The sequence below is a fragment of the Plectropomus leopardus genome, chromosome 23 (assembly GCF_026936395.1).
Source record: "Plectropomus leopardus strain MGB_pleo_1.0 chromosome 23, ASM2693639v1, whole genome shotgun sequence".
NCBI classification, from domain to species: domain Eukaryota; kingdom Metazoa; phylum Chordata; class Actinopteri; order Perciformes; family Serranidae; genus Plectropomus; species Plectropomus leopardus.
Genome location: NC_142198.1, coordinates 13,546,873 through 13,674,206, shown reverse-complemented (window position 1 = coordinate 13,674,206; position 127,334 = coordinate 13,546,873). Strand labels below are relative to the sequence as shown.

General features: G+C 38.5%; 5 protein-coding genes and 1 long non-coding RNA gene across 6 annotated transcripts; 3 read left to right on the top strand and 3 right to left on the bottom strand.

Annotated features, from left to right (window-relative positions):
• The first annotated feature begins 12,691 nt into the window (after positions 1–12,691).
• Positions 12,692–19,050, top strand: LOC121962231 (G protein-coupled receptor 26-like). The gene is made up of 3 exons (XM_042512454.2): positions 12,692–13,369; positions 13,459–13,572; positions 15,925–19,050. The coding sequence occupies exons 1-3, from the start codon at positions 12,699–12,701 to the stop codon at positions 16,160–16,162; spliced, it is 1,023 nt and encodes a 340-aa protein (XP_042368388.1). The 5' UTR covers positions 12,692–12,698; the 3' UTR covers positions 16,163–19,050.
• Positions 19,051–21,871: 2,821 nt separating this feature from the next.
• Positions 21,872–31,956, top strand: LOC121962001 (carboxypeptidase Z-like). Its single transcript, XM_042512162.2, has 11 exons — positions 21,872–22,296; positions 22,775–22,804; positions 24,232–24,606; positions 26,294–26,521; positions 26,607–26,839; positions 27,938–28,099; positions 28,238–28,396; positions 28,627–28,762; positions 28,969–29,108; positions 29,905–30,004; positions 31,211–31,956. Exons 1-11 carry the CDS (start codon positions 22,215–22,217, stop codon positions 31,564–31,566), a joined length of 2,001 nt encoding a protein of 666 aa, XP_042368096.2. The 5' UTR covers positions 21,872–22,214; the 3' UTR covers positions 31,567–31,956.
• An 8,284-nt stretch (positions 31,957–40,240) lies between these two features.
• On the top strand, positions 40,241–113,482 carry LOC148185662 (uncharacterized). The gene is made up of 5 exons (XR_015775779.1): positions 40,241–40,371; positions 44,787–44,962; positions 47,070–47,148; positions 54,464–54,550; positions 112,955–113,482. It is a non-coding gene; the product is annotated as an uncharacterized LOC148185662 (long non-coding RNA).
• On the bottom strand, positions 70,281–72,239 carry LOC121962422 (homeobox protein HMX3-like). The gene is made up of 2 exons (XM_042512677.2): positions 71,908–72,239; positions 70,281–71,532 (listed from the first exon to the last, which is right to left on the bottom strand). Exons 1-2 carry the CDS (start codon positions 72,122–72,124, stop codon positions 70,985–70,987), a joined length of 765 nt encoding a protein of 254 aa, XP_042368611.2. The 5' UTR covers positions 72,125–72,239; the 3' UTR covers positions 70,281–70,984.
• LOC121961797 (homeobox protein HMX3-like) lies at positions 73,459–77,707 on the bottom strand. Its single transcript, XM_042511826.2, has 3 exons — positions 77,119–77,707; positions 76,304–76,486; positions 73,459–75,258 (listed from the first exon to the last, which is right to left on the bottom strand). Exons 1-3 carry the CDS (start codon positions 77,366–77,368, stop codon positions 74,831–74,833), a joined length of 861 nt encoding a protein of 286 aa, XP_042367760.1. The 5' UTR covers positions 77,369–77,707; the 3' UTR covers positions 73,459–74,830.
• Positions 113,483–114,114: 632 nt separating the features above from the next.
• Positions 114,115–119,994, bottom strand: LOC121962330 (alpha-2 adrenergic receptor). Its single transcript, XM_088073878.1, has one exon. It carries the CDS (start codon positions 119,733–119,735, stop codon positions 118,446–118,448), a length of 1,290 nt encoding a protein of 429 aa, XP_087930004.1. The 5' UTR covers positions 119,736–119,994; the 3' UTR covers positions 114,115–118,445.
• Positions 119,995–127,334: the final 7,340 nt, after the last annotated feature.

Sequence of the window (127,334 nt, the reverse complement as noted above, 5' to 3'; positions counted from 1 at the left end):
ATTAACTGTGCCTTGCTTTCTGACTGCTTTGTCTTTTGGGAGCCGCCTTCTTCTTTTCACAGCAAAATCGACTGTAAGACTGGAATCAGTGTTTTCTGTCACATTTGTTCATGCAGTAATATTCCACTTACAAAACAAATATCTAAACAAGCAAAATAACAACCAAAACATATGATGAAAAAAAACAACCAAAACAAAAAACTACAAAACAGACAAAGATCAACAAGCAACAACCAAAAGATGACAACACACAAAACAGACAACCAAAACACATGACAACAAAAAAAAATCCCAATCGAAACAAAAAATTATCTAAAAAACCTAAATACTTTGCAGTAAACATAACAAACAACCAAACTCCAGCACCAACCCAAACAAAAGCAAACGATCAATAATAGACATAACAGCAACCAAAAAACAGCAAACAAAACAAACACCCCAAAAGCTAACAACTAAAATAAGCAACTGAAAAACAGACAATCGCAAAGCAACAACCGAAAAATGACAACAAACAAAAACAACTAAAACAGCCAAAAAAAGCAACCAACAATGGACATAACAACAACCAAAACAAACAACAATAAACAAAAAAACCCTCCCCTAAAAACACCAGCAACAACCAAAACAAACAACTATAAAATGAACCGTAACCTGCATAAAAATAACACGTGACGACAAACAAAATGACCAAAAAACAACGTACAACAACAAACAAAGCAACAACCAAAACATAACAACGACGAAAAACAATATCACAAACACACTCATCCCTTCATATCATTCATTCAGTGTATTTCATGGCTTTTTACAAAAGGTCAAGGTGCTTTACAGTAGGGAGCGCCACAGAGTGCAGTCAGGCAGTGACTGGTTTCTCCTCATTTGCTTTGCTGATGTAGAAAATCGGGAAGAACTTTAATGGTTCTGAAATATTTATCAAATTTGACCGACTTTAGTAAGAAGCTGTATCATCATCTCTTCACCCAGAATGGACAGCACCTTCAGTTTGACTAAAACACACATTTGTTTAAGGACACAGCCAGTGGGAGTAGTTGTACAGCAAAGAAAGACTACACACACACACACACACACACACACACACACAAACGTACACACATGCACTTGGGAACTGTCTGGTACAAATACACTCTTGTACTTCTGGCAGCTGAGCCGTGAAGCTCGCCCACCGGTGCCCAGACTGTAGTTTTTTGGAGACGGGAAGCACACTTCCTCTGCACAATGCATGCTAGTGACTTCTGCAGTCCTATTACACCTAACATACCCAAACTCCAACTGTGCAGCCTGTAAATCCTTATAAATATCCAATGACGGTGTGTGTTTGCTGTGTCAGAAAGGTTGCTGTCCTGACCCAGAGTGTGTGGTGACTACTTTACTGCTTGGCCCTCCCTTACTCATGCGACTTATTTAGCATGAGTCACTACACTGCAGTCCACACCTTTAAGGCCATCCGATCCTGGAAAATGCCTTGAAGGATGGTCGAAGCAGATGTTTTTGGATGCAGCCTGTTCTGGGGGAGTCTTGTCCTGAAGGCAGATGGGTCGCAGTGAAGGTTAGACGAGGATGAGTAAGAGCCGAGGTACTGTGAGATGCAGAGCCAGGACACACTGCTACCACAGGGGATTCAGCTTTGGATCAGTGTGTGTGTGTGTGTGTGTGTGTGTGTGTGTGTGTGTGTGTGTGTGTGTGTGTGTGTGTGTGTGTGTGTGTGTGTGTGTGTGTGTGTGTGTGAGAGAGAGCACGGAGAGAGAAGAAAACAGGCCGAGCTAGAGAGGAGTGAGTCAATGCTTAGACTGTGTGTGTTTATTATGGCAAAGGGCTAGGGCACAGGGAGACAGCTGGTGAAACGATAGATCTCATAATGTATTCACTGTCAGTAGAGGAAATGTCAAAACGCAGCTCCACACTGCCGTAATTGTTGACTTACACACACTGTAAAATATCAAGCTAATTTTTGGATAATAATGAAATCACACTTTAACCCTTAAATCTGGAACAACATCACTTCTTGTGCTGCGTTCAGACACCTTTACGATTATTTAAACCTCTGTAATCTAAGCAAATTTGGATTGCTTTCTGTTGAAAACATGGGAATAATGGCGATATGAACTGTTCTGCAAATTGCAACCAATTAGTATTATTGGAAAATTGTTTTTAATGAAGCTAGGGAAAAATAATAATTATTACAATTATAATTTTATATATAAATTTATATATATACATATATATATACATATATATATTTTAAATTACTTTACATAATAATAATAATAATAATTCTATTATTAGTAGTATTATTATAGCACTTTTTGAAATATGTCATTTCTATGTTTTGATTTTTTTATTATAATGGATCAATATACCAAGTGGATATACTAAAATGTGTAAACGTAACGCAAAAGTCACAACTTGGCAACCCGAGTATCATTGAAATTTCCCAATTTCCCGTTCACAATTACGACTTTGGAGAGCCATTCACGTGCTTGTAACTCACAAATACGGTAAATCTGATATTTCCGAGGCGCACGTGAAGGCAGCATGATCCCCATAGACCCCCATGTTAAAACCCTAAATTTCACATTTAACATTAAAAGGCCTTTAGAATTAGCACTAATATGATTTATGTGATGAATGAGTTTAACAAAGCATAGACTTGTTAAAGCCTCCCAAAACTCACTACCTGTGGTGAAATTCACCTGAAAAAACGTGGCACGGTTCTCAGTTTCTCTCGGGACATGACTTGATTTTCCTCCAACAGCAGCAATGAATAACAATGAACATTTATCCATTTAGTAAAAATGCACACCATGGAATCCATCTGTGTCACTCTGTAATGGTATAATGGTGTAATTGCAGAGGGTCATTAATGTGTGGGCTTTTGTTATGGATGACAGTGATGGGCTCATTATTGGACAGAGTGATGGATAATTTACAAAGCTGTACTGTACTGTACGCTACATAGTGCTCTCTGTACCCAACGCAGGGCGCCATAACTCTACTGGAGCAGCCGGTGTGTCTGCTGCTCACTTTAGTGTCTTTGAGCCGATTTTCTTGATAAAACACTTTATGTAACATCTTAAAATAATCACATTTAATTCAACGTAATCGTTTTTTTTAACAGTTACGCCTGCTTTTCTGCGAGTGGAAATTCTTCAGATTGGTAACATAATTAACATACAAGCATAACAGAAGTATTAAAGGTAATAATCATAATAAGGCTGACAAAAAAAAATTACAAGCCTTTACTGGAACTTATTAAATTCTTCATATCCATCAGTGTTTAATTTTTGCTTCACGCTAGTAATTTGTCAGAATGAAAGTCTAAAATTAGCTGAATTGCTTAAACCTAACCATCCGTGCCAGCATTTGCGTAAGTTGAAGTTCTGGCGTCTGTTGCCATGTGCTTGTTTTGTCAATATTTAACCACTTGCAGCGTAATCCCACCATGTGCATTTCTTGACATCACGGTTAAGCAAAGCAAATGCAGAAGGACACCTAAAATAGAAAAAATACATGCAGAAGTCCACTACAAAGTTGCAACATGTGACAGCTTAGGATGAGAACATGTTTGGTCATCCTGAATAATCTCCATAACAACTGATGATGAAGACCCTCAGATCGGGTTGGGAAAAAAAAAAGATAGTAAGTGTATGTTGAATTAACAATTTTGTCAAACTTAAATGATATTCGTGACAATATATCAACTTCAATAGTAGCCCATTGTTTTATTTTGGTAATGTCCTGCAGCAGTGTTAACATTAAGTGACAGCTCTGACATGCAGTGGCACATTAATCTTAGAGAGCAGTCGTGATCTCTGCACATCATTTCTAAAGGCCCGTCCATCTCACCCTCCCTGTAAAAGTAATGCTTTCTTCATCAGTGTGCCTGCACGTTTTAGGAGGCTCTTTTGATAGTTTGCTGCAGGAGCTGTAATGCTCCATCACGTGCCTGCTGGCCTGCTCCGTCTGCCCACTGGAGCCTCGGCTGGCTTCAAAGCGCTCCTGTCGCCTAATGATAATGAATGCAGTGTGTCTGCTCGATGTGCTTAGTGGCTCACTGTCAATCTGTTCCACTCAGACTCAGGTTACAGTCTGCTCTTGCACTGCTCTCTCCGCTGTCGCTGCCAAGAAAGACAGTTTTCCTGCTCCGTTTGCCCGCTGGACGCTCTGACTGTGTGGTCATGAACCCTCTCGAATAACAATGTGTTTGTGACCCCGAATCAAAGGAATGCGCTTTATATCCAAACCAAATAGTCAACAGTTTGATACAATGCTCCACTATTCTTCCTCATATCTGTTGCAAAGGCATCCAGGAAGCCTGTTTAATATATTTCAAAGCCTCATAAAGAAAGTCTTTGACTGCACGAAAGGATTGATGAAGAAATCAATAAATAGGCAGGACACAGCCTGCTGGGTCATTAATAAAACACTAAAGGAGTCCTTTCAAATGTGGCTTTATGTGATCTGTCCTCATTGGGTCAAAGCAATCTATTTCTGCTTCTTCCTCACCCCTGCTATCTCTGCATCCACTCCTTTAGGTCTGCAGATAAAAGAGGGCTCATTGTGAACAAAGCTTTGACAGAGCTTTGGACACCTGCGGTGGACCAAACCATTCTCAGGTTTGATAAAACCAGGGGCTATCTGAGGGCGGAAGAGACCATTCGGTCATAGGAGAAATGAATGTGGGCCATGAGAAATGTGTCATGATGCACATGTTATGACCAGCTTTCCAAATTACTCCTCCAGTTGCTCACCTACCGTAAAAAGAATATAATCTCCATGTTCTTCTTTTGATATGGAATTTAAAAAAAGCAGCAGATAATAGAGGCCTCATAATCCCCTTAGATGCCCATAACAACCCCCATGTAAATGATATTTACATCCACGTCGAGAGCATGTGCTGCCAGAGATGGTGCGATAGCTTCTCAGACTGAGGGTGTTGCTATGGGAACATGACTCATCACAGGCGCTTCCTGTTTTACCTGTGGCAGCTGCACAGTACTCATGAAAGCTATTCCCCCGCTCCTTTTGTTTGCCAACCAGCAGTGCTGAGCCTCAATTTTCAATAACATATCATATCAGATGTCTGGGAAAACACAATGACACACAGGTGCTAAAAAAAGGCTATTGTAGCCAGTTGTTTCTCTTTTTTTTTATTCACTTGAGACACTGTATATTTATGAGTATTTTTTATAGAGTTTGAGCCGAAACAGAGCGATGCTGTGATTGAGAGACATGAGACCCTGATTGTGTGAGGACCAACGTGCATGTGATTGCTGTATGTTTTTTTTGCATGATTTTTTGATGACTTTGAAAATCATTTGAGAAGTCTGTTACTATAATGTGTTAGCTGAGTTACAAACAAATCCAGAGAAGTATACTGAAGGCAAACAAGTTGCCATTACTGCGATGGCGTCTCCCCTCAATACACAGGTTTAACTGCAAACTTTCCTCAGAAGTGTAATTTTTTTGAACTTCTGCCTTTACTTTCTGTGTAACGTTACTTTTACTTACATCAGGAAGAACCTGTGCAGTTCTCAGCTGCTCCAAAGGCAGTGACAAACTTCTCGAAACTTGAAATCAGCACAAGTATGCAGGGTTTTTAAACATGGAAAAACGGACTAAAGATAGGCGATAGCCTCCTTTTCCACTGCCAGTAGAGCACCGTGCACAGGGCTCTGCAGCAGAGGAGTATGCCTTTATGTGTGTGTAGGAGGTTTATTTCGGTCTTCACAGCCGGAAAACAGGTTGGTAAAAAGTAGAAATCAGCATGGAAGCCAGTGAAAATGTTACTTTTTAAAATATCATAGATGTTTGAGCACTACTTGGATGGAAATGATCATCTATCATTTCATCTTGCTGGTAAAGGGGCTGAAATTTAGTGTGTACACCCAGATTTCGCTTCTACAACACTGCCAATCATCCCAATAATAATAATAATATAATGTTGTCTGATACTTACTTTAAAGTCTGAAAGCAGTTTGCAGTCTATAAAGGTGTTACACAAGTTAAATATTTAATGGGACTGAATGAATCCTGAATCCAACATAAATCCTCTTAAATATGAGATCAGCAAGTTTTAATGTCAGATTTTTATTTGCAAATCTATTCTAATTGTGCAACATATAACGCCTGCACACACACACACACACACACACACACACACACACACACACACACACACACACACACACACACTGTGAGTGTGTGGCAGATGTTTGAGCCCAGTTTTATGTCTGTGCAGTGCTTCAGGTATGTTGTCATACACTGAGGAGTGTGGAGGAGGCCCATCTGTCGCACCACTACTAACCCTGTAAACAAAATCCTCAGCTGTCATTCACAACAGGCCCACGTCTTTTTTTTTTTTTTTTTATCCTCACTGGTTTCATCCCAGCAGCCTGGGAAAATATATCAGAAATGAAAACCCAAACGCTCAGGCAGTGCTCAGGGAATAGTTTTGGGAATATGTCCTTCAGTGCGATGTGTAAGGTGGGAGTTGTGGTATATTACTTCAGGTGGGCTTTTTCTAAGATGGATTGGTCACTGCTGGAGACTGTTTTCACAAACCTTAAGATCAAATATTGATCTAGACATGATGGATCATTGGAGTATGACTCTGAGCATGGCACGTTTTAAAGGTTAAAGACTTCTGACCTTGTTTCTAACCCTATTCGTATCTCCATCCTCATAGTGACTCAATATGAGCTGACCTAGGTCAGCATCAACACAGCCTCAAATAATTGGGTCCACAAAAATTACATTCATATGAGAATCTAGACAGACATAATGGTGTCCTTAATAGCATGAGTAAAATCTATTTTTAAGAGTAAACATCTGCGCAATATTTAAAGCTGCTGATGTACAGCTTTCTTTGGAGCGAAGGAACAACGTTTAACTTTTGTGCTGTAACAACATTCACTGTGACTATAAAGAGATCAGGTGTTCACAAACCTGCACACTGACTATGTTATTTATATTCACACCTGGAGGCAGCTGAGCAGAGAGACAAGCTGACAAAGTGTGTGCTGAATTAAGACCGCACTGGTAGTTTTGCATGTTTTATTTCATTTTCCAAAGTATTACTAATAGATTATTAAATTAATATCCTAACTTCTTGGCAGCTAGTGGTTAATTAACTTCAATATGACAGGAAAATCACCGTGGAGAGAACTCAAACTTGCTTTAAATAGATAATCCAGGACATTTAGTCATATTTAGTAACCTTTTATTATTTGAGCTAAGTTATGCCATAAAGACTGCAACAATGAAGACTTAAGGTATGACACTGGTATTTTTTTAGGCCAGTTTGAACTGGACTGTTGACATACTTGCCCGTGTGCTTCCCGTGTTAACGGAGTCTTCCACTAGAGGGCACACCAGAGAACCTTTTGATTTGCAAGTATTTACATACCAGTTTGAGGGATGGAGTTTTTTGGAAATTTTAGAAATTTTAATACCAAGATCATCGGAGAAAAAGCAACAGCAACACAATAGTAAACAGTAAATTAAGTACATTGTGACAACTGCTACTACTATGTTTTTTCTTGTTCTGCCAGTGCACTACACTACACTGCCCCTACTGTTTATGTGCGTATTGCATCTTGTGGTTGCATAGTGTAACTTTTTAAGGCTAAGGCTTCAAAAGCTTAAAAGGATGCAGGATATGCTTATGCATATTCAAACTCGTACTTAAACGCATTTTAGTCTCACGTTTCATTGTTTAAAGGGTATCAGTGGGTTAGACCTTTTGTCAATACTTTATGATGTCTGTGGCATCCAGCAGCAAGCCCAAAACATATCACAAATATAGTTTCATTTTTCTGTTTCATAAAGTCCACATTTGCTTTTCTCATCAGTTTTTTGGAAATGCTATGAATTACAATTTGTCCGCTATCTGTGATCTCATTCTGTTGGTCGCTGCCCAAAGTTTGTGACCATATAAGGACATAGATGTATCAGTAAATCGAAAGTTTTGCCTTCCGGCTCAGCTCCCTCTTCACCACGACAGTTACGCCAAACTGCCTGTCGATCTCACGCTCAATTTTTACCCTCACTCTTGAAGAAGACTCAGAGATACTTGAACTCCTTTGCTTGGGGCTGTAACTCTCTCCCCACCCAGAGGAGGCAATCATCGAGAATCACGGCCTTAGACTTGGAGGTGCTGACTCTCATCCCAAAACGCTTCACACACAACCACCCCAGCGCACGCTGGAGGTCACGGTTTGATTAAACCAACAGAACCACATCATGTGCAAAAAGTGAAGATGCAGTTCTGAGGTCCTGCAATTCCCCTTCGGCTGCACCTTGAGATCCCATTCATGAATATAAAAAACAGAATCTTTGGGGACAACCCTGGCAAAATTCAATGTCAACATCACCCAAAAACAACATCATTTATAAATAAAGAGAGAAGTCAAACTAAATAAAGGTGACTAAATGCTCACTTTGATGGATTATGTAACTTGAAGATGGAAGTTAAAATAAAATTATGGTTGATAGTAACACAAAGGACAAACAGTTAGTAGTAAATGGGCTAAAATGTGCAAAATAAGAAGTGTAATGAATGATTTATTGGCACATGATAAAGAGTAGTAAGGATCTGTGCACTGCTTGAGTCTTTATTACACAAAGCTATCCAAAGGCATCATGTTGCCCACTACTGTATCTCTGCAACAAGACTTACAAACTGTCATGTTACCTAACGCGTGACCTGAGACCCCCCTCCTCCTTCCTGGCCTCGGGCTGCACTCCGACTCTCGGGACTCTGCGAAGGCAGTGAATTTAAAAAGGTGCAACGCAGGTACAAGCTCCAAATGACATTCCAGGTACCTGGAGGGCCACGGGGGGATTTCGTTACTGTGCTGAGATCACACTTTATTTTCTGAACATCCAAGGCACGCTGCCTGAAGGTGATTGGGATGCTGGTTTGTATGGAGGGCAGGCGCTGTTATGTAAGATCACTGGTCAGAATAGAAAGTTGAAAGCTTTCAGAGCAATCTTTGTTGTAAGGCTGAGGTCGTGAGGTGCCCGCAAAGATCCGCTCTGCTCTGTGTGCCCTGCTCCGGTCGTGCTCTCCCTGCAAAAACACCTCGTTCATTGTGTTGCTCTGTTTGTGCACTGTGCTCTCCTCATGATTTAATTTAATCCAACTACCTGAGCCTGTCAGGACTGCAACTAATGATTATTTTTATTACAGATAAATCATTTGATTATTTCCACTGTAAATCAATCACTTTTTTAGTCTGCATAATGTCAGAAAAAATGTGAATCACAGCTTTAACGAGTCGCTAAAAAAAGACTCTAAAAACCAAAACCGACAAAAATTTAGAGGCAAAGAAAAGCAGTAAATCCTCACATTTGAGAAGCAGAGACATTTACACAAAATTAACCCCTTGAAACCTGAGCAGACTGATTGATTTCCTTCAAAAACATATGAAGAAGGCAATAAAGAAGAAGAAATAACTCAAAAATTAGAAATAAATTGGTAAAAAGTTACAAAAAAAAATATCTAAAAAAAGAAAAAGTAAGGCTTTTGGAAACTGTGACAAACTATATTTCACTATTTTCTAAAAAAAATTCATGAACTAAACAATTTAAAGACTCATAAGTTGTTGCACCATGAAAAGGCATTTAATCCATCAGTCTAAACCTGAATTGGCATTAAAATATCTTAAATCAGTCTTTCAAAAGTCTGAGAAATGCTTAGACATTGGAGATGGGATTTTTATGAATCTTTTTTCTGATTTGAATTTTAAAGGCTCAAAATAATGGGTAACTTTAGCAATTTACTGAATTCCTCTTGAATTATATCACCAAAGATTTTTGATTTATTTTGCAATAAATGTTTAAAAAACTAAACAAATTTCCTAAGGAACTGATGTCGGTACATGTTTTCTTCCTTCAATATTGGCTTTTGTAAAACTGGTCTTAAATTTCATTCTAAGTGGCATTAAAAAGTCTTAAAAAGTCTTAGATCCCAGTTGCCTTGGAACACTGTCCTAACACCATATCCTGCTCTGCTTATCTCTACAAGATCTACTTCCTCACTTTCTCTCTTTGTGCTTGAGACTGACTCTGACTCATAATCAATTGCAATTTGGTGTATTTTGCCCAAACTCTGAGCTGGAGATCAGCTTATTTCCCCCTTAGTTTATTTTTGGATGCAGAGACAAAAGCGTGGAGTTGGCCAGTCTGCGTGACTCAGTGATAATCACCGGATATCTTGCAGCATTTGAATTCATTTGCTCGAATGCTACAGGTCCTTGAAGCGTTTTAGAGGAAACCTAAAACTGCGGCGGCTGATTGCTCAACACACATAAAAGCATCCTCTAAAAGCAATCTCATTTGCAGTGTCGAAGCTGTGCTCACTGCTTCGCTCTGATACCTCGGTTAGGTAATACACCGGCGCTGAGAGTTATATTGGAGGTGACACCCCATCAGGCCTATAAATAGCTTTGCACTTTATCGCCCAGGAGCTCAGCTGTAGCTTTCTCACAGGCATTTGATCACTTGTTTGTAGGGGACTGACATCACCCGCTGATGCTTTGTCTATCTGACTTTCTGACTCCAAAACACACACTGTAACACCTTCAGTAGCTCACTGCTGAAAAACCGTAGTCAGACTGTCGTCAGCTGCTGTAATTATGATGCTTTTAACTTCACAGGTAGTTCGCCTCAGGGTTTCCCTAAACTGCATTTAATGATGACTCACCTAATCAGTCTAAATACTCAACCATCATTTCCACGAGCAAAACAGGCCCCGAGCGGAGTGAATTCTCTGATACTGTACCACTCTTACATAAACAAAACAGTGCACTTAATTGGAGGGGATGGGGATTCAGGCACAAGCCCATAAGCCTCATAACAAGTGGGAGTATGAAGCGAATGAAAACGAGAAAAGATATACAAAACCCCTGCAGGCTGTGTCTGACCCCAGTGAGTCACCGTCTACTCAGGCTTCTCCAGATTTGGGCATGACTCAGTAACGAGCGCAAACATTACTGAAGTGCACTTGTGTTGCCGGCTGCAGTGTGTTACTCCAATTTGGATTTTAATGCCCAGTGTTTTATGCCATAATTTGAATTATATAGTCGTTTTCAATTTCTAGAGCTATTTTTTATAGTATATTTCTTCTTCTTTCAGAATGCATCAAGGAGGTTTATGGACATGGTTACACATTAAGACTAAAGAAACAGTGGTGAACACCTCACTACGGTTATCTTAGATAAGAAAGCAAATGAAAGGATCAGCTAGGTAAATAAGAAAGTCCATGTGGGATTCCACTTCATGATCAATCAAAAATAGAAGTGTTTTTTTTTTTTTCAAGCTATGTTTGATGCCAAGAACATAAACATATATTATTCTCTACCTAAGGTAAAGACTTGATTAATGACACTAAACACCAGAGGTGTGTCAAGTCTTTGCATGCAAGTCCCAAGTCAAGTCCTAAGCTTTGACTTTCAAGTCCTAAATAAGTCATAATGCACTCTTCAATAAAAGTAATTCCATTATTAAAATGTATTAAAAGAAAGTAGATGGGAAAGACTGACATTGTATCTCTATGAGCACCTTAAAAAATGCTATTTTTGTGTGCCATGAGAGAAATGATGTCGCAATGTCAATATTTTGTTTTGTTGATTGATTCCTATTCTTCATTATTACTATTATTATTATTATTATTATTATTATTATTATTATTATTATTATTATTATTATTATTATTATTATTATTATTTGAGGTTTTGGTTGGCAGTGGCAATCTTGAGTGTAGAAATAGAAGTACAAATTGAAAATTAAAAAAAAACCCAAACCATCTACTTTCACTTACATTTCAGCCTTCATAACCTCAAAATCATGTTGGCCAAAGATTAAAAAAAAAACAAAACGTAATTTTTATTCTACAAACAGCAGCATTCTCTTGCAAATAACAGCCATGTTGTATATTTTTGCATACTAGGCACAATTATGATCGCGCGCAGTGAATCTACAGTAGCCAAGGGACTATAAATAATTCATTTCAGGAAAAGGTATCTATTTGCCCCCGTGCCTCTGTGGCGCGCGTGTGCACATGGTGCCATTTGGTCACGGCAGAAGCGCCTCCAATTATCCAGGAGCGACATCTCTGCGCGCCCTCTGTGTCTCCAGGTCCACATTGATTTTGCGCGAGCTGTGATCAATGCGGGCGACTCAACAAACCCGCACGTGAATAACTTAATGCGGAATGATTGATTTGTGTTTGCAGTGAGGAACAAACATCAGTCGGAGGGAGAAAAAGAAATAATCCAATATGTAGGAAAAGAGGTGTGAGTTTTGGTGTTTTTGTGACTAGGACAAGTTGTTCCCTGCGTGCATGTCTCTGCGTGCGATTATTCACGTGATATGTAAAAAATAATCATTCATTTCACGCAATCCAGATCTGTGTGATGATGCCGCTTCACTTTGCAGATCGCACCTGTCGGATGTTAATTGGAAATAATCGACAAGTTTGAGGAGAGAGATGTTGGTTCAGCACGCTGGACAGCGCTCGTGGAAGTTGGAGAGGACGGCGGCGCGCGGACACAGGGGGATTTAATTGAAAAGAATTTGGGGTGAGCAGCTGGAGACATGAGGGCAGGATAACCATGGTTGATCTCAAGTGCTTTTCATTACCAACAAGAGGTAAAACGCTCTTCCTGGAGTGAGACATGGACTTTGCTGAAATTATTTTCGCTTTGTTCATCATCGTGGTCGCGGTCGTCTCGCTGTTGTCAAACTTGTTGGTGCTGCTATGTTTCGTCCACAGCACCGAGATACGCCGACAGGTGCCCGGCGTTTTCACCATGAACTTGTCCTTCTGCAACATCCTCATCACTGTTTTGAACATGCCGGCCACTTTGGTGGGGATTATCAGGGACCAGCAGCCTTTTGGGGATTGCATTTGCCACACGGTGAGCTTTCTGGAGACTTTTCTCACCGCCAACACCATGTTGAGCATGGCGGCTCTCAGCATAGACCGGTGGATAGCGGTGGTCTTCCCGCTCAGTTACTCCACTAAAATGCGCTACAAGGACGCGCTGATCATGGTGTGCTACTCGTGGCTCCACTCCTTCACCTTCTCCCTGACCGCGCTGCTCTTCTCCTGGGTCGACTACAACGACGTGTACGCGTCCTGCACCCTGCAGCCGAGCGAGGACACCGGCGACAGGATTAAGTTTACAATCTTCACCGTCGTTTTCCACGCCACCAGCTTCATGCTCTCCCTGCTCATACTGTGTTTCACATACTTGAAGGTGTTGAAAGTCGCCAGGTTTCACTGCAAGAGGATCGACATTATCACCATGCAGACTCTTTTCCTTCTGGTCGACATTCACCCAAGGTACTTTACCTCATGTATTCCTCATTTATGGCAAGTTTTATCCCTCGATTTATAATTCATAGACTTAAAAAGGTCTTTTGGTGTTTCAGCGTGAAGCAGAGATGTTTAGCAGAGCAAAAGAGGAGGAAGCAGAGAGCCACAAAGAAGATCAGCATCTTCATCGGCTCATTCATCATCTGCTTTGCTCCTTATGTAATAACAAGGTAAGATGAATTGATAGTAACCCATTAATCATTTCATTTAACTTCATACAACTTAAAAGATAAATAATATCATCTAGGGACTGTACTATACTATTATTTTCTAAATTATGACCCTCGCCAGAGCTACAAATAATTTTCCCTGAGCTTCCCTCAGTGATCATCTGTGTGAGTATTTTCATGTCTGAATATGGTTCAGTTTTAAGTAAAGTCATGAGTCATTTGTGTTTAAGTCCAAGTTGAGTTGCAAGTCTTTTTTGTTTTCTTTTCTCAAGTCTAAAGTCATCAAATTTGTAACTTGAATGAAGAATAAAAAAATATTAATATAATATTTATTATATTATTGATATCTCTACAGAATTTGACACAAAAAAAAGAAAAGAAAACAGTTTAATTGGCTACTGGACATTATATTTAAAAAAAAAAAAACATATTTCAGAGTTTCTGGCTGTGATAGAGGTATGATTTTGGATATTTTTTTAAAGAAAACATGCTTTTAAAACCCACTTGCTGGTTTCGGGATTCTGACGGTTTATTATTTTTTTTGTTATTGTTGTTTGTTGTTGTTCTTTTAAAATAAATACAAAATCCAACCATTTAACGTGAAAAGTCCCTCCCTCCCCTAAGCCAAATCAAAAAACATCCTCCCCAAAGTGCCTGCCGCATTTTGCACCACCCCCTCCCCTCTTATAAATAACAAACAGTCCCTTACAATAATGCACAAACCTATTCTCTGCATCCAAACTCATCAGAGATACACATCAGTCACACCGTTTGATCAGATCAGACACAATTCAACTCTCTAAATGCATAGTCCCATTGTAGTTTGGCTCATTATCCACCTATATCACCCTGTGAAGAAGTGGCTCGCCGTGCTGCTGCCACTTAAACACACAATACAGTGCAGGACAATAAATGCAGTGCAGACAACAAAAAGTGGCTCCCAGACAAAAGAGGAAATGCCCTAGGGGCCCACAAACCAGTTGTTTGCCAGATGTGGTGGCGATGATCCATCAGTTTGACATTTGTGGTGTTTGCATTTATATGGGTGGGAAATGTGAGGACACATTAACAAGGAAAAGGCGTCTGGTATATTGGAATAACCCTGTGACCCGACCCACTGGAAGCAGCCTGAGTGACTGTTGAAACCAAAACATCTAATTAAGCTGATGACAATTCCTCCTCATGTATCTGTTCTGCTTTTAAATGAGCCTTTTTACACATTCACTGAATGTAAAAGGGCGATATTCTTCTCCCTCTGTCTTAACCTTGTGCTTCCATTACTTTTTTTGTTACATAATGTTACCCCAATTAGCACATCAGGCACCGTATGTAAATTAGTGGAATGTGAGAGACCTTAAGTCATTTTTTAAAAAAAACTAAAGCCCTTTCCAGTGCTGTTCAAAATGACAATAAAATCCCCCTTGACATAAAAACAGAACAGTATATTAGTGTATATGTGAAGTATAAAACAGTGTTGATACTTTGGATGATTTAAAATGTCGTTAATATATCACACAAAGACATTGTCATATATTTCCTTTTTATGTTCTATGGAAGATTTAAGATGCCATGTCATAAAAAGAAATCCCCTGCTTTGCAAGTCCTCGTAAAAACTAATGAGAGGTTATATTTGGATTTAAAATTAGCAGGTTTAAGCTGTTCTCTGCTGGACAATTCTGAAATGCAATCCAACACACACACGCATACATTCAGCCCTGCCAATAATTTTATTCAAGTCCCTAAAGTGCTAATAGAAATCTAGGGTGAGCCAGTTTAAAAAAAAAAGAAAAGAAATCTTCCTCTGATTATAAAAAAAAAGAAAAAGAAACAAAAACAAATTCAGACGATCACCCCCTTCCCTTTTTGATCTCCCCTAATAATTTTCATACAGTCCCAAAGTGTTAATAGCAATCTGGAATGAGCAATTAAAACAACAAACAACTATCTTCTGTGTTAAAGGCTCTATACATTAAGCCTTATCTTATCACCTGACAACATTTACAAAAATTAGATTACCCTTCCTTAAAAAAAAAAAAAGACCCTCCTCCTACCTTTTTTGACTTCTCCTAATAGTTTTCATACAGTCCCTAATGTGTTAATAGAAATCTGGAATGAGCAGTTTTGAAAAAGACCTTCCCGTGCTTGAAAAGAAAAAAAAATTAGTTGCCCACGCCCTTCCCTTTTTTGACCTCCCCTATTAATTTTCACACAGTCCCTAATGTGTTCAAAGCTCTGTACATTAAGTCTTACATAATCATCCAACAACTTTCAGCATCTGAAAAGCTTAAGAAAAAAAGATCTCTGACTAAAATGTACTTTTGTTTAGTCATGTTTCTGCTGCCGCCCCTTCAGGTTGGCTGAGCTCCTACCCTTCGTGGACATCAACCGCCACTGGGGAATCATCAGTAAGTGCCTGACATACAGCAAGGCTGCGTCCGACCCTTTTGCCTACTCCCTCCTACGTCAGCAGTACAAGAAAGTCCTGGTTACTGTCATCAACAGGCTGCTCCGCCGTGACCTGTACCCCTCGTCTGGCCATAACAGCTCTTTAGACACAGAGAACGACTACTGCCTCCAGAGGATCAGCTAATGGCAAACGCGCGGACATGGCAGATACACACCACAGGCCAAAAATAAAGGTTGCCTCTTGGAAGAAGGTGGGCGGAGGAGAAGAATGAGCAGAGAGACAGAGAGGACAGGATATTGTTAGGAAGGAAAGGAGAGCAGATAGAGGGGACAGATTGTGGGTGGGGGGGCGAAGAGAGAGCAGAAATAAGGAAGGTGGTGGGTGGAGAAGAATGAGGAGACAATAATGAGGAGGAGGAGGATGAAGGTGGCAAAGGGGAAGACAGATAGGGAAGTACGGGGACGGTGTGGAGACGCTGGCCTCAGACAGTATCGGTAAACAAAAGATCTGTGATTCATCGGCACACAATACCACACAGATGCACACACGGATCAGACGAATCAATTTCATCGAATAAGTCATGGGTTCAGATTAATCTCAAACTGAAGGACCACACAGCTGGAGATGGACCCCTTATTCTCCCTGAGCGACATCTATAAAGTGGCCTTTTGTACTGTACCAACCACTTTGTAATGATTTTTGACAAATCCACATGTAGTGACCTTTCCTCTGCCACAAAGCGCAGGCACAGAGCTCAAAGCTGGTGGTCGATAGGTGCTGGAGCGCAGATGTGAAAAGAAGGAAAGACTGTTGCTCCTGCTTCTGGATAATCTACTGTTAGGTGTGGAAGCTCAGCTGCTGCACATTGTTGCCATGTTCTGTATTGACCATGTTAGACTATTTTGCAGTGTCATGTCAGTCACTGAATATTGATGCACTTTGTTGAATTCTCTCAGAGCTACTATAGTTACAGGAGCCAAAGGCAAATAACATATACACAATGATATTAAATGGTAAGACTGGCTATATTCTGTATTTCTGTTATTGTTAAGAAGGGCCATGAGAAGACCAAAATCAACAATGTGTAACTCCATCTCTCAATATTTTCATACTTTTTTTTCTTAGATACTGTTTTTGTTGTTCAAACATACCGTCTAAGTTACACCTAAATTCTGAATTGCATCTAAATTACAAGACCACGAGATACCCCAGATAACTAGCCAGAACTTGCAATAGCTGCAACCACATACACTCATGTATTTACACGTTGTCACTTTTTGCCAGTTTTCATGAACAGTTAATCTAATCTGGTCATAGTCCCTATTTATGAAATACCAATGCTTGGTGAGTGGCCCTGAGTGTCAGATAGCAACGCATAGAGGCACCCTTTCAGCGGCACTATGAGATACACTGGATAGAAGCATTTTTTTATGCTTAATTGACATAGTATAAAGAGCAAGACATAAACCTAGGGTGAACAGGTAAATCAAACTCTGGACTTTCACTCTAGAGACAGCTGTTTGTTTCCTGTGTGAAGCTAAAAGTTATTTTAATAACAAAGTGTGCTAGTGTGTGATGCATGCTACCCAAGTGACATATTTCATGTGATGTTATTTATGTTAGTACAAATTTTACACAATGCATGTAACAAGCATATATATTAACACGCCGTTCCTGAATATCCAAAATTGATGCTGGAGGGGTACCTAAAGCATCATAATTTGGCTTTAAGGGCCACTGATCAAGCGTTGTATTTGACGACTTGGGAGTGACTGTGTTGGTTAATTAGCTGCCTTTTGGCTCATGACCAATCTTTCGACAGGCCACTCCCATTAAAACTCCACTCCCAAAAATAAACTACAGTGCTCTGGTTCATGGTAATAAAAAAAACGTTACCCAGTGCAGAAGCGTGGCTAAATGAAGTGTTTTCAATAGCTTTTGGACAATTGATAAACCGTGGTCCACCCCAAGTAAGCAAATGACTTTATTTGAATGAAATGTGTATGTTAGTGCCTGTTTTATCATGCTCAAGTCCCAGCTTAGTCTGCAAAGCATCTCAGTTTTGACATGTTTCATTTACTTGTAATTAAATACAGCTCTCTTGTGAATTAAACCAGTGTTCTCACAAGTAGGCGGCAGGGATAATATGAGTTTGTCATTATTGGTTTTGGGCCTTTCGTGGGATTTGTTAACAACAAGAAAAACACAGAATATAACCCGACTTATCCTTTTAAGTGTGAGTTTGTAACTGAATGTATTAGAGATAGCCCACTTTTGACTGAAATGCATTTGTACAACTGTGCTTTGTTTTGCCAGTTGACTGGAGAAATGTTTCTATGGATATTTACATGATGTTATTATATATTTTGCACTGTACAGGAACAACTTTTTTGTCTAGATAAAGGGGAAGCAATGTGATGTAGCATAGGAATGCTTTCAAAGTGCTTTAAACACACTGTTTTGTGTTTGTGCCAGATTTGAATATGTGACTTTTTCAGCCGTTCTATACTTTAACCAGAATAGCTGCTTTATTATGAACAATCTGTTTCTTTGGATGTACTTTATACACATGTATTTTTCCTCTTGTAAGTCACTTGCTGTTCTTTGGCAGTGTGATTAGCTATTAGTGGAATATGTGCAATAAAAGCTGTCAGTTATAAAGCTATTAAAACTATTAATGTTTTGACAGTAACGTCATTGAATCTCGGTGATGCCCTTTAGTTTAATTTGCGAGTTTGTAAATTAAATTCATGCAGTACAGTTAAAGGCTTTGACATCAATGAGAAATAGTGAGACTTTTATTCAAATTATATGAGAATTATGGAAAAATTATATATTCAATATTTGAAATTGATAGATGCAGGTATATTTGAAAAGACACATAATTTGTCATTATCAAAAACACTCTTGTTTCATTGTTCACCATCAGCTCATCAACTGTTTTTGCATCACATTGTTTTGTTTCCATCTGCTTCGTGACCCTAATTATATCCTAGATGATATATGATGTAAATGTCTCTGTTGCTGCAGCTTTATTGCCAAGTGTAATTAAAAAGACGGGTCAAAGATCATTTTTGCCAATTAGTGATTATAATTTATTCAAACTTGATGTGATGCATGGAAAGGGACCAGCAGCAATTATGAGCAGCATAGAGTTAAGGAATCTCCATTGTTTTGTGGCCAACTTGACCACCAACACCTCATAAAAACAGCTCAAGGTTGCACTGCAGCCATGGTTTGGCTATATTAACACAGCGACTAATAATTAACCTCAGTCATCAGAAACTGCCAAAGGAAAAACTGCTGATTAAAACTGCTCAAATGGAAAATGTATGCATAGAAAAATATCTGTCACAGCTGCTTAAATTTTAAAGGACAACGACTGAGTCAACCGAGTGAGTTTATGGTGTCGACTTCAACTCTTGAAGCCAGTGGTGCCCGAAGAAATTTTTAACAGTGGTGGCCACATAGGGCACTGAAAATCATGGTGTGTCTACCTAAATTAAAAGCTATTACTGAATTTCAGGAATATATGTATATATTATGTATATATAACTATATACATTATATATTCAGACACATTAGTGCACTTTGAGAAAGGCGCTGAAACCATACACTGTAAAAATAATAGATGAATCTACCATTATGTCACCTATTGGTTTGGTGACTCCTGTCTGGAAGCCTTGAGTTTACTATTTTGGCAGTCACCACCTTGATTTTTTTGGAGCCAGAAGTGACCCTGATTGGTGGAGAGGTTGGTGCTTTGGAGGAGCAATGTGTGGACCTAACTCATAAATTGAGGTTACGCCACAAAGCAGCCCACCCTTAAATAAATGTAACTTTTAGCCCCAATAAAATGTAAATTGTTGAATTATATAAAACTTCATCCCCCATGAGTTGTCAATAATGGTGAAACCAGTTATAGAGACCAAAACAGTTTTTTGTGCCAGGCTGTAAACATGTTCATTTCTGCTGTAAAGTTGGCCATTTGAACATGGAGGTCTATGGGGATGCACTCTGTTTTAGAGACAACCTCAAGTGGCCATTAGAGGAAGTGCATTTTTATGCATTTTGTATTAGCTTCATATTTCAGTCCTGGAAGTTGCTACTTGGTTGAAACAGTTATTACTTATTTTACAGATTAAATGTGGTAATGAGCAGGTGGATGTCTTCCAGATAAAACATCTAATTCTGGAAACTACATTGTAAATCTGTATAAAATAAAAAAGTAAGAAAACATTGCAAACACTTAATTTCTGGGCCATGCTATAATCTGCATAAAAAAATGACCAAGCTACGCATCTAAATTATATTCCTGATTTAGCTGTAGGATGCAGTATTATTCTGACTTTACTCTCGCTTGCACAACCCTTAACTCACTCCTCTCATTACAGCCAGAGGGCCAAACTACTCTACCCAGTCTTGAACCCAGGGGTCCTACGCCCATCCGCCTGCCTGCATGATGAATAATCATGCTTCCCATTATGTTAATTCAGATCAGCTCGGCTTGAAGCAGAGAAGACCCTGTAATTAGTTGAATGAGTAAAGCAAGCTCAACATGAAAAAGCTCAATGCAGCCTTGACAAAATCTTCTTTGTGTCTAAAGTCACATTAAATTACAATGTAGAGCTGCTCACTTGATGAGGTTGAATGGGTAGAAATCAGGTCAGGTGGCAATCACCTTGGCTGAGTCTTGAAGCACATGAAGTCCTCTTCTGAGACAATCAAAGGTCTTGTTCTGTCTCATGATTATCCTGGTTGCAATTTTAAGATTCATTGTTGCATTAAGGAGAATTTTGAGACTTGTTTGTTTAAGTGCAAGGAAGCAAATCACAGCTCCAACCCCCTCAGCTGCACCCATGTTTTTTTAAAATGTTGATTTTGTGGCCCCAAGATGGAGTTTAGTGGTAAAACTTGACCCAAAAGAATCCAAACTGACTAAATCAATATATGTATATATGTATATATATATGTATATATATATATATGTGTGTGTGTGTGTGTGTGTGTGTGTGATTTGGTTACATGAAAATATGAAATGTTTGCCCAAGATGGAAACTGTTGACATAAATATTTCCATGCTCTGCTCGCTTTTCTTTGCAAATATGTAAAGTCTACTGCACATAGTGTATATTAGACGAAATGCTGGTTTCCACCCTGGCAGCATTTAACATTTTGTTTCAGTGCAGATAGCAGGTATCCATGGGGTTACAAAATATGCTGAATAACAGGTTAAACTTTTCTCCAAACATTAGCATAGGTTAACACTGTTTGACAGAGTAACATAGGTAGTGCTGAGTACAGTATGGGCCCATCTTTTGTGGTATTCAGATCCTCATGACTGGAAATGTTTTTAAAGCTCTGAGTTCAAGAGTCATGATGTGTTTTTATTTTCAGAAATGGCGCACACCATGGAAGGCAATTTTTCGCTGAATAGTTAATTAAAGTTAATATATTGTATTTGTAAAGTTAATGTAAGAAAAAATTTCATGTTTGGTTTAATACCCTTCTAAATATGATAAATTGATGATACACAGCATATTTTGAAGTAGGTTAGTATTAACTTCATTAGTAAAAGACTAGCTGCTAGCTTAAGCACGTAGACTGTATATATACATTATTCCTCAAATTTAGAGAGTTGATTTTTACATTAATTAAAAAAATTAAAAAACATCCTAATCAAGACAAGTAAAGAGAGTTAACATAGGTAAACAAAATTTATTTTAATTCAGTAATTTTATATTTATGTAGTGACCACAACAGGCATCTTAACTGACAACCATTTTTCTCCCGCTAATTAAGGACCTGTAGATTAGGTCATGTGACTGAAGAAGGTACCTGCGGAAGGATGACACTGCAATAACACAAGGTAAGAATATTAAATGAATAAATAATAATGTAACGAGGCGAATACCAGAATTTCCTTTCATTTTAAACCAGTCAGAAACAAAAAGTCAACAACTATAAAGTCAAAAGTAGATAAAAAAACCAAATGTGCCTGCGATCTGCATTTTAACTACACTTAAATCCCCGTAAATATGCGCCAATTTGAGCATTTTCATGTCCCAACTTCACCTCGGAGCCACTTCCTCTGTAACCTGATAGTTGACCGTAATACGTGTAATAAAGTGAGGGAAGTTTAGAGGGGATTTCTGCAGACTTTGGGAAACGGACGCACACACCCTCTGGCTGCGTGTGAGGTGCCACATCGATCCGGAATATAAAACCGCGGAAAATGAGCATCATGCTGCTGATCCTGCTGCAGCTGGCCGTCCTCGTGTCGTGTGCTCCTCAACGGTGCGACCCAAGAATAAAAGGTAAACTTTGTCAGCTTCATGTGGTCACATACGCACTTTATTATTATCATGCATGCATCCGGAACCTGCTGTAGGAATTGGGCATAATATGAATGTGCAGACTGTAGATTTCTAGATTCAGAAGCTAACTTTAATGCAGTAAAATATGTTAAAAAATACTTTTAAGTAACTTTTGAAGCCATAACTTTATAGTAAATATGATTAGATGTTGGCCTGTAGCTAGTCAAGTGCTTCAGATGAAAGCATGCTTTACAGATTTAATGATCAAAAGTTTATAATCCTGTAAAATATGTTGAATTTTTGGTGACTTTTTGATATTTTAGTGGACAGAGAGGCATTTTGGAAAGCTGTTGATGCAAAACCAGAGGTAGATTAAGCAGAGTATTTTGTAGGCCACATTGAGTCATTTACAGAAACCACTCTGCCATCTAGTGTCCGCCAACAGTGTCAGTTAATAACATGCTGATGTGTCTTGCAGGACTGTGCAAGCCAAAAGTGGAGGAAAAACGTAAGTACCCTTGAGCTTGGACGAAGAGTGATGTCCTGCATGAGCTTTTCGTGCCTCGTGTTTTAGCTGTTGATCATCTTTGTGGACTAAATGGTGGCTTTTCTTTGACTTTTGAACCCAAAACTGTACAATTTTCTCACCAGAGAGGGATCAGGCTGTAAATCCCCTCGACTGGTCAACTGTTTGTGCAGTGACATCCCTGTGAGTCAGTGTTTTTAATAACAAAACGGATGAGATCATAAGTCACATTGGGCGTAGTCTTAATGAAATCTGGCCCGAAAGCCATAAGACCATCATGTGTATTTTTAGATGATCCATGGCAGTATGAAATATTCAAATTCTAATTTCCAGAGATAATAGAAATATTTGGAGCTCGATGATTGAAGACAGCACACTGTGGCTCATCATTAAGTGTGTGACAGATGGAGATATAAGTCTGGATCCCTCGAAATTAGACTGACAAAGTTAGATTGGCTGTTAACTGTTCTCGGCTTTTTTTAAGGGACTGTACTTTATTTATCAGACTAAGGGGGTGTAAGTTAGTGTTTTATTTTGTATCATGACCCTCCCCAGAGCTACAAATATTTTTCCTTTAGTTTACCCAAGTGACTGGGGGAAAATACATGACCCTCCCTTCACCATAAATAACCATATTTCACAGTTCCTGGCTATGATAAATGATGTGATTTTGGAGAGTTTTGAAGAAAACATGCCTTTCAAACTAGGGGTGGGCGATACTTTAAATTTAATCTTTGCATATTGAAGCTTGATGTATAAAATGACTGTATTGTGTACATTGAGTATAGCTTATGTCATTTTTTAGTTGCATTTTTTTTTAGCATTTTTTGCAACTTGCAAAAACTGTTGACATATGAACTGAATAGCTGTTAGTATTTTTCCAGCTCATAGTGAATAAATCCTTACATATAGAGACACTTTGGCAACAGCTTATCTGTTTGCTAAAATCTAACATCTAACTGTCGACCAAAAGCTTCAGGATAACAGCAGCAGTGATAAAGTTTTGATTTTTTTAAAGTATAACAAGAATTAATTTCCCTTACTATGACAGTGGCTACTTTAATGTAACTGTATTTTATTATTATAGTCTACAGTAGTTTAGAGATTTCAAAATATCAAGATATATATTTTGTATTTGTAGCTCTATTTCAAAGCCATCTGCAGGTTTTGGGTTTCTAAGGGTATTAAGAAAAATACAAAATGAGACCATTTAAAGTTGAATGTCCGTCCCTTAAGCCAAATCAAAAAACATAACTCCCTCCTCAGAGCTGAAGAATTTATTTATTTATTTGAAGTGCCTTGCTGTTTCGCATCACCCCCTCCCCTCTCATAAATAACAAACAGTCCCTTAGTAATCATTTACTTCTAAAATGTTCCTAACCTATTTTAATTTCTTTTTTTTTCCTCAGCTAAATGCACAGATGTGTTACTCTCCTACTGCGATGACATGCCCTACAGTCAGACCATGTTCCCCAACATCCTCGGCCACAAGACCCGCGAAGACGCCGAAGCCGGCGCTGAATACCTCCTGATGAGCGTGGCCGAATCTCTGCTCGGGGGAGAGTGCAACCCTGAGATCCGCATGCTGGGCTGCTCTGTGTTGACCCCGCGCTGTGAGAAGGCAAAGGTGCTGAAGCCATGTCGCACAACCTGTGAAACCGTGCGGACAAGGTGCATCCACGCTTTCGAGGGGATAGAGATGGCTTGGCCCTACTTCCTGGACTGTGATCGCTTCTTTGTGAGTGATGAAGAGGGATGTTATGACCCGCTGGAGGGCCTCAAAGGTGAGAACTGAGAACACTATCATTCTTATTGTTAAGTCAGTGAGCAGGCCTTAGTTTTGGCTCCTTGTTCAGGGATCGTACGGTCATGAAAAATGTGTATTGTGTATTAATTGCAAATAGCAATTACCAGGCCTGGAAAGGTTTTTTGGAAAACTAAATATGTCCTGAAAGTTTTGGAAAAAGTCATGGATTTTTTTTTCGAAAAACCAGTATAATAACACGTGATTTCTTTAACAACTGTTGGAATTTGAAAATCGAAGGATAATTTCTGTTTTTACAGTTTCTGGCTGTGACCAATGGTGATTTTAAAAGAAAAGGAAGGCATGTGTTCTGCCAAAAATTTCACTTTCAAGTTGTATGCCCCCCCCAAAAAAACAGTCCATCCCCAGTTTTTTTTTTAAAATTTCACCAACCCTCTTCTCTTATAAATCAAGTTATTTTTTCAATAATCAGTTGTTATCATTTTCTGAATTCATTATTTAAAATATATATATATATATATATATATATATATATATATATATTTAAAAGTGCTATTATATAGTAATGAAAAAGAACCAGTTCAGAGTATGATCTAAAATTTGCTGAAAGTCCAGGAATCTCATTGGTAAAAATGTGTATGAACTCTGCTTGTTACTGTTTAGTTTTTTACTTTTTTTGCTTTCATCTGCAAGACAAAGACAAGTATACTGTCTTGAGCTTCATCTGAGCAGGCATCTGGTTTGCACACATGCTTATGTGGCTCACCGAAAAAATAAAATCCAACTGGAACGCCATATAAACCCTCACTTACACCGAGCCCCGTGGCTATTGTCCTGTGTTTTCATTAGCAGTCCATCTGTAAAAAAGGCGCCTCAGTGCGCCGCACAAAGGCAGACACAGTCTGACCAAATTTTCTGAAAATGTTGTAAATTCTTGGAGTCAAAAACAAGTTTCTAAAGACAGAAAAAGACACTCTGCTGCCACTGAGAGCAGAAATCATGTGTGAGCCATATGAGAGCGTGGACAGCAGGAGCTGATTTGAACATTTAGTGATATCATTTTCGCATTTGTGTGTAGTAAAATCGTCTTAAACTACTGTCTTAACCTGTATTGCTACTATATGAACGTTTTTATTGTAGTGAGAAAATTTTTCCACCGTGTAGAATCTAGTTCAGATGTCTGGCAGCATGTTGGACCTGTGTAATTATTCCCATATTCATTTCAAGCAGATGCTTTGATATCATGTGACCTTCAGCTCTTCACACAGCAGTCCTGTACAGTTTTTTTCATAAGTTTAGGTGCTGCACGTGATGCATACACATGTAGCAAAAGGCAGCAGTGGCAGTTTTGACAGACTTCTTCTGGGTCATTTGAATGTGGCAGCAGGAAAGTTTCATGTGCTCCACGTGGTTTTGGAGCTATTATTGGTTTCTGTGTGTAAGTGTGAATACAAAAATAAGGGCAGACATCAGCTGGTTTGTCAGCTTAATGTGTCAGCTGAAATAAGCACATTCAGTCCCATCATTTGGTGTTATATCCACTTTCCACACTCTCTTTTTGGTTTCTGCTGTCCATACCAGACTCTTCACTCTATTTATATCCTGGCAGCCTAACAAGAATGCAGACAGCATATTTTTTGATAGATCTACAACGTGGCCGGTCACTGTTGGATCTAAATGATAGAATGATGTGTTTTTCTTCACAGAAGAGCAGGATGTAGAGGCCATTGACAGCATGGAATTTGCTCTATCTGAAGAGCCGGCCAACACGATCCAGTTCACCTATCACTCCAACGCTCAGATGATCAACATCTTAAAGAAAACTGAGGAGCAATGCGCGGACATAGCAAGAACTTACAGCATCGGCCGCAGCATGGAGGGCAGAGAGCTGCTCGTGATCGAGTTCTCAAACAACCCCGGCCAACATGAGCTGCGTGAGTACTGTCGGAGCGAGATAATCTGCATTCTTTCTCGTTATCAAGGAAGTTAAGTCGTTACTGTAAATGTGACCTTCTGCAGTCGAGCCAGAGATGAAGTACGTCGGCAACATGCACGGGAACGAAGTCCTGGGCCGCCAGCTGCTGATCTACTTGGCTCAGTACCTGTGCTCAGAGTACCAGCTCGGGAACGAGCGCATCCAGACCCTCATCAACACCACCCGCATCCACATCCTGCCCTCCATGAACCCTGATGGATACGAGGTGGCTATTTCTGGACTCCAGGACAATGACTTTGGTGGTGATGAGGAGCAGGTCAGTTCTCCCCGGTTACTTACGTTTGTCACTGTGGAGTTTGAGCCATACAGCATGTGAAAATACCTCAACTCAACTCCCCTTCCCGAAACGTTTCCAGGTGGTATTAGATTAGAAGATAACCACATTGCCACAGCAATTACCACAGTTTCCAGATCTATTTGGTTGTTCCACCGTCTGACATTTACTCTACTGGGTATTGTAACTGCAAAAAACTTTCACTGATACGCTTTGGTACTTGGGGATAGCTACAGAGAACTGCCAGGAAAACAAAGGTGCTATCCTCGTCCTGCTTTGGTAGGACAGTGATAGCGAGTCTTATAGGGAGCCAATCTAAACGCCGATGGTGTCATTACTCTATAGCCTTTACATTGTGTAACCAACTTTTACTTCATCATGATAAGTTTAGGCCAAAACCTGTTTCCACTTACAGTACCTTGTTGCATATGTGTAGAGCCTTTTTAAAACAGGAGACATCGAAACACATGACCGAACACTCCCCTTTGGTTTTAGCATGCGTCAAGCTCTGAAATTATTATTCAATAAATCAAATAGTCAATCCACAGACTATTCATCGACAGTTTTTAAAATGAAAGCAAAATGTTTGCTGTCCCCCGACCTCATAAATATGAGGTAAATTGAATACTTTTTTGGTTTGGAGTTGTTGGTTTGGTAAGTCTTTGGTCTTTTGATGAGCATGTGTCAGTATCTGAGTTTATAGATCCATTATACAATCCATTAATTAGAATAAAAAATAAAACAACATAAAAAACAAAGGCAAACTTGTTAATATGCACCACAGACTGAAGATCTGACATTCGGGACAAACAGAGCATTATAGAGCAACAACATCCATATAACAATCCCAAACTAGAAGAATAAAATACAAAACAACATATAAAACTGACTGGATAATTAACCCAGCATATGCATGTGTTTATGGAACAAATGTGATTCTTGTCAAAGTATCTAATAATAGTCTAGTAGACTGAAATCTCATAAACATAGCAGCAGTAAGTGAGACAGTATTTGGCTGTTTAACCAACTAATAATTGTCATTGTTTAATTTTCTGAAACACACTTTTGTGACGTCCGCAGGGTCACAGATATGATTCTTGGAACATCGGCCGGAACAATGCTCAGAACCTCGACCTGAACAGAAACTTCCCCGATTTGACGTCTGTCGTTTACAACCGACGCAGACAGAAGGGCTACCGCACCGACCACATCCCAATCCCAGACTATTACTGGTTTGGTAAGGTACAGTATGAATCCTTATCCATATATGTTGTGTCAGTCAAAGATATTTTATAGCCTAATAAACTAAAGTAACTGTAGCCGAATAAACCTGATTTGTTTCATTTCTTGGTCCGAATAAGTCTTAATGCTGCAATCCAGGTTGCACCAGAGACTTACGCTGTCATGAAATGGATCCGCTCCATTCCGTTCGTGCTCTCCGCTAACTTCCACGGTGGGGACTTGGTGGTGTCCTACCCCTTCGATCTGTCCAAACACCCGATGGGACGCGAAATGTTCTCCCCAGCACCGGACGACAAGGTGAACGAGCTCACATGACCAACCAGAAGTGTGCTGAATCCAAATCCAAAAGAAGAAAAACTCAACTTCATCTTGATAACCTTTAATGAATAACATCCAAACAATGCATATTTATTTTCCCCGTGCCAGTTTTGGACAAATTTCAGAACTTAATGTCAATTAATGTTTATCTTCTTGTCTGCAGCTAACTTAAAAAAGTGAAATATAACCCTCATGTGTTTATTCCATAGGTATTCAAGTATCTTGCAGCACTGTATGCAACTGCTCATGAGAGAATGGCCAATGAAAATGCGCGCTGTGGACCGTCTCGCAGTCACAGTCAGAGAGGAACCGTTAATGGAGCTCAGTGGTCCAGCTTTGCAGGGGGTGAGCTGAAACAGGAAAAGTTGTGATTTCTGACTCTGAAATACACATGAAATGCCAAATGGAGCCACTAGAGGGCGCTGAGAGACCAGTTCTGATAGAAAACCAGGAGCACAGTGAGGAGGAAGCTGTGGCAGGTTCAGGGGAAAGGTCAGCATGGTTTCTCAGCGATTTTTCGGTAAAGCAGTTTTGTTTTTCTCTCCGGTCAGGCATGCAAGACTTCAACTATCTTCACACCAACTGTTTTGAGTTGACTGTGGAGCTGGGCTGTGATAAACACCCCCCTGAAGAGGAACTGTTCATTGCCTGGCATGAAAACCTCGAGGCTCTACTCACATTTATGGAAGCAGTAAGATCATGATTTTGGTTATGTATCTCAGTTTTCTTATTTTTGTTGATAACTTGGTGTTTAGCTCAAATACTGCACTTATCAATGCAATGCAGTATTTGGTATGCATTTTTACTAATACATTTTTACTTTTTAGAAACACATGGCCTCCTAAACATTGAGTAAGTGGAGGCTATAAGTTATTATTCATTACAGCTGCAACGAATAATCGATTGGTTGTCAACTATTGAACGCCGACTAATGTAATTTATTAATCAGTTTGAGCAATTCATTAAGAAAAAAAGTCAAAAGTTTCTGATTCCTGCTTCTCAAAGGTGAATGATTTCTGGCGTCTTTATTCCTCTATGACAATAAACTGAAACTATTTGGGTTGTGGACAAAACAAGACATTTCAAGATATCATCTTTGGATTTTGGAGACGCTAATTTACTTTTTTATCATTTTTGTCAATTTATAGACCAAAAAACGAATCAACAGAGTACTTTAGATTGAGACGTTAGTAGCATTCCTACTTTTTACTTCGTGACATTTGATGCAACAACAGGGCTCCTGCTGCGAGAATACTGTTTGAAATATGGCTGATGAAGGTTTCACCACTGACATTTGTAATGAATCAGTTTCTATAGTGGATCCTTATGTTGATAAGGCTTTCAGTGCAGACACCAATCCACCTTGTCATTCCTCAGCATGAAGGTGTACAAAACAAGGAGTGTATGATAACTGACCCTCCATCATTATTCATTAACTTGTATTGGAAATGATTCTTTGTAAGTGGCTTGTTTTGTGTTGTTTTTAGGCCCATCGAGGTATCAGAGGAATCGTAAAAGACGAGGAGGGAAATGTTATCAAAGGTGCACGAATATCAGTCAGAGGAATACGACATGATGTGACCACAGGTAATGAAAAATGAGTTGCATCATTTTTCAAAGATGATTAGTATCGCACTTAGATTTAGTATCGCACTTCCATTAAGTTAAGGACTTACAAGAAATAAAAGAATAGTCGACTGTTCAAATAAAGCTCAAATACCCTGACTTGCAGTCCAGTGTGGATCAGTGGTATATTTTTGCAGCATATAGTTATATTTTAATTGCAGAGTATTTTATATTTATTTTTCCTCCTTTTTTATTAGTGAGTGCATAGGGCAGTATGTAAACAATAACAAAAACATGGCTTTGACAGGCAATGAGGGTAGATGGAGATGGGAATTTATACAAGACAGACAAAACAAAAAGAAGACAAACAACATCAATTGTACAAAAAAATGATAAGGCATGATAGTATTCTTTCTGTTGTTGACATGCCAACTGGTTGTTTTACTATGCTGTGGTTGGTTATTGAGGTCACTCATGTACATGTGTTGAGGTGCATTTATGTCTTCAGCTGAGAAAGACAAGAGAGAAGAGGGGCCGAGCAAATAATACTGAGAGGAAAACACAGAATATAAATAATGATAGGAGATATAAACATAATATAGCATATATATATATAGCATCAACCAACTCTGTAATGATGCAGCTGTTTCAAATGGTTACAATGATGTGAAATCTTGCAAGGTGTAAGCATATTAATCTGTTGAACACCTGTGCAGGTTGTTCTCATGCACTGTTCATACGTTTACCTAAGAAAAGTAATGGAACAGAATTTATACATATAACCTATGTAATTATGAACCAGTACTTTGGATATAACAATCTCTGAAGGTACTGCAGAGACAGAAGGCTCCATCCTTGTCTGTACTTTTATCAAATGTTGAGCATAAATGAGCCCTAAAGAGCAAAGTCTGCATTAGATTGGGGTAACGGATAGGTCAAACAAACACAGGACTTTTCCCTACGACACCAGTGTTCGTGTCCCGTGTGTAACCAATGAACTTTTAAGATATTTTAAGGACAGCACTTCACGTTGAGTACATAATGTTATTTGTTTGGCCCTAATTCCTTAGATAGCATACAAATTACAATTACAATTACATACAATTTAGTGCAGTTTGTAGCTCAGGATTTCCCTGTGATGAGTTAAGTAAAAAAAAACTTTGTCCTACCATGATATAAGCATGTAAACTTTAAGTCCAAACACTCAGCCTCTTTCTCCATGCCCAGCTGAAAACGGAGACTACTGGCGCCTCCTCAATCCCGGCATCCACATTGTGAGCGCCTCGGCCTCGGGATACACCAAAGCTATGAAGAAAGTCCACCTGCCTTCTCGCATGGCCACAGCAGGCCGGGTGGACTTTGTGCTGCAGAAAGCTGCACTAGAGCCTGATGTGCAAGAGGAGAACACCGTCCCATCTCTGGGAGTCTATGACCGCTTTGACCCTTACAATCAGTACGAGCGCTACACCCTGATGGCTGATTTGAGCCACATCCGCGAGGAGAGAGAAGAGAAGCCCTGGTGGTGGAACTACTTTGTCCTGCCAGGAGGCGCTTCACCAACCTGGATGCTCAAACACTATTAGAGCTTGAATGAGAGAAGTGGAAGATTAAGTATCTATTTCTACACTATACACACAAACAGCTATTGTGTAATGAATGTACTTCTTTTAATTGGTGTTAAGTGGTGGAGAAGTGTAAAAGCTAGCTGGCTGGCCTTTATGTTAGCTTTCACACTGCTCCTAATTCAGTTACATGAGACTTTTTTTATATTATTACAATTTTCAGCAGAAATAAACAACTTTAATGTCAGTAAAGTTATTGTATACAGTTACAATGTGAGCCTTCACAGCTGCACTTAACCATACTTTTTTAAAAAATCTTTTTAAGTTTATTTGTACAGCTGCTTTCAAACAAGAACCACATTTAATAAAACACAATTAAAAGGACAATAAATATGTTGAAAAAAAAAAGAAGTTGCATGACTTTTCCTTCTGAATGACTCACTTGTAATCTTTTTCCAAGTATTATATTTTAGTAGATAATGAAACCACCACTAGATGGCAGGCTAAATCAACTTCTATCCCAAGTTACTGTAAATCATGAAATCTGGTTATTCTTCCACAGGGGACAGTTTGTAAAATTTGCAGAAATATTTTATTTCTGTGCAAGAGTGTCTTCAGCATTGTGCTGAGTCACAGTTTTGTAGGATTAAAATTATTTTTCATGTCATGTCATGTCATGTTTCATGTCTTTTCAGTTGTTGCCATGTATCTTCAGTCAATGCAGATTTAAACAAGTGGTTTACTATAAAATGAGTTAATTGCAGTGATTGTAGCTTGAAAAGATCATGTGTGCGGGTGAGTACACGTCTTAATTCTGGTTAGAATGTCTCACAACAAATAGCAGTAGAAAAGTCAGACCTGTTTCTGAATATTTTGGAAATGAGTCTTGCTCTCAAGACCACCTAAACCCAGACCAAGTCAAGACCGAGACCAGACCAGTGCGAGTCCCACACTGCATGACACACATGGACAAAATGTGAAACATGTAAAACAACAATTGATCTGAAAATCATAAAATTATCCACAGAAAACAATTGGATGAATCGTCTTCATTCAACTCTGTTATTGCCATGTAGACTATATGTGTGCATGTGTTATGTACCATGAGAAATTTCTTGATAAGATTATCAAAATGTGTTACAGAGGTTAATTTTATGTATGGGAATTTATCTCTGTTTTCCATGAGCAAATAAATACCAAACTGAAATTAACTTTACCAACTTTACCAAACACTCCCTTTTTACATTGTCAATTTAGTGATATCCTTGCATTTGTATTCTTGACAAATCCTGAGTAAAAATGCAGCAGAGTCCGAGACAAGACAGACTTTTAAAAAGCGACCAATCTTAAGTACTGGAAAATATTTGTTGTTAAACTTATGATCCCCTAAAATTAAGTATTGTGTATGTGAATCCTAATTTTATGTGACACATGTCATACTGCCTTAATTTGATTTATTTTATAGACTTGAAGAGCATTAAAGCATCCAGTTGTTCCGAAAAAAGCAAGCAAGAAAAAAAGCTGTAAGTACATTTTTCTTCTCTTTTTTTCCTATCCTGTTTTTTGTATCTTCTTTAAGGGAACCACAGATTTAATTTTAAAACTTTATTTAAAGCAGATCCAACCGGCTCTCAACATGAATCCCCCCTATGACCTGATTAATCCAGTACAATCACTGAAACTTCTGGTAGTATATAATTACGCTTCCACCTCGCAGCCACCTGAGCAGGAAGGATGTTTTGTAAACTTAAACCTAATTTATGTCTGTGTAACTTTTCCATCTGTCTGCTTTATGGCAACACTAATTTATGCCTTGAATACTTCCTGCTGTGGAAAGCTCATCTAGCATGTTTTAACCTGTAAACGTTCCTTTGATACTTCCATAAGCTTAAATCCATGAAATCTATAGAATAACAGACAAAGAAGAAGGGGTTAAATGAAAGGAAGGTGGCACGCAAAGTACAAAGTCAAGACTTTAAAATAAAACTGAAATCATACTGAAACCAAACTGGAAGAACTGCTTGATATAATTGAGAGTAGAAGAAAGAAAAAGGGTTAAGTCGAATTTGTCAAATGCAAATAAAGAAACAACAACCACAACAAGTACAACACAAGTTCAGCTTTAAAGCGTGCCGAGCCCTCAGGTCCAGTGGAGTCCTAAATCTTACAAACAAAAACAGCTCTTTCTGTAAGGTCATAAAAGAAGCATGGGAAAAGCAAATTGCCCCCGCGCAAAGGTCGAGGAATACTATTAGAGAATCACAGAGAAAAGTCTGCTCGGTGAACTAGTTGACCTTTGACGAGTCAGTGAAAAAAAAATACCAGGCTTCTCGGGGGATTTACAAAACACAAACACATGATTTGGCATCAAAGCCACTCAGCCAAACAACAGAGGAGGGACCATCTACAGTAGAGCTGGAGTATATATACATATAAATACTGTCCCAGTAACACACAACTGTCTGTGGAGGGACTGTCAGACGGCATCAGCAATGTCTGTTACCACCATCAAGTGTGTTTTAAAGATTGCAATGCATTATATAGGTTTAATATATGCTACTGTTCATTGTAGATTCAGGGTTTCTAAGGATCCTTAAAAAGTCTTAAAGGCATTGGATTCACTGATCCAATAATAAGGCCTTAATTGGTATTAAAATGACATAAATGAATCTTTCAAAAGTTTTTAAAATGCTCAGGCATGGGAAGTAGGATTTTATAAATCTTTTTTTCTCTGACGTTGCATTGTAAAATCACAAAATAATTGGCAAAAGCATTTTCTTTATTTCCTTTTCTTAAACTCATCATGATGCGAATCCAAGCAGTGGAATCTCACGTGCAGACTGAGACACATAAAATCGTCCAGAAAACACACCAGAAATGCCAGATATTATCCACTTCTGTTGGTAAACTAAATAGATACCTTTACGATGATATAATATGCTAATTGTCTTTCATATGCTCCCCTCTAAAAAGTAGTTATTTTTCAACATCTGACATGGACAAAAAGTCATGTTTTTGTTGCAATAAACATTTTGGCAAAATGAAATTGTTCAATTTTGGTTATTAGAAAATTGGTCTGATTCTGAGTGGCATTAAAAAGTCTTAAAAAGACTTAAATCTAACTTGCTTTAGGCTGTAGGAACCCTGATATCACTGGAGGTAATATTATAAAGGTACAAAAGGTCCCTTCTAGCTGCATCTTGTGGTCTTTCTTAACTAACGGAGGTGTTCAGTTGTCATGGAGATGGCTTCTTATCATGCGACCAAAGTATGAAGTTTCACTTGTGAGATATCAAGTAGTTGTATGTATAATAAGGAAAGAGTAACCTGTCTCCTAACCACATCTCCATGACAACAAAGCAACTCCATCCACAGAGGAAGGACTCAGATGTGGCTGACAGCTCAAATGTGCCAATTTGACTGTTACAGGTAAGAACAGATGAGGTGCAGTTTGAAGATGTAAATGTGCTGCTTTTACAGGTTGGACAGTGTGAAGACACCGGATGATTTTCTCCATGTTGAGCAGCCCTATATAGAGCAATAAAATAGCAACTGATGGTGCAGTATATCTCAGAAGGTATCTCACCATGCATATTAGCAGAGATCAATATTTTTCTTTGCTTTTAGGTCCATTGTTTGCACTTTATTTCTTAGTGATGCTTTACAAAGATCGTGACAATCGTTAGTCTTTACGGTTGAGGAGTAATTGTATTTATTGTATTTATTGAAAATGTATGGGCAATTTAATTTCTTGATTTGCACTTTTTTGCTACAGTTTGTGCGCTTTGATTCAGTACTTACAGATCACATTTAGCTACATAACATGAGAGGAACGAACTAGGCTTACTAAGGATTGAAAGCTAAGTCCATATGGCTCATTTAAAAAAAAAAATGCACTTAGGAATCAAATGAATATGTGATGAGCTGTCTAATGCTGTGACTGTACATCCGGCATCAAGAGATCCACGAACATCAAGTGCACGTCTAAATGTATCTGCTCTGGAAGAATCTCACAGGTGGATTCTGAGATTTTGAGAGAAAACTTGTATATTTTAGGCGCAGGTTCACTTAATGTAACTGTGTGTATTAGCTAAGAAAAGGTCGCTTCATTTCTCCACAAATTAGCCTCTTTCAGGAATGTTGAAACTTGACGTTAATGCCACCACAGAATGATGGGACTGAAGTCCAAACCAAACCAAACACTGCGTCAAACAGCCTCTGTGTATGAATGACTGCTTTTACTCGTCACATGCTTTTTTAGTGAACACATAACGTAGGTCCCACATAGGATTGACCCTGCTTGCTTTTCTGGGTCCAGTTCCTCCAGCCGCCCATGTCAGGTGGGGCGCTGGGTCACCAATTACTTGGTGAGGCTGAGAAAGTAGCATAGAGCCGCCCTGAGCTGCCATGTTGTATTAGCATCATGCTGCTGGCAAGTAGGTAAGTAACGCCTCATTTCAGTTCAGTGAAGCTGTTCTCAAAGGAGCTTTAATACGCTTATGTCCCGACTCAAGATCAGTTTGTTACTATGACTATTTATGAACGCTCGGTCCACCATGTGAATACAGTGCCACCAGGTGCCAGCATCACAGCAGGGGGTCACACTTATTTCATTCATTTTTTAATACTTTCATTAGCTGACTTTAGTTGGAGACAGTGTTAAATGTATGAAACGGTCATGTGTGACTATTCTTTTTGTTACTTCCAATATTTGGTAATTGAATTGTATGATACACCATCAATTAAATCAAGCAAACTTTATTCATGTAGCACTCAGCACTTGCGACAAACAGAAGTAGTTAAGTAACGTTCGTGATTTCTTTCAGTAACAAGGGAAAAAAGGCGATGAGCAACCTGTTATCCACAAATTGCAAGACATTTAGATTTTGTTTATTTAAAAAACAAGGAAATAATGTCAAAAAACAACAAAAGCTAGGGGAAAATAACTCTATTTTTATCATAATATACTTCAAATTATGTTACAGAATTACATAATTTTTAAGCACTTCCGACCAAGTCTTATTTGCCTCTTTTGTTTTGGTGCCATTTTTATTTTGCCTTTTTCTTAAACTAATTTTTAGGTAATTTTTTGTACTGTTTGAAAATTTCTTGTGCTAATTCTTGTGTCATTTCTTTTTTGTTTCTCATTGCCCTCACCCTTTGTTTTAAAAAAAAGAAAACTACAGAAACAGAGATGGAAGAGACAGAGAGGACAATGTGCTATATAAAAGATAAGAAAATCTTATAAAAAGAGACAAAAAAATATCAGATAATCTTGCAATTCACAAGTAGTTTTACTGTTAATTGGCATTATGAAAAAGCAATCGACTTTATCATTCAAGAAGGCTACTAAAAGTTTAATCTGTATTTGTAAGTCTTGTTAACAAGCTCTTTAACAGTATAAAACAGGGATTGCAGTTTTCCAACAGTTTTTTTTTCAGTTTTTAAGTCCCAAAAAGACCTTTTCATGTTGTCAGGTGCAAACTGGATTGCTGTTGGCCATAGAGATATGTGACTCATATTTATTTATAGGTAATTTGTCTTACCTACTAAAAAGTGGGGTTGCAATATTCTTGATAGACGTTTGTTATTTTGCTGTTTGCAGCACAAAATTGCCCAGTCAGCATCTCCAGATCTCTTTTCTGTTCCACTGTTAGGTCAAGCTTGCACCTTCTTGTTTGTTTCTTTTCAGCAGCTATGACCGATTCCCTGCGACAGGTGTGTGCATATGTTAGAGAAATCGAGGACTGCTTGTTATGAAGATTGCACTTATGCTGTTACTGGTTCTTATATAGTTAACAGTGATGTTTTGACAGCAGCAAGTTGTTCAGTTGATTCTTCTTAAACCTGTAAACAAAGCAGCAAGAACCAGTCTGGTTTGAGTAACACTGACACCTCTTACAGTAAAAAAAAAAAACACATTTCAGCAGAAAACAGCCCGTGAACTCCTTCCATTAATACATTTCACACAGCTTTATGGCACATCACATATACTCTCAAACATCACACAGTACTTTTACATCTTTGTGGGTGTAAGTCTTCCGATCCTGACAGGGGAGATTCACTGGGCCCTGCCAAACTCCCATAATTGCAAAAACAGCATTTCATTTCCTAATAATGGCTCAATGTCAAGTCCAATTCAGTCTGCTTGTTAAGCGGCAGCAATTACTGAATCGTACATGTGCAGACAACTCCTCCGGTGGGTGATAATAAGCCACTTTCTTTGTTACAGACCCTGAACAAACTCGGGGGGGAACACGTGAAGCAAAGATAATGCAACCAGTCGAGCGTGAGTGTATACAAAACCCCACCAATCGTTCTTGTGGAAAACCCCTCAGCTATGACAAAAGCTGGTCCAACTGGGTTAAGGTGATTCCACTTTAATAGTGTTGGGATCCCTAACCACAAAAGAATCTAACAATAGAAAATACAGCTGCTCGATTGTTAAAGTCACTCCCTTTTGAACGTAAGAGGCTGCGTCCGGGTTGATGGACTGCTGCTGGTGTTTATGAATTTGGGAGGTACGTTGAGGATTGGAGAGTTTCTTTGTTGCGTCCTTCTGTTGGTATATTTGGGGTTTCTTCTTCAGCGTGACGGTCAGAGGTCAGCGTACAACAAGGCCACACAGGCTTCGTGTTTGTTGACATGTTCCTCCTGAGTTTGATTGTGTTCGTTTGTTTTGATTTATTACCGTAACGCTCTGATACTCTCTTATACTGAGAGATCAAAGGGGAGGTCTGTATGGAGATGGCATCTTTGTTCGCTCTTTGTCAAGTCTGAGGTCTTTGCCTGGTGGAACTGGGACAGAACAGATGGTTTAATTTTCAAAGATTTAGTTTTTTTTCTTCTTTGAATCTTCTGTCATTTTGTTAGGTGTTGAAATGATGTTAGCGAAGCCATCCCATAAGAATCTGAAGCCTGGCATGGAGCTCTGTTGCTGCGTTCATGTGATGTCGGAAGGTTGTTGTTTCCGAAATTGTTCTTCCGAGTTTGTTGTGCTACAACGTCATAAAGTGGGAACAACATGGAAACTACAAAGATGATGGGTTGCATTTTAAACAACATGTTGATAGCCGTTTATTTATATTTTTATATATTAGTTTATTTTTTATATATTATATTTTAATATATTTGTCTTTTTAATCTAGGTCACTCTATGTGGACAGAAGTTAACATTAATACTATAATACACTTTACACTTGATTAAAAACTGATAATTTAATATGTGAATTAATTTTAAAAAAGTTTCTTACTGATCCGTGTCATAAATACAACATTGTTTTCAATGTTAGTATACACACCTGGCAAGCTTTAGAGTTAAAAGTTAACGTGCTTGCTGCAGCTAATAGATGCATATACTAAAATGTGCATCTACTAAAATTAAATGATAGCTACTAGGAACAAAATTACTAAATATATAATTTTTTGCAGTCAATTGTTGACACTGTTTCCATGCTTTCCACCATTTCTGTCGCCCTGAAACGTCTCAAAAATGTCAAAACTTGGCAACTCGGGTATCATCAAAATTTCCCAATTTCCCACTCGTAATTACAGCTTTGGAGGGCCATTCATGTGCTTGTGACTTGTAAATATGGCAAATGCGATATTTCCAAGGAGTTAGTGAAGCTAGCATTAGAGGCACAGTGGTGATTAGAGCGAAATGCTAACATCAGCATGCTAAAATGCTTGCAATGCTGATATTTTATAGGTATTATTTACCAGGTTTTTGGACTTTAACTTGGCCAGTTAGCATTCTAACACAGATATAATTAAGAGAATTGGACAAATTCAAAATTTTGACTGGATCAGAGTGCTAAATTAGGAATGGGACGATCACCAAAGTTAGCACAATTGAGGGAGACATAAATGTGCGTATCAAATTTCATGGCAGTTCATCCATAAATTGTTGAGATATTGCAGACTGGACCATATAAACAGAGATTGGTTGCATCAGACAGTGTGTATTGTCATGTATCTACAGTACTACACATGTCTTCAGTGTCTCTAGCTTGGCTCTATACAGGCTATTTGTATTCATACTTGACAGGATGATTTATTAGCTGTGGTTAATCTGAACTCATGCAATGGTTCATTGAAAAGTCTGAATTCACCATGTTGTCTAAACTAATTCTCCTAGAGTGAAAAAAGAGAAATTCACACAATAGAGATGCATGCTGACAACCAGTAAGACATTAGAGCCACTAAGCCTGGACAAAAGATGAAAAATGCCAATGAACAAAAGTGTAATAGTTTTCCTAACTTTTGGAAATTTGTAAATATAAATTTTAAAAAATGTAATTTTAGCAGTGTTCCTGTTTTTTTTTTTTTGTAATGACTGCTTTGTTAAATTAAAATCAAAATAAAAATGCCACAGGAGCACCATCACTCTGGATAACACACACAAAAAACACACTTTTTTTTTTTTTTTTTTTTTTTGAGTGTGTTTTTATACCTTGTGCAATGAAATTAACCGTAAAAAATATTTTCATTTTTCACGATTTTTTGTAAAACAGCTGCTCAAAATGTTATTTTACATTGATTTACTTTTCTTTCTTTCTTTCTTTTTTTTAACCATTACTATACCTTTTACTTGTAATGTGTCTGTATTTCCTGTCAGGCAGGACATGTCGTGAGCTATGAGGTCAGAGGGTGGAAAGGCTTGACTGGTTGCAGTTCCTGAGTACACCACCTGGGCATGACACTGCTACACTGCCAAGGAAGTAGCATCTTACCAGGAGGGTAAAGTGGTAATCTTTTTGGAGCTTTCTTCTTGCAACAAAAGTGCCTCAGTTTGGCACAGCCTGCACATGACTTATAACAACACAGGTAAGACTGTGTTGCCTTCATGTTCTAACTGAAACAGCTTGGTCATGTTGCAGTATCATGCTCTGTTTGTTAGATGTTAGCATGATACTGAGCACATGGTCCTGTGGGCTGTCAAATGTTTGTTGAGACTTCAGTGCTTATTGAAGTGGCCACAAGACAACTTTTCTGAGTATTTTCCAGCAGAGGAGGCATCAAACAGTGTGCTGCTCTGATGAGATTTGAAATCACATGCTGAGAGGATTCCCAGGCTGTGGGATTGATCAAGTTTGATGCAGTGTGTTTAGGTAATGACAGTTTCTGGAGTTTTTCCATGAATGCATGAATGGACTTTTCTACGTGGAGTTATATTCATTTTGTCAGAAAGTTTGAATATTTTGGCACATTATCAGGTATTGTGTTGCACTGCTGTCATATTCTGAGCTTTAGGCCTCAAACTCAGCTGTGGGAGATTTTGAGATGATCTTGGATGTTTTTGTGTGTTTCTTGGTGTCATTTTGGGAATATTTAGTGAGTTTCTGCACAGTGCTTTTAACCCAACCTTGCACTCTCCCCCTCTTCTAACCTTCATGTACTTTAATCAGTGTGGTTGTCAGTGTCTGAGTGCAATGTGTGTGAGGCCTCACACACAGGGAGGGACAGCACAATCTCCTCACCACATACTACATCTGTAGGCTTTGAGTTTGTTGCATGCTCACATTAGAGACAAAATTAAACTAACTCAGTCAGCTTGCATATAAAAAACTATTCGTGTTTGAGTATGCTGTTGATGCACAACATGTCCTCACAATAGTTAATGGCAGAGCCTCTCAGAACTGCAAAATAATTAAATAAATTGCAGATGGTGGTGAAACAGCTACAGACATCTGACTGCGTCGACACATGCAATGCATCATTTGCTCATAAACAGTGAACTGTGTCAATTTGTGCATATTAGCTGCAAAAACAGTTCCCCTATAAAATTAGTATACAGTTAGTTGGCATTGGGGCACAGCAGTGCAGTGTGGCACAGCTGTTGGTTGCTGTAGAAGCTGATTTTTTTGTTTGATTGTGGGAAAAATATAGTGCAGAAACTTGAGGCACTACTATATTAAATATAAGGTGCACTATGTAGTGAATAGAGAATCATTTTGGCCTTTGGCCTTTTTTTGTACCCACAAAATGCCAAGACCTGTACTACATTAGCAATAATTTCTGACTATGAGATGTGCTTACTGAACACATTCAGCTGCCCCACAATGCATTGCATCTCTTCAAACAGTGCAATTGTAGAGATTTTGAGCCAGGCTAGAAGCTGTAAATATGTCACTTTATTATGTTTTAATTCAGGGGAGAAAGCCACTGTTTAGATCCCCACTAGGTGGTCAGTTCATCTACATAACACCTGTTTGCAAATCTGTAATGTTTTAAGAGATGTTGAGAGCCACTGGCCAGTCATGTGATTTCATCATGTTGCTTGAGTGTGTGAACATTTTTTTTAATGGCATACTTAATCTTTTATTTTTCTTAGGCAGTATGCAGAACTTGCAGATTGAATTTGTAGTAGCAGGCAGTATGTTAGTGTGTGATGAGCACAGCCAACAACTGAGCTTCCACAGCTTCTTACAATACAGTACATGCCAATTGTACAGCCTGAGTAGGTTTCACTCATGATTGTTGTTTATATGGTATGCACTGTACCTTTTAATTGTTAGTGTCGATATTTATACAGAACTAGTTGTTCATGTAGAGCTGTTCCTAAATGTACAAGACAGTCTTTTGGAGCTTTCCAAGGGATGATGATTTAAGTTCTGTTGCATAGTTTCAGCAATGTTGCAATGCAAATAGTGTCTTTTATTTTCCAAATGGTTGCTGATATCAACTGCATTAGAAAGCATATTTCTTGTCTTCTAGAAGAAACAGCTTTTGTAGTATTCAGTATTTTTATGCCTCCGCGCCACCAACAGCTGTGGCTGAAAGCGTAATTTATTTTGATTGTCCATCTGTCCCTCTCTCTTATTCTCATGTAGTGATATTTTGCCTTGAAGGGAATTCCTCAAATTTGGCACAAATGGTCAAAGGTCGACAGAGGTTTTTGTCCATAATCAAGAAGAATTTATGCTGATGACAAAAGTTTAATCAAATGCCTAAAAGGATGAAATGATGAAGTGATGACATTTATTGAACAAAGGGTTAAAGGTCAGCTTCTCTGTTACATCATATTGTTCTGCTGTCCATCATTCAACACCATGACTCAGGAACAGAGGGGGAGACCTCTGGTGCTGAATTGGTGATGCTTGGTTTGGTTGTTGAAACTGTGCCGATTGTATGGATCTTCTGTTTTGTTGGGTCGGAGATGTGTGTGTGTGAAGCATCGTTGTAGAATCTGTAGCTTCTTTTAAACAACATTCATTTTTGAAGCATTGTCAGTTGCCATGGCTACATATGAGTATAAACAGACAGGGACGTAAACTGTAATTTGACTGGTTGGCGGAGGAATAAAACAAATCAACAATGAGGAACAAAGACCAAAACCAACAGTGAATTGATCCGACTAACAAGTGTGGTCTGTGTAGCAAAACAGAGCTGCTTCTTCTGCCCCACAAAGCTCCATTGTTCCCCAGAACTATTAAAAACACATCAGTGAGCCACACTGTTACACTGTGTGACATGTCCCCTCGTACGGTAAACATGGGAACCAGAGTTTATTTTGAGTTGATCCCACATACACCGTACTGCTTCTGTAAATACTAATTAGAGCATCAATCCAATAGTTCCCAACAAATGCAGTATTAACTTCTGTTTAAGTAATCTAGGGTGCCCAGTTACTTCAAGGGATGATTTAACCTTTTTAAAGGCTTTTCAGAGATAGATGCATTGTAGGTTTCTGTCTTTTTAAGGAATTTGTGTAAAAATTGTGTTAAAAAAAAAGTATAAAGTATAGAAAAAAGTTGTCTTGCAGTTACAGTTGTCTTGTCGCAGTTTTTATTGACATTGAGTGGTATGTATCCAGTGCCAGACGCAGCATATTTGGTGCCCTAGACAAGCGTCCCTTTGGTACATCTATATCTATATCTATATCTATATCTATATCTATATCTATATCTATATCTCTCTCTCTATATATATATGTATAGTTTCTATAAATCTCTCTCTCTCTCTCTCTCTCTCTCTCTCTCTCTCTATATATATATATATATATATATATATATATATATATATATATATATATATATATGGTATTAAATATGTTTATAGAACAAAATCTTTCCTTTTTTTTCCTGCCATTTCAACTCAATTTAAAAAAACAAATTCCTTCTCGGAAACAAAATAACAGTGAAGACCTATGTTGGCATACTTAAAGTCATGGGATCCTCCCATGTGAGCTATTCTCAGCAAAGCACAGTCTAGACACTGCCGAATTTAAGGCCAGAATAAAACATAAACCACAATTGAAATAAGTGTTCTTGATCTTAATGCACATTATCGCTGTGTCCCAGGGATAAAACACTTAAAAGTCAGTCATGAAGAAGAGAAAGCCCGAGGGCTCTTTAGGCTGGGTACATGTCCGCGATGCACCCAGCTACTTTAGCTGTCATGCAGCAATATCTCAGAGCCTTCGCTGGGTGCACTGATGCTTGGCTTAAGCCATTTAGCAGCGCCCTGGTTAACTGAAACCGACAAAACTTCTGATTCCAGCCTGATCTTAGAATAACACCCCTGGCGACTGTGAAGCTGTCTTTGCCCATTTCATCCAGCACGCTCCCACTACTGCATTTGTAGCTGACAGAGATGCAGAAGAAGATGCCTCATGATGTTACAACTGTTACTCTAAGAGAATTAAATTAAATGGAAGACATTACGATAAAAAGGGAATTAGATCTGGCTGACAGTTGTACAGAGGAAAAGGGGTGAGACTCATACTATTGCTCCAAGAGAGTGCCAGACTAAAGGGTGCAGACGGGCCGTAACATGAATAAAATAAGATGGCGTTTGGCCACTTGAAGCCAATGGGTGCTCCAAAGGGCAAAGCGTTGGATGATTCAAGGCGAATATTTGCCAAGGGTTGCTCTTTGCACGTAGTAGTTGCCCAGAATCATGCAGAGCACCAACATTTGGTGATGAGATGTTTACAGCTGAGTAGAAATGTGAACACTGGGCATGTGAGGAGTCAAATTTGCTCATGACACTGGACAAAATTCATTGAACATTACAAACACAATGTTAGGAAAGCGTTGGGTGTAAAGATGGCTGCTTGTGCAACACATAATCTTGAGCTGTCAGTTTCATATATAATATATATATATATATATATATATAAATATATATATATATATATATATATATATATTTGGGTTTTTTTGGGGTGACTTGTCCCTTTAAGGTTAAACTTACTATCTTTTTCAAAGCTTTTAACCACATCTCATTGTGTTTTTTAGCAGGTGGAGACTGCTCAGGTTTCGTCATGTGACCAAAGATGTAAACCTTGTTCCAGCAAGGAGCCAGATTCATGGACCAGGAGCCAATGGACAGCCAGACGAAGACCAGCGGCGCCACCCACAACTGATACTGCGAGGAAAACCATGAGACATCGTCGAAATTGGCTAAGAAGCTTGTAAGTGGACTTTGAGTTGAAATTTTATATTGTTGCTCAACTACTGTTCAATTAGTTTGTCATATTTTGGAAAATGGAAATAACAGGAACTCTAGTATGTGTACCGACAGATGTAATTAGAAGTAAGAAGGCCACTGCTGATTAATGGTCACACAAAGAAAAGTAAATATTTCTCACTAATTAGTTTCCTAAGCTTTTTTTGATTGCTGTCCAAGTTATTCATTTAAATATTTTGAATTGCCTTGCATATTTCAATTTGTAAATTGTTAGTTTCAATATTATCACCCAGCTCTAATGTTATTTAAATGTATGTACACTAGTATAAAGAGCGTCAGAGTCTGCATAGGGAGGATGGTTGAGGCGGTGGATGGGTCTAAAGCCTCATTCACACTGCACAAAAAAACCTGCTAACATCAGCTAACATCTGGCTTTTTAATGGTTGGACGCACTAATGGCGAGATGCAAGAAGGCGCCGCCACAGATTACAGTTCGTCTTCCTGTAAGAAGCTGAAACATCAACCCAAAATAGTCTGCACTGAGTTTGAAAGAGAGACTGAATAATTACGAGATATATAAAGAGAAATAACCACCGTAAAGTTTTCATAGACCTCTATGCTGCTTTGTACTGTTTACCTGTTCTCCGTTGCCTTTGTGAGGCAACGGAGAACCCCCAGTATTTGAAAAACCTGCGTGCACATGCTAATTTTGGTGAAAGAGTTATAACACAGGGGACCAAAGACTGTATTGTTGAGTTCTTTTAAGTACACGTCTTATGTTCATAGGTCATAGGTCCTATTACATACTTATTTTAAGTTAAACCCTATGCAGTATTTGCACCTAAACCTAATGAAAATCAAAGTGAAACTTAATAATGGCATTCTGAATCTACTAGTAGGTGTATCAGGACCTTTCTAACCCATGGTTATGATGCTGATAACACCCATTTAATCAAGTGATAACATTCGAAATGGGTGACATTGTGCACTGGCAGCACTTAAAGGAAAAGTCACAGTTTAATTTATATTTCTGTATCAGTGTATCAGTGTTTTCTGTCAAGCAGATATCAGACATCACAGTACAGCACAGCACCCCGAGAATTTGTAAAACAAATGCAGTTTATAAAGGCCAGTGTTTCGTCACAGCATGCTCATACTAACAAGTTAATTAAGCATAGTCCTCTGCACATGAACTTTAAGCTTGTATTAGCAGTCAAAAGAGATCTGCCGTTAGGTGCACCGAGCTAATTATGTGATGATAAATCTTCTATGGCATGAGGTAATTTCTTAGTGCTCTTTAAAGATAGTAGAGAATATGGCAGATAACTGCTTGAAGCCTTTGCAAGTCAGCAGCGGCTAAGCTAAATGTGGCAGCAAGTGTCAGGCCAAATCAATACACGCTTCCCAGGATTCCTTTGGTGCCATAATCCAGGCTGTGGTGGGCACTGACCCTGGGGAGGCTTGGCCTCTTGTTTTCTTGCCCTGTTTTTTCAAAAGCAGCTGCACTTCTGGATATGACAGCATTGAGCACAAGCTAATTACCTTAAAAAAAAAAAGTGCATTTAGGCTGTAAATCTCTTAGCTCGTAGCCGAGACACGTTGAAGCCTATCTTCCCAACAATGGGAAGCTGGCTAGCCCTTGGGAATGAGCAAAATTTCTATTAAGGTGTTTAAAAAAATTGTACATGACCTCAGGCTCAAAAGCAGTGTAATTTTCCTAAGCTGTGAACTCTTAATGTGTGGTGCATGGATGATTTATGCGTCAAATACTCCCATTGGAGAGAGATTTTTGGTCAACTGTTTGACTAGCATGAGCAGTATTTTGCAGATCTTTCTTTGAGAGTGTCTTCCAGCTGATTTCACAGATCCCATTAAGTCATAATCTTGTATTATCTGCCTTAAAATAACAAGAGATAATCCTGGCATCAGGCTAATCAGCCATGAAATTGTGGAATCTCCTTGACTGGATTCCACTGCAACACGGAAACACATGATGTGTAGAGTGTGCAGTAATGACGTGAAAATGTATTGTTTGCAGTTTGCATTCAACTCAGTATAAAAACACTGAAATATTTTGGAATATAAATATGCACTTTTCTTTCTTTTAACAGGAGTCTCTGTTTTTCACTCTACCGGGCGAGGAATCTGAGGGGTGGCGATGAAGACTTTCAGGACATCAAATCTTCCCTTGTAAGCCGCACTCACTTACTTAAGCCATCAGCCAGTCATTAAAAATGTAAAATTAACATCTTTTAAAGTGGAACATGATTCGGTTCTGTGCTCAGGAGGCAGTGAAGCGCGACGCTTGCATATGAAATGCATTTGGTCATCCCCCTGGCAACAGGGAAGGAAAAAAAGGTGCATTGAGTGAAACGAGAGCAGATTGCTTTTATTCTTTATTTAGAGAGTTATTCTAGACACTGAGTCACAGATGCCCCGCCATCATAAAAATCCTTCCTGCTCAATTGAGGTTGTTGGAGGAAGAATGTTGAAGGCTCAGGTCTCTGTGGGGAAAGTATGAAAAGCAATCGTGGCTTTTTATTTGTCTCAAACATGTTTTTTCATTTGTAAATGTGTCACAGATTTGGGCTGCTGACATCATATTCCTCCTGAGGCTATCAGGTAGCAGGGTACAGAGTTGACACTATAGCATAAATAGACTAATTTGAGTGTGAATTTTTTCCTTTTTCTTGATGTAACAATGACAGAGGTGGAGACAGAGCTATGAAAAGTGTGTGTGAAGTTTAATGCATCTGTTAACAGGCAGCATGCTTTATGAAATATGCCCTCATTCACACTTGGCCATAAACCTAATTGCACTTGTGTGTATGTGTTTCAGATGTAAATTGGGTGTAAAATGTGCTCCATATTATCAATGTTCTGCACAAACGGTATATAGTTACTAAATGTAGCTGAAATTGACCTCAGTGTGCTGCGTACAAGAGCCTGACCCACGATAAGCTAAAATTAATGGCCAATATTATTGTTTATCTGTGCATAAGTAACAAAATACTGCAGAAATTACAGAAATGCCCAAGTCATGTTTGAGCTAGTGCAAACACTATACAGTTACACTTAAAACCTACAAAACTCCTGAGACCAACCAAAGACGATCAAAACGAATCCCTAACTATTAAATGGTTCAAGACATTTATTGCATCAGTCTAAACACTGGACAATACAATTGTTATTTTGGGTATTTTTGGGTATTCAAGGTTTAACATATTTTTGGAGTAACTGCTGTTTTTAAAAAACAAGTCATATATTTACATTTTTATAGTGTTATCAATTTCATATCATACCTGTGGACCTCTGCAGGCCACAATAAAGCACACTTTTTACCCTTCATAAATATGTATAAAATGCATGATGCCAGCTGGGAAGTTAACCATCCTCTCACTGTTAAAATACTGCAGTAATTATGACCTAAATAATAGTTTAAAAAAATGTTTTACTGCTCATTAACTGAATCATCACATTTCATGACAGCTTCCTAAATCTCCTACTGTGGACTTTTAACTCAGGAACAACTTTCTCACCGAGAATGTAAAGGCACAAATCATTTCCCCTTTTTGTCATCATCAATCATAATTACGCCACAGTTTCTTCACCTTGGATCAATTTGTGCCGTTGAGATCAAACAGCGGTGTTAATAGGTGCCCAGATTTCTCCAAAGGTAATCTATATCATGTGGTGTGAGCAGTGGCCTTTCAAGCCTCGACTTAGCTCACACTGTATTTTGTTTGTCACCGAAACCCTGCAGCTAAAATGTAAATATGTATAGTCGATCACACGCTCGGTCAGTCACTTGGAGAGTTGCGGCTATTTGAAATGTGCAAAGAAACCTAACATGATTTTAGTAGTTGTTAAATTAATTCTGTATGCAAGTAAGTATTCTTAAAGCTAACATTTAATATGGAGAGTTTTGCACATTGGAAAGATCTGCTTTTTGAATGAGGTCGCTCTCCTGTTTGCAGTTGACAAGTGAACAAGCTCTAATCATCATTGTTTCAGTCACAAAGCAAACTGGGTCTTCAAAGGTTTCACCCGTGGTGCAATTACACCAAATTACTCTCACCATTTGGAGTCAGTCAGGGGCTCCGTTTTCAACCCACTCTGCCTGTAAACAGGATGTTTTTAAAACATTATGAATGGATTGCAATTGAAACTTTGTGGAAACGGTGGTTAAGAGCAGGAAAAACAATAAGATACCAGTCATTCCACTTCAACTAAAGGGGGTGTAGTGGTGGGCTTCACACAGAGACACAGCGTAAATACCAGACAACAGATTAATGGAAAACGCTCTTTGCAATGATAAAAAGCAGCCTCACAATGACATTGTTTTTAGACATTATTTTTTATTCTTTACTGAGAAGAAATTCACTCACACCACTTTGTCTCTAAAATTTCAGAAAAAAAGTAAACAAATGCCCGACAAAAGGTAAAAGCATAAGAAATAGTCTTGTTCAGACTTTGGTTGGACTAAAAGAATCTATAGAGTTGGATGTTCAGTTTTTTGGTCAGCTAACTTTAGGGTTATCTTCCCACTCTTGTGCAAATATGATCACCTTTGGCCCCAAAAATTCAAGATGGCGATGGCCAAAATGCCAAACTTGAGCTTCAAAGCTGGAGCACGTAAACTAGTGGGTGTCGTCATAGTCTTCGGGTAAAATCAGTCACAAAGCTGGCATATCCTGCATAGCAATATCTCCAAAATAACACGTGCTGCCTCTTTTCATGACCACAAATTTAAAACATTAGATTTAACAACCAGATTGATTCAAGCACTGGAGATTTACTTTTTTTTGTATTGCCAGAGTCAGAAAAAAACACTTGGACAATGAGTTAAAGATCAATTGCTGGACTTTTCAGCCATTTCATCACAATATCCTAAATTGTAAAGAACCACATTATAAACTCTCAGTGCTTGCGAGGCATTAGCATGACCATTACCCAGGAGATGTAACACTATAGTGTTGGGAAATACTGTAAGAAGCAGACTGTGCAGATGAAAGGGCACGAGCCCATCAGTGCTCCTTACATAATGTGTTTGTAGTTAGCATGAGGCGGTTGTTTCTCACCCCAATGTACTGTAGTTTAAGCACCCTGTCACTTCAAACTAGCATGATCTGAATTTTTTTTTCGGGTGACTGCTGAGAATGCTAATGCCTTGGAAGTTGTATCCTGTGGCTCTTTTTTGGCTCAAATCAAACCCAGAGAGGCACGACGAAGAGCCACAGCAGCAGCTATGCCCACTTGAGAAAGGCCGGTAATCTAATCCTTCAACAAGCTGGTTTGGGATCACAGAGTGGGTAATACAGGCCCAACTATCCTAAAAACTTTTCATTTTTCATAGCTAACTATAGTCATTAAGGGGTCCGTTTCAAAGAGATGGAGATTGTTGAGGTTTGGGTCGACAAACCGCACAGTCTTAGTGGTCAATTTGTTCTTGTTTACATGTTGCTGAAATTTGGGGTGTCGCCTTTTGTAAGCCCACAGAGAGCCTCAAAGGTATATTTTGCAGAATTTTTCCTAAAAAACAATGTATAGACTCACACAGAAGTAATCCCTCTCAATAATCACTTATGACCCACTAAACGTGTGTGTTTTTCTGCAGAGACTCTGCCTGTATTTTCTGTTTTTAAATTTTTTTTCTACAATCACCAGATTGTAAGGGTTCGAGAGACAAAGCGACAATATGGCAAGGCGAAACGTCAAGTAAGATTGAGTCTGGGATAAGCTTTTACTTGCACTTTTGCTATGCGAGTGTGTTTACAAACAGCAGCCAACAATCCTACACAATATACCTTTACAGCTGGAAGCGCTTTCTTTGTTTCCATCAGCTCTTGTTTGGGTCTATATATATCAAAATTCAGGCGCAGTAGCCAGGTTACAACCTTTAGAGGGAAGCCTCTGCATGTTTACGACACAATATATAAAATTTGAATACTTTGCACGCAAATATTACGATAAGAATCAATCATCAGCACTACTAAATACCCAGATATATTGAAAAAAGTGGTGTGGGAGTTTAGAAACACTTTAAAGTGCTTCTTTTTGCCACTGACGGGCTCAGATTTTTATAAGTATTGGACCCTGTATAGAAATCAAATGTATTTTATTCACCTTTGGAATGATTTTGTTTGTTATTGTGTGTAATCAAGTCCCACTCGAGGAGAAGTATTGTTCTGAGATCTCGTGAGAGTTGACTGTTTTGCTGCTGAGGCTGCAACTCTCTCTCTTAATACTGGACCCATTTCAAAAATTGTTGTTTCATTAGTCACATACAAATACAAAGGTCACCTCGTAAGTCTAAAGATCTAGTTGCTGTCAGTAATTCTTCTAAAGATTTGAACTCACCTCAGGTCCCCCCTTTAGGCTGCACAGTCCACATTGCTCATGCCTCTCCATTCAGGATCTTACCAAACTCTGCACCTTTTTTCCTCCTTTCTCTGCAATTTTAGTTAAAGTTAAACTGCATGTATAAACAGTGCAAGGTGCTGGTTGAAATCCATGTTTTATTTGGTCCAAGAACACATGACAATAGACGTTTTCACAGATTTTTAGGGCTCCAGTAAAAGCCAAAGCCAAAGTCCAGATAATTTTTTTCTCTAAAATTTCACTGATTTAAGTACTGATTATCATTTCAAGCAGCAGACTGAGAAGGAATTTTTCATATAACCATGGTTGCTTTCTTATAATTTAATAGCTGACAGTGCAGATCTTTTATTAATGTAGCAACTAGTCAAATATTCATGAGGAGCCATGCAAACTTATTCAGAAAACCACTTGAAAATCTGAACATTAACATGACAGCAAGCTTTTTTTTTTTATAGCACATTCACATATACAGCAGAAAACATTATTGTTCTGTTTGCATCAGCTCCTGGCGGAAAAAATCTGTCAGAACAGCTTTAGTGTTTTGCAGCTCAGAGGAAACACAATGAATTTTATGCACTTGATTGTCACAGTTTATCAGTATCAGAATCATTTTCAGTTTGGCTCCAAAAAAACTACTACACATGCAAGCGATGCCTGCGAATTTGGCAACAGGGTGCAATAAAAAAAGGATATCCATAGGGTGTAAGTTATTCAAAAGCACCGGCCATTAAAAAAAAATCTGATTTAAAGTTTAATTTGCCCATTCACTGCTGATTTATGGGGATATTTCTGGATCATGCAGCAATTTCATTAACAGCCCATCTTCTTGTAGCTTGTAAATAACTCGTTATAAACCACTTAATTTTGATATCCCTATTCCCTTCCCAATGATGAATAACTGGTTTTTAATTTACAAATGGGTGGGCGTTTAATGAGGCCTGAGATATTTTATTCTCCTGCTATAACGCTGTCTCCAAAATTGTGCGTAGTGTAATCATGCAACGCTATCCGGCACAGACACTTTCTGGCAGCAGCGAGGCAAAACCTGCAGCCCAGAACTGCTCCACTTAAGGGAAGCTGATGTGAGAGGAGCAGACAGGCGAGAGTGGAAGGCCCTCCAGTCATGCAAAATGCAAAAGAAATATGACTTTATTACAGCTCCCTAATGGTGACATAACAATCTGTTCAGCCACTTCCCTCTAAATCTCAAAGCATTTTTGGAGAGTGCTTCGGTGGACAGCAGAGGATGGCTTTGAAAATCTCTCTGTGTGAATGAGTTTAAACACAATTGAGTTTGAAATATGGCTTTGACCGGCACTCATCCCTGACAGCTTTTATTTATTTATTTTGCTTGTTCTTCATGTCAGAGTATTAAATGTCCTGAGAGAAAAAAAACAACACACAACAGGATATCTCTGATCAGTGAAAGGGCTCCTATGATACAACATCTGCTGTCTTTTTGATATTATTAACTGTGAGCAATTAAAGACACATGCAACATTTTGGAAAATAAGGCATCGATGTTACACTGTTATGTTATGTTTAAGTCAAATCTTGCAAGAGCAATATTGTATTATTTCACACGCGCATATATTAACTGTCACTCGCACGTTTGACTTAAAGGGAACTAGAAGTGACTTTCAGAAGTCACCCAGCTGTTTGGGAGCATTTACCAGACCTCTGAATCACTGTCCGTGTCTCAGATTTGTTCAGAGCTGAGTCCTGCATAAGTCTGATCATCAAGACCTGCTCTTGAATTGAAACTTTGACATTGCAGAATCTTTTTTTCTTTACTTTTTTTATTTTTAAATAATATTGAGCAGCACGTCTCCACAGTTTACGTACCTGTCAGTAATATACCTGATTGATTGCTGTCATATTTTCACTCTTGCTCTAGTCAGGGCCGACATACAAAGTCAGCAGTCAGAAGATTACAATGTTAAAACATTTAATTTATTCTCATTTTACACTATTTTTTTCATCCAACAACTGAAATCCCACTTGCATCATTTTTCTTTCTTTTTGTCCCGGACTGAACCTGGATTGCATCCACATGTAGAGACCTAACTAATTTTAGGTAATAGGTGAATGTTACAGACTTACATAAATATGATTAGCAATCTTTAATCAATGTTAACCTATTTAAGCTAACTGCTCCTAGCAACCACAGCGGCAACTTAAGGGTGTTTTCACACTTGTTTTTAATTTGGTTGAATCAAATCATAATTGTCCCTCAATTGTAAAATTGTAAAGTGCCACATTGGTGTGCTTTTCTTTGTCTCATTCTTTACTTCCAGGAGTTTCCTGCATAGAAATTTTGATAGATAGCCGTTTCCTCGTGCATTACAAATTTAGGCCCGCTTGTAAATGCTGCCATGTGAACACAAAGCAAACTTAAGACAATAAGCGACATTGTCACAAATTGGTCCCTAATTTAGACGAGAGCAAACAAACTGTAGGTCTGAAAATGACTTTAGTGTTTACTGAAGATGAGTTATGGAGGCTGTTAGGCTAGTTGTTGGCCAAAAAATAGTTAAGAGATAGCTAGGCTAGCTGTTTCTCACTGCCTCCAGTCTTTATGCTAAGCTAGGCTAACCGCCTCCTGGCTTTGTGCTTAAAGTTCTGACATGAGAGTGGCATCAGTCTTGTAACTGTGACCATCAGAAAGAACATACGTAGGCATGTTTTCCAACTATTTCTTTCTTATTCTGAGATACATTTGTGGACAGGAGTTGGTGGTTATTTTTATCATTTGTTCACGTCTGTATGTACTCCTATGATAAGTGACTTCAAGGGGAAAATGTACTTTTGATCTTAGACACCAGGCTATCAGCACATATGCTGATATAAAGATAGAATTTCATTTTCAGATTTCCTTTTATTTTACCTTGAAAAAGTCCAAACATGAAAACAGAAAGTTCTCAGTTTTAGTTTCTCTACACTGACCGAGTATTAGGTTTAGATCTGGATATTGGTTATAACCCTTTCAGGGTAACACCAGCAAGGGTTCACTATTTGCTGCCTGCTCCATAAATCTTAAATGAGGGACATTTTGCAGCTATCTATTTGTGGATTTTAGAGATGAATAAAATAAACACAAACTCTTGTGTTTTCTCTTTTGTAGGGTTGTGGAATTAAAGTGGTGAATAATGCATGGCTGAAAGCATCCGTCTCTCTGAGTCACCTCTTCTGGACAGCGGGGGATCTGAAGGTAAGTACGCACAGATATTTCTACTTAAGTGTTTGATTTCACAACAAACTGGTGCTGTCGAATGACTGCAGCGCTCACCTGTTTTTAAAAGCACCGTCAATAGACAGAATAATGCAGGAAATCACCTTTTGGCTTTGTAGTTTTGGATGGATGGGAAGACTTTTATTGACTCACTGATGTTATAATAGAAAACAGATAAAGAGAGTCATTGTATTTGTAAAAGAGAAAAGCCTGAGCAAAACTTTGGAAGCGTTGTAATTCAGTAAATCGATAGATAAGATCACACTGAATGTCAGCGAGTTTGTACAAAATTTAATATGCGAGTTAAGTCAAAGCTCTGGCACTAAAATTGTAAGCAATACAGGGGTATTGTGCTGTTTTTACACATTCAGGTGAGTTTGCTTGTCATGTTGAGTGCAACTAAGTCTGAAAACTGTCTTTTGTCGCTTTGTTGAGCTTGAGAAAGTAACTGATGATGATGATGTCATAGTGATGTCAGATCAGAGCAAATGCGGCTGATCAGCCAATAGTGGCACTGAAGCACTGTGTTTGGAAATGGAGAAGTTGTTATCCCGTGTTTTATCTCTATATTTGTTGGATTATCGCACTATCAGACTGCAAATTGAAGCGTCACTCTTGTATGTTTACATTCTGCAGTTGCTCTGATCTGTTTTTTATTTGCATCAGTTTCTAAGGGCTTTAATAGAATTCATGCATATCAAATCGAAAGCTGATAGTTTGAAATCAATGGCTGTTTGCAAGGCACGCAGAGTCTAACAAAAACAGGGGGGCCACGTGTACTCAAAAAGTCTTAAAATGTCTTTAATCCTTTTTAAGGCCTTTTTTTGTTTTAGTAAATGTGTATTTAATTGTCCTAAATTCAGACTGGATGGTGCTTACTTTTTTTTTGTTTTGTTACATCAATGCAAAAATTTCCATTGTTGGCACTACGAGAAACATCATTTTAACAGCAGGGGAACACTTTTCAACAGGGGGACTGAATTTGATACAACACCTGCAAGCACAAAAGCCCCAAATTTTTGGCCCTCTGCATATTTAGATCCCACATCGAGTCTGCATTGTTAAACTAAGGCAGTGCTTGCCAGCTTGCTTGTTGGTTTATTTAAAGGCACAAAGAGCATCATCAGTCATTTTACCTCACTGTTCATTTTGAACTGACATCAGTGTGCTGACTTGAAATGAGTATATTTTCGCTTTTGGTTTGTATTTCCATTGCCAGTTTGGTGTGAACTTTAATTTAAAGTGGTATTACAGAGGTTTTAAAAGTCTTTAATTTAACTTGTTTATACCTGTAGACACCCTCAAAAAGAAGCTAATAATTTGCCTAATGGAGTTGATGGATTTGTATGCCATTATGACATAAACAGCTGCTTCATGGTTGACAATCCATCGATCCAATCAGTGACGTGGAGGGACTCTTGATTAGCCGATTATTATCACGACAGCATTTACATTGTTGCAATTGTTGTTAAATAGACATGTCTTCTCAGTATTTCCCGACATTGTAGTTTGGTTTTATTTCACTCTGCTGTAGCAACAAGTATGTCAACAAGTACGTTGACATGGTTTGACATCTGTGTGGACTTTAAATTCTTTTAGATTCAGGCTGATATGTAGGTCTCTTGTGACTGGTTAGGAAAAATCAAATCCCTTCCTGTGGAAATCAGTAAGTGTGGATGCAGCGTCAGCCTGGTGGAAACACCAGTGTGTAGCGAGTTAACAATCCTGTCTTATATCAGGCAACAGAAAATTAGGATCCAAGTCTCTTCACTTTAACATCAGGGTGATGATGGAAGTGTATGTATGCTTTTATCAGTTCTTGTTGTACTTGCCTCAAATTAGTATTCTTTAGAGAAACATTTTAAGTGCAATATAAATACCCCCTCTCATGGCTCTCTGACCTTGTGCACCTGTATGTGGCAGTCATTTCAGATTAAAGCTCGCGTTATTTTCTGTGATATTTCAAAAGCCTGCGTTTTTTTGTTTTTGGGCTTTTAATATATTGCAAAATAGCCTTTGATAAAACTAATGTGGTAGTCAAGACCATACTAACTAAGACCAAGACTTGACTGGGACCAGTATGCGGAGACTGAGACCAAGACTTTAAGGGGCTGAGGCCGAGTCAAGACCAAGAGGGTCTTGGCAGCTGATATCTGTGACAAAAAAACAGCAAATTACAAATTTTGTCATTTGTGATTGGCTGGATTTGAAGAAGGAATTTTTACATCCAATCACAGTTATTATGTTAACTAATAAATCCGTTGTGGTCTCAACGAGTCTCGTTTAAAATCCCAAGTCAACTGCGTCCAAGACAAGACCGAGTCAGGATGAGTTTGATTCCAAGATGAGACCAAGACCTGCCTCGATACCAAGACTGATGTCGAGCACTACAACACTACATAAAACAAACAAACACACATATGAACACCTTTGGTGATTTCCAGGTCAAAAGTGACATGTTCTAAAGAACATACATGAAATGCCGTGTGTTTTTGACACACAGCTGATTTGACTCAGACATTTGTTGACAGTTTGAAGTGGCCGTGCACTGTGGCCTTTGCCGCACATCATTCGTCTCAGCTGATGAGTAATGTGGACAGCCGTGTTAATAGCAGCTTGGATAGCAGATGACAGGTTGGATGAGAGTCTTTTGAGCGTTGGATCATGATGAGAGTTCAACCTCAGGCTGCTGTCATGCTGGATCCATTTGTCGGCTGAGATGTACTGTGGAGGATCTTCCAGCCTCCGTCACCAGCCTGAGCACATATAGAGCTTCTTTATTATTTTTGTGGTTGTTTTCTGCTTATGTTAGCTGAACGCCCCTCATGCGGCAATTAACAGAGCAGTTAGTTTGCATTGCACCATCTGTATCCGCATATCACCCAGAGCCACAGGATTTGTTTCAGATGAGTGCGTCAAACAGAGAGAGCTGGACTGTTACAAATTGTGTTTCGCTTGGGATTCCAGCGAGGGCCACCGAGCTGGTGAACGGGTCACAGCTCTGGCACCGAGGCAGCATCGCTGTTTAGCTCTGCTGTGACCAGCACTGCTTCAGAGACCCGACTCAGAGGGCAAGTGGAGCAGGAAACTGCTGATTAATTCTTCACTGTGAAAACAATCATATCGTAGCATCGTGTCACAATTATTGTCAAACAGTGCGGCGCATTCATGTGTGATCGAGGGTGAGGCTTTCATCCAGAGCAGGTTTCAGTGGGTGTTCAGGTAGGAGCTCGATATCAGGCGACATAATCAAACATTACTGGCTTTTTGTTTAACACACAGTTGCGATAAAAGTTACTAAACTTCAATTATTGACATACAAGATGTAAGAAGGCTGTAAACAACACAAAGTCTTCTCCATCAACTTTAATGTGCAAGTGTAAAAACTTTATGCCAAATCTGAACCTTTTTGTAAACATGTTTCATGTTTAATCACATTTTTCAACACCATTTAATTTGTGCTTGCTGTGTCATGTCAACATTTTGCTGTCTGATTGCTATAAATGAATTCATAAGCAATGAGTTGGATGATTTACTGATGCAATGGTTCCCAAAGTGGGTGCTGCAGCTTCCTGGGGCACCAGGCTACTGGATAGGCCAAGAAATCTGGTTGTTTTTTTTTTGTGTGTGTGTGAGCATATTAAATAACATTTCAAAACATTACACTCAAAATTAGTCAACATTCACATTGACATATGACCTTTTTAAAGGAATACTTCAACCCCAAAATGACTCTCACTCTGTGTTATGTTGAAATTGTGAAGAAAACGTTTTTCTCACATGCCTCCGAAGTGACCAGAGCATCAAAAACCGAGACAATTCGTGATGAATATAAGTCACAGGGGTCCACCTTTAACAACAACAGCTTTCCGGCTTACAAGTATTTCACATGAAAAACAGTATCAGAGCAATAGAAAAATCCCCATGAACAATAGACGTGTATGTGTGTGTTCTACTGTCTATAATTTGTATAGACACTGGGGATGAATTAGGTTATTGAATTGTTTCACTCCAAAAAAATATGCTTCTCAGGCTATTGCACACAGTTGTGTTGTTTTTTTGTGGCTTCCTGACAGGGAAATCCAAACCATGCTGTTGAAGCCTACAGGTGATCTGAAGCTTTGTCCAAGTGTTTGCACTGGAAAATGATCATAGTATAGCATGTTGAAAAATCGTCCGAAAAAGTTTTTGACATTAAAAAGAGTCATAGCATAGCATGTCAAAAAAGCATGATGAAAAATTCCCCATTTTTGACCTTAAAAAATAGTCATAGTATGGTGCATCATATCTCTGATTTTGTTTGTTGACATGGAGCACTGTAGGAACAGATTAATTTGTTGTGTTATTGAGTGTAAAGGTTGTTTCTCAGCAGCTGTGAGTTAATGGTTCTCTTGGTACTCTACTTTAACGGTTTAACTGCAGTGATGACACAGCCTGTTTAAGAGCCGCAGGTGCATCTACCTGGCAGGCTGCCACTCAGGCTATTAGCCCACAATCCAGTGATCCCTATTTGGGGAGCAGTTGTCCTTTTCACTGCATCAACCACAGCTTGACTTGTATTCCACTCAGCCGCTGATTGCTCCGTGATATGTGTTTACCGATGAAAAATTCCCATGACTGAGGCTGTTGCACTTGTGATTTCGGGCTGTCACAGTGGATGAGCCGAGCGATGCGCAGCTGCTCGGCCCTCTGGGAGAACTGAGCTAGGAGCACATGCCGCCAATTCAGAAGGAAGCAAAATGGTTACAGTGCATTTTATGACATTTTTTGTGGTGAGAGATGTGGGTCAAGTTACCGTCCTGTCGCCAATTGCCTGGAAGAGGAGAGTAAATCAGCAGGAAATACACCAGCTGTCAATTAACCGTCACTGTCACACTACAGTCTGATATTGAGTCAGCACTTTGTACACATGCACATTACAGGACGTAGATGGGGTTAGGGTGTGCAGGCTCAAGCACATATTGTCATTTTTTTTTTACAGTTTCATTACAAACTTTACTTGAGGTAAAGAAATACAGTTTATTAAAGGGAAGCTCAGTAAAATATTCTGTGAAATTGTTTCTCACTCTGTGTGTTTCTCCAGTAACTTTGTGCTCTATGTGGCCATAAGTTGCAGTTAAATGTATTGCAGTAGTATTTAAGAAGTACACAAATCATCCTGGAACGTGCAAAGAATCTCATTGACCCCAACCTCAAAATCCAAGATGACGTCTCTGCATCAACATTAGTAGAAGCTGTCGTAACATACTGTTAATTAACAAATTTGTCTTATTTGTGTCTCATCAAAACAGTCGTAACTGCCAAACAATAAATGACCATTTAATGGGTTTATAGCAGCCTTCTGAACATACTAGTAGGCCCCTTCTAACACATATCTGACACTGATAACCACTTACTCAAGCAGTAACATTTTGAAGCAAGCGTAGTGTGATTCATTGTCACTGAAGAGTAGTAGTTATACAAATGCGAAAATGAAATATCGAGCTTCAAATTAGTTTTTTTTTCTTTAGATATTTGACCAAAAATGCACTTTTCAACAAATATTTGGTGAATAAAGCACAATTTAAAGGAGAAAGTTTACAGTATATCTAAAATTTGGAGGCACGTGGGAGTTAGAAAGCTTCCCCTTGGTTTTCAGCTCCATTATGACATTAATTTTACAGAAGAGCAAGCAGCGTTATGGCACAAACATGTTTTCAAATGATGTAGTACTGAAGCACAAATAAACAGCAAGGTCATTTTCAAATTTCAGTGTCTACACCGTCCTGGTCCTGAGCAGAAAAAAGTATTAATACTACTAATAACCTGCTATTGATCAGTGTGAGAGTCCCTCAGGACTGCTAAGAAACTGATATATCTGCATTCACACACATAAAAGGTGCACGTGTACAAGCGCCTGTACAGACACATTTATTCCAGTGCAGGTATACGCAGACTCTGGTCCTCCCGGTTAGTCACAGCAGCTTCTTCCCAATTCAGTCGATAGGCTTCCATTAAGACGGGGTAGGCTGTCAAAGCAACCTGTGACCTCCTCTCGCCCCCTTGGAGCCCACTGGCCTGTGATGTCCGTATCAATATGAATTTCAGCCCTTTGCGCCCATCAGCCGCAATTCCCAGTGTCCATTAGTCTCAAGTATCTGTTTCCTCCAACTTGTACTATTGATTTCAGAGTGTCTTTTGTAACAGAGCATGTACACTGATCTTAAAGACGAGGACAGACTGATAGGCTGGGTGGATTCTGTCATCTGGGGCGTCACAGTTCCTCCATATTGTTCTTATTAAATGATTTTCATAACTCGTATCACTCTGAATGGCACTGCTAGTCTTATTACTGCTCGTACTTGGCGTTGTAGTTGCGTGAGGCGGCAGACATCTGATCCCGGGTCAGATGACATGTAGTTTAAAGTTGGCTAGACCAGTGCCCTCGAAGGTCAGGGCTTTTCATCTCCGAGGCCACAATGAAGTGACCTGTTGTTGCCATACACAGAGGGATATCACAGCAAACACAAGGCACAATATGGTCTTCTGTCCCTGGGGACGACGTTTTTCTAACACTCGCCCACATCTGTTACTGAAAAGTGTCGCGCTGGAGGGATATTAGTCATATAAGATGTCACCTTCCTTCACAGCATAAACTGAGGTGTTGCACATAAGATGAGATACGATGAAATTAGATGTGAAAAGATTCCATTGATTCCAAGAAGCAGAATTAATTCAAATCAGCAAAAGAAAAAACAATCTTAGGTTGGAAAAAATGATTTGGAATGAATAGCATGAATTAATGAGTGAATGGATGAGTGAATTAACAAAATAAAATATTTCAATAGTTACATTTAAAAAATAAATCTATCATAGTAAAGTTGGCATAGGTGTCTAATGTATGTAGAATACATATATGAATATTAATATATTTGATATTGTATGTAGAATACATAATATTAATATTAATGTTTTTCAACATATCCTAAAAGTTCCCAGCAACTTCTTTTTTATTAAGTCAAGTGAAAATTTAAATAACAAAATGAATGAAGTAAAATAGCTCCCTGACGTTTTACAAAGAAAAAGTTTCTCCCATTCTTACACTTTCTTTGCACTTTTTAATTCATTCATTTTATCGGTGATCAATAAAATAAAACGCAGATACAGATAATCTGCAAAATGCCAAATATCCAACAGTCTCCAACAGTCGACCAGGCTGTTTATCTGTCAACCCCTAATAAAAACATCCAGTACAGCTCCTAAATGGACTTTTTGAGAGTTAATTTTGTTATTAAGAAAAATTGATCAACATTCTCAACTATTTGCTGGCCCAATTTTAACAAATTTGGAAAATTACACATAATATGACCTCAGTGTCCTCATTGGTAGCTTTGGCTCTGTGTGATGTGAAAGGAAGCAACATTTATTTACAGTTAGTCATTACAGTCAGACCCTAAATTAGTTTAACAAATACAAAAATGAATGCAGAAATAGAATCCCCCGGGTACCTTGGTCCCCACCGCTTCCTCCCCGCTGTTCATCTCCAAAGTGTGAAGAGCATATGCTGACATTTGGCCGCTCTTCACTGCTGTGGCGTATTTGCCACTAGGGGGCCTTCGGGGATGAGATGAGATACCCCTCGACACAGTTCCTGAGAGGGGAAGATGGATGACCTTTGGCTTTATTTATGTCGTCGCCACTCATGCAGGACCTTTTCATCAGATACGGTCATTGTAATCCCCTCAGCCCCCATTCAATTTACAGAGGCACTCTGTCACTGCAGACCACTAAAGTCGACGAAATTAATGGATCAATAAGCCCTCTGAAAGCCTGTCGAGAGGGTCCAGATCCCCTTCGGTCGCTATCAAGTTACGAGTCATAATGAATGGGGTGTTGTTTATGTTGTAAAGTGCAGCGTCACTGAGTCCTCTGAACAAACCACCGTCTGAGCCAGCGCTTAGTGCACCTCTGCACAGTTTTACAGGAAACTGTGACATGCATAGGTGGAAAATGTAAAAAAAATATAAAAATATAATATATATCAGTTTGAAGCCATAAATGACAATAACTTTTATGTTGCCAGTTTGTGAAAAACCCCTTAATTGGTGTTCATCCTCATACATGACATGATAAAAATATTGTAAAACCCCTTTAGTAATGACTTAACAACATCTATGACTGCATACGTGACAGCTTACTAGAAAGTGAGAAACCCCTGGACATCTTTATTATATGATCACCAACATTTTTGAGCATAAACAACAGCCAAATGGATTTTATTAACAACCTGGTAAACAAAATACTGCTCTTATTATTGGCTTAATTGACAAACAGCATATGAAATTATTTACAAGCATTAATAAAACCATTAGTCACAATGTATAAAGAAATTATAAAGGGTGCCTTTGTTGCGTTGGTGAAAGTCAAACAGGTGCACACACTCCTCATTTCAAAGAAGTAACTAATGATTAATCACAATTCATCCCTCTGGGTGTTGTCTAATGTGTCATATTTTCCATCTTTAGTAATAGTTATTTTACTTTCTTTTCTGAGTTGGTGCCAAAGCACAGTGTTTGATTTTGAAAACGTTTCTCTTTGTTCTGCTTTTTCTGCTCATTGTTCGCTAGTTAGTTAATAATAACTAACTAATTAGAAGTTAGGACTGAAATGGACTGTAGGATCGTGTCACAACACTTGAACCTTTTCTGTGGGTGAGAAATAAAGTAAGAGTAAAAATGAGACTATTTCAGGATTTCCTGGTTGGTAAGCGGGTCAAGTGAAACCATCTGAATTGCAAGATGGGTTTGATTCCACTTCATGTGTTGCATGTTGTTCCTTTAAAGGTCAGTAGTGGGTATTAATGACAGAGTCGTGCCTTTTTTTGTGCGTTTATTGGTGCTGTTTAAAGGTTCTGTGGAAGATGTTGGCTGCTGCTGCTGTGTTAGTTTGTGGAAATGCTCCGGAGACAATCCTTTAGAGCAGCGTCTAATAGGGGTCAACCGATGCTGTTTTTTTCAGGGCAGACACCGATCATTAGTAATTAATGAGACTAGTAACTGATATTTGGAACCAATATTCATTTGCAATAAAAATGAAATCTTTGTGTCAATATTTAAATGAATATAACAAAGTCCAACACAAAAATTAGTTTAATTGCCTTTAGCATATGTTTCATCAAAACTGAAAGTTCCCAGCAACTTTTTTTTTAAGTCAAGTGAAAATTTAAATAAAACATGAAAAAGAACGGCGGCTTTAAAGGCGTACCATCATTTATTGCATCAGTGTGTAGATGCTGCCCTTTTTACGTCCATGACAGCAGTATGGCTTTGTATTATCAGTGCTATTTATTGGCTATAATGTCAGATAATACACAATAAATTTTCCATTATCAGCCGATAACTTATCGGCTTAATATTTATAATGCATCCCTACTTGTCTCATGTGAGGCAGTTGTTCTTAAATTACATTATCATCTTGCTTTTTTAAATTGTTCTCTGGCACTGTCTCACATTTCCTGCCATCTCTCGCCAGTTATGGTATTTTACAGCAGTTAGAGCTCACCTCTGATGCATCATGAAAGAAAATGAAGCTCGGTCTTCACATGCTGCATCCAGAGCCAGCCTACCTCCAGGCGGCTCTAACGGTAATTGGTCGTAATTATAAATCCCATCTGAGAGCGCACAAAGAAAGCTCACGGCGAAACAGGCCTGTTTTTCAGCCCTAGGTCGCCAAATAGTGCCAACATTTAATAGCTCCTTATCTGGGTTATTAAACAACTGTTCAGACGTTTGGGTCTAGTTACAAACAAGGCCAGTGGAGAATGATTGATGTGGAAATCTCAATCAAAGTTGTCACTCGGCGTCGAGGAGATGAGATGAGAAACGACAACATGTCAACCTCTCTGAGACGAAGACAAGATGATCTTCAAGATAACACACACGTGCTCAAGCTTAGTGCACATAATACAAAGCAGCACTAATATGACTGCAGCGTGTAAACATTGGTCTCAATTCCTTATGTTTGGATTTTGGACGTGATTTAAAAAGACTTCACGGGGACGTTTATGAATAATACTGGTGGTAAGACGAAGCCGTAGCAGTCTGTTCACATCTCCATATTTACATGCTAATGGCATGAGAGAAACTCCCACCACAATCATTCAGTGGGACCGCATCATCACTTGCAATTTGGGGATCAATGATCTCAACAATAGCGCTCGGCATTCGTGCGTTTAACACAGAATGGAAACCATGTGGCGTGCGGTTTAGTGATGGTCAAACTGGAGGAACGTGCTGACAGCTCTGGATGGCCTTGAGGTGCACATCAGCCCGGAGTAACTCTGCCAAACTCGCAGCTCTATTTTCTTTGTAGAAAAACAGTCTTTGTTGCCACTGTTGGCAGGAAGTCAATCGCATGTATTAAGCTACCCCAGAAAATGCTCGCCAGTCATCGATAGCCCTAAATGAGCGCATATGGTGTCTTGGCTTTGGGCGTCTTTTTGATCAGGTTGAGATTTTAATGGATTTTTCTTCGCCTCTGACAGACGAGGCTGGGTGGGGTGGGGGGGTGTGGGGGGGTTGCGGCCCGGCCCGGGGCAGACTGCAGGCAGTCGGTGGGGTCACTTGAACCTTGTGGTTGCAGAGCAGAGTGCTGAGACACAAAGAGCCAACGCTGCGCTCACAAGTGTCCGACAGCAGGAGAGTCAGGAAGTCTGGCGACTGTAAACCCCACCCGACCCCCCACACCTCCCCACCTCCATCTCAGACACACTCAAGACACGCCAAGCGGGCACTTTAGCACACAAACCTGTTCTGCTACACTTGTGAGGACATTTGTATTGACTTACATTTAATCTCTGCAGAGTAATTTTTAAACATAATCGCTCCATGTATGACCCCGACCTTTAACCTGAATTACCGGTAGCCGCAGTTATAACGTTAAAGGCACAATCTGTGATCCAAATGTAATCAAAGGTGTCACCCGACCTCCAAAGAATTAACAAAATTACCACAAGGAAATAAAAAAATCTAAATTCTTAGTGTTTTTATTATTAACTATTAGCATTACATCATTTGGCTTTTTAAATGAGCACCAACTATTCAATAATATATTAGGGAATAATTTCTGAATTAACATTTGTTTTTAGGGTCAAAGGACAGATCTGTATTTTTTTGGTCATATACATTTGAAGTATATTGTCCTGAATAATTAAGTAGTTTAAGCCATTACTGATAAATCACCATTTTGTGCATTTTCCATTGATCATAATTCAAAATAAAGGCATATTTTACAGCAGTGTTTAGTAAAACTATTTGTTTTAACTTAAAAGTTACTGTTCAGGCTGCCTTAATTTTTTAAGTTGACTGAATTTGAGAAGACAAGTTGAATCATTAAATTACCTAAACTTTTGTCTTCACAAATTCAGTCAGCTGTTAGTTTTAAGGCACTTAACTTTTTTTTAAGTCAAAACAAATACTTTATTTTTACATTTCCTTAGTAAAATAAGCCTTTATGTTGAATTATGATTTAAAAATGCACAAATTAGCAATTTAGCATTCATGTCTCAAACAATTTAATTATTCAGGTGAATATACTTTAAATTTCTATGGTAAAAAAAAAAAAAAAAAATACAGATTGGCCCTTTAACCCTAAAACCAAATCTTTACGCTTAAATTAGTGTTAATGTTTAACCACTAAATAGTGATATTTATTGGTGTGCTTGAATGTATTGAAACATTTTGTAAACACACACACACATACACACACAGTCTCAATATATAGGTTTTTGTGTGTAAAACTTTTTGTAAGTTGTGCACTCAAAAAATTTATATACAAAAACCTAAACATTTAAACTTAACAAATTAAGTCAGACACACAAGCTTGCACGGTGTACAAAATTAACTTTTGCAAAAACACAAAATTAGGATTACAAGTACAAAACTCTATTTTCAAACACAAACAGGTCACTTTGACTGATTTTTTTTGTCCCAGATGTGAAGATGCAGACAACTTTTTGTCTTTAGAACATATTGAATATTTACTACATATATTCAGACAGCTTATAGTCAGGGAACCAAATCCTAGTCACCTTATTGATTTTTTATGTATTATTTTAAATTTTTGCTCATAGGCCAACATACAATCAAACATGCATATAGAGATTAATCCTACGTGCAGGGGTGTATTAAAGCATTCTGCGCCTTTTTTTACGGGATGAGAGCCTTTTTTTAATGTCAAAGTTGAGTCTTTCAAATGTATTTAGTTACGGTACTACTTAAACATACTACTACTTAGTACATCTCACACGTTACGCCAGAACTGATAATACATATTATAGCGTTTTCATAATGTGAACTGACAGTATATTATAGACACATTTTAATTGATATCACTAATTTAAATAGTAGTGTAATTCAATAATACACTGTAAGTTACTTATCAGAGGTGATATTCTCAATGATTCAGTGTCTATCTGATACAGTCTAATTAATGCTCTGAATTTAAATAGGATCAATGTTGCTGGTGGTAATCACTGTCCGAGTTGGATTATTGACATTTTCAAAGGGATCCTGGCGCTTTGTTGGACAATAAGACGCTAAAATCCCATTCAACTGCGTAGCATTAAAGGCTTAGAGGGATCTGCAATAGTTTACAGTTGGTACCATGTTGCTGAATATGTAACATATTAAAATTGGGCAAGCTGCTAATAATTATACTGATAATTAGATATTTTAGCCATGCAAAAATCTGCCTTAAAAAGAAAATAATTGCCTTTTATTGCATGTTAATCCTTTTTTTAAAATCTTTTTTTATTTTTATTTTTAAAGAATAACTACTGTTTCTTCTATTTTTGGATTTATTTCAGAATTGTAGCCCCATATGAATGTGTAAAGGATCAAAAGTGTTAAAGAGGCATTTCCTGTCGTTCTACTCTTCATTTTTACACAACGTATTCAACTCATTTCCTTTGTGGGAACAATGAGATACAGTAGAACCCAACATGCGTTGCAAAGGTGGACAGGAATTTAGCAGAGAAAACAACAGATTTGCAGGCAGACTAAGTGGTTGAGTGAACAGGTTAACAGCGACGGGCCCTTGAATGGCTGTGACAGGGAGAAAGCAGTGAGAGGCTCCAGCACTGAAGGGGGAAGTGACCCGGAAACGGTGTGTAAGTGCAGCTTGCTGGGCCCTTTAGGAAAAATCTCTCCAGAAGCACTGATGCAAGTCCACCTAAACACACATTTCTCTTATTTCTCTCACTCTCGCTTTCTCTGCAGAGATGCATTACTCAGCTGCACTCGTGCACGCTCATGCGCCCTAACGGCAAAGACAAACAGATAGTGGGGGGAACCTCTGATGTGTTCATCACCAACAGACCTGTAACAAAAAGAACTGCTTTTCTTTCAAATTAAAAACACGAGAGCTCCTTGTCGGTCAAGGACAGAAGTTGTCGGTCCAAACAGCGTGAATGTAATGAGTCACAATGCTATGACGTGACTTTCTCATGGTCTCTCTGAGGGTGCTTTTTGCACATATGCCTGTGCGGTGAGAAAATATACACCGTGCCACACAAAGTTGATGATGTGTAAGTTGATCGACTGTCTGAGCTCAGTGTTTAATGATGCAATCGCCTGGTTTGTCATTGGTTATCTCTTGTTTTTTTACTCCCATATTTGCTACTTCTTCTCATAAATCATTTAACACTAAAACTTTTTTGTAAGTTTCCACAATATAAAAGACTTATCAAGAGCCTCAAAGTCCAGTGGACTTAATATATTTTTGTTATAATAAACTTTTTGCCACCGTAACGTTAAAATTTAAATTTACAAGGAGCCCTTTCTTTTATGTAATGATACCTCATCATTACTTTTTCCAGTATGTATGCAGTAATGTTAAAATGACATCTTATACTATTTTATGTCAGTATGTTTATTGTTAAAAGCAGTGAGTGGGAGTGTGATAGAAACTTTTTGTGACTGCCACATGTTTTCTTTAATGCGCTAAATAATAACAAACATTATACTGTAGGTCTGCATATGGTTGGCCATGCCTTTCCAACATAATAATAATAATAGTAACAATAAAATAACAGCAGAAAACCACAAGGGCACAAACCTAATATATATTAAGATTTTGAAAAAGTTAAATTTTAGTTAGAGGATCAGATGTTATGTTAATATACATTGGTGGCAGGTATGAAACAATACAAACAATAAGCAAACAGACTTTTCACTACTTTCGGCTAATTCTTCTAATTATAAATTATAATAAAAATATAAATATAGAAATTGTTTTTACAAAACTTTACTTCTTTGAAAGCATCCCTCTTCTGTCTTTATAGAAATTGAACCCAAATTAGGCATTTGTATCTGTTTTTTTTTTTAAGCAGTTCTAAAAATCAGGTTTTTTTTTTTCCTTTTGTGTAAAGTGGTACCACATGATTTTTCACCTCACACTGGCTGCTGAATTTTTTACAGTCCAAACTGTAGTCATTATTATTGAATAATTGTTTTTCAAAGTAAAATTTTAAGTTTAGATTAAAGATGAGATTTTTCTCCATTGTTTACATTTTATTAATGGCAGTCTTTAAAAAGTTTCTAATAATAAGGAAGGAAAAAATAATGTCTGAATTGAAAATGCTCTGTTCAACCTTCTAAATCACTGAAAAAATGAAGCTAAAAAGTTTCAACAGACTATTAAGTTTAGGCCTGAGAGTTGTTCACATCTGCTGACATCTAAATCCATTTTTTAGAGACAAATAGCCCACAAACCGTTAAGTTTGCAAGTATTTGGTGTTTAAGAACACAGTTTAGGGATTTCGGTGCAAACTAAAAGTGGATGTTCAGACAGGCAACAAGATATGTAAGCAGGCTGAGGCACAGTGCTGAAATGTGGCTACATTTATACAGTACATATGTTCAGTTCTGAGATACTTTTAGTTTACATGAGTATTTCCATTTATGCTACTTTATACTTTACTTCAGAGGAAAACATTAAACTTTTTTACTCATTCATCTGACAGTTTGAGTTCATTTGAAAATGTAGATGATTAATACAGAATTAATCAACTGATAAAATATGGTATATCAAGGTATATTAAGTACTTCAAATGAGCCCCACCTTTACTAGCAGCAACATTTAAGTGAGGAACACATATAATGCATCAATAATTATTATCTAATATTATTCTGAAGTGGGCCATTCTGCACAATGAGTACTTTTATCAGGTACTTTTAGTTTATTTTGAAGCAAATACTTTTGTAGTCTACTTTTACTTAAGCTAATATTTTGACTTTTACTTGTGTATTTTTATACTGTCACTAGTAAAATTGATAGTTTTACTGAGTATTTCTTCCATCATTGCCGAGTATGATACAAATAAAAGTTCCAAAATGGATAAATTAATACACAGGAAAGTGAGCTATTGCTGTAAAAACATTTCACAACGTAGTTCTGTTCGTTCGTTATTACGCAATTAAAGCAACCTGGAGCCTTTTTTTCGACCCGCCTGGTTCCACTTTTTACTGCACATGCAACAGAAAAATCTAAACTTTAACTTTGGTGTTGCCCATGATTACATAGCTTTTTAAACTTTCTGATATAACAAGCTTTCTTTGATACACGGGACGAAATGCAAAAAAGGTAAATGTAATAAAACACAGTCAATTATCAAATGTGGGTTTTGATTGGTTAGAGCGTCTTTTGTCCGAATATAATTCGGCTTGAGTCAACACACTGGTAAAATTGCAAATATTACACTTTTTATTGCAAAATTCATTATGATATACTAACTGTATTCACAGTTTAACAGTCTGTCATAAGAAATGTCACGTGATGAGAAACGAGTATTTAATTAATTAATTAATTAATGATAATAATAATAATAATAAGGCCATGTATATATATATATATATATATATATATATATATATATATATATATATATATATATATATATATTTACACACACACAAATGATGCGTTGCTCCACTGAAACTCATTTAAAAGTTCAACCAAAGAGTTGGAAAGAAAGATAAAAAGATTATTGCGGGGTGATAAAGTTGATGCAGCATTAACGTACATTCATTCAGATGACATTACTGCGCAAAATAAAACTGCAGAGGAACTTACATGCATGCACATTTTTCTGACAAACTTTCTATTCGAAATGCCCTAACAATAATAATAATAATAATAATAATAATAATAATAATAATTAATTAATAGTCATTATAAAATTTAGAGAAAAAAAATTAAGAGGGACAAAAAGTGGCACATGCATGTCTAGGATTAGTTGATATGTTGACATCAAAATTGGGAGAATTTTTATGATGTCCAAAAATAAAAAATAAAAAAATAAGTGACAGGCCTGAGGCCAAAACAGACTGTCCGACTGTCCACACACTGTCATCTGATCCCAAACAGAGAAAAAAATCAGTCTGCATCAAACAGGCCGAAATATTTGCCAGTGTTGGAAAAGTAGATGTAAGGCGCAGCGGTCGCAGTCGGGTACACGACAGGGAAAGGCATGGGTAACAAACATCCGCCCAGCAGGCTGCTGTCTTTGTAAAAAGTCGGTAATTGCACATTTTTGGCCGCCTCTGAGAGGTGCTCTGCGGCCAGCGGCCCCTCCATGTCCGTGGATAGCTGTCTCTTGAGCTTGTTGCGGCGGTTCTGAAACCAGATTTTGACCTGGGTCTCGGTGAGCTGCAGGGAGCTGGCGAGGCACGCTCTCTCCGAGCTGCTCAGATACCTCTTCATGTCAAAAGTCGCCTCCAGCTGAAATATCTGTCTCTTGGAGAAGATGGTGCGCGTTTTCTTTTTGACCATAGCTTTAGAGTCCGCGGTTGCCTCCTCCTGCAGCTGCTTCTCGGATGTGTCCTCGGCGGTGAGCGCGCTGTGCGCCCCGGGACAGGAGTTAGCGATCAGCGGAGGTTCGTTTTCCCCGTGGTCCGGACGGTGGACTCTGGGCTTCGTTTGCGCTGTGGGTGAAGCGACAACACGTGCTGTGATGCAGCGTAAATGCAAACTTGTTTTTTTAATGCGTGCAAACACCTGAGAGGAAGCTGCGTAAAAGCAGCTGTTGCCTGAATAATAAAAAAATAAATAAATAAAAAAACATTTGGTCTGCGATCTTCACCCCACACTTTCTGGAAACCTCCAGAGTCTTTTATTTTAAGCCATATTTATCGTTTCGCGTTATTCTGTCCCAAAATCACTCTATTGGCATCAAACTGTATCAATTCGCTTTTTAAAAAAAATTAATATCTGTAAAAAATCTTAATAATAATACAGGAGAGACACTTTTTAAGTCTTCTTACTGTCTTGTTCTGTGAAATTATTAAATTCCCAGTTACCTGTCTGTTCTGATCCGCTGTCATGCCTACTCCGGACGTCCCACACAGCCTCATAGCGCGCTTGCAACCCATCCTTACATCCACTGTCCCTCTGCTGTCCCTTGGACGCGTCCGAGTCTCCGCCGTCCCGCTGCTTCAGGTTCAGGATGTTGTCGATGGTGAACGTCAAAGAAGCGCTCCGACCCGGGGCGTCCTCTTTGCTCATGTTCCCCGGCATTTCATCCGCTCCTCCGAGAGTCCCGAAACACCGACGACGACGTCCCCGGACGCTCCGAGCACCATTGCTCCTCGGCTTCGACTAGCGCGCGCGTGAGGAGTGAGGTGCGACGTTCTTCAACGACCCGGAAGACTGCGGTTTGGCAGCTTTTGATTGGTGAGGTTGTGGGGCAGATGATGAGGGCGGGATGCAGATTTAAGTCTGGCTGCCATATTGAGGCTTCAGCTTTTTTTTTTTCCCCCCTCTGAAACTCCAGCTCATGCCTGCTGGCTTCATGAACCGAAATACTCAGCAAACTTTGACTTGACAAGTTGATCTTTCTTAAAATAATCTGGGAAACCAATTGCCTTGAAAAAGGAAACATAACTATCAATCTTAATTTATTTATATCGTATTAAGTTTACTCAAAATTTAGCTTTATTTGATTTGTGAGGTTGTTGCAACCTAAAAATGACAAATTAAATTACGTTGTTCTTTCTAAGTGTTAGCAGCTTTAATGAACCAAGTTAGTCTGACTTAACTTGATCATCAGATGATTTTGACGATTATATAGTTTGGAGATCTGCGGGTTCTGTTTTGTTATCATGTTGAAGAAAATACAAATGTGACTGAGTTTGTAACCAGCAGAATACAGATATATAGCACAGTAAACTTGGTTTACTGAAGTTACTGAAACTTAGAAAAAGTGATTTAATTTAACTTGTCATTTTTAAGTTGCAACAACTTAAGAAAAGTAAATATAACTATTTTTTACGTAAACTTGCCAATTAGGAAGTAAACATGGATGAAGTAAACATAGATTAAGACTAATGGTTATATTTACTTACATTTTTCAAGACAGTTGGGTTCGTAATTTTTTTAAAAAAGTAAAATCAACTTGTCAGATTTTACAGTGCTGATATCCAAAGTGGCTCATTTTTTAGGAGTCCTGGTTGTCAACTTTATGAAGTCATGAGAATTATAGGACCTTAAAGGGTTTTTAGGACTATTTAATTCTGTTTATAGTACCCTGTGAACCTTATTGTCTTGTTTATCTAACATCCAAATTTGTCCACAACTCTATCTCAACTTGGCCTACTGCACTGTAAAAAAAACAAAAAACTAACAAACAAACAAACAAACAGAAAACCCCCGAAAAGACGAAAAAAAAGTATGAAAGTAAGTGTCTGGGCTGCCGTATTTTATTTTTAAGTTGACTGAAATTGAGAGGACAAGTTGATTCACTACAAAATAACGTCAACTTGTCTTCTCAAATTCAGTCAACTGAAAATTTTAAAGCAGCCCGGATACTAACTTTTTAAAGTTAAAACAAATAGTTTATTTTTACAGTGTACTGTAGATAAAGATGCCTTTATTTTGAATTATGATTAATGAAAAACACACAATAGTGATTTGTCATTAATGACTAAAACTATCAATTATTCAGGTGAATGTACTTCAATCTTTATGGTAAAAAAAGTAGACTGGCACTTTAACACTAAAACCAAACATTTACTAAGTTAAAACAAAACTTTGTTTTTACAGTGTATGGTTGAATTTATAAATAAGGACAAAAAAATACATGAATTGCATCGCCATTTAGAAACCACCAAAAACTTTGTGCATATATTTTATTATTCCCATGTGAACACGTCAGTGTACAAAAAAATCTGTATTAAAATCCTCTTAAATAAAAAACTGTGTCAAAGAATATTGCTAATAATGTACCCATGCTCACAGCTATCAAAAGTCACAAGCACCAAACAGCTTTTTCATAAATGATCAAGTCTCTAAATGTCCGAGGACACAGTGCATAATATTCCCAAATTATATGTATGGGGTCAAATTTGAGTCAAAAAAGATTCAGAGCTTGTGAAGTCACTCTGAGAAAGAATTTCAAGTAGTGTGAATAGAAAAGATTACCAATTGACCATTAGAGAACAGATTAAAAGCAGAAAGTGTAAATAAAAGTAAGAAAGTATATGGAAAGTAGAAATTTGGCCCTGATTTTGTAATTTCCTGTAAAAGCAGTGCCAAGATTAGGTTTATTTGTAGCTTTAGTGTCACACACAATATGGGAACTTAGAGTTTTCTGCTTGGAATCTGAAATTCACAAACACCTGTTTTCTTTAAGTGTTAACATAACTTGTGCACTTATAATCTTTTAATTTATTAACCACATTTTTGTCTGCATTTTTGAGTTGTTTTATCGGTTTACTATGGCTGATATTTGCCATGGGTTCATTTCACTTGCTCAGAATCTTATTGACCCTATTTTGATCCCACATACATACACATATACGTTAAAGTTCTGTGAAAATAATCAGAAAATAGAGCTATACTTGAAACATTTGTGACCCGGTGTGTAATGTCCTCCATGTAAACTTGAGGACAGGATTGTGGGCAGTTTAAACAGCCAAAAATATCCATCGTAGTCTAGGTCTAACAGTGAATCTCAAAATCCCTTAGTTTAAAATAAATCGGCAAACACCGCCACTAATGGGGAGCAATAGTCTTGTTTTCAGGGTTTTAAAGCAGCCATTCAAGGATGATGATGTTGCTTCTAGGAATCTTAAACGCAGGATGAATTGGGTTTATCATCATGTGACTTTACAGGATTTGAAACTGAACTAAAATGATATTTTTGCAGCATCTTTATTAGATTAACTGGTGTCAAAAGAGTAACAAGTAGCTCAGTCTTTTTTTACATCACCTCCACCCTCAAAGTCACACCAGTCCAGTCATCTGTGGCGTTATGAACGACACCGGATGTGTGAAATGGGAAGTCAATGGATAGCTGATAGAGTTAGAGAAGCCGATCACCGATGGCGTCATTTGAGGCAGGCTGGTCAGCGTCACGGGAGTACGGGCATTCTCACGATACAACACGGGAACTCTGACGACCCTCTGGGCAGTGTAGGGGACAGCGGCGCTGCCGGCCTCCACGTCTGCAGCGATCTGCCGCTTCCACTTGTTCCTGCGGTTCTGAAACCAGATCTTCACCTGGGTTTCCGTGAGCTGCAGCGATGCAGCCAGCCCGGCTCGCTCTGAGCTGCTCAGATAGCGCTTTAGATCGAAAGTAGACTCAAGCTGGAAGACCTGACTCCGGCTGAACACGGTGCGGGTCTTCTTCTTTCGTGCCACCTTTATGTCACCTGAGAGGAGGAAGCAGGAGAGATTCCACTAAATGGAACTGGATCCAACTCAAAAGCCCTTTCCTAAACCCATTTACACCCATTAACATCTGGCTTTTGTATTTAATGGGAAAGGTCACAATCCTCATTCATTTACAGAGACAATTTCCTCTGTAGCAGTCATCAGTATTTATTGGCTCCGGCTCTGATCGCTTCGATCAGCAGTGATGAAAATACGACACCTTGGTGGCGATTCATTTTCGCCTGCCACAAAATACTGTCTGTCTCTGTGCGAGCAGTGCTCGAGCATTTTTTAAAATTAATTGGCACCAAATTCGAAAGAGAGACTGAATTAGTGGGAGATATAAAAGAGAGGTAAACTCAACATTTTCACTGGCCTCCATGCTGCTTTCTACTGTTTACTAACCTGTTTTCTGGTGAATTCATGATATTGAATGTGACACACCAGAAAACAAATAAACAAAATGTAAACAGAATGTAATGCCTATTTTAAGCATTTTTTCCATGTTTGAACATCCTGCAGAAACGTGCTAATACTGGTGAAAATAGGGCTAAATCATCACAAACATTTATGATTCAGCTTCTCTATAACTTTCTGTTGATGTTCAATTGGGAAAATATGTGCTTATACCTCCACATTGTATGGGCAACTGATGAAAAAAACTACAAAAAAAAAACACATTAAAAAATATAGGATTTTATTTATGCTTTTTAAATTTTAAAGCAGTGCCTGGTCAAGTGTTATTCTCCCTTGACCTGGGAACTCTTAGCTACGCCCCTGCAACTTAACAAAAAAAACGTATGTGGACCTGTTTGTTGATAGTGCTGTCAGGAAAAATAATCAAACTAGTAAGAACTAAAAGTTCTGGAAACACCAACACCTAAAACACCAATAATCTTACATTTTGGATAAGACAACCAACACACTAGATGACGAGTTTGGGGGGGAACAGCGCAGGCGTAGTGAGGATTCTGCTCTTCTGCAGACCGCAGAGTGGATTATTTTGTTCAAGTTTAGGATGTAACCGGTGTGCTTTGGCCTCACCTGTATCACAGCTGTCCTCTCGAGAGAAGCAGGAGGAGCGTGCGTCCTCTTCTTCTCTGTCATCCGTCAGACTCTCGTCCCCCTTGTCCTCCGGCTCATCGGTCTCCCCCCGCCCTCTTAAAGTTGGGGAATCCCGGTCGCTCGTCGGCACAGGGTCTGTGTGTTCACTGTGGCACGGTGGACCTGCAGAGAACGTGAGACGGTAACAAATCTTACTCACTGTCCAGGCTTCATTTCGCTCTTGTCCAGCAGCAGGACATTATCTGACATTTTGCTCCAAATGTGCGCATGCACGCCGCCCCTCCTTTCCAAGATTATAAATAAGCGTCAGTTCGCCACTGCTGGTCTATTTGGAGCATCAGAGTGAGGGTTGTGTGCATGCCAAAAACTGTTGGCTCGCGCTGCAGGCTGATAATTAGGAAGTTTGGGTGATTTACGCACGGAGGAAGGGACAATGAAACGTGCTAAAGCCCCTGTGACCTGTCCTCTTGTGGCCCTTTGAAGAACCAGAGTGAGATGTTTATAAGAAAAGTATAAACGCTGGACATTTTTTGCCTTATTCTGGTCCAGGTGGCAATTTACGCACTTTTACGCACGGATTGGGGAGGTTTTATTACGAGTATGAAATGTGTTACTGGGTTGTACATTGGACATCAGTGTTTTCGCGATCCTGACAGGTAGTACTTGGTCACGATTGAGTCCCGTAAAGCAGGTTTAACAGACGAAATGAGAGCAATAATTTACTCTTTTCCGAACATTTTTTATTCATCTTTCTTGCCAGCTGCGGACAAACAAATATTAAGAGGTGCACTCACTTTTTGAGGTGCCGTGCGCTGTGTTTGGTGACGTCCCGCTCCAGTTCAGCACTTTACTATCGTCCTCACGTTTACTTTCCACTCCGGGACACATCACCGGGCTGTGGTCGGTAACTTTACGGCTTGGAGTGTCCACGCGCTCCTCAGATGAAGCCCCTGTGTACGCGGTCCCCAACAGATTCTCAATGTAAAAAGACGAACCTCGCGACGGAGGACCCAGCTTCGATCTCGGCGCTGTGTCGTCAAGCATGTTTTCTGTCCTTCCTCGGGGAGCTTTTCAGCTTAAAATACAAACACAAAAAAAAAATCCCAAAATTTGGATTTTATAAAATCATTCTGGATAATGTGACTTGCTCACAACCAGCAGTGTCTCCCGCTCCGCGCAAACCATCCCGGCGCAATCCATGAGAGCAAAGATAGCTCAGTCCTCCGCTGTCAGAGATCCAGACAGAAATTTGGTCTAGTAGAGAGACGAGGAATTACTCCAGAAAAAAGAAAACACGAGACTGTCTCGTTCTCCGGAGCCTCTCGTGCAGGCTGTGTGATAGTGTGCCTTGAGGGAGCGCAGAGATGCTGTATTTAGGTCAATTAGGGAGCAAACCAAAGCAGAGATACAGCGCTGTCCTCAGGGCTGGAGACAGAGTTTCATGAAGAATGGCACAGTACCGCCTATTGGCTACATCTGTCCATGCACACTGTAGATTTACTGTGCATGCTGTAAATCTCCTATTCTGTCAATTATTAGTCGGTTTTTTAGCGCCATTGGAAGCTAAAAATATATAATTTAAATCCATATTTCTCTTAATAATGCTGCATTTGCTTGATCAATTATTTTTATATAGCCTTCTTTGTTATTAATGATTAAATTATTATTTTTTTGTCATGGAGGCTACCTTAACTTTAATAGAGAACACAAGGTTTTTCGATCGAAATGTAACTCAGGCGAGATGAGAAAAAGAAAACACGTGAATCCTTTATTTCGTCCGCCCATTTGACAAAAACAAACACTAAAATTGTGTTTAAAAATAAATAAATATATGTCGGAGAGCCTAGAAAACTTTTTTTTTTTTAATATTGAGACATAAAACTATTATAATAATAAAAATTATTATTACTTATGTTGTTTAAAAATTGCAGAAAACCTTTTTTTGTGATGTTTGGACTAGAGAGGGGCAGCCGCGCGTGATGAAGCCTGTAACAGGCCGCTTGGTCGCATTTTAACCCTTTACAGCTGACAAGTCTCCTAATGGCTCTTATTTAACAGCTGTTATACTGATTCTATATGTTAGAGTTCTTTAATTTGTATTTCAGTTTTTGAGAATGAGCATGTTGTCCAATACCTGCATCTTAAAAAAGGAAGAAAAAAGTCTGACAGTGAAATTTTTTGGCCCTATAAAATTCTTGATGGCATTTTTACAAAAACTGACTTTTTAAAAAAAGTTTTCATTTTTGAAAAATTTGATTAATGGAATCTATGAGCAAATATTGACTATGAGACACTAGATGTTTATAAAAAGTTAATTCCTTTGAGTTTTGAGTTTACATCACACTTTTTCAAGTTGTTTTTTTGACCAGCTATTGGCTTACAGACTAGTTTTCAAGCCCCAAATTATGCTAATAAACACGTTACACTCAGATTTATGGAGAGCACAGAAACTTTCCCTTTTCAGCAATTAAATGTGAAAACATATTTTAAACTCTGCACAGTAAACATTCAAGTGACAATAAGCAAAACACATTTTGGAGTGGAGGGAGGGCTTTTACTTGGTTCACCACTTACATGAAGAAATTCTTCTGCAAAAAAACCCCAAAACAACAACAAAAAACATAGTTCACAGAATAATTCATGTTTATGCATGAGTTGTTTATTTGCAAACATTTATTTCCAAATGCACACACCCGCAGGCATCCACACTGTTGACATCAACATGCTGTTGAAGCTGTTCTTTGCACCACAGGCTTCAAAATACTAACAGAAAGCCATTTCACCATGCAGTCATTATAAAGCCTTGTATGAACACTCAAGTGTAACTTATCCTTGAAGAATTTATCTTGTTTTTTAAAGAGCCTTACCACCTTAAATGTCCGTGGATAGTCCTGGCTTAGCATGAGCTAATGAATGCAGGAGGTGGAGAATGTTTCGTCAGCTGCAGAGCTGTGAACAGTGGAGTAAAACACCACCGCGTTTGGAGTTGTAATAGGATTTAAACACTATGAAAAGCTTACTTTCATCTGTTAGTAGCCGAGAACAAATGCAAAACATCCCAGGCTGCAGGTTTTCAGACTACATGTTAGTCAATCTTTTATAAATCAAACTTTTTTTCTATTTATTTTTTGCAAAGAACACACTGTAAGAAATGTAAGTTCAAGAATCATGAAAGAGGAAAGTGGACAGAGTGGTAATCTGTCAGTGTATTAATCCCTGTACAGCTGACCGGCCAGCACAGAACAACAAACCGTTTGTTTTCTCAGAGGAATTACTCACAATTGTTCTCCATTGTGGCACTAAATTGACTTTATTTAAGCCTCTTTTGCAAGTAATAGCCTATCAACCTAATACTCTGGATTCTGGTCGGGGTGTAACACCTCCACACACATTTTTACATGAATTCTCAAATTACAAGAACACTAACATAAAAGTTTAACTCTTTCTTCAGCATTTTTTTCTTTTCAGAATGCACATGGCGTATAGTTAAAGCTGATATCTGTAATTCATAAGAAGGTTATGAGTAGAGTATTATATTGTGGGAATGTTTTGTGGCAAAACTTGCACGAACAGTTACTTTACCTAATCTGATGTTTGTGCTCACTGGTTTGAGGCTGTTTTTTTTTTAAATTAAAAGATGAATTTGGTTTGACATGAAAACAATTCAGGAAACAACACAGAAACTATTTATTTAGATACATGGGGACAGAAGCAGGATTAAAAAAAATCAATAAATAGTTTTATTTACTTACCTTTTTAGAGACAGTTGGCTTCCTAGATTTTTGTAAAAGTGAGATGTTTCAGTGTATTGATAGCAAAGTTTAGGACAAGAGTTTCCAGTCCTTTTGGTTTACGTTCCCTCAAGGCCTCTAAAAACGTGGCTTCAAATATTAAGTTTTTCTGTGTAAAATTAGGCATTCATAACTAAATGAGCAATAAGAGCAACAATTCATCTTAGGCATTTTTTTAAATTTATGAAGTGTTTTAGCACTCAGAAATCAGCTAGTCTTCTTCTTCATTGGGACTGTGTAGTTTGATTTGATTTACAATGACAAAACAACCTCCAACTGTCCTCAGATTCTAGTTCAAATATTGCTGAACTCTGATTGGTGCTCGGAAGTATGACATCACATTTTTTCCCAAATGAAACCCAGCCCACTTCAAGTCAGTGATGCACAGCACAGAGGAAAAAATACATTAATCTCTCATGTGAGATAACTGAAACTCCTTTAACTTTAGCATAAAATCATGCTTTGGTATCATCACTCATCACATACTGTAAAGCAAATGGAAAAAATAAAGTTTTTAGGGCCTTTAAAACAGAGGCGTGTCCATTTTCAACCCCTTGCTAGAGGTTGCATACGTCTGTGAGCAGTTTAATTTCTTAATCATTTTTATCATTTTTTTTAAAGGCCACATGATTTACAGCTATTAAATATTTAAAAAGAGAAGAAAAAAGACTAGAAAAAAAGCCTGAAATAAAACTAATTGGCCGTATGTACATGTAGCAGAAATCCACCTTTTATTCTTCTTTCCTATTTTCAAGTGACCCCTTAGGTTTTTTTAATGACCCCCTGTGGGGATCTAACCCCTATGTTGGGCACCCCTGGTTTAAGATTATCCAGATGTGATTTACAGCCATGTTGACTCCTTATTTATTTAGTTTTTAGATGTTAGTTGGAAAAAATCACAAAGATGTTTGAGTATCTGGTTGTTTAATTGGTCTTTTGTGAAGTTCAGTACTTTTGGTGGATTTTTTTTTTTTACCAAATGTGTGCAGTTTTGGAGTGTTTTTTGCCTTGTTTTTAAGTGCAGGGTAATTTGACTGTGGTCTTTTTAGTGGAAGTATATGTGTCATTACATGCTTATTGGTCAGCGGTTCATAAAGTCAAACAGAGACGTGGCGGAGAAAGAAATCAAAGGAAACAATTTTTTCAAATTACCTCACATCCTATTAATCTGGAACTACTTTTGCGGGCTGTGAAAGGACTCTGCAGGGCCGAGTTGCAAAGATGCTTGCATGCAGTTGAGGTGTGCGGGTATTTAAAAAGATACAGAATGATGGGAAATTTAGCTTTCTGTTGTTTTTTTTGTCCTCAAACAATAATTCAGACGGACATGTTTTTGTGTCAGTTTGAAGCAAGTTCGAAACAATCTCATGCTACGATAACCTTACACTTCCTTTCCTGTCCGGCCTCATTGTGAGGCGTTGCACAGAGGCATGTTCAGGATCTCTTAATTAAGGCTGGCACTGCTGCTTCACAAGGTGGATATGATGCAATGGAGACCTTAACCTCCACATTTCCTGCTGCATGATCACTTAGGACAAGGAGTCTTTTTTTAGGACTCATTGTCTAGAAATTCAGTCATATTTCTAATATATTTGATTTAAATAGAGTTTACAAGCAAGGAAGGAAAATCAGACAGAGGATTTATTTGGTCACTAAATATTCGTAGGCTCACTGTTTGTGTTTACCTACTGAGTGAATATAAGTTTTTAAATGCAATATTGTACCGATACACAGACACCATGTATCCATTTTTTTTATTATATAAATTGAAAATAAAATTAAACTTTTTGTAGCCTACTGGAATAATCAAACGAACAGCTTTTTCAGTCCACTGTCACATTTTGTTGCAATAAAAACAACTGAGGTGTGATGAACAGACTGAAAAATTATCTCATTGGATAAACAAAAGTTTTCCTTTGGGGATATATAATTTGCAGTTGAAAAAGGGTAATAAATTGCATGTATCGCAGTATATGTCATCACAGTAGTATATCACATAATGTTTAAAATTGCAGTAATATTGTATTGTGATTCAAGTATCATAATAATATCTTAAGGTCTCTGGCGTTTATCACCCCTACTATTGTAGTTAAAGTTAATCATTGTCATATAGTTAATCATGTTAAAAATCTAATTGTAAGTTTTGTAGAAAATCTTAATTTGCAAAATAACTTTCACTATGGATTAAGCAAGAAGTGTAATATTTACATCTGAAATGTAGTGAAGTAGAAGTTTAGCATAAAATGTAAGTAAAGTACCTCAAACTGCAGTACTTTTATACCTTTTTCCCTTTACACCACTGACTATTTGACTATTTGTTACTATTTGAACAAGATACAATTATTAGGCAGTCTCCCAATACTACTACTACTACTACTAATAATAATAATAATAATAATAACAATAATAATAATAATAATAATAATAATAATAATAATAATAACACTTTACAAATCAACCGAAATATATAAATAATTAATTAGATATATATATATATATATATATATATATATATATATATAATACTAAATAACTAAGTCAATAAGTCAATAATACATGCTTCGCTGTACAAAATAGACATAAATGAGTCCCAAACAAGTTTTTCTGTTTACCTTCAACAATATATGTCAGCCAGCCCAAGACATGTAATCAACTCCTTTTTCCACATTCCAAGTAATGGTGATCTAATAAGATTTTTAAATGTTACAAATACTATATATCTGTACAAATAAAGTGGTACTAATTGTTAATTAAACATAAAGTCTAAATAAATAGTCATTTTAAAGCCACAGTACTCCCAGAGAAGAAGTGCAGGACAGTAAATCTTGCACGATCAATCCATGTCATTATTTTGATTTCCTGATGACAACTCGAAACATAATCATAAATTTAATACATATAGGACCTTAATCCGGTATCATTAACAGTGCATATGTTTGTGCTGCTTCAGGATGGGAATCCCTTTATAAATAGTCTGCTGCTGGGGGAATCCTCCGCATCATTACTGCCACTATAATGGGCCACTGTGGCGATGCAAGCTGTTGAGGTTAAAGCCATGGCCCACAATGCAATAGTGTATATGAGGTCAGGAAGGTCCAGACATCTTAGGTCGGCCTAAACAGAGCCAGTCAACCAGAAGGCCCCTTTATGCCACATCAAGCGTGGAGCTATTCACCAATCTGTCTGATTCTCAGCTCTCCTGCAACTCCTGCTCGTCGTCCTCTGCTGTTGTTTTATCCCAACAGCACTTTTATTTTTCTTACTCAAAAAAAAAAAACCCCCAAAGTGCTGAACTAGTTTCCATCAGATGAGATTTTAAACACGCTGTTTCCCTGGCAGCTCGTGTCAAATAGGTCAGCGTTGGACCCTGCGTGAAAACAGACCTCCGGGCTCCCGCTGTCACTTATCAGAAATGCTTCTTAATCTGCGTTTTATACCTGCTCAGAAACTCCAAAAAGAACACTCCAGATTACAAGCATCGAAACTGACACATACTTCTCCTGCTTAATCCCTATTAGCCCTCACCTTACTGCACCCGGAGCCCGATTCACTGGGACAAACCAAAAGGCATTCTGGGAGCTGTTTGGTTTATCGCAAAAAAAGCCTCTGCAGCCTCGCACAAAAGCTTGTTAACAAAAATAATAACCTGGTTGGCTTTTCTTTTTGTTAGAGTTTTGTCTCTCAAGCTTGAAAACACATTAGAGTCTTGGCTGGAATAAACTATTAATGCCTGTTTGTTTAACCCTTGAACGGCAAATTAACCCCTGTTAGAGCCACCTTGTCAGCTCAGCACAAAGGAGGGAAAGGCTTGATATTTTAACCACATTGTGGCCTAATGCCACACATCCCCACCACTGTCTGACAGAGCAAATCATTTTTCCTTTAACAGCTTGAAACCTTCAGAAAAATACCCACACTGAAAATCTGACAAGTTAATTTTACTTTTAAAAACAAGGCAAACTGATTGCCTTGAAAAAGAAAAAGTAAATACTCTTAATTTATATTTACTTTGTATCAAATCGTTAAGTTTACTCAAAATGTAGCTGTATTCACTGATTTTTTTTAAGTTGTTTCAACTTAAAAATGACAGGTGAAATTACTTTCTCATTGTTATCAACTTCAGTAAATCAAGTTGGTCTGACTTAACTTGATCATCACAAAGGATTTTGCCAGTGATGAAGTTTGGAGATCTGCAAGTTGTATTTTTTTTTAACATGTTTAAGAAAATACAAATATGACTGACTGGTTTGCAATGAGCATAATTCAGATATAAAGCACAGTACACTTGGTATGCTAATGTTGCTAAAACTTAAAAAGACTGCTTTAATTATACATGTCTTTATGTGTGTGTGTGTTTTTATGGTGCAACAACTTCATGAAATTGAGTAAATTTTAAGTAAATTTAACAGTTAGATATCAAGTAAACAAACTAAGACTAATAGTTGTATTTACTTACATTTTTCAAGTTTCAAGTTTATTTAAATAGAACTAAAAAAATGTTGTTTTTTACTTAATTTTGCGAAGTTGTTGCAACTTAAAAATGACAAGTTTTATTAAATTAAACTTTCTAAGTTTTAGCAAATTTAGAAAACCAAGTTGACTGTGCTATATATCTGAATTGTGCTGGTTGTATTTTCATTAACATGTTAACAGATTAGAGCACGCAGATCTCCAAACTTCATGATCAAGGTAAGTCAGACCAACTTGATTTACTAGAGTTGCTAAAGAAAAACAAGGTAATTCCACTTTTCATTTTTAAGTAGCAACAACTTGAGAAAATTTAGTAAATGCAGCTAAAATTTGAGGAAACTTCACTCTTGGATATAAAGTAAACATTAATTATGATTAATGGTTATATTTACTTTCCCTTTTCAAGGCAATCAGTTTCCAGGATTATATTAAGTATAAAATGAACTTGTTAGATTTTACAGTGCATTACAACCATTTTTTCAAGGTTTTGCATCATTTTCATGCACTTTAACAGCCATTTAAATAACACTAAAGCATTAAACAGCTCTTTTCTTTGCACGTTAGTGATCAAGGCTAATCACATGGGATAAGTGCAGCCGCCAGCAGGTATACCGACACAGGAAACATGTTTTATCCCTGTGGGTGTGGGGTGGGAACGAAAGGAGCACTTGTGATGGATTACAGGCCCCACCACAAACACTGAGACTTATGGGACATCAGATCAATGAGAAAACATCCCTGTAATACCACTAATGTCTTTAGCCGTGCCGGGAACTGGGGTCAAATGTTAACGTAGCACTTCATGGGATAATTTCAGCTAAATAATAATTGAAGGAAAGCTTATTGATAAATGCTTAAACTTTGAAGGTTTTAAAACTTCATAGAGATGTCTAATAATAGAAGTCTTTTCTTGCTGTATGTCTCTCTGTGCACACTCTATCTGACCCCGAGGTTCAGAGCGTTTTTTACATGCAAACTGAGATTAATCTGCAGAAAAGATGGACATCCAGCTGATAAAGAGGAATCGCGTGAGAAAGAAGTCCACTCAAGGTAGCAGCTGACTGCCATGAAGAGTGCACTGCCCTCCGAGGTCAAAGCACTTCTGTCATATTAGCTCATACACAGAGTCCATATTTTTCAATAAATCATGGCCCTGAAGGAAAGCTGGGAGTGCACGAGCTATGAGAGCTGCAGTCAGTCCTGCCTGTGGGCTTCTTACTACACCACTGCTGCTGAATTACACTAAACAAGGAAAGCTAAGGTGTTTGATTTTGATCATATGAGTTTCGACTTCTAAAAACTGTTGCTTTCTCCTTGAAATTACAATTCATCTATGCAATAACAATTAGAAATCATCTCAAAGAGATATCATGGTTTGTCTTTAACATTACTGTTCATTAAGCAAAGTTGTTTGAGTAAAATTCTGTAAGGCCAAAATGTATAAGTCTCTAAAAAAATGCTGTATCTAGCATAATAATAATAATAATAATAATGATAATAATAATAATAATAATAATAATAATACCAGGAATAATTATAAAAATAATAATAATATGTGCAAATTTGCCTGGGAATTAAAAAAAAAAACAAAAACATTTTCTAGTCTTTGCACTCCTTAGATGGCTTTTGCTTCTTCATATTTTTTTTCTCACTCATATCCTCTCTACATACACTCCACTTTACCATTTCCCTTGTGTTGTCCAAATATATATCCTATAGGCCTATATATAGCCTATTATAAATTTTGGGGGGTTGGCCCCCCTCTGCGTGCCCACCTATGTTGCTTACAAGAAGACCAGCCACTGAAAAAAAATGTGTTCAATATTTAAATGAGAATTTAGACCTATATGAAACATGCATTATTCATTTCTCCTTTTTCTTCAGTTTTTTTTTTTTATTTATCACCCCCCAGAGACAGCCGGTGCTATATATGTCCAATATATGTCCACTTCTCCGTCTTTCATTAGAATTGGGGTTGATCTGTGGAAGGTCTCCATGGAGTCTGAGGGCCATCTGATATGATTAAACATACATGCAGAGGGTCAGGCCAAGAAAACCCAGGAGCGGCAGGAGAGATGAAAGAGACCACTTTAATGTTTGCCTGCAGGACAGATTTCCACGGTCGTGTTTTCCCTCCTCTTGTCACGCAAGTCCTCTGCTTAGGCCTACTTAAAGCCGCTGCCCCGAGAGCGCAACCCGCAACTCCGATCTGACAAGGTGACGGCGAGTCTGATCGCTGCGTGCCGTTTTGCTCGGTAAAAGCAGATTCCGTGACACGTGGCAGTTATGTTATTGGGCTAAAAGTTACAAAACTTAAAGTGTAGCGCTCGAAGCCCACATGATTGCGATAAATCCGTAATTAATGAAATATCTTAATATTTTTAATTTATAGATAGCCTACGTGTAATTGTGGTCAGTTTACTGAGACTTTAAATTGTGCCCCCTGAACTTCGAAAAAAACAATTTGAGATTTTGGGGAGAGGGTTTAGAATAGAGCGAATTTAAAGGTCTGCTGTGTACGTTTTTTTTACAAGACCAAAGGTGCTGCTGCGTTATAAGGAATTAAAAAAAAAAAATTTTTGATTTACACTTATGAGAGCAACAACAACAACAACAAAAAACCCCAAACAAACAAAAAAGCCTATTATATTTTGTATTAGTATGTAAACTAATTTTATTTTGAAAAAAAAAATGTATTAGCTTCTATAAACTAATATTTAAATATATGTATAGAATTTTTTTAAGTGAATTGAAATTGAGCTGAAGGTGTTGGGCTGTAGCCTAATATGATATTATAGCCCCCAAAATGCATTGATATTTCTACTTGAGGTAAAGTTGCTCCGATTTCAATATTTCGCTCACTCATTACATTACATTAATGTACCATACTTTGTTTTTTCCCGCCAAAAAATCGTTAATTGCTTAAAGTAAATCATAAACAGACTGCGGTTCTGCTTGGTTGTGATTGGCTGAGCTGAAAAAACGTTAAAATAGCCGATAAACAGAGTCATGCAAAGTAGTTGTGTCCACATCCAACCTGTTTTGAGGCCAGGTGCTGATGTTATATTGTGTTCCACTGTAACACATTTTTATGTGTCCTGCTCTTCTGGTATATTTACAACAAATCTCTTTTTTTATCATGAGGTGGTGAATCGGGTGCGGCCATGTCCCCCAAATATATATCATAATTACTGCTTTTAGATAATATTTGACTCTTTTAATTATCTTAACACAGCTAACACACATTTTTATCGCTTCTTTAGGGACTAATTCAGTTTGTTCTGTTCTCAGGAGTTTCTTTTTTATTTTGAAAACTATTTTGAAACTATTGCTTTTTGATGAAGTACGTAGAAGAAATAAGTCGAAGAAATACAAAAAGCCCAAAACAACACCTTACCATAAAAATAAGGCTGAAAATGGTAATTATGAGATTTATTTAGGCTGCATTTAGACATATGGATTGGGTGTTTACTACCATGGCTTTATGGTGTGTGAAGTCATTATTAAGTTTATAACACTGCTCATTCACTGTAACTTTAGGTGGAAAATCTGATATATGAAAAGAAAAAAAACACTTTGTACTTCATTATGTCAACATCTGACTTAAATTTCTGTATAAATACCCCCTCTTTATATTACACATAACATAATTATATCAAATCCTGGGAAACAGACCCACATTTTTTCAAATTTGTATCTATTATATCAAAGTATAATCAGAATGTCTCCCACATACAGTAAACAGGCCGAGTTCATCACAAAATCATACAACTGTTTTCCGACACCCATGTTTCTGGTTAAAACAAACTTAAAAAAAAAAAAAAAGAAAAGAAAAAAATCCCGCCACTGTGCTGCAGTGTGTGTGTGTGTGTGTGTGCTAATAACTTCGATGGTGTGACATGAAAGAAACAAGCTAATGTGAAGTTGTTTCAGAGGGAGTCAGTGAGGGAGGTCAGTCCAGCGCCTGAAGCTGTTTCTGAGACTGGGAGACCGAAAACTCTGCTGTTGTGTGTGGAAACATAGAAACAGACACTTTCATCTGCTGTCTGCTGGTGATTAATGTTCCTCTGGTTTAGATCACTTACTGTGATGAAGACAAACAGAAATATCCAGACTGGGAGAGATATCGCACAGTGTCAGGATTTAACTGGTGTGAAAGTTCAGTTTGATTATTTTGCATTATTATAATATACAGCTGAAAATCATTAGTACAAACGAAAGTGAGTCACCGTGTAAAGGAGGCACATAAACACCATGTGCAGCCTGATAAAGTTTAATCAACATAATTTATGACACAAAGCTTATTATGTTGTCTTTCACGGCATCACAGTCAGCCAGCAGAGGGCAGCAGAGCTCAGTTTGTACAAATCAATAAGTGTATTAATAGAAAGTAGATATAGTTTGCTTTGGATTATGGGGGAGCCACTGTCAATGACAGAATGATTCATATTTATTTATTATGGCGTCTCTTTATTTGATTTTTTCCTAAACCAAAAACATCTTTTGTGATGATTCAGATGAAACCTTTTTGCAAAATGACAAAATAACTGAGTTACTTTTGTGTTTATAATTATGTCCAATGTAGGGAAAGTTCTTAACATTGTACCAGCTGTAGTATTTGTTCCTTTGATGAGTCCACACACTAGCTGTATACTTTCCTTGGAGATTTTACACACATTGAAATTGTTTTTGAGAGTTCATTGAACTGCAGACATTTCCTCGACAGTATAAACGCTGCTCATTGAGCTTGTAATGCCACAGTTAAGACACTAGATGGCGGCGTTATACTTTATTCAGTCGCAAATCTTTTGCTGCAAAAGCCTCAATCACTGTTGTTTCTGTGAGAGTCAGTTAAATTACAGTAGACGAGAGAGAAATCGACCAGTACAGAAGCTGTAATCAAGCATTTCAAGCCGGGAATATTTTGAAGACTTCACAGATCACAATAATGTGGCTTTAAACCTTTGAATTCTGTGCAAATTGGTTTGATTTCTTTAAAACAAACATGGGTAAAAAAGCCAGTGGATAACTTGGCAAGTAATGTCCTTTAAATTGCAAACAGTTAGTTTTAAAAAGCTAGAGATAAATATCCAGAGAACTATATATCATAATTCTGTATTTAGAATTATTTCACTCCATTCTTTGAATTTTTAAAGTTTTTTCAGATCATTTCCTTGTTTTTTATTTTATTTTTATCTTCCCTTTTTTGTGTGTTTGTTTGTTAGATCTTATTTTCTAATTTTCAGGATTTTTTTTAAGAAGCTTTCTTGGTCATTTCTTCTTAAACTGCTCATTGTTTACCTCCCATGTTTTTTTAAATACATCAGGCTAATTTGTTCAGGTTTCAAAGAGTTAACAAGTGTTATATTTGCGATGTAAATCATGCCATTTGTTGGCAGCTCAGTAGACTAAGTAACATGGCTCATTTTGGAGGTCACTGGGCAGAACTTTGTTGTGGTGTCCTAGCTGACACCCAAACTCTACTGTTCTCTGTCTAAACACAGCTTTAGGTGGACAACATAAATATCTTTAAACCACATTTTTCCACAGACAGGGCCCAATTTTTAATAATGGTGGATCATAGAGTGTTTTAAGACTGTACAGACTGTATAAAAATAATGGACATAGACATCTTGTTGTCACCCATTTGTTTGTGGACTTCATTTTGGTGAGTAAGCCCGACTTTTGGAGCACGTTGTGGCCATATTTGGCTAAGAGGTTGGAGCTGTGGATGAGCGAGTACATTCACATGTACTGAAAATGATACTTTTGGAGTCAGCAGTTGTAATGAGTACTCGTATCGTACAGTCTTTAATACTTAATTTCTGTGGAGCATTTCGGTTTAAATGTGAATAGTAGAAACTTGCTTTGCTAGATTAAAAGCTCCAAATCAAAAGAAAAAAGTTTGGCACTACAATATATTCAAGTATATAAGAATCCTCCAAAAACTATCACCCCAATATGTTGAATTATTTAAGCATTTAACTTCAACAAGTATGTTACTGCTGCAGATCTTATGTTTGTTTTACATGTAAAATTATAGTTTGACACATACATTTTAAATGCAGCCTTTTTGATTACAAAAAGTGACAGAATAATGTACAATACTTTATTTTTTAGTGCCCTGAGTTGAAGTGTTGTACAGTGTCATGCTGAAATATTTCACCCTCTGATCTGTAGGCACAGTTAGTATGCACAGTACAGCGAGAGGCTTTGAAAGCCCCAGTGCCGGCCAAAAACCAATCAATGCGAAGCTCATTAATAGATAATTTACTTGAGGAAAATGGGAAAGCCTCATCTATCAAGAGGACTGTGTGAGCTGCTACAGAACAAAATTACATTATCATCTGTTACCTGAGAGTATTATGTCTGTGAGCAGAAAATGTCATCCCGAGGCAGAGATGTCTGACAGTAGAGAGGAGATCTTCATCTTGGATTCTCATGGATTTTCTCATGTCGTGACGGCTCTTTAGCTGTTGATTTAACCCTTTGAAACCCGAATCACTTTTCCTGTGCTGCTTTCAGATGGCTTTCACAAGTATTTAAAACTCTGAACCCTGAACAAAGTGGTGTAATTTGCAAGATAAAAAAAATGACTTAAATGTTTTTAAAAATGTTTGGCAGCTGTACTTGTAGAAAGTGTTTGGTAATTTAATTTGCCAACAAAACATATTTTATAAACCCTTCAAGTAGCTGTTTTATGGCAATCTGTCTGGTTTTTCATAGACTTTTCAGGCTCCAAAAGTAGATTTTTTGTAGCATCCCATCAGAGGTTTTCCATCTGCTTTTTAGGCTCCAAATGAAGGGGTTTTATAGCAGCCTGTCAGTTGGGATAGTGCCACAAAAAGCTGTTTACCAAGTTGTCACTGCTTTTTCCTGCCTGGATTGCGTCCATAAAACTGTGTATTTTCCTCTTTTCCTCACCCTAAGCCAATGGCTTTTGTGCTTAAACATAACTAAGTTATGTTGACAAAAATTATTTGAATTCTGAGATTTCAGAGATTCTTAATGAGTGTCTCTTAACCATCCATCACTCGAGGTCAGTGTTGTCCACTCACGAATGGACATGAACCTGTGAAAGTTGCACATGACCCAGCAGCCCTGAGCTGTCACTGAAATCTACAAAACAAGACGGATGGAGCAGTTTGGTTATTGAGTGCATTTTGCTCAGTGGAATTAACACCTGCCTGGGATGGAAATTAAGACAAGCACCAGTCTCTGGCAATTATGTGTGGCTGGCTGGAGACGCAGCGAGTGTGCATCTAGGAACCTGTGCATAATGTACAACTTAATTCATTACAAGGAGACAGCGTGCTCCTTCTCATGCACACAGCACGCCTTTTCTCTCCACAGCCTATCAAATCAAATTAGTCCTTCAGAGGGGCTTAGACAGACAATATCGCCTGTCACAGAGTTCTTGTACGGAGAGAAACAGAGACATATAAATAAATAATTGCACAAGGCTATGTCTCGTAAGAGAAAAACACTTCCATCATAATGCAAATTAGTGTTACTGGGCTTTCATATCAACAGGATTTTTAAAATCAGTGTGCGGGTGGCATCAGGAGACAGTTCCTGGGAGTCCAGTTAGACACGGCCATTTGCATTGCCTCCAGCTGCCTCTCTTCTTCAGCAGCCTAACATGTATTAGAAAATCATTTAATTCTCCATCGCAAAACATCTGATGAAACAAGAGACAGAGACAGTGAGCACAAAACAAAGCAGGCCCTGCAGAATTAGCAACCTTGGTGCATGTGCACTTATCACCTCTCTGAACGCAGTATGTGCTGTATGACTGAGTCTGCATACCAAAAATGATTAAATTCTGATGAAAAAGAAGATTTCAGTAAGTTGATCAAAAATGTTTTGTTTCAAAAAAGTAACCTGATGACATTAGTCGTAACAGTAAGCCTGCGATGCTGTATGTTTTGTATGTTATGCCTCATCCAGTGGAGATGGAGTCTGTCTAGCTTTCGGTCTTCAAATCAAATTAATTGCTGTATGGGTAAAGACCAAAGGAAGTGCAGAGCTGAGTACAAGCTCTTGAGATGTACAAGACGTATTAATTAGCTGTGCTTAACTACCACCAGAAGTACACTCTCTGTAGTGTATTTAGAGGGGACAGCGATTAACTGTCACTCTGCGGAACGACATGCTGGCTTCAGCTCGCTCTCCGTCATTTGCTGTGCAGTTAGAAGTTTTCTGAGAGCGCTGGTTTAAGTTAAAATGAATAGATTTCTGTCAGAAAGGGCTTTCTAGGAAAAGTCCACAAGGAAACTTCCCCCATGTGTACTCAAACAAACTCAAACATTTTGAGCGGAAATGTAACTTTCAGGTCCCAATGAAGCACAATCCTAAGTGTGAAGTTGTTTGGATCAGAGTTTTTCATGATAACCACAAGCAGCAATGCCAAAGACCAAGCAATGGCCCTTCACAAACAGGCACATTTTGAATAGGCACTGCCAAGGGTGTAGGTTTAATTTCAACTTAAAACACAAATTTTTGAGTGTCAAACACTTGATTTCACACATTTTGGGGAACTTTTAGACAGCAATTTGTTCATCTGCATTGATTTATGATGTAAATGTCCCCTGTACCCCCCTAGAAATCCACACCGATGGGTAACTGCACTTGTTTACAAATGTCACACACGTAACACCACTTATGAAAACCAGCTGCATTCGTCTGCTTTACCACTTATGGAGTGATAATCTAAATGTTGTGTAATTAATTCATTTGCTTGTATCTGTGTGCATGCGTCATTGCTGCAATTTACCAACCATCTGTTGCTCTTTTCGAGTTTAAATTGATTTGGATTAATTGCATATTTTATCACCAGGGTCATGATTAATACTTTTTTTTTTTTTTAACTGAATAGAAAATTATTCAGTGAGTTAGCAAACGTTTCATGCTTACAAAGAGCTGAAAGGGTTAGACTGCAAGGAACAAGAAAGTACTAAAGAGGTTAATGAACTTTGCAACATGTTTTACAGTAAATTATTTAGGGGTGCAATATACTCTGTATACCAAGATACCTGTATGTACCTAAAAAAGTTAAATTTAGAACCACTTAAATAAAGTTTGTGCTGCAATTACAACTTTACTTAAAAGTGCTAAGAAATCCAAATAGTAATTTTGTGTTAATATATAATGTATATAACTGGCACTGGACTTTGGCAGTATTATTTTGTCATACCTTCCTGATATATCGGGGTATAGGGTACATGACAGTATTTTGTAAAAACATATGAACAAAAAATGCTGAACTGCTGCTGACATAACTCATTAATATACAGTTGGCGTACTGTCTTGTCTAGTCTTGTTGGGTTTAAATACTTATGTGGCAGTACCCTGAAACAGGGGCAGTGTAGTTTTTTCTTTTTTGCTAATCCTGTAACGTTATCCCTGTAATCTTTCTAATCTCAGCTTCTTATTTCACCGGTGGAGACTGACCTCTGGTGGCAGGTGCTGTGCACTACATCGCTTAAATACAGCATCTCCTTATCAGTTAAACCACCTGAAACCTCGATCGACATCAGTTTTCTTATGCTGTGTTGAGATACCTTTTACAAACTATTTATCCCTTGAAACCTCAGCAAATTGGTTTAATTTCTTTTTAAAACATGGTGAGAAAAGCAGTGACCAACTTGGCAAGAAATGTTGCACAAACTGCAAGAAATAAGTTCAAGGTGACAAGAAAATGACCTGAAAATGAGTTTAAAAACACAGGAAAGTTTCTAAAAATTCCAGGGAAAATGTCCATAAAACCGCATGCATTGTTATTAACTATATATATATAAAATGATTTTACAGAATAAATATAATCATATATTCTTTTGAAATTGTGTCTGCTTTTGAGTCTAGCTTTTGCTTATTCTCAGGTAATTTTCTTGTTATTTTCATTTTGTTTTTTTTACTAGTGTCATGCTAATTTTTGGGCCATGTCTTTTTGGGTTACAAATTGCTTTCTATTCATGTTTTTAAAAGAAGTCAAACCAATTTGCTTGGGTTTTAAAGGGTCATTCGCATCTGTATTTTTTAAGATAGTGAAAAATTAGCTTTGGGATTTCTAAAAACCCCAGTATACCATAATACTGTCACACTGTCAAATATGACTTTGATTTTTTTTTCTTGTAGTATCATCTGATTTTCAGACAAGCAGACATATATATACCTCACTCGCTTTCTCATCACTCCTCCTCTTGCATTATTTGCATCCTGTGCAGGTAAATTGGAGACTTGTCTCAATACATCACGTCCGATTCAGTTTCCTCCACCCTTGATGTTCAGAGAGCACAATACCACAGTGCTCTTTCCTTCCTTATCAGCCTCCCAGATGGTGCTCTATCTCGCAGCTCTCCCCTGCTAATGGAGGGTGTAGATCTGCCAGCTGCAGATGTGCATTTCGTCCACCTGAGTCTGACAGTGACAGGGAGGCCGCAGGTGGCCAACGTACCTGTCACAGACCTAAAGCTTAATCACAGGCGCTCGCTAATCCAACAGAAGTCTTCTGTTTTCACTCTGCGTGCGGCACCTGTGACTGGTGTTGTTCTGCATACCAACAAACACACTGCGGGCACACTCAGATTATAGAACAGGGAAATGGACAATGAGAGTCGATGTAACTCTGATTAATATGCAAGTTGAAATGGTGCTCGTACACTATACTGTTGTGAGCAATCTTCAGTGTGTTGCAGATGGGATTTGACAGTTGTATTGCTTATTTGTGGTTGTATAGCACTCTAGATCACTGAGGCTTCTGCTTTTAGCAGAGATGTTGGTGTCGGTGCCTCCCGTCTAATGGATTTTTTCCCCTCGTGATTGCTCATTGTCTAGAGAGACAACCTTGCTCTTTTATTTTGAAGGATTGATACTAATGGCTTGATGTTTACCATTTATGGCGTTGATAAGTTTAATATTGCTTTCTTACTTCAGTGATGGAAATATTTGACTTTAAGTGACTTTTTGAAATTCATACTCACTTTGAGGGCTTGCCATGGGGTTGATATTTCTGGTTCAGTGAAATGTCTTGAAACTATTATCATGACATTTGGTTCATGCATTCGTGTCCCCCTTGGGGTGAATTGCAACAATTTTGGCAACGACTGGATTTTAAGCTTTCAGCATCTTGTGTCAAATTCAGGTCACCATTTTTGTCTCAGATTATGGCAAAATACATACAAAAATAATGACTTCGGTCTCTGCTTTTCTTGTGCTAAATGGCCAATGTTAGCATGCTAAACTGCTAACTCAAGTTGGTGAACGTTGTAAACAGTCCACCTGCAACATTAGCATGTAGCATTGTCATTCTGAGCATGTTAGCATTTAGCTTAGCTTTCCGGCTTATCCTGTCAGCATGTCAAAATTTCCTTGCCGCTGCCCACTGCATCTTATACTGCTGACCAAGCCGCCACTGACCAAGCGTCACATTTTGATGAGTTAGGAGTGAGACTGGGGAGAGTTTTTATATGACTCAAACATTTACATTTAATTAAAGTATAATCAACACATAATCAAGGGTGATGCTGCTTTGAGTGTCAGGCTGTCTGTGCGGTATCACAACAGTCCAAGTCCATTTGTCTCACCTCCATAGTTCCACCTTCTTGTCCAAATTTGATCACTTCTGACACCAGAAATCCAAGATTGCAATTGCCAAAGGAGTTCACAAATCGATGGGTGATGTCGCGGATGTCATGTGTGTTTTTATTGCTGACTTATTGACTACTCAAAGTGGCACAAGTGTTGACTGTTGTTTCTGCTGAGTAAAGCTTTTGTGTTGTCTTCAGTACTTTAAAGATGACAGTGGGGCCACATTTGCAATTTAAATCTACAGCAAACCTGCAAACCTTTAGCTGTGATAGTTCAATTTAATGCATAATAATGGACGTATAAACAGATTTTTTAGCACTCAGGTCTCATTCAATCAGTCCATCACCACCCAGACCTTGACTTGTTCTTATCCATGCTGCTGAATTATTTACCAGTGCCCTCTTATCCTGACACTGAAGTGTGTGAGTGCGGGCATTATATTATGCATGAGGTAAAGAAATACATGACATTTGTGGAAAAACGATGACATTGTGGAAAAATGGGACCAAAGTCAAATGCAAATCTAAATCTCTCAGCATCAAAGAGAATTCAGTCATGGCAAATCTGATCGAAAATCTATACTTTTATCAGTCGGCTTTTTTGTTTTGTTAAACTAACCCTGTCGTACTTTAGTTGACCTTTTGCAGGAAGCAGAGTGAGGATTTGCAGAGATAACAGCCACAGCTGCGGCAGGTGTAGAAATAAAAGCTGTTCTCCAGAGCCTACGAGAATAAAAAATCCCAGACAATGGGCTTTTTCTCCACTGAACAACAAAGCTCTTAAATGAAGGGACGTACTTTCCTCACAACTGTGACTTTGATTTGAGGGATGCACATAAAGAAACGGGGTTTAGTTCAGGGATATTCAACTTGCTTTGTTTGGGGGACACTTTTGCAAAATGACACGAGGCCAGGGACTAGTTGCAGCAGCCTCACACATGTGTCGAGGATTTTAGGACATTTCTCAGGTTTTAGGATATTTCTAGGATTTAAGGACGTTTCTAGGATTTTGGAACATTTCTGGGATTTTAGGATGTTTCTAAGATTTTAGGACATTTCTATGATTTTAGGACGTTTTATAGGTTTTCAAGATGTTTCTAGGATTTTAGGACATTTCGGGGATTTTACTACATTTCTAGGATTATAGGATGTTTTGAGGATTTTAGGACATGTCTTGGACTTTAGGACTTTTCTAGGATTTTTTGGATGCTTCTAGGATTTTGGGACATTTCTAGAATTATAAGGACATTTCTGGGATTTTAGGATGTTTTGGGAATTTTACTACATTTCTAGGATTATAAGATATTTTGAGGATTTTAGGCCATTTCTTGAACTTTAGGACGTTTTTAAGATTTAATTACATTTGTAAGTTTTTAGGACATTTTTATTTAGGGCTTAGCAAGGACCTCTGTCAGGATATGTGGGGGATCCTCCACTGGCATTTTTTTCCTGATAAATAAGCTCTACTTTGAAAATTTTTAAAAGTACAAAAAACAATTCCCACTGTGAATCACCTTATTTTTATTGTGAATTAGAAAAATGTTTTGGGCCCACTCGTTAACCGCTCGGGGGCCAGATTCGACCCGAAGACTGTAAGTTGAGTATCACTTGCTAAGAGAGTAATGACATTAAAGTTTGCCGCTGATTGACAAGTCAATCTCTTTAATTAATCAGCGGGAGCAGTTGTAGCATTGGCCTCTCGTCCCTTAATTCTGCCGTGATGAGAAACGACGCTCAATCAGCAGAGATACAAACCTTCTGTTTTAGTGCTGTCTTCAGGGGAATTAGCGTGCAGACAGAGCAAACTGACATTCACTTTATTGACTCAGGAAGCAGCGCAATCACCTGATGACATCAAAGATAACAGCAACACTATGTTGCCCTCAACAGCCGCATTGATCAGTCTAATGAAGACAGCTGAGAGGGAGTGATAAATCAGGACCAGGCAGTAAACATAAACACGTGCTGAATCAGGTTTTCTTCTCAGATCTGAAAAATGTGATGAAAATGGTAATCATGTTATATTGTGTTTTATTTCACAAGCAGTGTTATCTAAGTCAAAGTGGCTGAGCAGCGGGAAGCCTTTGATCGTTAAACACTTCAGTGCGGGATTTCCATCATGTCTCAGCTCCGCGCGTGTAACACAATATCTGGTTCATCTTCTGTTTATGGCTCTTGTCAGTGTTTATGTGGATTACTCTGTTGTAATGGTTTCTGGAGTAGTTTACTGGAGATGCTATTAGAGACGTTTTGAAGGAGGCAATTAAATTACATTTGTTGTAAATGATTCTTATACCAGGTGATATCAACGCTGTGTTTTTGTCTGGCCTAAAAGGCATTTTCTAAATTCTCTGTAGCCATAATAATTTGCTGTTGTGTACAAGTTATGTGACCAAACAAGCTGAATAGGGATCAGACTGAATTGGCAAGTTTAAAAAGAGTTACATTAAAAGTTAGACTAAAACCCTCTTACCTCGGAGCAGAGCTATGACGGGCCCCAAAAAATAAAATCTGACCCGACATGAACCCACATAGTTTATACCCAATTACGAATCTGGCTCAAAACAAAGCAGCATTTTTGGGCTGAAGCCCAGATTAAAAACCCGAATTTCCACTGTAAATCGTATTTTTGAATATTAAAAGATTTACTAAAAACTAAGCCTTTTTAGTGCAATAACAGCTGTAAAACTGCCATATGCCATACATGCCGGGGTGGCTGTGGCTCAGGAGGTAGAGCAGTTCATCCACTCATTGGGAGATTGGTGATTTGATCCCCAGCTCCTCCAATCCACAAGATACTGAAACTCAAGTTGCATGTGAGTGCATGTAAATGGTTAACTGAGTAGCTGGTGGCCTCATGTTTGGATGGCTAAATATGCCATGTAGTGTTAAAGAGCTTTTAGTGGTCAGAAGTCTAGGAAGATATTATATAAATGCCGGTCATTTTACCATTTAGCACATACATTTAAATGGAGATCGTATAAGATTTCTCCTCATTAATTAGAGATGGGATTCAGGATGGCAACACAGCACATACATTATTCATCACATTACACAGACTATAAGGTCTGTATCTAAAAAAAAAAAAAAAAACACTGGGAAATTGGAGCAAACCTTACCCGATTTAAGCCCAGGGGAATTTAGAGAATTACAGCCCTTGGACTCAATCTGGTTGTGGCAGAAAATCAAAGCTCTACCTCGGAGTAGGACTTGAGAGTTATTTATGAAATATATACTTTCAGAAAGCATGATGTTACCATTTAACGATACTCACACAAAGTAGAAATTGTGGTCTCGATTTGTAGTTTTTCTGATAGGTGTAGTTTGAAGTAGTGCCTCTAGCCTTTAATGTTTGTCTCAAAATGATTTTTACCAAGATCCCACATGCATAGCAGCGAGAGCGTAGATCTCTTTGGGGTGGACGCACATGAAACATAGGGTTTGGGATCCTCCCCCAGGAATTTTGAACTTCATATAGTGTATTCAACTTTATTGTATGACAGTAGCTACTTTAATTAACTATATTGTAACTGCAGTTCATTCAATAATTTTGTATTTTAATAGTTAGCATTAGTTTAAAGGACATTTAAAAATATCGAGATATATAGTGTGTATTGTGATAAAGTCTGAAAACATCATGGTATTGTTTTAAAGCCATATTGCCCAGCCCCAACTATATAGTATGGTAGTATGGATATTGTAAAGCACAGCAGGGATCTAGAGCCAGTTTGATTTGTCCATTCTGGGCTCCTGTAGAAACATGGCGGTACAACACGGTGGACTGTGAACGTGGACCTGCTCCCTGAAGATCTAAACAACATTTTTAGGTGATTGTAAACTAAAGAAAAAAATGATTATTATATTATATTCCATTTATGCGAATATATCCCTGTAAATTCTACACACTGGACATGAGCTCTAATGTTGCCATGTTGTCTGATATTCCTGTTCACTTTTACCGCCTCTGCTTCCAACATCACATGACACGTCTACAAGGCTCTCCTGCCGATAAACAGAGCTTTGTAGGTCATGATTAAGGGACTCATTTGTCTCGCCCACTCCGTCTGCTAAGTTTCAGCCTTCCAAGTAATTAAAGAGCTGTGGAACACAGAATGCTGCGCGGCCTCGGGGGTTTTCGCTCTTACTTTCATGCATCCATTAACAACGTGGTCAATGCCTTCCAGATGTCCGCTCATGCTTGGGGATTTGTTGCTTTCTTCACGGGAGTCCTCAGATAAATTGCAATTGATGTTGTAATTATTCTTTGGGATTTATTTAAAGAAGAGGCTGTGGAGAATGGAAATGATATAATTATTATCTGATGTCCTTTTCTTGCTTGCGTATAATGGCTCATAATAACCTGTATCTTAGGTGGATCTATATCACATTTTCAGAGCTCAGTCGTTCAAATGCAAGGTGGATAAAGACATTATAGAATACGGAAGGCATTATTCAGTCTAATCAAATCTTACAACAAATTTATTACAATAAAATCAAGGCAAGGTCATTTTAATCTCATTACCTTTCAGCCGAAATCCCGTGTTTGTCACCTTGGATGCGGCAGAATTTGTATAAAAACTGGGTCTCAGACATCAAAAGCCTCCTGCAATAAACACAGATGTCACAAACACAGAAATTTGGCTATTCATTCAATGATTCATTGCCGTGTGCAGGTGGAGCCCCCCGTGCGAACACACAAGAACTCACAAGGCAGCAGGATGTGCATAAAATTTGGGACCGGGACTACAAAAGCTTGATAGGTACGCAATGAAAAAGACGCAGCGGGGACCTTCTGAATTGTTCTGTGACTGACAGCTAATCAGAGGTCTCGAAATTGTTACATTCATACAGCAGATTTCTATTTTCTTCTTAAGAGATTTAGAAATACAGTTGTTATCTCCGCTGCCTTCTGCCGCAGCGTGGGAGAAATGAGGAAATGCTGCAAGTGGAATTACAACAGATACAGGGTCTTTGAGGGAGAGGCTGGGTTTCTTTTTAATATGCAATTGAAATGTAAAAATACCTCCATGCACAGAATACAGTCCAGTATGAAACAGGTTACGTTAGGTCAGACTTAATTAATCCCTGGGGGACATTTGAATTGCATGAGAATTAATATAATATAACCAGGGGTAACATTAATGACATGACAGATGCAGGTAGGGCCATTTTTTACCATAAAGCAGCGGGTTTTAAATGAGATTCTCAATCAGTGAGACTTGTGCATGGCTGTCTTTGTACATCTCCCTCAGTTCACCAAGTAACAGCAGCATGAAAGGCTCAACAGTCGAACAATACTACAGTAATATATTGGCAGTATTCCATTGAAAGCATTCAATTCACTTTAGAGTGAGTCAACTATACGCCTTTGCAAACTTTCCCAGACGCTTCACTTTGTGCACTTTGTGCTTTCAGTCTCCGTCTGTGTTGTTCTTGGTCAACTTTTGCCCATCAGTTTTTGGGAGCTCAAGGATATGTGCAAACTAAAGATATTGATTTGCTCCCATTCTTATTCAGTCTTCAGTGAAGTTTGAAATTTTGTGGTCAAGTGAACTTTGTAGCCGTGGAGGTATTTATGGTGCAACTGCTTTGACACGGGGTCAAAGTAGATGAGATGTAATGGATGCAAAGTCAGCTCTGTAAGAAGAAAATGTTGCTTGGAAATTCTCCATGTTTTAGCTAAATGCCAAATAGCTAAATAAACTTGTTGTTATATGCTGATTGCACAGTTTAAAAATTTAAATTCAGCTGTTCATTCCAAAGTGAAAAAAAATCTACACTACCACCTACATACTTTGGATTGAGGGTCTGTGTCAGCCTCCAGCAATAAATGGGAGGGCCAGGAGGTGAGCTTACCGTCCTCCTACTGCAAACATCGACTGGGTTGCTTGGTAGAAAGACCATTGTAATTTCAGTAATCACATCTGTGCCAATTAAGGAAATTGACACTGTGGAGGGGGGCAGCGTTCACACCCTCAACCCCTGAGCCCCCGAAGACTTGACTTTAGTTACAAATAAGAATCTGTTAAATGACATGAAACAAGCCTGAACACTGCCATAAATAAAGACCGCTCTTCGTCTTAGACAGATCTATCATAGACGGATCAAAAGTGCAATCTTATTAAAGTGGATAATCCTGTGAAAGATAATGTTGAAAGTGACATTTAACAAAATCTATTGAGCTGTTTACATTGTGGACACACGCATAAAAATTGGTGTTAAATCCTAAATAATGGCAGGCGAATGGTAAACATGACCCACTTAAAGCACTGGGTATATATTCTTCCACTGACATGAGTGCTGTAAGGTTGAGCTTTAGAAACCCAGCGTCTGAGGGAGCAGCTAAAATGTAATTAAAACAGGAATCTCTTAGAAATGAAGACATGCATCTCAGAATAATCAGTATTATTAAAACAGTTTTAAGTGGGTTTGTTGTTCAACCCAGAAACTAGTAATATCATGCAAGGCTCTGCTAATTTCCCTGATGGCCTGGCCCTGTAATATACAACATGATATTCAATTTGGGGTGGAGTAGTTGTTTTACCGGCAATAATTCTTAATAGGAGATGAACACTCAGACGCCTGTGTGCTGCTGGATGAGGCATGAGCCACTCCATTAACTGAAAATCCCAGACCTGCCCCAAGCTGAGTTCCCATTAATGCAGAAAGCGGTGAATGGGAAAAACTGCTCTATCAATAATTCCTCTGTAGTCCCAGCTGACTTTGCCTGCCGTCTAAACTCATTTGCAGTTTATTGGCCCCTATCTGAATAATGTGAGAAAATTAAAAGCAAAGCCTTTAGTCAACGCGTTTTCTTTGACACAGCATGTTGGAAATAATCTTGGATTAAGGGAGAGCACACGGAAGTCAACAGTTGATAAAAAGTAAACAAGGAAAGTAATGTGATGATATAATTGGGTGTATTAAAGTCTGGGTAAAGCTTAATCAGATATTTCTTTGTAAACACTACGGCTGCCTTGTGATTTTACATATTTTTTGGTGGTAATAACACATTTTTCTGTAGAATGACACCCATTTCAAATTTAATTTTGCATTACCAGGACTTTAAAAAGTTTTACGATAATATCATTTGACTAAAATCTCCAAAACAATTTTTGAGGCCTTCTGTTTCCGTCAGTACTCACCCGTTTTTGTTTCTTGGTCCCGCTGTGCTCCTGCTGGTAAGAAGTGGGACACCAAAGCCAAAATCTGTGGGCCTGCAGGTGCTGAAAACAAATCCAGTGATCAAACAGCAAACACTGTGTGCCAGCCACAGTTTGACTTAGTCAGCTGTGGCAGGATGAGACTTCGCTCTCTGTGTGGGTGACGGAGAGAAAGAGGCCCCTGCAGGAACAACAGTGGGAAGCACATAAACACTGTTCAAACAGTTTTCACAGAGATGACGTCTCTGAGTGAGGACACGGGCGGCTCATCTCTCGACGCTTTTGTTCACATAAAAAAGAATGTCACGGTCTTGCAATGCTGTTAGAAAGCTGTGAAAAAGTTGAAAGGGAGCTACTGTAGAGAGCTGACATTAAAGTACATTGTTAATATTTGTCCCATTTCTCTCCTCCCCCTCGCACTCGAGATTGCGCAAGACTTTTAGCAACCACACTTGTCATTGAGGGCTACTCATACAGGGTCGAAACTGTGATTTCTAGAAGCTGAGTCATGAGTCCAGATTTCTCCAGTGCAAGCCACCATCCCTAAGAAGTGTTTGAAGTAGACACCACATTTTTTGGACTTTATTTTAAATAAGTTTCATATCATAATTTCTCATTTCACTTTCTATGTTGTGCAATACATGTTTCAAATGATTTTCCACATTCTTGTCAATGTAATTCTGGAGGAAAAAAGCTAAATTTTATTTTAATATAACTATAGTGAATCCAAAACAGTCAGATTTGAAGATATGTACCCTGGACCAGCCTTAGAAGAACCACACTATGTGTTATTTGTAGAAAGTAAACTCCTGAAGACATGACCTCATGTCATGGTATATTTCTTTTTAAAATATATTTTTACATGTATTCATGCCCTCACCAACCCACGAGTTTGCTACATTTTGCAGATGTCAACAAAAGGTAATACAGAGAAAGACAACCATACACCTTCTAAATCCATGTTTCTTTTTACTGAACTAGGACAAGCTTAACTGCCTCGTTAGCTCAACGTCAAACACACCTCATCCAAACGCAACAGAAACAAAATAAAACTCACCAAAGCCGTCTTGGTCAGTCTTGTCAGTCATGTCAGTCATTTAGTTATTCCACTGTTCTAAGGATCCCCAACTCTGGTTTTGTCGAAATGGTCCCTTAATTCAGAGAGTTAGATGAAATAATATGTTTATTACAGCCTCTCCAGTATGAAGTTCATAGGAAGATTTTAACAGTATTAAAAAAATCACACCATCGGGATTTCTGAATACCTTGGTATACTGTACTACCGTGATACCACCCAAGTCTAGCCTTACATCTTGAAAACAAAGGGCAATGCTCCAGAGGGCTGTTTCCCTATCAGCCCAATCAATGGTTGTTATCTGTCCTTTTAAGCCCCATTGATATGGGTCAGTAGGGCCCTACTGTACCTAATATCTACATTGATTTTAATCTTTTTTTGTGTGCCATCATGAGTCCGATGGTGTAAAAGGAGAGCAAAGCTGAATTGATGCAGTACACGTTTAACTCCCCTGTGTCCTTGGGAGAGAGATCTGAGATTGGTGAGCATCCCCAAACTGTCAAGAGGGTCGTCTCAGCTCTTGCTTTGACACACGAGTACAATTCTGATTCAGCTGAGGATGCCTGAGGAAGGGAGACGATCATTTCACTGACTCATAAGTTGCTCGATACTGAAGACGCTTTTGAGATTTATTCATGGATGCTTAAAGTCTCTTGGAAAAACATGCGTATTGAAAACTAGGACATATGGATACAACAATCTGAAAGTGGTTTCGATCATTTGTCAGTAAATCATCACAAATACGCTATCTATCATCCTAAATTACACCCAACAGATTAAACATTTGGCATCACTTGAAACTGAGCTCAGCTGGCAATAAAGTTTTCATTATCTGACTTTGTAATCAGTTTTAATGGGTACATGTTGATGTAAATGTGATGGATCCTATGAAGCTTTTATTTTCTTGTTGCACCCTGTATACCCCTCCAAGTTATATTTTTGGATGGGTAGCGGACACCAAAAGACTGAACAGACTGATCCGTAAAACCAGTGACATTGTGGGAGTGAAGCTGGACTCTTTGACGGAGGTGTCTGAGAGGAGGATGCTGTCCAAGCTGCATGTCATCCTGGACAATGTGTCCCACCCACTCCACGACGGGCTGGTCAGTTACAGGAGTACATTCAGCACCCGGCTGAAAACACCAAAATGCACCACAGAGCGCCACAGGAAATCATTCCTGCCTGTGGCCATCAGACTGTACAAGTCCTCACTCTGAATGTCAGACACTCTGATAATGTGCAATATCTACTTTAATGTGCAATAATCCAGTGCAATAACTACATCCATGTGTAATATTCTATATTCAAATGTTGGTAAGCTGTTGTTTTATTTATCACACGGTAGTAACAAGAGCAAATGTACATTTATATTTATACTTTAGTGTTTGGATATATTTATTTTATATTAGTACTTATGTTTAAATTTTATTGATATATTCTACACTTCCCTACTTCTTTTAAGACTTTAGAATGGGAGCATCTGTAACTAAAGGCAATTTCCCCTCAGGGATCAATAAATATTTCTGATTCTGATTTTGATTCTCATGTGACAAGTTTCTTAAAGTCTGGTGTTTCATAATGTCATGATTGTACATCTATAAAACGGGACGTTAATATATTGTCTAGGGCTGTCCTGAATACCATTTGGGCTCTGAAACTTCAACATTAATCAACGGAGCGGAGCAGGGATGACAGATACCGTGCTGACACCTTTCGACCCAGAACGTCACTGTAAGGTGACTGAGGGAGAGACACTGTACGCCACGTAGCTTCAGCGTCAAGTCAGAGAGAGCCCGTTGTGCCTCCGACTGCTTGTCAGCCGTTGTGACACTTTATAGTTTGTAAAGTAAAAAAAAAAAACTCTGACAGTAACGCAATACAACAATCTGTGTCCCGTGTCAGTTTAATTAGTCTGTTAAATTTCACTGTGCTAGTGGAAGATGTTAAAATTCACCTGCTCTGTGCTTAATAACCACCGGGTAAAATGGTCATTCCTCTGAAGCAGTATCACACTGAAATGGCATTCATCCTCGGAAAAAAAAAAAAAAAAAGATCATCCGAATGTCTCAATTGAAAACCAAATACCTACCCAATTAGCGAATATCTAAATATCTGAATATTCTGCTCCAGCCCTGATGTTGTCTAAGCACAACTGCACAGGAGCAGTTGAAAGCTGTCCTCACATAAACCCTATCTTAGCCACATAATGCATTTCAGAGTCCAGTGCTCATGTCATCAGATTTTAGGGGACTGTTTGGTGCGGCTGAGGAAACTCATGTAAAATCCTTCATGTGACACATATTGTAATATTCGGCTGAAGGCTACACTGTGCCGTTATTCACTCGACAACAGATACAGAAGCATCACGAGACCTTGAGGCAGATACGGGCTGTTTGCTTTGATGGTGAGGCTGTGTATGACTTTCTGTTGTGTGTATGAGGGGTTGCTAGTCATGAGCCCATTATTACCTGACAGTTACCTACAGTTCCTCCTAGCTGTAGGGAGCTCTTTAGTGTCTTTAAGATCATTGTTTTGGTTTTACGGCCTGCAATAGTGTTTTGGTTCACGGCTCTCATTGCGTCACCTCATGCAGCTTTAAAGACCTGGGGCCATATTCTCAAATCTTCCCAGTACAAACAGTTGCTCCTAGAAACCAAATTCTAAGCAAATTCTTAGAATTATGATGTTTTCCTAAGAATTTCCCCTTAAAATTAAGACTAGATCCTGGTAAAGATAAAAGTACAAAGCATCTTAGCCCTTGATAGAGCTCCTAAGGTGTAAAACTGTCAGAGGTAGGGAGCAGGATTATAAGGTCCCTGAAGAGTTTTGTAAGTAGAGAAGAAAATGCCAGAAAGACAAAGAGGTAGGAGAAACATTCTCCAAACGCTGGATGAGAGTGAGTTGATGTAATGCTACAGATTATGGTGCAGGGATAATGTTTGTGGTCAGTCTTACTCTGGATGCTTAAATACATTTGACAACTGGAAACAATGCAACAGTGTAACAGTGTGATCACAAAAGAAGCACTTCCACAGTCTCACATTGTGATGCAGTTAATTTAATTTCCACTGTGTCCACATCTTGTGGGGTCACAAAAAAGCATGTGTGACAACCAATCATATCTTTAGACAGCTGTCTGAAAGTATTCTCAACATGTTTTTGAATACACCCCCAGTAGCAAAAGATATGATTTGTTGCCAATTTTAGCGCAAAAATATTAAAAGTCTTAAGCGCAATACAATACACACTGACTATCTAGAAATGTAACCAAATCACCAGAATAAAAGCTGGCATTGTTCTTTTCTGTAAACCATGGATATGTTGAATTCTGCATAAAACACAAAGCTGGAAAGATGTGACCATGGGCGGGGAGGTGTGATATTTTTGTATGAACGCATATTAAACAGAACATATTGCTTAGGAGTTAGATGTTGAGTTCTGCAATGGGCTTTGAATTTGTGTTGATTTGTTGTTGCTTTTGGGCTGAAGGTCTGATAACTAGTTTAACAGCACAAACACAAGCGCACAGTTATTTACTTAATATTCCTTTTTGTCCTCACAGCATCCGCAGTTATTCTCCAGTGTAAAAGCGCTAACTTTGACACATAAAACAGTGGCCTTATGAGATATTAAATGACATCTTGTTTTCTGTGCCCTCTCACGCCCTGCACAAGTAATTATCACCAAATTCACACTGTGCCCGCGGCTTTGAGTTTCAGGCTATAATTATATATTGTAAATTGGATGTGACTAGAAGGCCTTGCCACATTGTTGGACACTGTTAACAGGGGGGATATTACTCATTATATGTGATTGGATGTGAACAGCTGTGACTGGTTTTGCAGTAGACTTTGTGATGCAGAAGAGTCAACCTCAGCCTCACTGTTTGCCTTCATGTCTGCCCTGAGGCTGAATGAGCTTACTGGAGCAAACAAAACAATAAAAGTGACTTATAGGGTGGTTAAAGGTCCGCCTGTTCTTCTATATCTCAGTGTTGTTCCCTATGAACACAAGATAATAAAAACAGTGCAGCCAAAATGTAGAGATAAATAACCTTTTGTTAGGTAAGGCAGTTTGAGTGTTTATAGCTACGACTTGCGGTACAAGTCAGTTTAACACTTATACAAAAGTAAACCATTGATTTTTTAGGCATTTGTACTTTATGCTGCTTTCTCCTGATTTTACATTTCAAAGGCGAATTACTGCACCTTAAACTCCACTACATTTTTTTAACTGTTATACTGGCTACCTTACAAATTAAGGCTCTACATGAAGTTAAAAAAACAAAACAAATGATGATCATATATATTAAGAAGCACTGTTATTGACTTAAACAACATTGCTACAGCAATAAAATGCTACATGCATGTAAACATGAATGCATCGCAATAATGATTATCTAAGAGCCTACATAGAATAACAGCTACATAGTTATTTTTCTGCATTGCGTATTTACACTTTTGGTAAATTCCGGTAAAAGTACTAGAATTATTACTATGTCCTGTTGTTCTAACACGAACAACTAATGAATACAGCTCACAGCTTTCATTTTTACCCACAAGGTTTACTGCTGAGTTTCTTGGTTAAGTTCATATCTTTGTTTTGACATGTGCAGTATAGCTCAACCCCGTCTTCTTGTGTATATGACCAAATATTTGTCGGAAATGCATTGTAGTATGAATGTAATCGCTGCCAAGATTAACGTTAATGAAACACTAAATTTATGTATGACGCTGGATTCACAGGAAGATGGTCAGGTTGGATGGTGGACAAACAAAATTCAGCACTAAATTCCATTTCTTCCTCAGTCTAGTCTCCTGTCTGTGGTTAGATTTTAGCAACAAAAACCCTTTGCTTTAAGTTTCGGTTTAAATTACAGTGTGTAGGATTTAGGCTGATATATAGTAGCAGAAATTGAATACAATTTTCACAAATAAAGCCAGTTTGCTTAGGTTTTAAAGGTTAAGTGCACAACGTATACAGAAAATGCATATAGAAAAATGTTATTTGTGACTGAAGTTACCGTATAAAAAGTTTTAAGTTCAACTGAAGAGGAAAATATTCGGCAGGTGTTCGGTCTGTTTCCACTTGAGTCGTTCACACTTGCTTGTATCCGAGTCGTTTGGCAGAAATGACGGCCGACTTTCTGCTCAGGCAGAGAATTGTGAGCTCAGCTGTGAAAGAGTTAGTGAACAGTGACTGAGGTGCTCTCCATCATGATGTGTCACAGCTACTCTGATGTATGTTTGGCCGAAATCAACAGATGGGATAATTCATCACATGCTGAATGTTGATTTAGGCGCCATAATGCTTCGATGCTGGTTCAGCAAACTCGACCGCATTGCATCAAATACGATCAAATGTTGATTAATAAGCTGAGCATCGGCTTGCATAAAGAGATGATTCATTATTAATGCCTTAAAACACGGAAGGACTTGTTTTAATTAGATTTCAGAATGGTTTTATATTGGTTGAAATCCTGTCCACCTGCACACCATCAGTTTATCTTGATGCTTGGTAGAATATTTTGAGACGTCTCCCGATCAAGTCTTGATTTAAGAATTCATAAATGAGGCTGCAAAAGTAGAGGACAAACAAGCATACATTTTACATTCATGGTTCAAAGTGTGGAAATCTGAGGGAAACTCTGAAATGTGCTTTCAAAGACAAACACATAAATTTGGATTAAACTTTTTTTTTTTTTTTTTTGAGGGACTATGCTACCAAATAACTCTTTTGGGTTCGGATTGCTGTTGCAATCTCATGATAGCCGACCCATATTTCCCCACTGCCGGGGTCTGATGTCTGGCAGAAAATTGAAGGCAGTCAGGTGTGGCAGCGTCGTAGCCACAGGACTGCGAGGCCTTTCATCTTTCACAAAATTTTCCAGGTTTAATGATGACATGAGAATCCTCTTCTCCTTTTGAGTGAAGTATGCTGAGGAGAGGGGAACAGAAATGCAGTGTTTACTCTCCAACAATGATTCCATTTTCAACAAGTGTTTTTAAAAAGGAACTGAAAAACACTTGATATGCTGATTGCTCTGGATGAACCTCTTGATTTGTTTAAAAGTGTGGATTTTAGAGTGTATTCCATATTCAAAGTTTAATCTCTAATGATTTGTGCCATCCAGTAATGCATTGGATATAAACTTTGAATATACTGTTTCTGTGTACTTTCCAAACAAAAGATGATCGTGACATCTGTGTGAAAAAAGTTAAAACACTACATTTTGTTATATCATAGAAACAATCTTTATCTGCTAACTTCATGACTGTTAAGCTGTTTTATTTGAAAAAAATAAAGTGCAAGCCAGCACATGACATGAATCAACAAAAAAACGGACTAAATATATGCTACCATTTCATATATTCTTTAAGAAGTTGTGAGGCAGATTATGTTGAAACAATAACACAGCACCATGGATCTGATATGCTAATTAGAGGTAAAATTAAAGATGCACCATTCAAAACATTAATATCATTAACAATGGATCAAATTACTGAGTAAATGTGTAGTGTGAAGGTGCTGTTCATAGTAACAAACTCACGGAGAACTTGAGGGACACTCAGAGAGCGCAGACACCGCCAAGGCCAAATGTCCCATCTGACAATGTCAAAGGTGCAAGGACATTCAAGTCACACTACTTCTCCCTGATTTGTAATCTGAGCTTCTCTGTTCTTTGTTTTTGGTAGATGGGCTGACTGTATGTGCATGATAGTACATGTTCTGCCACTGTAGTTTGGGAACATTGTCAGTTGCCAAAGCATAACACTTGCTTTCTGGTTACCCCCCTAAGGTCGACCCAGTCAGTGTGACCCAGCCCCCATTATTACTGTCGGCACTGTTGCCATTGTCAGCAATGTGTGTTGAGATGGCATTGTCGCAGAAGTGCCTTATCCACCCTCTCGTTCAGCCCCCAGGTTGCCACAGTGAGTGTGAGTGAAGCCCCATTTGCACTGTTACCTCTGCTCAAATAAGTTTTTTAAGCCTCCATCTAGTGGCCATAAGCTGAATAGCGCTGGCTTAAGAGGTGAACCGCTCTCATGTCAGAGTATTGTAAGGCAAAGTCATTTTATTTATATAGCACACTTCAGCAACAAGGCTTTTCAAGGAGCTTTTACTGTAGAAACTGACAGGTTCCTTGTAGATTCAAGTGAATAGCTTTCTATTCTTTCGGTTGCTTTCTATTATTCATGTAAAATGCCTTTTGAAACCAAGTTTAACCAATCGAAACTATGCGACCGAACACTCTTTAATCTAAAAGAACGCTATTTCCCTGTTGACACCTTCACCTTGATTTCACGCCAGAAAAGAAATGAAGCACCTTCCATTTTACAAGAATTGCTCTCTCAGCACAGACTTTTCAAACAAAGTGCAGACTGTGGAGTTTTTGAAATCTATACAATCTCAGCACCTGGCAAAGTTATTGTTGAGTCGCTTCAATCGATCACAAACCCTGTTGAACTAATATTTGCGTTCTGCCTCCTGAGAACCTCAGGGCCTTAATGTGCAGCCAAATACATTTTATTTATCCCAGTGAGGAAGACACTGTCCTCCCCAAACCTATAAATCTGGAGGAGAACATTGGGAGAACAGTGCACGTAATCAGATTCATCTCTCATTGACCTTATGAGGACAACCATTAAGCCTTGGTTTCAAAGTGTGTAAAGATTAAGCACAGTTTGAACAAAAAGTGACCCTTTTGTTTATGACAGTGAGAGAAACAGCAGAGCAGTTTGGCTTTATACAATACACACAGATTGGTGACGGAGATATATTGTGACTGCTGTTATCCATCTTTACACCTACCTGTTTTTTCTCGTTATTCAAACAATCAAACAGGCCACGATGCTGTTTTCTTCTTTTGTTTTTGGGGACACAAATCTCTGATGGCTGCAAACAGTAGTTGGAACAACGGCAGATGGACTCGTAGCATGTTACTAATGGCTTTTTGCTGTGCTGTCAGCTGTGCTGTCAGCCACAGCAGAAAAGTAGGAGGAAAACAACAAGAGTTTGGTGTGGGGAATTCAGTTTCACCTCAGTCCTGCCCACCGGGGCTCAGGGGAATATTAGATTATGAGGCAGCCAGAGCCAACATCAAACCTGTTGAGCTGAAAGGTCACAAATACCCTGAGATAAGCATGGCAACTGTCCATTATACAGACTGAACCTTTTATTTTTTTATGTTTTGACCCCATCATAGCATCCTATTGATTTTAAAGTCCAATCTCACACGGCTGAGAGTGTAATATTGATTGGCGTTAAAAATATGACAACTTAAAGGAGCAGTGTACAGAATTCAGTGCCATCTATTGGTGAGGATGGCAAATTGCAACCAGCTGAAACTTCTCCATGTGCCATGTGTGAACTCCCCGTTAGGATTCCTTCAGTGCTCTGAGAGTTTTTACCGGAGGCTAAATTTTTCGTAGAGGTCTCTTCCTCTCCTAAACAAATGGACCAGGTGAGTAAAACCAGAAAAAAACACAAAAATAAAGTAGTTTCACATTACAAATCAGTGTTTTCCCCTTTGCTCTTTCTAGAACCAGCTACTGTAGAAACATGGCGGTGAAACATGGCGAACTCCATGGACGAGGACCAGCTCCCTATGCAGACATGACTCATTCTAAGGTAATGAAACCACAACGCGTCTTGTTTTCTGATGATGATAAACTGAAGACTAGAACAGTGGTTCCCAACTGGTCCAAACACAAGGTCCAAATGTCTCTTTAGTCATCAGTATCAGGTCAACACATTATAAATTACCACAAAATTCAATTAAATATCACAAAATATAGACACAACGAAATAAAATATATTGCAAAAATAAACAGAAACAGAACTTAAACATGAAAGCTCTGTGCCGGAAATTGACAGTACTTCAAAATAAAATGTTTTTTCCAAATGTGACACATTTACGAGTCACCTGCGGCCCATTCGGAGTGGAACCCTGACTTACTTTTGCATCGTGACTCACCAGTTGGGAACCACTGCTCTAGAATAACTGCCTTGTGGTTGTATGCCTCTGGAAAAACAAACAAAGTTGCAGTTACAATTAACATCCATGTCTGTGAAAACATGGATCCTTCACACACTTTTTCAACCCGGCAGCACAGAAGATCAATACACTCAGCACAGTTTCAAGATAAGTGTCACCGATTTAGTATCCAACCCAACGCCTCGTACTCTGTTACAGAGTTATGACGTTGAGTGATGGCCAGAAAAGTGTTTTTTTTTTTTTTCAAACATTATGATGTCAAAGTGAAGTTGAAATCGGTTGATCTTTTGGATATGAAATGTCATCACTTTAACATTTTATTCTATGAGGCAGTAATGTGGAATTCTGTCATAATTAGTGTGTGAATTCTTTAGTTATGGCCAAAACATGTTTTGCAAGGTCACCCTTTAACACCAAATTCTGATAAGTTCCCCGTTGACTCCAAATAAATGTTTGCGACAAATTTGAAGTAATTCCCTCAAAGTGTTCCTGAGATATTGCATGCATGAGAATGCAACAGACGGGGTCACAGTGACCTTGACTTTTGGCCACCAAATTTGAATAATTTCATCGCTGTGTTTAAGTGGACATTTGTGCCAAATTTGAAGAGATTTCCCCAAGTCATGCTTGAGATATCGCATTCACAAGAATTGAACGGACATACGTATGACTGACATATGGACAACCTGAAGACACAAAGCCTCCCACATAAAAACGTGTTTATTATGTTATATTCCATTTCTGCTAATGTATCCTCCTAAATCTTACACACTGGACCTTTAAATTGGCCACACTGTGCAAATCCGCTGACAGATAATGAGCAGCTACAGAATGTAGTCACCAATCTGCTAGTTATTGTTTTAATCTTTCCGATTAAGCCACATAACTCCACAAACCGTGAAACCAAATGGCAGAGCTCACTGGCTTTGCATAAATGGAGATTATCTCTTTCAGCTGAAAACTAAACTGATGAGTTGGGTTTAATTAACATGTGCCTGTTAATTTGACGATTGGTAATTCATCTACACTTAAAGAAACCACTGTGCTTGATCTGGAGCTGTCAATGAAAGAATGATGGTTGTGTAATTAGCCGTTGGAGTGCATGGTCTCTGCCTCTGATTTTCAATTAGAAAATTAAACAGATTGCATATATGAATGTGCACGACCGTCAAAGAGCCACATATCGCATAACATCACCCCAAAACTTCACATAAGACTTCTTCATCTTTTATTTTTGCACAACAGCAGATAGATTAAGCAGAGGAAAGATGTGTACTGCGCTTGGCAAAATGTAAATCCAAAAACAAACAACAAAAACTAAACAAACAGAGAGGTAGTTTCTGGAAAAATAAATGCAAAATAAATGCATTTGTTCTTTAGCACTCAGTAGTTCATGGCCACTGTGAAAATAGTGTCATAAAAGTAACTAGCTTATAGTCTGGAGCGTCAGCCCTTCTCAGTGCCGTCTCAAATCTTTAAGGTCCAGTCAGAGATCAGAACAAAGACTCTGTCGTGGTTTAGTCTGCTTGTGCTTTGCTGTTTTGTCAGCTGTGTTATGAATTACTATGATGACACTTTGGTGGCATGAATGCACTCTAAGCATCCAAGAACTTCAAGAACAGCTAATTTATTATTCCTTTACCTTAAATGCTTTGGAGCAGGGATACTCAACTTTGGGGGGAACTTTTGCAAAATGACAGGAGGCAGTACCCCTCATACAATCCTAAATTGCTAGGACTTAAGGATGTTTCATCGATTTTAGGATGTTTATAGGACATTTCTAGGGTTTTAGGATATTTCTAGATTGTTAGGACATTTCTAGGACTTCAGCACATTTGTAGGATTTTAGGACATTTCCAGGATTTTAGGATGTCTCTAAGATTTTCGGACGTTTACAGAATTTTAGGACTCTTCTAGATGTTAGGACATTAGGGGCTTAGCTAGGACCTCTGTCAGGGGATGTGGGGGATCCTTCACTAGCACTTTTTTTTGCTAAACAAGCTCCATTTTGATTCTGTTTTATGCACTCTAGTACCTTCTGTATACTAATAGTACGCAAACAGTTCCTAGTGTGAATCACTTTATTTTTATTTTGAATTAGAAAATGGTTGGGGAGGGGCAGATTTGGCCCATGGACCGTAAGCTAAGTGTTGTTACTTTAGAGTCTGTTTTTACAGCGGAGACGCTCAAAAAAGCTGTAAAAGCTGACATGACTGACAACATCATGGCAAACAGACAAAATTAAAGGGATACTTTGCTGGTATTCAACACAGTCTGTGTCACAGACGTGTGGGGAGTGTGAAGATGAACTGTGTTAAGGCACCCCGGTGCTGGCAGTGCCGGAAACTCCACGCCCATGCGATGAGCAAAAATCCACAAAACGCGTCATTTCCTGCCACCAATTATGCGTTTTGCATCACCCAGCAGATTAAAGCTGGCAGACTGGCTGCGAGCTACAGTGGCTGGTTACACGGGGGGCGCCTTAACACTGTTCATTTGCACATGCACCCTACACCTCAGTGGCACAGACCTGGTTGAATATCGGCAAAATATCCCTTGATATTCAGCTAAATTTGATCCACAAAGTCAGCCGTTTCCTACCTGAGGGTCAGACTCCTCGAAGAAGTTGCAAGACAAATCTGAGGGAGTATTTATACTTAATGACTCTCTCTCCACTAATTCTTATTTCTGTATACTATATACATTTAGGCTTAACTGAAATAACTTGAGAAGAAAAAAAGTCACTGCGGCAAAACTGCTAATGACTCATTGACATAATGAACATGTGACGAGGGCTCAAAGATTCATATGGAGGGGAAACAAGTGTGTGTGCAGGATTATCATCCTGGGCTGAGTGGACAGCTCTGCCCTTGGAGCTCCAGACTTACTGTGCATGAACTGGTTTGTGCAAACTGAACTGAAACTTTTTCGCAAATATGCAGAACTAAAGCACAACACTGACATGAAAAGTGCTCTTAAGATATGTTCTACTTTAATAACCAAATCTTAAAGGAACACTTTGACATTTTGGGAAATACGCTTATTGCTGTCTCGCTGAGAGTCTGTTGGTACCACTTGCATGTCTGCACAGTAACTTTGTTGCTGGATCCAGCAGTTGACTAGCTTATTTTAACAAAAACTTTCACTCTCTCTCTCAAACTAGAGGTTTCTGCCTGTTAAAAGTTTATCCTCGACACTGTGGCTAAGTGCTTGCTCATGGGGGAATTCTTTGGTGTATATTAAATTAAGGAGTTTGCTAGACCTGCTTTTTATGAAAATGAAGATAACTTTTGTTATAATTTTGGGTTATAAAAATCAAACTGAACTGAATTAAACAGGGTTAACCTGACTCTGTCCAAAATCTGTCTACCAAAACCTCTAACAGTGGTGCCCCCAGAAATCTCTCATACCAGATGGGGCCACTGAAATCTTGAGGTAGCACACCAAAACCAAAATATATTTATAACTGAATTTCAGGAATTCTATTATGCTGTTGAAGTTTATAGGTTAGTTAAAAACGATGTTAATATGAGAGTTAAGGAATCACATACTGATATACTTTGGTTTCTTTTTGTCCCTGCTGAGCAGCCCACACACCAACGCTTACCAGAAACATTCATCTCCCTGGTGATCTCCCTCCAGCCACATGCCACCTTACTTAGGGTTTTGTAATTAAATGAGAAGGTATCTTATAGAATAGATAGTAATAGCATTTCATCACAGTACTGAAGTATTTTTTTGGGAGTGTCTGTTCTTATCTTGAGTTTTTATATTTCTGTCAACTTTCACTTTTACGCCACTAAATAATATGTACTTTTACTCCACTACATTTACCCTAAGTAACCTAGTTACTAACCCCAAAATAGGGAAGGAAGGGAGGAAAGAAGGAATGGGAGGGGAGGAAAAACTGGATTTTGTCCTTTTAATCCTTTAAGTTCTAATAAAAACTTGTTTTTCTTAAAGTGTAATGTAGACCCCATTGTTATGGTGGTGTACCTGTTACAAAGACATAGACTACATGATTCTAAAAATTCTGGTCGCTTGCTTTTTTATTGGCAGTATTGCACTTTTACTTTTAATACTTAAGTACATTTAATATAATAAAACTACTTTTGATACTTAAGTACAGTAAATATCTGATTCTTTAAGGCTTTTACTCAAGTAATTTTTTAATAGGTGACTAACTTCTATCAAAGTCATTTTATGGTAAAATATCTGTACTTTTACTTAAGTATGGCTTTCAGGTTTTTTATCCACCACTATTGACTGGTAAGCTTCAAATGTGCTAGAGGGCGGATTTTATTATCTTTGGAGATATTTCTGGCTGACGATTTCCCACTATTTCCAGTCTTTATGCTAAGCTAGGCTAACTAGTTACTTGCTCCAGTTACATCTTTGCCACACAGACATGATCGTGGTATTGATCTTTTCATCTAACTCACAGCTAGAAAGCAATTCAAACGTCAACTATTCAGTTAAAGCTCTTTAAAAAAGTGCCAAAATCAAATTTGAAAACCGTAAGTATCTCAGGTTTGTGCTTATGTATGTTGCATATTTCTAAATAAATAAGTTACCACACAAAGAAATCTGTGGCCAGGTAGCACAAAAACTATATAAAAATTGTACACATTGCACAGAAAGTGGGAGGAACTACATGGGGTTAAGTTGGGGCCCTTGAGCTCCATTTTGCCCCAGGGCCCCCAAGCAGACAAAGCCGGCCATGTGTGCATCATTTGTGGATGTATAAAGAGCTTGATCAATAATGATACACTCAAAAGCATTACAGCACACTTAACTAGAAAGAAAAGTACGGTGTTTCTCACTAATCAGACCAGGAGAGCCTGAAATAAAAACAAAAACACTATGTCGAAGCTTGTGGAGACACCCAGGAGGTGTTTGACAGTGTGCACTGCCATGACTGAATTACAACAGGACAACGAGACGTGACAGTGAGTAAGGAGTGACGGTAAGACATAAAACAGGCCTCTTATTTTCACTTTCCTTAAAGATTGTCACAAAGGTGCAGCAGTTCAGATCTAAAAGGACTTTCTCCATGACTTGCAGAGGATCTTCTGGAAGGCGCGCCTGAAGTCCCGGTTAAAGATGGTGTAGATGGCAGGGTTCAGGGAGCTGTTACAGTAGCCAATCCAGAAGAAGAATTTAAAGAGTGGGTCAGGGATCTTACAGGAGTCCCTGCACACACCGTACAGGCTGTAGCTGAAGAAAAAGGGGAACCAGCACACAACAAACACCCCCATGACCACAGCCAGAACGAAAGTAAACCTCTTTTCCCTGGCTTGATACACCTTTTTCCTGGCTAAGGAGCTCCGGCGACGTTTCCTCCTGGAGGCGAAGAGGTCCATGGATTTGTTACTGACTCTGGAGATGCGTGTGGACTGTTTGGAGATGGAGTTTTTCTTCCTGCTTTTGGCTCTCTTGGTGTCCTCCTGCTTTTGACCTTTGCCCTCTGATGAGGAGCTCTCCTCCATGTCGCCGTCTTCAGTCTGTGGCGCGATGGTGACAGTGCGTTGGCTGGGCGTAGGCGGGCACTGACAGTGACCGTTCTCTCTCTCGCCATGGAAAGGGGAGGTGGCTTTGCTCAGTCCATTCTCAGTGTGTGTGACACCATCTGGGTTTTGATCTTTTCCCGACATGCTTCTGGTTCTGGTTTTGGCCACTTGATATATTCTGATGTACACCAGCACCATGATCAAACAGGGGGCGAAGAAGGACGCGATGCTGGAGGAGAGGATGTACCAGGTGTCATCATTGAGCTCGCACTGAGGCTGAGAGCTGATCTCAGTGTTGCTGTCTATAGATATGAGCGGCGGGGATGAGATGAAAGCAGATATGAGCCAAACAATTAAGATGATGCACTTGACGCGTTTGGGAGTCCGCTTCAGATTGTACTCTACAGCCTGCGTAACGGACCAGTAGCGGTCCAGGCTTATTGCGCACAGATGGACAATAGACGAAGTGCAGAACAAAACATCCAAAGCCAGATAAATACCGCACCAAACTTTTCCAAAATACCAGTAGCCCATGAGTTCATTCGCCAGGGAGAACGGCATCACCAAAGTGGCGACCAGGATGTCCGCGGTGGCCAGAGACACCAGAAAAAGGTTCTGTGGGGCTTTCAGCGCCCTGCTCGTCAACACCGCGATAACCACCAGAATATTCCCAACAACCGTAAAGAGAATGAGAAAACTTACAAGTGCAGCAATGCTGGCTATCGCTGCTAAAGAATATCCACTGTCCAGACTCCAGGAGGAATTCAGATGGACCACCGTGAACGCGTCCATTCCGCTGGCGTTCAACGAATCCATCCGTGCGCTCTGTGTATATCCCGCAGCGGCTGGATCTTAACTCACACTCAGCCCCAATTTACAAATCTGACGACATGGATACGCGCTCATGAAAAGATTCCCAAATATCTTTGGGGGGTATTTGCAGCCTGTTGATCACGCACATCTTAAGACAAGTCACTTAAATCAAACATAATGCGCCCTCTCATAGTCTTGTCACGCGCTCCTGATTGTCAGGAGGTGAGAGTGGCGTCCAGCCGCAGCTCTCCTTCCTTCAGCATGGTGCGCTCTGGCTCCTAATGATGCCCCATGTGTTGTTCTCATAAAACTCACCCACTGCTGCCCCGCCCCCGCCACACAGCATTATTTTCATATTGTTGGAGCATGATGAAGACTGTATTTAATCCCCCAAAACCTCAATTTTCCAATCATGAATTGTTATTTCTGTGCTGTAACGCTAGACATTTCCGATTTTTATGACCCAAAATGAAAGTGAAATCAGTGTTTTTATTGTTTTTCTCCTTTGACAAGCCTCAGCTCCATGGAGGTCACAGTCCCTGCTCACACAATGAAGTCTTTTACACTCTATAAGCTACTTAACATTGTCTGTAGCCATAAAGCAATGAGGTTGTCAGGCTATTTGAGGTAAAACACAGCAATGTGCAGTTAAAAAAAACCTGTCAGACTTGTGCTGGATTTCAGTTTCGGAGTAATGTGTGTGTGTGTGTGTGTGTGTGTGTGTGTGTGTGTGTGTGTGTGTGTGTGTTTATAGCAGCAGTTTTGGAGCAGGAGAGACTAATAGAGAGTGGATGGGGGAGAGTTGAGGGAAGCTGAAGATGTGAGAATTGATGGGATTTTGGAGTTAAGCCTGTCACTTTGGACTGGAAATTTATTTTAGCAGTCTGCCTCTTACACACATTCATGTCCACGGTTTTAGGCTTGTTTTTTAGTGCGCGCACACACACACACAGACACACACACAATGGTTTAGGCTGGACTCACACATCAGGCAGTCCAGTTGGAGCGCAGGTCAGTTTTTCTCTTATAAAACAAGTAATAAGAGAGGCTCTGATCATAGTTTCCACACTACTGTAGCTGGTCCTCACTCTGCACAACAATGTGCCACACACGCCTGTAATGGAAGTCAAGTAGCCATCTTTTTGTTTTCAAGAGCCACGACCAAAAAAGGTTGAGAACTTCACACCAATAGTACAAATTGCTACATTTCACATCTAATGTTTTGTAACTGAAATGTTCAAAATGGCATCTAACAAAACATATAAAACACAAGGTTAGGCAGCTAAAATTCGCACAGTAACCCATGTTCTAACTAGGCTTACAGTGCATGTGCGTGAAAGTGTATATTTGAATAAGCCTAAAACTGAGTGACTCTTGAATTGATGATCTTTCGTGATCCCCGCTAGTCTCAGTGAAAAGTGTTCGTCAGTCAGAGATATTTCATTTTTATTAAAGGTTATCCTTCAAGGCAGGGAATTTTAGAAGATACAATATTATAAACCTGATCCTTTAAAATCCGACAGAAATGCACATTTGGCTTTAGCCTTAGGTTCTAATGCAGTGAGAAATACAGTAAAAATATATATAAAGGTTTTCAAACAAAATAAAACTATTGTAATTATCATTTTAGGTAAATAATTCCAGCATTCATATCTACATGGTAACTATGTTGTTGACCATAATTTACACATATGATCAAAGAATCATAATTTCTCTAAACTAAAAGGAAAAAGAATGCATTTTGTGAGCATGAAAGCACGTCAACATGTTCTAATAAAACCCAAAATACAAGTATGAGCCTAACAATGAGAATAATATAGAACCTTTAATAACAAAATATTGATGTGGCTTTCTCATACATTGCTCATTTTTGCTGACACTTTTTAAAATGTATGAAGGTTGGCGGTTAGTCATAGTGAATAGTGTTTCTTTATGAAAGACACATGTTGATGTAAAGAAAGAAATTTGGACAATCTTCATTTTGATAAAAAATCAATAAACTTGATAAGCCATTGCTGATCTTAGATGATTCTATAGGTTTAATGACAACATAAATCAGATATGAGAAGCTCTTGGTACAGCATGTATAAAGATGCACCAAAAACTTAAAGAAACAGAACAATGATTCACCCTTGTAAAGTTAATTTCACACATCATACAGCTGTGTGAGCCTCGTCACATACCTGCATGCAGACAATGACGGACTCTGAGGCCTCCTGAAGTACCTAAACCATGACAAAGGACGAATCGTACATTCATACATTTACTATTACACATGAACAGCAATCACAAACGACATTCAGATCATTTTTAATCACAAGAGTAAGATAGGATAAGGATTTTCTTTCATCTCGAGCAGGAACCTTCACACATTATACTTGGGTAATACTAATTAAGAGTACTTTATCCTTACTGGATACTTGTTCCATCTGAGCAATCAGCCCTAGTATTTAACTGTCCTCCAACTGTTTTCATCATTCTGAAACCATAACACAGCACATGTTGAGGATGACTAATCTTCATTCCTGCCACCTAAAAACAGGCAAAATCTGCTGTTACTATTTTTAAGTTACATAACAAAAAAAAAGTAATTTAGTGCAAACAGCGTTACTAATCTTGAAACCTTTTTTTTTTTCTAAGGTGGAGTAGAGTTCACAGTGAATGTGAAGCTTAGAAATCTGCTACGTTTAAATCCATCCTGCAGTAATCAGTACCAAACAAATGAAGCCTTCAAACTCTGCATTGACAATTAAGCCAACAAAAGAACAATTACTCAATTACATAAGATTTCTTTAGGGAAAAGCTAAGATTTGGTGATTTTGATAAAACATTTAGGGCTGGAACCCCAGAATTCAATCCCCTGTTCCACAACTGAACTTAACTTGTGCTATACAGTAAGTAGAGGCAGATACGTTTAATAATAATTTAGAAACAAGGTTAGTGTTTTCTTTAAGATATTGCACAGCTTTATTAAACAGTTATAGTTCAGTGTCTTCTTCAGCAGTACTTCAGTGTCTGTTGCAGAGGGAGGTGAGAGCATGACTCACAGTCTTACCTCATCCTGATAGCTTGTCCAGGGAGTTGAACCAGTGACCTTTCAGCTACAAGCGTGCTTCTGTCAGCTGGTCTCTTACAGCTCCCGCTAGCTTCCACCTTACTGCAGCCGCAGACCTGCAGGTCCACAAAGTCAGAGTTGCCAAATGAGAACAGAAAAGTTATAATTAATTCTCTTTAGTGCTACACTCGTGTTGGGATGTGTATTCTTCAATTATTGATTGGACGCCCATCTCAATGTAATCTATGTTAATGTGATACAAAAAAACAAACAACACTTTTCTTTGCAAGAGCAGAGGAGGGTGATCAAGTTGTGGAGGTCTGCAGAGCTCAAGATGTGTTGAGTGTGCAGGAGGTGCAATGAGCCGTCACAGACGAGTCGTATTTGTTTAAAGAACTCAGTGATGGAAAATGATGCCTCTGCTCTCAGCCATAATTACTGCTCTGCTCTTGTTGGTCTTGACTGTCAGTGTATATCACCACAGTGTGAACAGTCTCCTTTGGTGCCTTTCATATTCATTCACAAGCTCTGTCCATTGTTTTTACAGATCTTAGGTGTGATTCTGTGTCCTGTTTGCTTCACCTGGTGTGGATTTTTGGTTGTTTAGACAGAAGATTCAGGTGTGAAAATGAGTGCAAGGCATGTTTTTTCTGTATTTTTGTCTAAGATCAGACTGAATCATGATGCATTACTATAGTACATTCCTACTGCACGTGTTAAAAGAGTTGTGTAAAGCCTTTTGTCTCTTCAGAGGGAGCTGTATGAAATAAATGCATTATGTGTAACCTTGAGGTTTAACAAACATGTTGAATGCATTTCTTCAGATTTTTTCTTTTCCTTTTTTGAAGTATTTTAAAGCCAGCCTTGTTCGCATCCAGGTTTGTGTACTTGCCTTCGCCTTTGCTGCCTTTATGAGTTCATTGCTGCGTTTCTTGTAACCGCTGCCTATAAATTAGTGGAATAGTGTGAAACCAAAGACAGGATATCGAGTCACCTGTGTGCACAAGTGCATACATGTGCATCCTTGTGAGTGTGCACAAGATGAAAAAAACGGGGACCCACTAATAAGTAAGGGGGAAAAAGCTCTAACACTACTAGAGGTCAAAAATGCACCTGATGCAGATGTTATCAGCCCATTAAATGCTGTTTTCTGTGTTTTTTAGCCTAGATATTGGTTAGAGGTGGCCTTCTTTATCTACTATTGAGCTCAAAAGCCCGGTGAATGGTCGTTTGCATATTAGAGTTTCCCACGCATTAATATATTTCTGGCAGCCTGCCATAATTAACACATGTGCCACCATGTTTAGATTTTTTTATTTTCAAATCTGGACCATCATTAGGAGCGCTGGCAGAGCACAAGATGCAGTAAAAGTGAAACTTAAATGTTGATTGTGCTGGGTCTAAAAGTTTGCTTTCACATGCTTATGAAGGAGCTGCTCCTCTTATACAGTGATATGATCAGCAGTGATTTGATCAACGCATCAATTATCCACCCCATGGCTCAAACACCTCAAACTGCATACGCTGCATTCATGTACACACAAACATTTAGAGATGGGACAAAGAATGATTCAAAGGACACACACACACAAAAACCCAGCTCTTTATACTACGTCACCTGTCTTTATCCCTTTATTCCCTTCACAATCATTACAGCCTTGAGAGGCTGCTGAGGTCACCCTATTGTGCTGTGGCTACAAGAATGAAAATTCAAATGATGGATAATAATAGGTATGATATAGACATAATCATAGATAACAGATAAATAATAGATATATTAATTTTAACAGCCTTGTCAACTAAAATGACAGCTAACGAGTACGTCTAATGCAACCTCTGGGTGTGATTGGCACATTGAGATTATAGGTGGTCAGGGTTTGTACTAGTCATCACAGCGCAGTACGGCGGGACAAGGCAAAGCACTGTCGTTTGATTGATACATTCTAGCATCTATAATTGGACACTTCTGACCACTGATGACGGCCATTTAATGGCCTGAAAACAGCTGAACAAGCTGAAAATCTCCACTCGATTTAGTTTCAGTAAGATTCCCTGTGGTCATTTGTTTGCAATCATTTCCGCTGTGTTGTTTATGTGTGAGTAGATGATTGAAGGTCTGTGACTGCAGTGCATATCTTAATAGTAAAAATAAGTTCAGGATTTGACCTGGAATATAGGAGATGCAGAGAGATCCCTATCACTCAATTGCCATTTCATCTTTAGAAATGACATGACAAATTATGAGCAATATTCAAACTTTAGAGAAACGGCAGAGTTTCTTCGTCACGACCGCCTTTATGGATGCATCAGCTTGCTGGATGCATAGCATGCAGAGTCGGACAGAGCAGAACTTGCTCCTTGTACAGAAGATAAGGTTTATAGTGTCAGCAGTGTTGAGTGCCGAGCAGCCAGACGAAGAGAGCTGAATGAACAAACGGTCTCTGCAGAGTGCTGCTGAGGAGTGAGTGGCGTATTGTTAATTGAGCACAAAAAGCACTTGTGAGGCATGACAAGGAACTGTGAGGGGGAGAGCTGTCTGACTGGAAGCTCAGCATGAACCCTTTTGTTGCCCAATCATTATGGGTGACAAGCCTTACAGTCCTCATTAGACATTTATTTGCAGGTAATAATGCAGAATTATTTATTTGATTTAACATATCAGGTGCCATGAAAGTGGTTCATACAGTATTAATGCGTCTGAATGAAAAGAACATTTTTAGTTCATCTGGAGCGAGATGCATCCTTCCTCCATGCTTAATTAAAATTGGACAAGTGATTTTGGCAGTTCCTCCTTCAAGCCAAGTCATACCATTAATACAATTAAGTCTTTTGAAAATCAAATCACAGATTGTTAGTTTTGTGTCTGCGCTTTTCATATATGAGTCAAAAGTATTTTCTGTCAGTCACAGAGCTCAGCTGGATGTGTAAATTAAGGCCTTAAGTCTTCTCCAAAATTATGTAATAGCATCGCAGTACATGCATCAGTACACGCAGCTCTTATTAAGGATAACTTCATTAACAAAATGTGTTAATAATGATGAAAGTTCCTGCCACATGTTGTTGTTGTACAGCCAGTTCCAGTGAATGATATGATGTAATTAGTGCCGAAAATGGACAGCCCATTGATCTATCACATGAATAACTTCTTGAGTTGTTTGACTTTAATGGCACTATTTGTCAGTTGTTCCCTTTAGTCAGGAGAACAGTCCAACCCTGTCAGGATAATTATTTTCATGAGGGCAGTGTTAATTTTACAGAGGGTTTGTGGAGAATTCTCAGTATATTTCAAACAAGAAAGACTACAAGTTATTAACCTAGCCCAAAAGGTAATAAAAATATCACCTTTCAGAACTTGTGAAGGTCTGAGGTTGGGTAAACCAACAGACTGAACCAGCTCAGATGACTGTGAAAAAATGAGGAGAAACCATTGGACAGGAAGTTACAGTAGTGCAGTGGGAACAATTTGAAATTGTAGTGAGGTTAACATTATTGTCTCAATATGTTGAGGTTCAAAGTTCAGTTTTGACCTTAGAAAACAGCAGTGAACACAAAAACATCACCTCAGACTGAGGTTGGTTTATGCTTTATTTCTACTGTATGACTTGACTTGACTCATTTTGTACTAGGAGTCGACTTTTTTCAGGGCTGGATACCAGTTATTAGTGGTTAATGAGGAATTGGAATTGATATGCATTTACTATCAAAATCAAATTCTTTCTTTCAATATTTCCAATTTGCTATATCATAAACTTCAACACAAAATGTAGTTTTAATGCCTTTTGCATTTAAATGTTTAAACAAAACTGAAATGTTTTCAAATTCCCAACAACTTCTTTTATAAAGTCAAGTTAAAATTTAAATGAAAAATGAATGAATAAAAATAGCTCCTTGAGGTTTTACAAAGCAAAAGATCCTCCCATGGTGACACTTTGTTTGAACTTTTTAATTAATTAATTTTCTCTGACCAATCAGTGGTCTACTGTTTGTAACTCTAACCTCAACTGAAATGATACCAAGATACCAAAATAACACGTCCTATCCACAGCTTTGGTCAGATGAAAAGTAGAGCCGGGGGTGGGTTTTAGGGTTTAAGTGACTACTTTTTTAAAGTTAGGGTTTTTTTTTTTTATCATCATGGTTACAGTAATGAATTCTTGGTCAAGGCCATGGAATAATTGCAGCCATGTTTTAAAAATTCTCTTGGAAACAGATGGCCTGCTGAGCTTATATAGTAGGTGGAAAATGGCCCTGCTAACCCACATCTACAATATGGCGATGACAACAACTGATAATGCCTATTTAATGAACTTATTGCATACCTTGGGAACGTCTTAAGCCTTGTTAATGCCTCTTTAATACTTTGGACTTTGCAATATGCTACCTAAAAATACACTTGCTGATTAATAAATGTTATTAAATGTCTGGGGGCCACTGACTGACATTTAACACCTAAAAAAGGTTTATTAAAATCGAGTCAGTAATGGTTTTTCAATATTAGATAACATAATAAGCATAAATATGTATATAGGGTAAAACACAGATGACAG

What these genes read in the sequence shown, in the direction of transcription:
- LOC121961797 (XM_042511826.2), bottom strand. Translation starts at nt 77,368, where the DNA reads ATGCTTGACGACACAGCGCCGAGATCGAAGCTGGGTCCTCCGTCGCGA. An exon ending in AGCGCACGGCACCTCAAAAA is followed by an intron (nt 76,487 to 77,118) that starts GTGAGTGCACCT and finishes CGTTCTCTGCAG; the next exon opens with GTCCACCGTGCCACAGTGAA. An exon ending in AGAGGACAGCTGTGATACAG is followed by an intron (nt 75,259 to 76,303) that starts GTGAGGCCAAAG and finishes TCCTCCTCTCAG; the next exon opens with GTGACATAAAGGTGGCACGA.
- LOC121962330 (XM_088073878.1), bottom strand. Translation starts at nt 119,735, where the DNA reads ATGGATTCGTTGAACGCCAGCGGAATGGACGCGTTCACGGTGGTCCAT.
- LOC121962001 (XM_042512162.2), top strand. Translation starts at nt 22,215, where the DNA reads ATGAGCATCATGCTGCTGATCCTGCTGCAGCTGGCCGTCCTCGTGTCG. An exon ending in ACTATTACTGGTTTGGTAAG is followed by an intron (nt 28,100 to 28,237) that starts GTACAGTATGAA and finishes GCTGCAATCCAG; the next exon opens with GTTGCACCAGAGACTTACGC. An exon ending in ACGACATGATGTGACCACAG is followed by an intron (nt 30,005 to 31,210) that starts GTAATGAAAAAT and finishes CTCCATGCCCAG; the next exon opens with CTGAAAACGGAGACTACTGG.
- LOC121962422 (XM_042512677.2), bottom strand. Translation starts at nt 72,124, where the DNA reads ATGCCGGGGAACATGAGCAAAGAGGACGCCCCGGGTCGGAGCGCTTCT. An exon ending in CAGCGGATCAGAACAGACAG is followed by an intron (nt 71,533 to 71,907) that starts GTAACTGGGAAT and finishes CTTCACCCACAG; the next exon opens with CGCAAACGAAGCCCAGAGTC.
- LOC121962231 (XM_042512454.2), top strand. Translation starts at nt 12,699, where the DNA reads ATGGACTTTGCTGAAATTATTTTCGCTTTGTTCATCATCGTGGTCGCG. An exon ending in CTGGTCGACATTCACCCAAG is followed by an intron (nt 13,370 to 13,458) that starts GTACTTTACCTC and finishes TTGGTGTTTCAG; the next exon opens with CGTGAAGCAGAGATGTTTAG. An exon ending in GCTCCTTATGTAATAACAAG is followed by an intron (nt 13,573 to 15,924) that starts GTAAGATGAATT and finishes CCGCCCCTTCAG; the next exon opens with GTTGGCTGAGCTCCTACCCT.